Here is a 144,179-nt window from a genome sequence, read left to right on the forward strand (position 1 = left end):
TCTTGTACGTTTATAGAAGACCTGAAAGTGAAGGCTACTGGCTGTGGCACTGGGCTTGGCCTCTTCAAGGACAACAGAAGTTGAGTCCCTTGTTCCTGACTGGAGCCAAGAAGGCCTATTTGGGAGCAGACGATAAAAACGGGAAAGGTGGAATGTGGAAACACGATGGGTGGCTTGAAAACTCCACAAGGTAGCACCAGAAAGCAGACGTTACCCCATGGGGCTGGACGGTCAAGTCTGTGAGAAGGGTCCTCAGCAGGTGGTCCATGCGCAGACAAAGACTCTGGAGCCTCCTGGTTTTAACTCTACAACTCCACAACTCTGTCTGTGACCTTCACGGGCTAAGGTCCATCTAGACGTTACTTGGCCAAGTTAGGAGCAATCCCTCCAGGCTAACGGAGGGCTTGCCGCACCCTCAGGCCTCAACGCAAGCCAGTTTCCTACTCATTCAGGCCACACTGTTTGGCAATAGGGAATCTTCATCTATGGTCTGGTATGGTTGTTTGCAGCAGAAGCCCTGAAGGACAGGCCTGACAACCAAGGAGGGGACAAGACTGCCACGTGACTCAGGTTGTTACATGTACATTATCACAGCCCAAAGTGAAGGGCAAGACCTGACCCGACACTTAAAAACTCAGAAACAATGAAAGGACGGGAGCCAAGCCGAGGCACGAATGTTCTCGTTCTTGATGATGTTGAGTTGCCAGCTACCTGAGGCCAGGAGCGATTTCTACTTCATCCCACTCAGTGCCGTGTACTCGGTACAAACGAAATAAATACTAGACTGTCCATCCCTCAGCCTAAGAGTAGGGTCTTCCAACCTTGGGGAGATTTGGCATCTGTCCTTTAATGTGGCAAGTTTGTTTTCCTACATTCTACCTGGTAAGGAAATCCTCTGTGGGCCCAGAAATGTTTTAAGGCCAAGAACTTTGTCTAAGAAATCAATCACGTGGCGAGGCTTTGGGGAGGACATGTAACATGACTACTGGAAGCCTGGTGAGGCTCTAGCAATCTCCCGGCAGGGCAGGGCATTAAAAATGGTTTGAGCTGCAGCCCAGCTCCCCAAGTCTCATCCTGGGACAAGGACATAAACCCACCAAATGGCAAAGAAATTCTGAGTAAAAAACTTGAGTAAAGGCCTATTTTATCAAGGGGTGGTCCTAAAACGCAGATTTTCCAAAGATTTGGCGTTATGACTACAAGCTGTAGTTTTGCCCTAGGGTGTAAGATAAAACAGCCATCCCGAGAAAGTATGCGGGGGTGAGGAAAGGAATAAAATCCATCCTTGCCTGCCTTTCTGGGCTGGCATTTGGCCTGTGACCTACTGACATGTGTGATGGTGGGGTCAGGAGAGGAAAAACCTAAATTGAGAGGGAGGGTCACCTGCTTCCCTGGAAGCACCATGAACATTTCATTGTTGATGGCAGAGGAAACGTCACGGGCACTGGGGAGAAAAAACGGGATTCAAGTCTCAGCTTGGTCAATATTTGGATGACGCTGACTTCAACCTCTGAACCTCAGTGCTCTCATGACAGATTGGGGCTGATCCTAGGCACCTCACAGGGTTGAAGTGAGGATGAGATTAAAGGACGGAGCGTGCGTAGGCACCGGTAACCTGCCCGGAGGCTGGCACAAAAGTTATTCCTATGGCCCTGGACATTTGCCACGGTGGTGACTCCAGGGGATTTTGCATCTGCTCTATCAAATGCGCATAGAATGGTGGCTACAGTCCTGGATGGTATCAACCTAAGCCCCCAGGTGAGGACAGCTAGGGAGAGCCGTTGGCCCTCAAGACCGTCCCTTGCAGCTGCCTGGGGAAGTACCCTCACCGTGGTAGGAGGAGCTGGAGAGAGGAGTCCTCAGGCCACACATGTGTCCTGAGGAAAGAACAGTGAACAGAGAGAAATGTGGCTTTAGGACCTTCAGTTCACGCCAGAATAATAACAATAAAAAGGCTGATTACTTTTTCATGTGCAGGGAAAATTTTCTATCCAGAAAAAGGCGGAATTAGTCCATTCCCACCCAGCTGACCCCTGGAAAGAGGAAATGAAGCCAAAGACAAACGCCTTCAGTGGAATCTGCACACAAAAATCAAAGCTCTTCACAGCCAGGCACGGAGCCACTCGCAGCCTGGTCTACACCCAGCGCCTAGTACATAGCAGGCACTCGCAAAATACTAGAAAAGGTCAATGAAAGCTGAGAGATAATCAGAAAAGAAAAATTTAGAGTTTTGTCTTTTGAAATGTAGTCAAATCCTGCATAACAGCTTCATGAATGGTGTTTAAACCAAAATGGGTCAAAAACTCAGGAAAACGTGCTGTGGGGCCTCCTCCCGAGTGAGGGGACCTTGGAGGGTGGATGGCCCTCTCCCATTCTCCCTTCTGCCCCTGGCTGCCATCTTCCCCCCAAGGTTCTGGGAACAGGGCTGGGGGCAAGTGGGCACGGCAGGGCACCTCAGGGCCCTGTCCCAAGACTCTCGGGGTGTGGGATTTACAGACCTACTGAAGGAAGGAATAAAGATGCGATTGTGGATCAGGGAAGGATCCAGAGCCCATGTGGCAGTGAGGAGGGGTGGGGAGGGGAGGGGAGACTGGAAGAGAGCTGTCTGCCCATAAATTTTGGCACTGCAGGTAGACGGCGAGCATCCCTGGGAAAGCTGCTCTTGTGGTCCCAAAAGCATGGCAGCAGATGACTACTCTGCATCAGAGATCTCTGGGGGCAGGGCCAGAGGGCCACTTCCTCTTGTCCTGCAGAGTAGGGTGGGATGAGGAGGGGTGCTGCATTCTCACCCCCAAGGCAGCCTGGACCCCAGGCAAGAGCTCTGGGCTGGAAGCCAGAAACCCTGGGTCCTGATTCTCGTTCTGCAGTGTAGCTGTGTCTCTATGTGACTCAGTGAACCACATCAGTCAAAACGGGTGCAAGGGCTGCCCCAGGTTCCTTCCAGTGAGACCACAGAGAGGGAGAGTGCATGGAAAGAAAAAAAGAGAAAACTACTCTTCGAGTGCCAGAGAGGAGCAGGAAGCAGCAGCAGAGACAGGAGGTTCTGCCTGGCCCTCGGATCCCCGTCTCCTTATGGGACTACTGCCTACTCTGCCCAGTTTGCTGGAGACTCCGCTGCTGGCCCTTGAGCCACCAGGGTCCCTCAAGGCTGGCATGTGAGACCACCTTGGCTCCCTTTGCTCCATAAGTTCTATCCCCCGGGGTGGGCACCAGCACAGGAGCAGGAAACAGGGCTCTGTGGCAGCACCGGGGCCGTGGGCAGCCTTGTGTGGAGCAACCATATGGGGTCCAGGGCAGCCTTCAGTAGATGCTACAATGGGTTGGAGGGGTGTTGGGTGTGGGAGCAGCCACCCGGCCCCCACATGCACAGCCCAGGGCAGCCAGCTGGCGTCTCCCTCTCCCCGCCTGGTTTGCCTCTTACAGGGGCAGGGCACAGGCATGGAAGTCAGGCCAGCCTGGATGCAAATCCCCTTTCCTCCTCTTCCCAGCTAGTGTGCCCTTGGGCCCATTGAACCCGTTTCCTCATCTATAAAACAGGTGTAATAGTATCAGAGAGGGCTGCTGTGAGGGTTCAGCATGAAGGTAAAGTGCCAAGTACAGCGTTTGGCACCTACTAGCTACTCAGCAAAGAGGAGCTCCCAAGGGGCGTGGCTTGTGAACGGTCCCCTTATTCAAACAGACCTTGAGATTCTTGCTCTAGGTAGGCAGAAGTGAAAGGCCCCCCCAAAAGCGGGCTGGGGATTCTTGTTTAAAAGCCCTGGGTTGGACCCCAGCCTGCAGCAGGAAAAGGGGAGCATGCTTGGAGCTGGAAGCACTCCTTTAGAACTGATCAGGGTCCCAGCACAGAAGGGAGGCAGCATGGCTGGGAGGACCTCCAGGCCCACTCCTGGGGCAGCTGCATCTGCTTGAACCTGAGAGGCCCGTGGACCTGAGGCCTCGGGGAAGACACCACCTCCCTGGAACTGGCAACGGAGCTGACTTCTACGGGATGAAGTTCTTTCTGGGACCAGGCATTTTGGAAACTGAGTGAATCAAGTTGCTTGACATGAATGAACTGGGTGGGGTGCTGGGTCGGCAGAGGGCTACCCATACTCTGCCTGATCCGATCAACAAGAGACCCTTGCTGTAGTTTCTCCAGATGATGGATTCCGGTCCTAGAGACCTCAGAGAGTCATGGTCCAGCTGTTGGGTGGGCAGGGAAGCTGGGTGGCAATGCCACTGGCCTTAAGGCAGGGACGCTGAGTAGAGAGAAAGGGGTGTGGCCTCTGAGCCTCCAGGGGACGCTGTGATGGGAGGGATCCCTCTCCACCCAGAGAAGGGAAGAAACCACAGTATTCCAGTCTTCCTTCCTTTGAAGCTGCGTGGAGGTTGATAAATTAAGAGGCATATTAAATATGTAGGTAAAGCCGGCAGGGTCGTGCAGGACTTCCAGGCAGGAAGGGAGCAGGCTAGGGCTTCTTTCTGAGATAGTTGGAAGGAATCCACCCCTCCCAGGAGGGGGCCCCGCTTTGCACCTGGCAGAACCACCAGCCGCTGCTGTTCTTTTCCCGGACCTCGAACACCGTCCCCTCCTGGAAGCCGCTGGTACCTTCGTCTCCTTCAAAGTTGGCCACGGCCACGTACAAGTCCTTGGGGCCGTCTGCATTGGGGAAGGGGGCTGCAGCCACTTTCTCCTTGTTTTCTCCCATCTTGCCCATCATCCGTGGCCCCAGCCCACCTTTGCCTCGCATGTCATCCTGCCCCCCTGAGGAGTTGGAGAGAAAAGGTTTGGCTTTTGGGGGGACAAGCAGGGCCCGGCCTGGGACAGGAGCTGCCTTGCCTTCGGTGGGCTCCCGCTGCGGCCCTCTGACCTCTGGAAGGGGCCCTCTGACCTCTGGAAGGGGCCTGGACGACGAGGAGGTTTTCTTGGGGGGTGGTGGTCTTCGAGGAGGGACCACAGGTCTCTGCTGGGAAGCCTCTTGGAGGGGGACTGGCACATTCTTAGGCACAGGATCTGCGGTCTTGGCCGGCCTTGGAGGGGCTCTGCAGGACGTCTCCTTTGGGCTGAGCCCATCCTGTTTGCTCGTCCTGTCCTGGGCACGGCCAGGCCCCTCCCCTGGGAGGAAGCCACGGCTGATGGCCACGTCCTGGCCTCCCCCAGCCTGGGGGCTGCTCTCTCCGTCCAACGAGGGTTTCTCTTGGGACTTGGCAGGCCTGAGCTTGCTCCTGAGGTTACAGATGTCCACTTGGTCTTCGCCCTGAGGTGGCTCTGTCCTGGGGGAAGGAGCTGGTTTTGGCCTAACCTGAGGTTTGGACTTTAAGAAGGGATTCTGGGGAACAGCTTCCGGCCTCTCCTCCGGTGGGTCAGCTTTGGATTTGGAGACAGGTCGGAGGTTGGGCTTCTTCACTTCCTTGGCCAATACTTTATGGCCACACTCCAGCCCCATCTCATTTTTCAGCTGGAACAACTTGCTTTTGTCAGGTTTGGACTCTGGTCTCCTGCTGTCCCGGGCTGGAGGCGTGTGTTTGGTTGGGATCATTGGCAAGATCATGCCAGGAGGCTTGGGTGAAGAACCTCTGAGCTGCTCCATCCTCTGTCGCTCCTGCAGCTCCCCTTCCGACTTGATGATGGATTCTTTCCGGGGAGGGAGGCTGGGCTTCTCCTCCAGGTCGGGGTCTGAGATCTCCTCGTAGCCTGCACACGAGGACGTGTCTGAAGATGCCTTCCTTGGGACCTCCTTACCACCCTTCCAGTCTTTGGACCATGGCATGGCGGAGTCCACAGCCCCATGTGGTGCATCGGGTAGGGGCCGGGACGGGCCGACGGCTTCACTGCCCGTGCAGTTCTCCATTGCTGCTGCATCTCCCAACCGGAGCTGCGTCACCTCATTGGGCAAGGGAGCCAGAAAGTTGGGTCTTGAGGCATTGCTGGTTTTCTTATACTTATCGATGAAAGTCGCTGGGGCCCACCCTTCCTTATCTTCAATCTGAATGTACCACCAGCCGCTCAAGTTCTTCTCGATCACCTGGAAGGGAGGCCAGAGGAAAGCACTGAGTAGGTATGGTGTCAGGGCCAGTGGGCCAGGATGGTCTGGGAGAACCCACATGCAGCTGGGGTTCTGGAATCAGGGATTTTACATTCGTCAGATTCCCAGACAATATCTCTGGGGGACCATCTATGAGGCTGCTGTGTATCAGAAACATCTTACATGGGGGTAGGTGCTCGTGTAATTTTGGATTTCCTCAAAATCAGTCCTTGAGATATGAACTGGGGTGTAGGTAGTTAATCTGAGAGATGATTCCAGGAAGCCCAAGTGAGGAACTGAGGAAAGGGAGAGCCAGTTAGGAGCAGTTAATGCTCTTGGGCCAGTGGGGCTTAATTTAACAGGGATCCTCTGAGAGACTGTGCCGAATCAGACATTGGGGGTGGGGACACTTATCTCCTGACCCCTAGTCCCTCCCCCTCCCCAAGACATTAACCCTCCCCCTTTCTGGGTGATGCCCTTAGGTGGGCATAGGAGGTAGGAAGCAGTTGCGGGGTTGGGATAGAGGGCAGGCCACCAGCGGTGTCTGCTAAAATTCTGAAGAAGTTCAAGGCGAACCCCCGATACAGCCCAAACTAGCCTTGATCGCTGCTCCTTTGGTTGAGCACCAGACAGAACAGTTGGCTGGTGTTTATATGCCATGCCGTATGAAAAATGTGCATCCTGAAATGTGGGGAGCACACCTAGCTCATGTTTAGGTACAGGGGAACTGATGCTGATGGAGGTACAACAAACTCATCTCATCTCCCTCTCCCTCTGGGATACACACCCATGGACTGGAACGGTGGGTGGAATCACTCATGTTATTTAATACCTTATGTTTCCTGTCTCCTTTTTGTTTAGTACCATGTGGCTAAATTCACACGGGTGAAAGGTGCACACGCTGCATGTTACGGGCTGAACTGAGTCCCCCCCAGCTTATATGTTGAAGCCCTAAACTCTGTACCTTAGATTGTGACTGCGTTCAAAGACAGAGCCTTTTAAGAGGTAATTAGGTTAAAATGGGGTCATTAGGGTGGGCCCTAGTCCAATATGACTGTTGTCCTTATAAGAGGAGATGAGGACACACAGAACATCCAGAATGAGGGACGACCACGGGTGAACACAGAGAGAAGGTGGCCAGCTGTGAGGCAAGGAGAGAGGCCTCAGGAAAAGCCAAACCTGCTGACACCTTGATCTTGGACATCCAGCCTATAGAACATGAGAAAATCCATCTCTGTTGTTTAAACCACCCAGTCTTCTGTGATGGCAGCCTGAGCAAACTAATAAACAGCAATACCACAGCAGGCTCTGTGCACAGGAGAGCTAGTTAATGATTACAACCACCTGATGAGATGGGGATTGTCATCCCATTGTACAGATGCAGAACCAAGCCTCAGGAGAGCTGAGGAGCTCGCAGAGGGTCACGCAGAAAGTCAGTGGTGGAGGCGGGAGTCAAAGGCAGCCTGGTGGGCTCCAGAGCCTGAGGCTTTACTACCCAGCCCTGCCCTGGAAAGTGGACCTTGCTTGGCGGGGGAGACGTGCCTGAGGTGAGAAAGCGCTAGGGGCTGAGGGCTGTGGGTATGGTTCTGCTGTTGTGCTCTGCCACCCAGATCAGAGAGAAAGGCAGCCACAGACCCAGTGCAGGAGCAGAGGCTGGCCTCTGAGATGCTACATCACAAAACAGAGAGGATGGTAAGAACAGTAATGCCTACTTGTAGGGTTTCCATGATGACCACATAAGCTAATGCGTGCAATAGCACTTGGTAAAGGCTGAAGGGAAAATGTTACCTATTAGTATTAAATTACAGGGGAGAGCACTGAGAACGCAGCAGGCATGTGGCAGGCATATACTTAACACGTCCCACTGGAGTCTCTCCAGGAAAGGGTACTGATAAATGGAAGCCCTTTACGTGCTGGTGACCAGCATCTTATCAACACTTGGTAGCTCTGGTAATGACTGAAGGTGATTCTGGGCATACAAGTCATTGTCAGCACATCCGTGAATTCAACAACTGTAAGACTAAGTATGTATGTGAGCAAATGAAAATAGAACAATTAATCAAAATGAAATCTATCAATGAGGAATTTATAAGCTTACACTCCACCATGTACTATGGCAGAAGCTCTCAACATTTGTGTCCTTAATTGCGATGCATGGGAGTTTTCATTTACTAGATAGAGGCTAAGAGCTATTACGAATACAGTCAGTCATACCTAATTAAAAAAAATTTTTGTAAATTAATTAATTTCTGGCTGCGTTGGGTCTTCATTGCTGTGCGAGGGCTTTCTCTAGTTGCAGTGAGTGGGGGGTACCCTTCGTCATGGTGAACAGGCTTCTCATTGTGGTGGCTTCCCTTGTGGAGCACGGGCTCTAGGCACGTGGGGTTCAGTAGTTGTGGCATGCAGGCTCAGTAGTTGTGGTGCACGGGCTCAGTTGCTCCATGGCTCATGGGATCTTCCCGGACCAGGGCTTGAACCTGTGTCCCCTGCGTTGGCAGGTGGATTCTTAACCACTGCACCACGAGGGAAGTCCCCAGTCAAACCTCATTTTATTGCACTTCACTTTATTGCGCTTTGCAGGTACTGCATTGTTTTTTTTTTGCTGTTGTTACGAATTGCTCATTTTCACAATATTTCAAACTTTTTCATTGTTATTATATGTGTAATGGTGATCTGCGGTCAGTGATCTTTGATGTTACTATTGCAAAAAGATTATGACTTGCTGAAGGCTCAGATGATGGTTTGCATTTTTTAGCAATTAAGTTTTTTATGGTTGTTTGTTTTTTTTTTTTTTTTTGCGGTACGCGGGCCTCTCACTGCTGTGGCCTCTCCCGTTGCGGAGAACAGGCTCCGGATGCGCAGGCTCAGCGGCCATGGCTCACGGGCCTAGCCGCTCCGCAGCATGTGGGATCTTCCCAGACCGGGGCATGAACCCGTGTCCCCTACATCGGCAGGCAGACTCTCAACCACTGCACCACCAGGGAAGCCCCGCAATTAAGTATTTTTTAATTAAGGTCTGCACTTTTTTTAAAAAATAAATTTATTTATTTTATTTGTTTATCTTTGGCTATGTTGGGTCTTCGTTGCTGTGCACGGGCTTTCTCTAGTTTCTCTACTCTTCAGTGAGTTGCTCAGGCTTCTCATTGTGGTGGCGTCTCCTGTTGCGGAGCACAGGCTCCAGGTGTGCGAACTTCAGTAGTTGTGGCACACGGGCTGTGCCACAGGGAAGGCGGGTCTGCACATTTTTTTAGACATAATGCTGTTGCACACTTAATAGATTATAGTATAATGTAAACACACTTTTATATGCACTGGGAAACCAAAACATTCATGTGACTTGCTTTATTGTGATACTGGCTTTATAGGGGTGGTTTGGAACCGAACCTACAATATCTCCAAGGTTGGCCTGTAAAAGCAAATGCAAAGTCACAAGAATGGAGATGAAAGAATATAGCCTGGGCTTTAAAACCAGAGAGATTTGGGATCAAATCCCAGCTCCACCACTTACCAGCTATGTAACCTTAGACATTTACCTAACCTCTCTTTGTCTCAGATACATCTGTAAAGTGGGCTGGGGACTTCCCTGGTGGTGCAGTGGTTGAGGATCTGCCTGCCAAGGCAGGGGATATGGGTTTGAGCCCTGGTCTGGGAAGATCCCACATGCCGCGGAGCCACAGATCCACTAAGCCCGTGCGCCACAACTACTGAGCCCGCGTGCCTAGAGCCCGTGCTCCACAACGAGAGAAGCCACCGCAATGAGAAGCCTGCGCACCACAAAGAAGAGGAGCCCTCGCTCGCCGCCAACTAAAGGAAGCCCACGCGCAGCAACGAAGACCCAACGCAGCCAAAAATAAATAAATATTAAAAAATAAATAAATAAAGATAAAATGGGCTGAATGTATCGACCTCTTGGGACTTCTGTGAAGATCAGTTATGAAGGATGTAAGGTACTCGGCACAGATAAGTGTCTGTATCGACATTTTAAAAAAAATAAAATGGGCTCAATGTATCGACCTCTTGGGACTTGTTTGAAGATTAGTTATGAAGGACGTAAGGTACTCGGCACAGATAAGTGTCTGTATCATCATTATAATTGTATCATCATTAGTAAAACATGTTTTGAAGATACATGGACCAAGCAAGGAACTAAGGTATTCCTTGTAGCTCCACTGCTAGAACACTGTGGTTCCATTCATGAATCCTGAACACTAAGATGATGTTGAATTGAACCAGGAAGCAAAACTGGAGGAGAAGAAAACAAAGGAGACAGTGTTTATCATAAGAACTCTCGGTTAAACCAAAAACTGTAGGGTCAACTATTTCTCACTCAAGTCCTTCAAGTCATCACTAGCAGAACCTATGCTGACATCACAGAACAATAGGAAAGCAGAGAAGTTTCAAGGATGGGTTACATTTGTGCTTCCTGGGAAAGAATGCTGGGTATGTGAGCTATTTATTGGCTCAGCTTTAGCAAAAACAGACAGAATAAAAGCCAGAAATGAGACAGGGAATGGTTCTGGTTGAAGTGCGGGTGCAGCCTTGGAGGGAGACTCCCCAGCATCTCCAGAAGACCCCAGGGATCCATTTACTCCCTACTGCACACAGCGTCAGCCCTCAGCTTCACTGCATCGTCCGGAACACCTTGAGCTGCCCTAGGTGGATTTCCGAATGCTCTGAGCCAGGGAGTGCTGGTGCGTATTGGCAAATGCCCTGTTTGCCAGCACGCTCAAACAATGGTGTGTGTTTGTACAAAATGCTGGAAACTCATTGTCTTAAAGGAGAAGAAGGTTTTATCATGTTCTTCAATGCTCTTGGGAAAAAACAAACAAACAAAAAAAACTTTTATAATATGCAAGCCAGACTTCTGGTTTCAAGATGGGAGACGGAATGAACAGCAGTTTCCCCTTAATGCAATAAAGCCAGGAAACAAATGAATATCAGTAGAAAGCCAAGTGCAGAAAGAGGAAGGGGAGAAGTTAGTGGACTAGGAATTGTGAGGAATCACGGACGGGCAGAAGCTGCAAAGGGGGGCTGTGGCCCAGGACTGCTGCAGGGGGTTTTGTTGCAAAAGGTAGTAGCAGTGTGAGGTCTGCCAGACTTTGAGGGGGTAGGATCTGAGACTAGGAAGGCCCAGGGGCAAGTGACAGGGGATTAACTGGGATACCACGGCAGAAGCAACAAGGCTGGTTGACCCCTCTATGCCCTTTGTTCCATTCCTGTAGGGGAGGTGGTATGAAGGAGGTGATTGCTCATGAGTGGAACAGCGAAAGAATGAGCTTGGGTCAGAGACAAGACACTGCTCAGTGGCTGGCTCAGAAGTCCCCGATCTGGCACTGAAGCCGGTGGAAGTCAACCAGCCCCTTGTGTACACTCCCCAACTGGGCTGTTTGACTGCTGCCTCTTCTTGTACTGCCCAAGACAAGTCCTAACACCATGAAAAGAACTGAAATAAATAATACCAACACCACTGCAAAGGATTTACAACCGAGGAGAGAGATCATGAACAATAACATATTTAATATCCTTATACAGATATAGAAGGGCATCGATATCGTGAAAGAACAGGCTATTATGAAATGAGAACACGTAACTAGGAAAAAGAATCAATAAGTGCTCTTGGAAATAAAAATGATAGTTGCTGAAATAAAATAAGAAACAGACTGAATTGTTAAAGAGCAAATTAATGGACTAAAAGATGAAGCAGAATGCTCTAGGAATGCAGTACAAAGGAATGAAGGTGGAAAATATGAAAGAAACGTTAAGAGACATGGAAAATAGGGGCAGAAGCTCCCATACTGTTTCATAACCATTCCAAAAGGAAAGAATAAAAGGAGTGAAGAGAGTCATTATTTAAAGAAGTAAAAGTGATGGACTTCCCTGGAGGTCCAGTGGTTAAGACTCTGTGCTTCCACTGCAGGGGGCAAGGGTTTGATCCCTTATCAGGGAACTAAGATCCTGCATGCCATGCGGTGGGGCTCCCCTACCCAAAAAAAAAAAAAAAAAAAAAAGAAGTAAAAGTGGGAAAATTTCTAGGAAGATCTCCTGAGTCCTTAGATTGAAAAGACCCACCACATGCTGAGCAGGATATAAAAATAAAGAAACATACCTAGACATGCTTTAGTGAAACATCGGCATTTTAAAGACAGTGAGGAGCTCCTGAGAAAATCAGAGAAATGACAGCTAATGAAAAAGAGAACAAGGACCAGGTGGAGAGTAGCTGCTTCCTAGCAACACTAGATGCAGGAAAAGAATGGGACAATCTATTCAAAGTGCCAAGGGAAGATGACTGGAATTCAAAACTCAGTCACTGAAGAATGAGGGGAGAATATTTTTCATAATGTCAAGAAAGCATTATGTACACAAATGAGGGCCTGTCCTTAGTTAAGGATTGAGATGTATGGTCCCATAGAAGCTAACGGAAGGGTAGGAAGGGACACCAGTGTGAACCTGGGGAGGCTTCCCAGAGGAGGCAGGGATTTGAAGAATGAGGTGGATTTTGATATGCCAAGTTCAGTTCTAAGAATGGCCTTGAGAGCCTTCTATAAGAAAACACGTAGTGGGCTAGGAGCTGGGTTAAAGGAAGGTTAAAGGCAGAGAGAGCAAGAGAGGTGGGGAAGGGCCAGCTGAACCAGTGGGGTTCAGAGGAAAGGAGTGAAAATAAGGCTGAATAGCAATGGGAGGAAGAACAGCCCTTGATGTGGAAAGATGTTAAGAGACAGGCATATGTTTCATGTCAGAATAACATACATGTTTTAAACAGCAAAATGGGGGAACTGGGCACAGAATTATCTTGAAGCACAAGCAAGATGCCTTGTGAGTTCTCTCTGTGGATTTGAAATTAGAAAGAACAGATTGGGAGGAAAAAAAAGGAGCAGATAAAAAGCCTTTTAGAGCCTTGGAGGTATTTCCACCGTCCCCTCAGTTTCTCTGTGAGGATTGGGATTTGCATTTTAAAAAATTAGTTTGACAGGCTTCAACCCAGGTTCTTTAAACACCCCTGCAGACAGCCCTCCTGCTGTCTGCATGGATTAAAGGACACTTGGCTTGAGGAGAACTTTCTAGAGAGGCTTGGGCAGAATCAGTGGTGGTGAGACCCAGGATGCACCTTCGGGAAGTCGCCTCCTCCCGGGCTCACTGGGCAGCTGCCCTGGGACTCGAGGGGGAGAGAGGGCGGGGGCAGGAGGTGTCAGAGCGGGAGGGAAAATGGTGGGTTCTTTGGAGGCCTAGAGAAGTGACTAAAGACCCTTAGTACACGTGCCACACTTAGGCACTGGCTCAGTAATCATTTGTTCACTCTTTATTTCCTTCGTTCATTCAAACATTCATTCATAAAGGAATGGCTCTCTGAGCACCTACTGTGGACCAGCCCCAAGGCCAGGGTTAGGGACGAGAAGGAAGAAGAAAACACTCCCTGGTTTTCTGGGTGTTAGCAGGAGGCTAGTGGGGAGATGGATTTTCATTGATTCAACATTTATTGCAAATCTATCACGTGCCAGGCACTGTGCTAGCTGTGGGGATAGAGAAGTAAAAAACAGATACGGTCTCCATCCTCCTGAGATCCCCAAATACTGGGCAGATAAACAGCAGGCTGTCAGTAGCCCTGGTTCTAATCTGGAGACAGACATGGGTTCAAATCCTGACTCTGCCACCTTTTGGCTGTGTGACCTTGGACAGCACCTTTTTTCTGAGCCACAGCTTCCTCCTCTGAAAAATGGGAATTGTAATAGTCCTGCCTCACAAGAGTAAATGACGATATGATTAGGCAAGATACGGCATGCGAGGTGCTTAGTGCAGTGGCCGGCACCTAACTGCTATCCCATTACTTACGGGCTTTCCTGGAAACATGGGAAACACCTTCAAGCTCTAACCCCATGAGAAAGAAAAGAGAAATGGGAGGGGAGAAAGGATTTATGATGGCCTTTACGCAGGGAACGGAGTAGACAAGCAAAGAAGTGGGAAGTAAAGGGGAGAGGAGAGGCAATCAAGGAGGGAGGAGGTGATGAAAAGAGGCAAATCTATAGACACAGGAAATAGATCAGTGGTTGCCTAGGGCTGGGGCAGGGGCACTGAGAGGGATTGAGGGGACGTGGGGAGGCACTGCTAATGTGTACAGGGTTTCTTACTTGGGTGATGAAATGTTCTAATGTTGATGGTGGTGATGGTTGCACAACTCTGTAATTAAACTAAAAACCACTGAATTTTATACCTTAAATCACTGAGTCATATGTTATGTGAATTATATCTCAGTAAAGCTGCTACTAAAAAAAAAAGAACACAGGAATAGGAGATGGTGCCTAGAATCAAAAATCACAAGTAGTACAAGCCTTTGTACAGCAAAGGAAACCACAAACAAAACGAAAAGACAACCCATGGACTGAAAAAAATTATTTGCAAATGATACGACCGACACGGGCTTAATCTCCAAAATATACAAACAGCTCATGTAACTCAACAACAAAAAACCAAACAACCCAATTGGAAAATGGGCAGAAGATGTAAACAGACATTTCTCCAAAGAAGACATACAGATGACCAACAGGCACAAGAAAAGATGTTCAACATCGCTAATTATTAGAGAAATGCAAGTCAAAATTACAATGAGGTATCACCTCACATGGGTCAGAATGGTCATCATTAAAAAATCTACAAATAAATGCTGGAGAGGGTGTAGAGAAAAGGGAACCCTCCTGCACTGTTGGTAGGAATGTGAGTTAGTGCAGCCACTATGGAGCACAGTGTGGAGGTTCCTCAAAAAACTAAAAATAGAGTTGACATATGACAGTGGCATATATCTGGACAGAACTCTAATTCAAAAAGATACATGCACCCCAATGTCCACTGCAGCACTATTTACAATAGCCAAGACATGGAAACAACCTAAGTGTCCACTAACAGAGGAATGGATAAAAGTGTGGTGTGTACACACACACACACACACACACACAATGGAATACTAGTCAGCCAGAAAAAAGAATGAAATAATGTCATTTGCAGCAACATGAATGGACCCAGAGATTATCATCCTAAGTGAAGTAAGTCGGAAAGAGAAAGATAAACATCATACGATATCACTTATATGTGGAATCTAAAATATGACACAAATGAACTTACCTATGAAACAGAAACAGACTCATAGATAGACAGAATAGACTTGTGGTTGTCAAGGGGGAGGTAGGTGGGGAGGGACAGACTGGGAATTTGGGATTAGCAGATGCAAACTATTATATATAGGATGGATAAACAACAACGTCCTACTGTATAGTACAGGCAATGATATTCAATATCCTGGGATAAACCATGATGGAAAAGAATATGAAAAAGAATGCGTATATACGTATAACTGAATCACTCTGCTGTACAGCGGAAATTAACACAACACTGTAAATCACCTATACTTCAAAAAAATAAATTAAAAAAAAAAAAAGGGAATCACAGGTAGACAAAGTGAGACCACGTCCACTCACCTCGACCTTCAGGCCCGCCTGGAAGCTGATGCCATCAGGGATGGTGGTCTGGAATTCAGCAATGGTGTAATATTCTTCCTCCACTTGGGGTGGGATGGGAGGCTTGGGCAGACCTCGAGGCTGGTACAATTAAACACAGTGTTAAAACCACTGTAAGTCCATTCCCATGGCGCTGAATGGGAGGTGCTAAGGGATTGGGGCACACAATCACCCTCAAGGGGGCGCTGGCGGACCCATTTGGATTCTAGGACACAACAAAGGGGACCACTCAGATCATCGTCTTCTAGATAGGTCACTGGCCTTTCAGCTTTAGGGCAATGAGAAAAAACATGGGACATTTGCCTATAATCATGAAAATTTGGGGCAAGACAATATTCTCTGAACTTAAGAGGCAACAAGTGTTGTGAAATGAACACAAGTTTGCAAGTTAGACCCATTGGTGTGACTTTGGGCAAATCCCTTCCCCTCCTGGAGGCCTGAGTTTTATCTCCTGTAAAATGTGCGTAATAACAGGATCTACCTGGTGGGGTCACGGAGCGCATTCAACGAGTTCATGTAGTGAAACACCGGCATACTGCCTGGCACCCAAAAGGTGCTCGATAAATGGCAGACATTAAAAGAAGAAAGCCCATTTTCAAAGTACTGCTTACAGAGTTAAAAATGGAGTATGAAAGTAAGAGATCAGAACGGCACCACAAGCGAAACGTGTGCCTTATCCCATTTTGGTTTCAAGTTACGTTATTCAAGGAGACTTATCTAAGATAAAGCGGAGTCGGCTCAGGAAGCAGAAAGTACATCCTGAGACCTAACTGTCACAAAGCCATGGGCGAACTGTTTGATCTCCCCGGACCTCAGTCTTTCCACCTGTCAGTGGGATTAGCTTCACAAGGCTGCTGTGTGGGCAGGAAAGAGTGCATCCTTGGAGAAGGCGAGGTGAGTGTCAGGGGGCTAATCTCAGGTCAGGGTCTGGCTCCCCAGTTGCAAGGGTCCACTTACTATGGTCATATCCCGGCGAGGAGGGGGTCTCTGTCTCATCTTGGGTGATCCTATAAAGAGACGACAGATAAAATTCCTGAGGTGGACACCACGAGAGATCTATTCTCTCCTGCAGGAGATGAGGCATCACATTCAGCACAGGCATCAGCGAGCGACTGCGACGCTTCCTATGGGAGAGCCCAACTAGAGAGGGGACACTCAGACTGGGTTCAGGACTCTCTATCAACAAGGGGATGGTGCCCAGTCCTGGAGCAATGGAAAGCCTTCCAGCAAAGGCAACAAGTGCAGGCTTCAGAGTAACGCAGAGGTGGGAGGCTACAAGTTATGTGGCTTTGAGCTGCATGGTCCTCTTCTGGAGAGGGGGTGATAATGCCTGCCTCCTGGAAGCAGTGGTGGAGATGGAAGTCAACAATACAGGTGAGGCTCTTGGCATGTGGCAAGCACGCATTAATGGTACTGCCCCTGGCTTTGTGCTCTGGAACACACCCAAATTAAACAATGCATAAACAGAGCCAAACAAACTTGGACTGAGGACTTCAGGGGTTTTTACTCTGGAGTCGGGCTGCCCCTGCTCTGAGTCTCAGGATCAAGAAGAGGACGACTCTGCAGTGGTCCAAGGCTCCTGGCTAAGGGCAGAACATTGAGGAAGGCACCCCATATGCTGTCAGAGCTGGTTTAGCATGGGTCTACGCAGAGGTGTAGTTTGGTAGTTGGCCTGTAGAGGAGACTGCAAAACTCTTAAATACCCATTTTTCCTGTCTTCTATTAGAAAAAAAATCACAACAGAGTTTTAGCCAGACACTTGACTGCCTACATAAAGACTACATTTCCCAGACTCCCTTGCAGCTAGGTACTGCCATGTGACTAAGTTCTGGCTGATGGGATGTGAAAGAGTAACAAGTCTGTAGCTTCTGAGTCCAGCCTTCCGCTTCTCCCTGCCTCATTTTCCTTGGCCGGACTGGCGGTGAGCCCTCCTGGACCAGGAGGATGAGGGCAACACGAGATAGATACAGCATAACAAGACTCGTGACTGGATAGAGTTGCCACAGCAGCTCTGGACATATACCTGACTGCTCGGTGAGAAAGAAATAAACATCTAAATTACTTGAGCCATTGTTATTGGGTGTATGTGTGTGATAGTACTGGGGAGTCTTTGCTTGAGCATCTGAACCTATATATCCTAACAGAGACACGGGCTTTCAGATTTTCACTCGCTCCTCTAGTGTTAATGGGAATCCTCCTATGCTCTTGGCCACGCATGATAGGATCCTGCCACGGCATGTCAGTGTTTTCTCAAAGTGGCTGAGACAACTGAGAGACTCAAGAAGTTCACTGACCATAAGAGTCACTTTAAACAGCTGGAGAAGCCCAGCGAGGGGCAAGTGACTGCATCCTTGTGGCTAGTTTTTAGTCCTTTCCCAACAGACAGACTCCTTCTGCCCTGTACAGGGTCACATGCTTGAGGCTGGCATCCTGGGTATGCAGCAGACAACAATAATGAACCTACTCTCAGGTGTGCTGGGAACATTAAATGGTAAAATAGCTTTGAAAAGCAAGATGAGTAAAGAACTATCTTCGGAATAAACCCAACATAGGGCCCGCTTTTTCTTCCCCTGGCTCAGAAATGAGGCCCTGCAGACAGACCACTGGCACTTGAGTCAGAGGGACCTGGGTTCAAATCCTGGCTCCACTGTTCACTAGCTGGGTAGCCTTGGACAAACCCTTTCATCTCTGTTTCCTAACCTGTAAAATAAAAGGAGTAGGTCCTTCAAAGGTTGTTACAAGGAGTCAGTGAGACTGATTATAAGATTCCTGGCACCTAGTAGGGGCTTGAGAAACAGGAGCTCTGGTGATATGAGACGGTGGAAAAAACATGGCTTGAGTAGGAAAGCCACGTCTCTCCACTCAGGTTCTGCAACTTGCTGGCTGAATGAACTGGAACGAGTGACCTGGGGTTTGTGAGCCTGTTTTCTTATCTACAGGATGGTGGGCAGCAGGGCTGCCATGAGGATGAGGGACAACATGTGAGGACCTCTGGGCACAGAGCCTGGCACGTAGTAGGTGCCCAGCTGCCGGGAGCTCGGGTGGGCGGCACTTACTCTGCTTGACGTCACTGTCGGGCGCCGGGCGGCCTTCAAACCGGCCATCCCTCTGGTTGTTGAGCAGCTCCTTGTCCCGGCCCACCGAGTTCTGCTGCCGGGAGACGCCGTCCAGCTCGAGGACGCCCGCGTGGGCGGGTGAGCCGGGGCCCAACTTTGGGGGTACAGGCTCCCCGCTGCTCTTCTTTAGGTAGGAGGCTGGGGCCCAGCCCTCTTTGCCCTGGTACCTGGGAGGAAGGGGAAGGATGCCTGTCAGGCTGCTCTGCCAGGCCCATGGGAAGAAGTTGCACTCCTACTGTGAATCCCACTTTGGGTCCCAGATGGCAGGAACACTGGACCACGACCTGCCCAGGGCCAGGGGCTGGTACACCGCTTGCTGCCTCCTGATGAAGCCTAAGCCCTCAGCTGGGCCTCCCCAATCTGGCCTCTCCTTACCTCCCCAGCCTTGGCTCTCACGGCAACCCCCAGGTCCCGCCCACCCCACACAGCTTGCGCTCTCCCAAAAGTTCCACCATCTCTCACCCCCCTGCTCCTGCTCTTAGAGACCCTCTGCCTGGAAAGCCCATTCTCTCTCTCTTTTTTTTTTTTTTTTTGCGGTACGCGGGCCTCTCACTGTTGTGGCCTCTCCCGCTGCGGAGCACAGGCTCCGGACGCGCAGGCTCAGCGGCCATGGCTCACTGGCCCAGCCGCTCTGCGGCGTGTGGGATCTTCCCGGACCGGGGCACGAACCCGTGTCCCCTGCATCGGCAGGCGGACTCTCAACCACTGCGCCACCAGGGAAGCCCAAGCCCATTCTCTTTTGTGCTCCTCTTTCCCAGCTCTGCTTAATACCATTCCCCCTCTCAAGCCTTTCCCGAGCCTCCCTCCACGGTGCCCCCCACTGTCTCCTGCACACCCCACAATCCCAGCACTTATAACACCCAGTGACACTTGGCTGTGACGGTCCTGTCTCCCCACTTAGAACTCGAGCTCCTGGGGGCGAGGATCATGGATGATTCGTCTGTGTGTGTGACGGCCCTCGCTCCCAGTGAGTTGAGTGAAGAAAAAAGGGGACACGTGGACAAACTGCCAGTGGACCTGGCAAGGGTGAGCAGCCACAAAGCTCTGCTACAGCCACTGTCCCCGTACAGTCGTCACTACTGGGACCATGATGATAACGGTAAATGACACTTGGTGAGCACCTACTCCATGTCCTTCCTGTTCCAAGCACTTGATAGCTATTGCTATAGTTCATCCATCCAACCTGAGGGTTGGCAGAAATGGATCCAGACCTAGAAAGCTGGCACCAGAGTCTGTGCTGCTTTGCTGCCTCTTCCCAGAAGCCCCAGCTCCCGGCACAAAGCCTGGCATAGGCAGGGTGGGCCTCCAGTCATATTGCTTAACAAGTAGATTAAACACGCGTTCAGATGAGAACAAAGCAGGTCGGGGGTTGGTTCCAGGGTTACCACAGGTCACTGAGCCTCGGAGTGACTGAGACCCTGACAGACCAGCTCACTGAATTCCAAAGGGGACTGAACGAATGTAACAATCATTTAATTCTCTGCACTATGGAAGTCGGTTGAATAGCATGACCACAGGGGTTGATTGGGACCAGAGGTGTGCTGGAGTCAGCTCACAGCACTTGTGAGAGCCAGCTGTTCATATCTCTTCCCAACTCGGCATTTAGTGCCATCACACTGGGAGCTTAAAATCTGCCACGGTGGCAGTATTTACACCACAGAAATTGGCAAACACGGCAACTCAAGAGCATTTTCCCCTGGAGAGCTGGCTGTTAAAATTGCCAGCATCCCACTGGTCTGAACCACAAAACAGGTGCCCACACCTTTGGGGACGACATCTAACAGACTGGAGATGATATATGGCAGGGTCACATCTCGTCAAGAATCACCTTAAGAACTAAATAGCACTGCGTTTCAATAAAAAAAAAAAAAAGTCCTTTATAACAAGAAGCAAACTTAAAAGGAGGCAGAAATCTTCAGTTTGGTGTCTATCAATCTTAAAATATCCCCTGAGAAGGACTAAATCTTGTGCTAATTGGAAAACGTCAGACTACACACAATCCGGGCATCACTATGAGATAGTTCATCACTTGGGGCACAAAGCCATAAGCAGAGAGGCAACACATGCAATGCTGAGGGGGCTTTGGGGTCAGAAAGGTAGGGGTTCAAAACCTGGTTCGGTCACTTTCTAGCTTCAGTCGAAGCTTCTGATGACCGTGGCAACATCCACTGCAACCTCATGAGGGACCCTGAGCCCAGTCGAGCCACCAGAATTCCAGAGTCACTAAGTTTTGGGATAATTTGTTACACAGCAAGGTAACACCTATAATCCAGATATGTGAGTTACTGTTGTCATTACTCCGGCTTCAAACCTCAGTTCTGAGGAAGCCTTCCTGACTCCCGGGCTGAGGAGCCCTCTTCTGTGCTCCAAAGTCCCCTGTGCAGCCCTCCTACGCCCCACGCGCCTCCCTGCCCTGTACTTGTGTCTGAGTCTGCCTTCTACGCCTGTGGGTCTGAACTACTGTCTCTTTCTCACTGTTACTCACCAGCTTTCAGTAGACAGCTTGGCCCAAAATAGATTTTGGTGTAGGTTTGCTGAATGAATTAAGGGTTACACACTCAGCCCCATGTGAGTGGTCCCAGTGTCCTGCCTCATGTCCGGCTTACATCACGGCACAGACACCAGGTGGCAGGGACCTCAGGCTTCTTCTCTTGCCCTAATTTCCTGAGGCTGCACCCTGCCCGCCCGGGTAACCAAAGAGGGAGTTCCCCGGACTTTCATTACTAAAACTGGGAAAGTCCCAAGTAGAGCACGATGAGTTGGCCACCTTTACCTATGAGCTTTCAATTCCATCACATGGGTGAAAGAGCAAACTGTATGGAAAGCCGGTCTCCACTGGACTCTGAGAGATGACGGCAAATGATCAGCTTTAGGACGGGCTACTGTCCATGTGGTGTTTAGCATCCTGTTGCTCTCAGAGCGGGGCTGGAGTGGGAAATCACTCACGCAGGGCAGCTTCAGCCTCCACTTACTCATTATGAGACACATCTGGAGGTGGAGACCAGTCTTGCTCAATTGGGTTACTGCTATCGGTGGTTCAGTGTGTTTAGAGACGGTTTTGCTTATTATGCATTTTTAGAGAAGGATATGGGTAGGGAAGGAAGCCAAACAGCACAGAGGAGAAGCGTCCTTTTATAGCTCAGGCTGAAACCTCATCTCCTCTGCAACTGCTTACAGATATCTGTGCAGCTGGAGCCTCTATGACCTGAAACCCACCCAGCTGCAGAGGGTACCTGATCTTCCACCAGCCTTCCAGGTTTTTCTGGATGACCTCCACCACAGCTCCTCTCTCCAGGTTCATTTCATCTTGGTCACGAGCTGTGTATGGGTAGATGACTGTGTACTTCTCCTCTGTGGGGACAAACAGATGTTGGGGTAAGTCAAAGACACTATATAAGCCCCGGGACGTTGATGGCCAAGGCTGTGATCTGAGAGATGCCCTCGTAAGGAGGGATTTCCTCCAAAGACTTCTGTGCACCATCTCTGTTCCCACCCCCCCACCCCCGCCCCTGGCCCCAATAAGCGACCCTCACTTAGTGCTGGATGACCCTGTGCAAGCAGCAACAGGACACAGGACAAATGGCAGGTCCGTTCCTCTGAAATCCCTCAGCATCACACATTTGCACTCACCTTCCTCAAATCTGTGCCTCAAGGTCACCTTCCTTGACCTTGCCTTAGGTAATACCCAGACCCATGGCACCCTCATCCCCCTTACCCGGGTTTATTTTCCCCCCTTACCAGGAATTACCTTCTAACATACCAGATAATTTACTTATATTATGTTCCATGTCTGTTTCCCCTGCTAGAGTAAGAGCTCCAGGAAGGCAGGGGTTTGAGTCTGTCTTGTTCATTCCTCTATCTCTAGCACTGGGCACGGTACTGGGAATATTTAGGAACTATTTAGTAAAATAGTCAATGTTTAGTAAATGAACAAGTCCCGAAGGCCTGGCGGGAGGCACCTTGCTCATGCTGCAGCAGGGGCGGGGTGGATGTTAAACCCTCCGTGGCTCCTCTGCAGTTCTTAGTGGTGGAGGGTCAGGGACAAGCTACATCTGGCAGTATATGGTTTGGGGTGGAATCACTACCAGGGAGGAGACAGCTAGCAATGCTCATTACCTAGCGGGTAGCTGATCTCCATTTTTCATTGTTTTCAAGCCCCTGGATCCAACCACGCCTGAAGCTTCAATTTTATTTTTTTTAATTTATTTTTTTAATTGAGATATAATCGACTTCTGGGTGTACAACATAATGATTTGAGATATATATCATGAAATGATTGCCTGCTTCTGTTTTCATTAACACCACTGGGGTGCTTTCCATCCCACTCTCAGTGGTTTCCTGCTCCTACCCCCAAAGCCAAGAGAGCTGCCTCGGGCTGTGTCCCTCCCACAGCAGGACCTCACCCCCGACCCCCTGCAGGGCCCCGCTGGCAGGGTCATTCATTGTCACACTCAGGCAGGGCCCTCCAGAGAGCAAGAGAATAGCTCCCATCCCCAACACTGTCAGCAGTGACTGCTGAGACAGATAACAGATGAGTGTCCCAGGGGAGCCAGTGAGGATAGGAGCCGGCTTTCCTGTTTTGGTTACATTGCAGCCCGCAGGGAGGGACTGAGCCAGCTGTGGGCTGACGTTGATAGTTAGTGTGTCCGGGCTGCCCCTCTCTCTTTCTCTCTCTCTCTCGCTGGGAAAACACCACAGGCTGTCTGTGGCCTTCCCAGCTGGTGCAGAGGGAGGCGGAAAACACACAGGGCGTTTATTTATTTATTGATCTAGCCCCCTGACCTGCGCTGTGGGGGCTGAGCTGACTCAAGCTGCACACGTTCTGTATACAGCGCACTCAGCTGTTCTCCTCACTCGCAGATGCAGGCTGGGGTGTGGGTGCTGTGAAGGGTGCTGGGGGCAACTCAACCCTGTGGATGCACAGAAGTTTTGTCTGGCCAGGTGAGAAGGGGCACTGCCTGGGTCCCGGACTAAGTACTGTTGGTACTACAGGCCCTGGACTCCTGGGGATTCGCTAGCAACCAGAGACCCTCTCTGGGCTCCGTAGGATGCTCAGGGTTCCCTAACAAAGGGAAGTGGGAGAACTTGTAGACTGCGTGGTGGGTAACACTGCCTGCTTGCCATCCATCTGCCCTTCCTCTGGTGGCACTGCCAGCCTCCAGCCACATGTTTGGGTGAGGGTGACCTCGCCACCACCCAGAGGGATGGCGAGGGTGCATAACGCTGGCCTGGCCAGAGTGACTGGCCACCGTGATTAGTTCAGGGATGGCATATGACCCAACTGGGTCCGTTGGAACCAACTGATCGTGTTGAAGGAGAAGCATTTTCTTTGGTGGGTGCCCCTGAAGGGTGCCTGGAACTACTGTCACCATGAGACAATGGTTCCAGCAAGGTAGAGAATGGGAGCTGAAGGTGGCGAGAATAAGCCTCAGGTGCCAAGGACAGGTAGAAAGGGAACGTTGTCTGCCATGCCAGTAAACAAAGAATGTTGCCTGCCATCAAGCCACGAGCCACTGCAGTCACCCCCAACAGTGCACCCTGAGGGGCATTTGGGAGGGATAAAAACAGGAAGCATTCTGTGCTCTGGATACTGGCCTTAGATAGTTCAGATGCATATCTAAGGAATTATTTCAATGAGACCAGATTCTTGCATCTTTCCATTCATAGAAAAGCACTAAAATCATTAACTTAAGATATCTGGGGCTTCCCTGGTGGCGCAGTGGTTAAGAATCCGCCTGCCAATGCAGGGGACACGGGTTCAAGCCCTGGTCTGGGAAGATCCCACATGCCATGGAGCAACTAAGCCCGTGCACCACAACTACTGAGCCTGTGCTCTAGAGCCCACGAGCCACAACTACTGAAGCCCGCATGCCTAGAGCCTGTGCTCTGCAACAAAGAGAAGCCACTGCAATGAGAAGCCCACGCACCGCAACGAACAGTAGCCTCCGCTCACTGCAACTAGAGAAAGCCCGTGCGCAGCAACGAAGGCCCAATGCAGCCAAAAATAAAAACAAATAAAATAAATAAATTTATATTAAAAAAAAGATATCTGTTTTTTGTGATTAGCAGTAATCTTTTGATGTTAGACTACATGTTTTGTTTTGTTTTTCCAGCCAAAAACTCCTATGCATCCTGCTTCCTCCCTTACCTCGTAGGAGCAGTTCCCCAGAGCTATCTGAGAGGCTGTCTCCCAGGCTAGAGTCCTCAGTAAGGTGCCTGTATAAAACTTAACTCACAACTTCTAGGTTGGGCATTTTTCTTCAGTTGGCAGACATTTTCAAGCTCCCGGATCCAGCCATGCTAGAAGCTGACCCTACCCTAGGGTTTTCAATGACATGAGTCAATACACTTCCCTTTTGCTTAAGCTGGTTTGATGTGGGTTTCTTTTCCCTGGCCACTCAAATGCACCTGATGAAGGGAACAGGTCACTGGCTCAGCATTACAGGGGCCCCCAGGCATCATTTTTTACCCTGGGAAACTTTAGGGTCCCAGGCTGACAAACGCCCTAAGCTCCCTCCTCCCAAACCTACATGCCAACACACAGGGTACAGACCAGATCACCGTCTCTCACATGCAACAGGCACGGGCAGTCCCAGAGCATGCAGATGCAGGGACCCAGTTCCGAATACCGAGCGGGGAGGAAAACTCTGAGGTAGGCACCTTGACGCCAGCTGATGGCATACAGGTCCCCCAGAGTCCGGCGGCGGCCCATGGGCTGGGGCAGAGACCAGTATCTCCATGAGACTGGACGGGCAGCATGTGGAGGCGAAGGGCAGAAGGCAGAGGTAAGAAGAAAGCAGTCCCAGTGTCTTGAGGCAAAGGCGGCACCAAGCACGTGCTCCCTCTCAGGAGCAATTATTTCTGCGTCTATGCCACGCCCCAGGTGTCTCAGAAGGACCAAATTCCTGAGTACGAACCTTGAACTTGAGTGAAGAGCCACCCAATAGACAGGATGCTATTCCTAGCATGATTATCAAGAGGCACTAAGAGAAGCCCTCATGGCAGGGGGAAGAAATGTACAAACCCTTAGGAAAATGTGGTCTCTCTCCCATCTTCTAGCTGTGTGACCCCGGGCAAGTGTCTCTACTTTCTGAGCTTCTTTTCTCATCTGTAAAATGGGGACAATAATCAGTCCCTTACAGAGACACGCCCCGTGGTAGGAATCATTAACTGTCTAAGGGAGCTAGAGTTTCCACGCAGCACATGACTACCCCTTAATCTGAGTTGATTTTTGCACTTTCTCCTCATTAGCGCCGCCCCTAGAGCCTGGTGGGCCCCACAAACGCAGAGCAAAACAAAAGGCATTTTACTCTGCGGGTGCTGGCTGCAATAAAACTAAATGCAAACCACATATGCATTTTTTTTTTTTTTTTGCTAACCTTTGAGCATAGAAATATCCCTTCTCCTTACCCTCTTTTCTGTTAAATACATACTCAAGTGGCTTTGTGTTTTCTAAACAGTCAACTAAAAGCCCCAAATATTCAACCCTAGGTAAGGCATAGCCCTATGATAATAACTGTTCCTAGTTATTCATTGTTTTAGGTTCTTTGCCAAGTGCTTTGCATGTGGGATCTCATTTAATTAAAAAAAAAAAAGCCCATGACGTAGATACCATCGTTTCCATTTCCAGAGGAAGTGGCTGAAGCATAGAAAGGTTAAGTTGCTGGCCCAAGACCACTCAGCCAGTAAGTGGTACCAATTCAAATTCGGTGGTGAGAGTCAAGTTCAGGTCTGATTCCAAAACCCTCCCGTTTATTAGCTAAAGTGAACTCATACTCTAGATTGAGGAATGCTCCTGGGGGGAAAGGGGGGTTGGCTGAGCCTTAAGATTTCTGACACAGCGGGAACCACTCTTTAGGAGGGTCAGCTCTGATCCTGACACCCAGTCAGGGCCGTTAAACCAACACAGAAAGCAGAGATCTTTACGGATGGCTTCAGATGTCTTGTAAATGAGCTTGGAGCAGCCCCAGCACCTTGGCCATCAGGATAATTCAAGGGAGGAAGCGTGAGGTGTTGACAGCGATCTGGCTGGGCGCCATTGAGGTCCCATGGAGGTATCAGGGCCCCAGCTCCAGCCAGGCTCACCTGGGTTGGCTCCCCAGGGCCCCTAAGAAAGGGCGGGCTTGCTCTGCCCCAACCCCAGGGCCTGGCTTCATGTCCACAGGCTCTAGTCTAGGAGGCTGGGAGGCAGAGGCTGAAGGGAAGGGATTGGGTGCCGCCGGCCCTCACGGTCTCCCCAGCGAGCCCGAGGCCCAGGCTGCTTCCTACCTTCTTCAGGCTGTAGGGAAAACTCATCCTGCACACCATCCTGTCCTTCGAGGCAGGTTGCGGGGACCCAGCCTTGCTCTTCAGCGGTGCTGACGAACCACCAACCTGGGAAAATGAGAGTGCAGACTGATATCAGTTGGGTCAGGTGTGAGGGCCGGGCGTCAGAATACAATATTAGATTCAGCCGCTGCAGGAACCAACGCTCAGCGTCAGGCTCAAAAGTCTCCATTTTATTAGTAGAACACAACTACCCATGTGAGCTGACTGCTAACTGCTAGAGACAGGCTAACAGGAAACCTGCTCTTGAGCCTGGGACGGGGCTGTGGAGGGGAGTCGGGGATAGGGGTGGGGAGAAAGGTTGTCCTAAAGGAGGAGAGTAAAGAACGTAGCTCCCTTCGCTAAGGTGTGCAAGGCACTCATCATTTTACTTGCATTATCTTATATCATCTTCACATTATCATCCCTACTGCACAGACGAGGAAACTGAGGCTCCAAGAGGCAAGGCTCGTGCAAGTTCACGCGGCTTACAGCCGAGCTGCGACTTGCACCCAGGGCTCTCTGATACGGAAACCACTGCCCTCATAACTTATCTGCGACACTGATTTTGCGTCTGTTCATGTCAAGGTAAACCTGGCCGCAGATATAACAGTTTGAGAGGCCGTTCACTGAGACTCAGGCCCTCCCATTTTAGAGAAAGGGCTCTCATGGAGCCTGTGGTAGGCAGAATAACAATGCACATGGCAAAGGGTTTGAATTAAGGTCGCAGATGGGGTTAAGGTTGCTAATCAGCTGAACTCCCAAATAGGAGGTTATCCTGGCTTATCTGGGTGGGCGCAGTTTAATCACAAGGCAGGCAGAAGGAGGGTCAGGGGGAGATGCGGCTGAGGAAGGAAGGTACAGAGAGGGGCAACACTGCTGGTTCTGAAGGTGGAGGAAGGGGTCACGAGCCACGGGATGTGGCTGGCCTCTAGAGAATGGAAAAGGCAAAGCAGCAGATGCTCCCCAGGCCTGCAGAAGGGAACACAGCCCCAGCACTGCCTTTTTTTTTTCGTCCACTGGGGCCCATTTTGGGCTTCTAACCTCTAGAACCATATGATGATAAATTTGTGTTGGTGTAAGTCACTGAATTTGTGGTAATTCGTTATAGCAGCCACAGGAAGTTAATACAGGCCCCAGCTGGCTCTGACCTGCATAAATGGAAAAATAGGATCTGCTCCCCAAGATCACAAACCTCCAGGCCCCGGAGACCCCAAGGGAGAAGAGAAGGAAGGGGCAGACTCTGGACTAGCTTCCCGGTCTTACAGGGAGGCCTTTGCTTTTGAGCTCCCTGAGGTAGAAGCCACCTTCTGCTTTACTTGACTGGGTGCACCTTTTAAAAGACACGTTTTGGTGGCTGGGAAGTGTGTGTGTGTGTGTGTGTGTGTGTGTGCGCGTGTGTCTGTGTGAATGAATGGGGTTGATAAACCTGTGAAAAACCAGAAATCAGAAATATGCCATATATGCCTTCCTAAGGACTCCTATTTGTAGGTATCCGCGCGGGGTTAAGGAACGTGTCACAACAGCAATGACAGTAAAGATACGCCAGACTGTCTCAGTGCTTCGCATCTACTACTGACTGGCTGAGTCCTCACAGCAGCCTGTGAGCTGCATTCTGTTACTGCCCCATTTTACAGATGGAGAAGCCAAGCTCAGAGACGGGCAGTGACTTGACCAAGGTCACAAAGAAAGTGGCAGAGCCGGGATTCGACCCAGGCCATCTGGCTTCACAGCCTCAGCTCTTAACTACTGGCACAAATGCCTCATACATTGCTGGAAGGAGAGTAAACTGGTATGGCCACAGTTTGGAAGCAGGTCATTTGGCTGTATCTTAACATTTAAAGTATGCGTATCTTATGGTCCAGCAGTTTTCTGCGTATCTAACCTAAAGAAACACTCACCAATGTGCACACATATATACTGTTCATACTAAAGGAAGATATGGCTTATAGTATGCCATATTTTCACATAGTATGCAGATGTTAAAAGAATAAGAGCTAAATGTTGACTTAAGAAAAAGCATGTTGCAGGTCAAAATGTATAGAATGATACACCACTGGGCTTAAAAAACCTACAAAATTATATATAGAGGCATGAAATACGATGTGTATGTATGTGTGTACATAGTTATATATATGTACGCATGTGCACATATATGTATACACACATGTGTACAAATGTGTACACTGTGTACATACATATACACCTGTATAGAGTTTTTTAAAAAATAAATTTATTTATTTCTTTATTTATTTATGGACGCGCTGGGTCTTCGTTGCTGCGCATGGGCTTTCTCTAGTTGTGACGAGCGGGGTCCACTCTTTGTTGCGGTGCGTGGGCTTCTCATTGCGGTGGCTTCTCTTGTTGCAGAGCATGGGCTCTAGGTGTGCAGGCTTCAGTAGTTGCAGCACGCGGGCTCAGTAGTTGTGGCGCAAGGGCTTAGTTGCTCCATGGCATGTGGGAGCTTCCCGGACCAGGGCTCAGACCCGTGTACCCTGCATTGGCAGGCGGATTCTTAACCACTGCACCACCAGGGAAGTCCTATCCCTGTACACATATTTATACACATGTGTGTATACAGTTATCAAAAAGCATTCACCCCAAACTGATAGAAGGGCAGTCTGGGTTTGGAAAGGGGACTAGGCCTGAAGCTAGCGGAAAAAAATAGATTTTAACTTTATCATTAATGTTTCAAGAAGAACATATCCATATATTACTTGGGTAAGTAAAAGGTAATTGAAAACAAATGTTGAGTTTGTTGGCCACTTGAAGATCTGGACATATGCCTTTTCCCTGCTGTCCTCTGGACACACCAGGCTTGGCCCCCACCCCATCCTGCCTCCTCCCCTTCTCCCAGCAACATGTTCTTCCTGACGTCGCTCAAGCTGGCAAAGCAAAGCGGGGTGGGGGTGGGTGGGTGCTCCCTTCTTCCATCCCCACAGAGCATCCCAGTCATACCCACAGACCGCCTGTACTCATTTCTAGGAATTAGAACGTCACATGGCCTCGGGGCCAGCTGGAATTGGTTAGGAACTCCAGCTCGGCAACCTGTCACAAGATCTGGGGTGAGTGACTGAGTCACTTGGAGTCTTGGTGTCTTCAGCTGCGAAGCAGGGATAACAACTGCTGTACTGTGTAATCAAGAAGTTTTGGTTGGCTACTGCTCATCTCCTGACTAATGGGAACATGCTGCAGAGGCTGCCGGAAACAGTCTTTCCCTGTTTGTTGGACCTTAACTAGCCACTGGGGTATCACGGAGATTGGCCCACTAATATTGCTAGTCAATGGCACATTTTAGCTACAACAAAGCCAGTGGGGGTTTAATGCCACTTTTTCCTGGAGAGGATCCACTCATCCCCTGCTCCTTGCTCTCTGTCTTCAATGGTACCAATGCCCTATTGCGGCTAAAGAAGGCAAAAGGGAAGGAAACGCATTTTGGGTACCTATGTGCCAAACACAGGCTTAGGCCCTCTCTATGTACTGCCTCATTTAATCCTGGAAGCAGCCTCCTCAACGAAGTGACCTGGATGGCTGTGAAATGCGGAGTTCAGGTGGAAACCCGGGTTAAGTGTCTCAGTCACATCACATTCTGTCCCGGCCAGTGTACAGGCAGACCTCGTTTTACTGTGCTTTGCTTTATTGCACTTCACGGATAATGTGTTTTTTACAGATTGGAGGTTTGCGGCAACCCTGCATCAAGCAGGTCTATTGGTGTCATTTTTCCTATAGCATTTGCTCACTTCATGTCTCTGTGTCACATTTCAGTAATTCCCCCGATTTCAAACTTCTTTATTCTTATTATATTTGTTACATGATCTGTGGTCAGTGATCTTTGATGTTACTATTGCAAAAAGATTACGACTTGCTGGAGGTTCAGATGATGGTTAGCATTTTTTAGCAATAAAGTATTTTTAAATTAAGGTATGTATATTGTTTTTTTGACATAAGACTACCGCACACTGAACAGGCTACAGCATAGTATAAATGTAACTTTTTTTTGCACTGGGAAACCAAAAAATTCACATGACTCGCTTTATCGCAGCGGTCTGGAACCGAACCCACAATATCTCTGAGGTCTGCCTGTATGTGACCAGTGGTCCCTCTGAGGGCAGGTGGGCTGAGGCAGTCTGTCCATCCCACCAGAGCCCACAGCTGACAGAACCTTCATGAGGACTCCCATGGTAGCCAAAGGCAAATCAACAGAGCAAATCTCCAGTGGAATGCTGGACTCCGTGTCTCCGAGTACTCTGAAACCAGAAGGAAGGTTCCTAAAATGTGAACCTCAGGACAAGTCGATAACCCCTGACCCAGCAGGATGCTGGTGAGCTGTGACCAAGTGGAGTACTCAAGCACTGTGATCAAACAAGGCCAGCTTTCTAGGAGGCCATCAACCAGATCCGTGGGAACGGAGCAGCCTGGATTGGCCATTGCAGCGTTTGCACTCCCAAGCGTTTCCTGTCCCAGAGGCTTGGTGAGAGTGTAGGGTGGAAGGGAGGTGGTCTAGGTCTCCTACCTGACTCATTCTTCTCGATGATGTCTACCACTTGCCCCACGCTGAGGCTGATCTCCGAGCTCTCCTGCTTCTGGTAGTCTGCCACCACTACGTACTGCTCCAGGACCATGGGGTCCACCGAGGTCAGGTCGCCCCCTGGGGATACAAAATGCCAACACACAACCCATGTGTGAAGGAACAGGAGCCAGGGGGTGGGATGGGTCAGGAGGACATTCCAAATAGAGAACGAAGCTGTGACAGGACTTGTCTCAGGGTCACCTCATCCATTTATTCTTTCATTCATTTGCTCACTCAACCACCAAAATTTACCAAGTGCCTGTCCTTGTGCAGGCACTGTGCTAGGCACTAAGGATTCAGAGTTGATGTGGTACTTGCCCTGAAGAAGCTGACAGCGTAGTGGGAAAGTTCATTCATTCCCATCTATCCATCCATTCATCCATCTGCCATTATTCACCCATCATCGTCCACCCAACTGAACATCCATTCATCATTCATCCAACCAAACATCCATCTGTCTAGCTATCCATTGCCATCCATCCATCCCAAATCACTCATCTATTAATTCACGAAGTCACCAGTGAGGTTCCAAACACTCTATTAGATGCTGGGCATACTAAAGTGAATGAAACAGACATGACTCCTAGCCTCGAGTAGCCCAGTCTAGCTGGGGAGAGAGACACGTACACAAGTATATACGATCGCTAAGTATACAGGATAATACTAGTTTTTGATTGATGCATTGCTGGAAACAACCAGGATGCCAGACAGAGAATGAGTGGGAAAAGGATGCTACATTAAATGGAGTGGTCAGCAAGACCCCTCCAGGGAGGTGACATAAAGCAAAGACCTTGGAGGCAAGGAGGCATGAGGAGAATGGGGACAGAGTGGTGCAGGCAGACTGTGGGATGGGAAAGGGCCTGGAGCCTTCTAGGAACTGGCTGAAGTCCAGGAGTGAGCAGAGGGCGGTCCTGTATGAGCTCACCCTGGCAGGCATGGGTCAGAGCAGGCAGGACATGCTGGGCCAAGGCAAGAAGTTCGGATTTTTTGAAACCCTGAAGTAGAAAGCCACTGAAGGGCTTGAAGAAGGGAATGACAAGATTTACATCTTTAAAAAGACAGTTCTGGCTGCCACATGGAGACTGGATTACAGCCTGGCAAGAAAAAAAGCAGGAGACCAGATGGAGGACATGGTGTTTGCAGACAAGAGATGATGGTAGCTTTGGACCAGGGCAGGGGCAGCTGGGGAGAGGAGCCCCTGGGGAGGCCATTTCCACAGGATGTAGCGCTGTGTGGCCCTGGTTAAATACCAAGACATATCTGATAAGTAAATGAAAAGATATCACAGAATATGGATGATGTAAAGGGACATCTGAGTTCAGACACTCCAGAGAGAGGGGGCAGCACTTTTAGAGCAGCAGCTGAATGTGATGGGAAGGCAGACTGGCTTTTGTGGCCACTGGGCCCTGGTTTTCTGAAAGTCCTGATTCAAAGGATTCCCTTCTATTGTTTCCATAAACCACTGAAATATCCATTTATACATTTCTGTGTCCAAATACACCCATAATGAGCCAATTTTGTGCATCTGTTCCCAACTCTGTTGGGTAGTATCTTATTGAAATTGGCCATGGTGGGAGTATTTACACCATGGAAAATGGCAAATGCCACAAAGCAGGGCTTCCCATCAGAGAGCTGGTCGTGAAGTATTTACCAGCACGCCGTTGCACCCCAGCCTCTGGCATCTAGAAGCGGCACAAAAGCCCTCTGTTAGAACCACGCATTCTCCATGTCTGATGCGGAAAATCAGAGCAGGGCGTTGCAGCCGGGTGAAGAAGCGTCACCGCTTCTTGGCTCTGTGACCATGTTCTAGCCATTCACCCTCCCAGGCTGAGGGTAACGGAGGGAAACGGGAGGGCCCCAGGGCAACTCTGCCCCTTGCACCCTGAGTGGCGAAAGCATGAGAAGAGAGAAAGAGAGGAGAAAAAAGAGACGGCAGATGTGGGATGAAGGTTCAGAAGTAGATTGGGAGGGAAGTCGCCCCACATGAATGCCTATCACAGGCTATACACTGTACATAAACTACCTCGACACAACTGCCCTGGAAGGTGGGTATTACCACCCCCATGTTATAGACAAGAAAACAGAGGCTCAGACATATCAGGTGACTTGCCTTAGATCTCACCGCTACCTGGTGACAAGGCCAGATCTGAACCAGGTCCACCTGGTGGCAGTAGGTGAGGAAAGAAAAGATGATAGGAAGGAAGGCTAGTCTGAGATCTTGCTCTCCTACCCCACAGGTCCCCATGACCGCCCCCCAAGTCTTATGTCTTTGCAGCTCTCAGGGTCATCTTCACTACTGCCAGCCTTCTCCTCCTCTGTCACCTCCCACCCAGGTCAGGCCGCAGAGCTGATCTCCTTCCAGCCTCAAGCATGACAGACCACCCAAGACAGCCCGGCTACTTCAGCGGTTCCATCTTTTAGTGGCCCCAGAGCAGGCTGGTCACTGCCCCCTTTCTGCTGTCCCTCTAGACAGTGATCTCTTGACTGTCTCCTCAACCCCCCGGCACTGTGCTTCTAAGAGGTGCTCTTGTGTGAATGAGCGCAGGCAGACGCGCTCCTGGTTACTTGTCCTGGTCATTGTGAGCTTGGGACACATTCCCCAGTGAATGCAATATGTAGAGACTGGGGTCCACAGTTTTTATCCTAGAATATAATCTGCCTCAGGGCTCAGAACCCCAGGAATGCATCTGCCCTTCTGTTTTAACCTCACGCGGGCTGCATCCAGGTAGCCATGCTTCCCGGTGCCTCAACTGGAGACAAAGAACTGGAGAGTGGAGAGAAGCACCCACTTCACAGTCAGGCTGGAAGCTGAGCCTGCTGCCCGGGTTAGTGGCCAGAGACAGCCCAGGTCTCCCAGGCAGGCGGGCCACTAGTGGGCTGGAGGGGCCAGGACGTGTCTGTGTTCACATGTGGGGAATCTCTGCTGCCCCTTGTGGCAGCCGTCAGGATTCCCTCCCGCAGAGCCATGGGTCTGATGTGGGAGGACCTTCTTGCTAGCACTCCATCACCTCGCTTCACCCACATCCTCACTATGCCACATCCTTTTCACCAGGGTCTGAGAAAGGCTTCTTGTGGCCAGGGGTGTGCAGGTGGGACACCCCGTGATGGGTCTCCATCCTGCCCCTCCAGTCCGTCCTTCATACTGCAGCCAGAGAGCTTGCTCAGAAGTCACAAAAATGGTCCATTTTTGTGCAAGGGGAGCTAAGAATGTGTTTTTATACTTTTAAAGATTTGTAAAGAATAAGAAGGAGAATGAAAGGAAGAGGAAACAAAAAATTATTATTAGTGACAGAGTCTGCATGGAGCTTGCAAAGCCTAAAATATTTACTATCTGGACCTTTAGAGAAAAAACATTTGCCAACCCCTGGACTAGAACTTGAATGGCATCTACAAAGGCTCAATAAATATTTGAATGAAAGAATGAATATTTTAAAACCGCTTTAAATGACTTCCAACCTCAGGGAGACATTCAAATGCCTTCTCTCACAGCACTTACAACATTTAATTTTGTTTACGTATCTGTCTTTTCTACCAGACTGTGAGGTTACTTCCCACATGGTGTTGCCGTGGTGGAAACGCCTTTTGCATTTCCTGGGGACCTAGAACACTGTCAGGCACACAGTAGGTGCTTAATAAGCATTGAATGAATAACTGTGTCTTGTTCACTCAGCACAGAGACTCAGTGAACATTTGTGGCGTGAATGAACAAAGGATGAATGGAGACACCTAGAAACCCTTCCTGCCCTACACTGCTGAGGCCTCCTCCTGAGAACACACAGTGCTGAGTTACTGGCAGGCACCTGTCTATCTTACAAGCGACCAAAGACTACTTGTTGCCTGTAAGAAGGGACAGAGACTTTGGATAAGTCAAGGTCCACTTAAGCCAGGTTACTCTGTCCAAAAAGTTCAATTGTTGCTACCCGGTTTTAACAACTGATGGTGGCCCAGTTGTACCACATACAATTCCCAGGATTCTGATCAATGGGCTGATCTATTCATTCCTGCACCAGCTCTCCTAACCAAGCTGCCAACTGACTTGGGTTAACTATGAGCAGGGAAAGGAACTGGGGGACTCACTGCGAACAAGACATGAAGCCAGGAAATGAGGAGGGCAGGGAACAGGGTTGAGGACTCTAGGCTGGCACGAGGACATAATGTGCTGGCACAGGGCTCAGGGCTGGTACTTCTTCCAAGACTTGCTCAGGGGCCAGGTCTGAGCCTTACATATCCTTCCTGTTCTTCTATGACAGTAGCTTTTATTTCTATTTATTTACTTTTTATAAGAATGCGTTAGCACTGGGTTTTTTAAAAAAATATATTTATTTTGTTGAGCCAGGTCTTAGTTGTGGCAGGTGGCCTCCTTAGTTGTGGCTTGCGGGCTCCTTAGTTGCAGCTTGCTGGCTCCGTAGTTGTGGCATGCAAACTCTTAGTTGCGGCATGCATGTGGGATCTAGTTCCCTGGCCAGGGATGGAACCCAGGCCACCTGCATTGGGAGGGCGGAGTCTTAACCACTGAGCCACCAGGGAAGTCCAACAGTAGCTTTTAGACTAGTTTCCTGCCATTAAGTGGCTCAGAAAAGAGTGCATGGAGATGCTTTTTCAGGATCAGTTCTTCCAGGGCAGGTTGCCTTCATTTTATCCAGAGCACTCAACTTATCAAAACACCATTCATTTGATCTACTAGGAGTCTCAAACTAGGCTACATAGACCATTTAGGTGTTAGGTGGAGACATCTACTGGTGGAGTGTGATACTGCAACCAGGCTCTATAATGCATAGTAATTGCAGTAGCTAAAAGTTGACGCAGCTAGAACTAAGTTCTAGGAGCTACAAGTGTGAAATCAAAGTATTCCTAGATGAGAAATGTCATTCTTGTGGTCCAGCAGGGAATAAGAGGGAAGGAAAAGTCCAGGAGAAGGGAGGAGCTTTGACAGTGTAAGTGTGATTTTATCATTAAGGAAGTGCTATGAAATATTCATGGGACTTCCCTGGTGGTCCAGTGGTTAAAACTCTGCACTTCCACTGCCGGGGTCTCAGGTTCGATCACTGTTCGGGGAAATAAGATCCCGCATTCCATGCAGCGTGGCCAAAAAAAACAAAAAACAAAAAAACCCCAAACAAACATAAAATATTCGCCAAAGGTAAAGTGCCTCATCTACCACAGAATTTTTAAAATGATGAGTAATGGTAAGATAGGCCTTTCTTCCTAGAAATTCACTATACTGCCAGTCTTGCTGAAAGAGCCAGTAAACAAGAGAATATTCCAATAAGTAAACGGTAGAAAAATCAGGAAGAAAAGGTGCTCCTTAAATAATCACATGATCTGTGAAATTTTGGTGGGAAGATTTTTTTCCTGCAGAATGAGCAGGATTTGAGAGCACGTTAGCCAAAGCCTGCAGGAACCAGCCAGGCAGTCAGCCACAACAGGGAAATTCTGGAGCGAGATAAGCCTTCGTCAACTCAGAATTCTCACACAGAAATTTCAGGGCTTGGGCTGTCAACCTTAAATCCTTTTTCAATTTAATCAAGGAGCCTTGTTCTAACATAAAAGAAGTGTTCAAAGGTCAGATAAAAAAATAAGGCAAGTCCCAGCATGGGTTCTCAGTCTGAATGAAGAAAGATGCTATTTTCCACCCAGTCGAACTATAAATAAATCCATCCCCCATCACTGCAGGTGAACGATGTAACAGTGGTCACCACAAATTAGAGCTTCTTCTCTCTTTTCCAGACCAGTCCCCTCATCAAGCCCGTCCTGACTGAATGCTTTTGTTTTCACAAACCAGAGCTGTCTGTTTCCTCTCTCCCTCCCACCCGTCCCCTCCGGGAAAGTCTCTGCACACTCAAAGCCAGAAACTCTGTGACCAGACGAAGACTGTCTGCTTCTCTTCTCCTCTCTGCTCTTTTCTAAGAAACATATCATTATCCCCAGGGCTCAAGGGCTATTTGTAGCTTTAGCAGGATGCCACGGGTCCGGCCAGTACCTATTAAGCTAGAAAGCAGAGCTGTAAACAGACTGGTTGGGAAAAGACCGGAGTTCACTCCAGATGCCATACCTTGAGGCGAAGAAATCCAATTCCTCTCCACTCTTCCTTGCAGGAATGGCCTTGGGGCCCATAAAGCTGACCACAGGCCTTGTACCCAGGGAGCAGTAAAGGGACCAGAGTTGTTGAATTTGGAATTGTTGCTGATGCTGGACAAGAACACCTGGGTGTTCTGAATTAATAGCAGTAGCATAAAAACAGCACAAACACGTGTCTCTTACAACATGCCAGGCACTGTTCTAAGTGCTTTATACATATTATTATGAATCCTATAATACTCCTGCAAGGTAGATTACTATCCTTATGCCCATTTTACAGATGATGAAACTGAGGCCCACGAGAGAAGGCATCCTTTTCCACTTTTGGAATCTCTGCTTGGCCTCCTCTCCACCCATCCTTATCAACCTCCTCAAACTTCCTGGAGTTCTAGATAAAGAATTTAGAATTCCAGAAAGCTCTGAAGACCACATTGGCTCCAGATGTGGTATGGGCTAGGGCCTTTGCAGATGTGCAGGATGTTCTTGGGTTGCAGGAGGACAAAGCTGGGCGATTGTGAATCTAAGCTTATCAACTCCAGGCCTGTGGGAACTCAAATCTTTCCTCTGTGCATATTCAAATTCTCACCTTCTCTTTTTTGACATAAGGGTCCTGCTGTCCAGGGAATGGAAAGGGTGTTAGGAAGGAAGAGAATTGACTGTGGGGAGAGTGAAGTGAGTATGGGAGCTGCCTGCAAGAGCAGTTGTCACCCCCCAGATCAGTGGCTGATGGAAGGAAGCACAGAGCCAGGCCTGGTGCCGAGGCTGGCAAATGGATCAGGCCCAAATCGACTGTATGCTTGCACCTCCCAGCCTGCACGCCGTCCCCTCAGCCCCGAATGGCTTTCAGAATCCATCCATCCATCCATCCATCCATCTATCCATCCACATCACTGTATCCCCCATGTAGTGCCCAGGGCCTGGACATCGCTCAGTAGGGGTATGCTAAACATCAAATGAGTAGGAGAAAATGGAAAATATTCTTACCAGATTTCTTTTTCCCAACATGTTCCCTGTACAGGAAAGAAAAGGGGTGGGAAAGAGTAATGAGTCAATATCTTTTCTGTATTGCTATGAGTTATTCCGTTAGAAAACTGAGATTTTCCATCCCACAACATCTCTAGTGAATGAGTGTAAAATCCAAGCCAGTCCCAGGGACCTAGACTCTTTAAAATAAAAAAAAAAAGAATTCCTTTTAATTTTCTCCCTTTGCCTGATAAGTGCTCTGGTGCCCTGGGGACCAGCATCTCCACTCTATTTGTAGAGTAGGGGGCTCTGGGGAGGAGCTGATAGGCAGCGGGTAGAGGTGGGTATGCAGTCTGAAAACAGGAGTTAGGACCTCACACTGCACTGAGCCTGACGCCCACCTCATCAGGCACCGGTGGAGGCCTTGCTGCACTTACGAGCAGTGCCCTGAGCTGTACAATTGGAGCAGGAAGCGCTCGGTGGTGAGTGGAATACACTAAAACCAGGGAGACATCTGGCTAGCAGTGAACCCTGCACATCTCCCTCATGGTGACACAGAGGACACTATTATGGGCTAGAATCCATACAGAATGAGTAATCGCTCCCATACACTTGTCAACCACGTCAGAGTTTATACACACAACTGCATTATGAACAAAATGTTACAAATCAGGTATTACAACATACTTTTAAGTAAATTATCCCGTTAGTAAAAAGCTTTCCGATGTTATAAAAAGTAAAGGGAGGTGATAGGGAGGTGATAGGATGGTTGGGTTGAGATAGATATTGTGGCAGCAGTAACATTAGCTAATACTACAAAATTCCTAATAAATGTTATTACCCTGTGCTAGGACCCCGCTAGGCACTTCTAGTTCACTCATTTAATACTCATAATAACCACAGGAAATAAGTACTCTCTTGGTGCCCATTTTACAGATGAGGAAAATGAGGCACAGAGAAGTTAAGTAACTTGCCGGAGGTCACACAGCTTGCAAGAAGCACAGCCAGGGTCTGAAATATAATTCACATACCATAAATTTCATCCTTTTAAAGTGTAGAATTAACTGTTTTTTAGTATATTCACAAAGTTGTGCAACCACTGCCATCAGCAAATTCCAGAAAATTTTCATCACTCTCAAAAGAGACCCTGTACCCCTTAGCTGTTCCTCTCCATTTCCATTCCTTCCAGCCCTGGACAACTATTAATATGCTTGCTATCTCTAAGGATTTGTCTATTTTGGACATTTAATATGAATGGAGCCATATAATAGGTGGCTTCTTGTGACTGGTTTCTTTCATGTGACATGTTTCCAAGGGTCGTCCACGTTGTAGCACATATCAGTGTTCATTCCATTTTATGGCTGAATAATATCCCACTGTGTGGATAAACCATGCTTTATTTGTTCATCAACCAACGGGCATTTGGGTTGTTTCCACTTTTTGGCTATTACGAATAATGCTTTTATGAACTTGGTACACAAGTTTTGGTATGGACATATATTTTTATTTCTCTTGATTACAGATGTAGGAATGGAATTGTTAGGTAATATGGTAACTCTAGGCTTAACTTTTTTTTTTAAGATTTTTTTTTTTTGATGTGGACCATTTTAAAAGTCTTTATTGAATTTGTTACAATATTGCTTCTGCTTTAATGTTTTGGCTTCTTGGCCCTGAGGCACGTGGGATCTTAGCTCCCCGACCAGGGATCGAACCTGCATCCCCTGCCTTGGAAGGTCAAGTCCTAACCACGGGACTGCCAGGGGAGTCCCTAGGCTTAACTTCTTGAGGAATTGCCAGGCTGTCTTCCACAGTGGCTGCACCATTGTAGACTCCCACCAGCAACATAGGAAGGTTCCAGTTCCCGCACATCCTCAACACTTGTTGCTATCTGTTTTTTGATTCTACCTGTGCTAGTGGGTATGAAGTGGTATCTCACTGTGGTTGGAACTTGCATTTCCTGATGGCTAAGGATGCTACACTGAGCATCTTTTCACATGCTTCTTGGCCATTTTTGTATTTTCTTTGAAGAAATGTCTATTCAGTGTCTGATTTTAGAGTCTGGGTTTTTAACCACCATGTAATAATGCTTTCAGTGTAACCTCGAAAGTGGGGGAGCAGGGAGCTAAGCCAAGCCCTGGAGCTTGGGGCTGCCCTCCTGTGTGTCTGGAAGGAGGGGCTGGGCTGGGCCAGTCAGTAGTGATGTCCTCTGGCCAGCCATTACCCAGTGACACTCAGTGTCACTCTCCTGTGCAGGGGAGGGGGAGGGTGACAGTGGAATATCCCAGCTCACACTTCCTGCCACTCATTGTGGACAGCGTCCCGGTCAGAATGCTACCTGGACTGGCCCGCAGAACCCTCACATCAACCCTTAAGGGTCACTCCATTTCGTACGTGGAGACACTGAGGGCCAGAGAGGTGAGGCATCTCTCCCAGGGGAACCCGGGAAGCCTGGCTGGAGCCTGCTCTCCTGACCACACCCTGGACTGTCCTGTGGGGCAAGTTGCCTCTTAGCTGCTGGCTCCAGGACACACCAGCAAAGGTCTCTTAAGTCTACTTCCACGTAAAGCCCTCTTCCCTCGTTGCCATCCAGGCTGCGGCCTGAGCCATGGTCTGGGATACCTGAAATCCCAGCTCCCACACTACCGCGTACCCCTGCTAGCTGTCTCGCTGTCCTAGCTGGAGCACGGGGCTGAGGGGCAGCAGGGGGCTCTCGGTTTCAAGCAGCAGCTTGTGTGAGCTCAAGCAGGCACATTATTTTCTGTGCGACATGCTTAGGGTGATCTCAGGTTTACCCAGGAATGGTAGCGAAAATGGTGCTCCTCTAAGAGCACCATTCATTTCTTTCCTTAGAAACTGCTAGGAAAGACTCCCAGTCTCCATCACAAGCCCTAACTCAGGTCTGAGCATCAGAATCCTGACCAAGGGACCAACCTCACTGAGCACCTGCCCTCACCATTCATTACTGCCTAAACCACCGAGACCCAGCTGAAGCTGCCTGCTGTGGCCCCAAAGCCACCCTTGGGATTCTCAGCACCCTCCTTCTCTCCCTCCCTCCCTCCCTCCTTCCCTCTTTCCTCCCTCCCTCCCCTCCCCCCTCCCTCCCTCCCTCCCTCCCTCTCTTCCTCCCTCCTTCCTTCCCTCCTCCCTCCCTCCCCCCTTCCTTCCTTCCCTCCCTCCCTTTTCCTTCAAAGTCCGGCTTAAGGTCAGGAAGGCATCACTAGGAAAGCACCTGCCATGTGCCTGACACTATCACTACCCTTTATGAGCAGGATATTGCCTAACCAAGATGAGAGCAAGGTTAGCCATGCCCACTTTACTGATGAGGAAAGAGAAGCTCAGAGAAGTCAAGTCACTTGTCCAAGGTCACACAGAGGGGAACACACAAAGAGATTGAAAACTTCCCTTTCCTTCCAGGAAGCCTCTTGGAACTAAATACATCTATTTCAGCAGGATGCTGGTTAGCTTATCTCAGCTGTTACTTTGTGCTTTCTTGGGGTATACAGCCTAGGCTGTGTTTTGTATTTTTAGTGGATATTCTATTTGTGCATGTGTTTGTGTGCGCACAGGCCACACGTATCCACATGCTCACATGGCCTTTCCCACCAGTATAGAAGTCCCTCTGAGGGCAGGTGCTGTTTTTCTCTTGTATTATTCCTGAAGGAAGAAAGGGAAGTGATCATTAAACACTACAGATTGTGGTCTTTTTTGTTTTTAAATAAATGGAGCAATAAGATTTCTTCTAGCCGGTCAAAAGGTTCTAACCAGAGGAAAAAACTTTAGATTCTCACCACATGCCAAATGTTGAAATGAATTCTAATCGATTTAATGAGTATATATTAAAAGAAAACACAAAGCATAAATCAACTAGAAAAAAATTAAGGGAACTATCTTGTGTCTGAATGGTGACTGTCCTTCTTAGACTGAAAGCAAATGAAAGAAATCACAACTAAAAAATTGGTTACTGGATTTGACTTCACAAAAATATAAAACTTATGTACATCATAAAATCCAGGAACAAGATATAAATGCACAATAAAAGGGACAAATATTTACCACAAATATGGAAAAGGCTAACTCCTTACTATATAAACAGCCTGTACATATCAATAATAAAAATAGCTCAGGGCTTCCCTGGTGGCGCAGTGGTTGAGAGTCCGCCTGCCGATGCAGGGGACGCGGGTTCATGCCCCGGTCCGGGAGGATCCCACATGCCGCAGAGCGGCTGGGCCCGTGAGCCATGGCCACTGAGCCTGCGCGTCTGGAGCCTGTGCTCCGCAACAGGAGAGGCCACAAGAGTGAGGGGTCCACATACCAAAAAAAAAAAAAAAAAAAAAAGCTCAAAATATGTCCACTGGCCCCTGAGGCCCCAAAGGCAGGAACTAGGCTTGTTTTTCTGGACTTTCAGTGTGGGTGGCAGTTGTGGGAAATGTTTGGGGAGTTAACACACTTGAATGGTTGACCCTGTCTTTGCTGGTTTTCGCCCAGAGATGTGGGGGAAGGGAGAGCCATCTGGAAGGCCTGAGATGAAAGATTCTGGTCCTCCCATATGAGAAGAAGCATCTCCACATGGTACCCACTTCTTCCAGTGATGTACAACAATCAAATGGACCAATTAGCTTCTCTCTTACCATCTCATAAAAGATCGCAGAACCCAAGCATCTTGGCCCTGGCAGCCAAGGAGATGTGAAAACTGTGTACCTACTATGTGCCAGGCACTGTGCTCAGCACTTCACACACACATAGATGCAAGCCTCACAGTGATTGTGGGTCCCACATCCATGGATTCAACCAACCTCGGATTGAAAATGTTCAGGAAAAAAATTCCAGAAAGTTCCAAAAAACACAACTTAAATTTGCTGTGTGCCTGGCAATTATAGAGCATTTATACTGTATCAGGTATTATAAGTAATGTAGAGATGATTTTAAGTATATGGGATGATGTGCGTAGGTTATATGCAAACACTATGCCATTTTATATAAGGGACTTGAGCATCTGTGGATTTTGGTACCCATGGGGGGTCCTGGAACCATCCCCCCTGCTGGTAATGAGGGATGACTGTATTACTATTCCCATTGAAGAAGTGAGGAAATAGATTTACCTTAAAAGTATAAGAACAAAACTCTAACTCCAGGAAACTGGGGAACAGGTCTATCTTTTGAATTATCAAGCATAATACCCAGGGGGGCTCACCACGATTTCAGCCCCCAAACTCCAGAAAACTAGCTGCTGAGCATGTCCTAATTTTCCCACCATTATTTCATTTCAGTCTCCCAATAACCCCATAATGTGGGTGGGGCAGGTGACGTGGTCTCATTTCACAGATGAGGTAAGCGAGGCAGAAGGGGAGGGGAAGGGATTGCTCTGCCCGGATGGAAGAGCTGGCTGTCTGGCCAGCAGACCGGAAGCTCCCTGTGGGCACAGACTGCATCTGCCATGTCATCTCTTTGTCCCCCCGTGCCCAGCCCGTGGGCTTGGCATTCAGCAGGTCCTCGATACCTATTTCCTGAATGGATAAACAACGCTGGTGCTCCGGACCGGGAACAGTGCCAGGTCTAGAATTCCCAGTCCTATGTTCCTTCTGCAAGCCCAAGCCAGCCAACAAGTGGGGAACGTGGGGCTGTGGGCACCAGAGAGCATGACGAAGCCCCCAAACAGCCTCCCTGACATGCCGGCTCCTCTAGAGGGCTGGCCCCCACCCTATGTTCCCCAGTGTCCTTCCTTCCTGCACGGAGGTGCCTGGACTCTTCTCAAGCACAGCGGGCTGCCCCTGGCCTGGCTCTCTCCCATCTCTGTCAAAAAGTTGGGCTGATGCCTGCTCGGAGCTGGGGACCCACTCACCACCCTCGCCAGGCAGGAGGCCAAAGACATCTGAGCATTAACATTCAGAAGGGGCGCCTGGGCGGCGATTCTTAACCTCAAGTCCCTGAATGGGGTTTGGCACAATTGAGGACCTCCTGAAACAGGGGGCATTTTTCTCGGGAGAAGGAAGAAAGCTTTTATTGGATTCTCCAAATGGTCCACGATCCTCCCCGAAGTTAAGATCTCTGGGAGGCTGAGACGAGGTGGAAGAAAATCTAGATGTCACCACGAGACAGGAGACAGGCGCAGGGGTGGGGAACAGGCTGCCCAGAACCACTCGGCTTAAAAGTGGCCAAGCAACCTTCCTTGTGAAGGTCCGTCAACTGGACGTCTTGAACAGCTCTGGGAGTAAACACACCTACAGTTGGGTATCCAGAGAGGGAAAAATACCATGGGCCACCGCTTTTCGAGCACTTGGCAGGTTCCTGGAATTTTTACTTGCGGCAGCCATTCCATCATCAATGTAATCGTAAGGCTCACTGCTATTTCCGTTTCACGAGGGGTGAAATCGAGGCCCGAGGCTACACAGCCCATGAGTGGTAGAGGCGAGATGTGAACCTGGATGTATCCAAATGCAAACCCAGACTCACCCAGACTCTGTCTCTTAAGCCCAGCTGTCCCTTCTGTGGGAGGCACACACACACAGAGCTTACGTGAAGACTCAGGCAGACCTGGGGAAGATCCACCTCGCCTCTTCCAACCCGTGTGACCCTGGGCAAGTCTCTTTCCTTATTCTGAACCTCAACTTCCTCATCTGTAAAATGGGAACGACAGCTCCTACCTGGCAGTTTTGTGATAGAATGAAGTAGAAACTGAATATGTTAAGCTCCATATTCTTTGATTCACTTCACCTAGAAATTAGAATCAAAGCCAGGGGCTACCAGCCTGAGTTAGCAGTTTAACCCTGACTTCCTGGGAGCACTGTAGACAAAGGTCCCTTGAGAATATATCACCATGTCTTGTTATGTCCATAAAAGCTGGGGACTGTTTGTTTACCAGGCACAAATGCTAAAGACACCAAGAACAGAAATATTAGCCAGGATGGGCTGCAGGCCCATTAGCAGATTTACACTTATTCTGTATCTTTTCAAAAAAAATTCATGTGTTGGCAAGACGTTCCCTTGCAATGTTTTGATTCAAAAGATTTACTGTGGTCCCTTACGGAATGTCATTCCCATGCTTCTGTGTGCTGGCTCTGAGAAGCTGCATTCACTTACTCAGTGCTTGTCACAGGAAATGGTATTTATTGCAATATGTTGACTGTAGAAAGTTTCATCTGTGTGGTAGTTAAACCATTAGTCCTGAGCGATCAGCTCACCCTCTGTGATCTCCGAACTTGATTCTGCATGTAGCCGCGTGTATATATATAAATGGCCTGATTTCACGTGTTAAAGCTCTTTGCTGCTTTCCTTACAGGTCTATTTAAAAAGTAAGCTTTGTGAGTTCACCAGATTCCCTTCTAGAAAGCAACATGAGTTTTTCTAGCTCAACCTACATAAAGTGTGTAGCACGTGAACGCTGAACCGACGTAAGCCTGGGTCATTACTGCTGTCCTGGGCAGTGAGTTACACCCAGAACTCAGAGGACCAGTTCCCACTTCTCCCGTCACAGCGCCTGGCTGGTACTTCTCGGCCCTTCCTGACGGGGCCCCAGCGGACCCCTAACCCTGCCAGCTCTTGCTCCTGTGACTCAGGACAGCCCAGCACCTGTGGTCTGTGTCCTCCTCCCCCACTGCGATTTCTCCATTAGACAGATCCTTTCTTTCTGCAGACGCGTATGAAGCCTTTCCCCGAAAAGGGCTTTTAAAAAAGCATCATGCATCAGTCAGTGTTTCACGCTGGCACAGCTGTTGGTGCCGTCAGCTCTTGGCGTGTAAAGGCCAGCAGGCGGCTGGCATTGAGATTCTGTGCGATGTGCACTGGGGGGCTGGGGAGATGCACTGCCTGGCATCTGGGAGCGCAGCCTGTCCGCTGCGGGGAGGAGTGAGATCAAACCCTGGCCCCGTCATTCACTAGCGATGGGACCTGGAGCAGGTCTCAGTCAGTCACTCACTCACATCCCTGATGGTCCTGGGCACATCTACCTTTGAGGACAGGGCACACAGTCTCTGCCTCGAGGGCGCACCGTCTCCCCTGTTCAGGTATGGTGGGTAAACGCAGGGCATTAGGGAATTCAGTAGTGCACTCAGCCAGCTTCCTTCACCTGTAAAACTCAGCTATGGCTACCTGCAGTCACTACGAAGGCTACATGAAGTGAGGCCCGGCAGGGCCTTCACTGATGTAATCTAGGTTAATTTTTACTTAGCTTTCCTCCCATTCCTCCTGGGGCTGGCCGGCCCAGCAGGAAGGAGGGCTGTGAGGGTATGCTCTAAGGAGATCCACAAACCAACTTACTCTTTGGGGGGATTCAGGTCCTCAGGTCTTGTTTCAAAGAACTGCAGCACCTCATCACACTGAGAAATGTAGGGGGGCAGCTGGATCAGGGCCTGGAGAAGAGACACACAGGTGAGCCCAAAGGAAGGGAAGGGGTGTCAGGAATGCCATTAAGTCAGGAGTCCTCAGACTTGGGCAGGCATCAGGATCACCTGGGGGGCTGGGCCTTACTCCCACAGTTTCAGATTCAGTAGGTCTGGCGTGGGGCCTGAGAATGTGCATTTCTAGCAAGTTCCCTGGTGATGTTGCCACTGCTGGTTTGGGGACCACACACACACACACACAGTATATATACACACATATATATTACAGGCATATTTGGACAAATAATATGTACATATTTAGACAAAGCAATAAATTGTGAACAAGGTCCTACTGTACAGCACAGGGAACTATATTCAATATCTTGTAATAAACCATAATAGAAAAGAATATGAAAAAGAATATATAGATGTATAACTGAATCACTTTGCTGTACACCAGAAACTAATATAACATTGTAAATCAACTACACTTCAATAAAAATAAAAATTGTGAACTTCATGCCATGTCATTATTCTTCTACACCACCATCTCTACTGGATACTGGTGTCTATTAGATAGATAGCTCATGTTTTATTCAACTAGCTGCTTACCGGTGAACATTTAGGTTATTTCCAACATGTCTGCATGTCCCAACTCATGGATCTGAAGTGTGAAAGTGAAGGGACTATTTTATGATTTGGGTAGAAGTTGGAAGTTCCCAGATTAACAAAAGGTTGAAACACCCGGGACGTCCCAATGCCCAAGTCCATGTTAATCTGCCCCCTCGGCTCATCAGTTACAGAAGCCTCATCTGTCCTTGGCCAATGGGCTGGAGGAGGTGGTGAGGGGCACGAAGTGGGCCCAGGCATATATTATGCTGGTTTCTCTACTAACAGGTATTCATTCAGTGATTCAGTAGACATTTTCTTTATGCCCAGCACTGCACCGATTTCTGTGGACACAGGACAGAATTATAGGGTACATCCCATTATGAAAGGATTTGAAACAAAGACATGGCTCAAAATGAATAAAGAGCTTAGTTTAACAAATGTTTACGTAAGCCCCCCTCTGGCACAGGTTCTGAGGATGCAAATCTGAGCGTAGTAGGGTTGTTTCGTGCACACACTCTATTATAAACTTCTGTGCAGGGAGAGGGCTAGTGCAGAGGCATGAATTTAAACAACACAGGCGTGCTGTGGAGTGAGGCGGGACCCTGCTCTCTCTGCAGATAGGGCTCAGTTCCCTGGTGCCTCTCATATGCCTTCTTGCCATGCTGAGTGTTGAGTCTGGAGTGGAAGAGACATGTCTTGTATCTTCTGTAGAAGAAGCCTCTAAAAGCTGTCCCCTCACAAAGTGATTTTCCAACCCTAGCATTGGGTTATGAGGGACTAATGGAAAGATAGATGGGGGTCTCCAATGTGGTACCTTCTACAACGCTTTCAGAGGTATTTTGACCTGGATGACCTATTTTTCCAAGTTTTAATTTTTAAATTAAATTTTACCACAAATTTTATTGTGGTAAAATACACATAGATCATTACTGTCTTCACCTTTTCAAAAAAATATTTATTTATTTATTTTTGGCTGCGTTGGGTCTTCATTGCTGCGCACGGGCTTTCTCTAGTTGCGGTGAGTGGGGGCTACTCTTTGTTGCGGTGCACAGGCTTCCCGCTGTGGTGGCTTCTCTTGTTGTGAAGCATGGGCTCTAGGTACATGGGCTTCAGTAGTTGTGGTTCACGGGCTCTAGAGTGTAGGCTCAGTAGTTGTGGCGCACGGGCTTAGTTGCTCCGCGGCATGTGGGATCTTCCCGGACCAGGGCTCGAACCCATGTTCCCTGCATTGGCAGGCGGATTCTTAACCACTGCGCCACCAGGGAAGCCACAGGTCTTCACCATTTTTAACTGTACAATTCAGTGGCATTAAGTATGTTCACACTGTTGTGGAACCATCACCACTACCCATCCATCCAAGAACTCTTTTCACCTTGTGAGACTGAAACCCTACACCCATCAAACAACAACTTTGCACTCCCCCTCCCCAGCCCCTGGCAACCACCATTCCACTTTCTGTGTGTATGAATTTGCCTACTCCAGGTACCTCATATAAGTGCAATCATACAGTATTTACCCTCTAAGTGACTGGTTGATTCACTTAGCATTATGTCCTCAAGGTTCATCCACATTGTATCATGTGTCAGAATGTCTTTCCTTTTCAAGGCTGAATAGCATTCCATCCCATGTCTACAACACATTTTGATTATTCATTCACCCCTTGGTAGTCACTTGGGTTGCTGACCTGACATGACCTTTGAGTCAGGCTCTGACTTTAAGCCACTTCCCCTCTCCTGATGTATGACCTGGCCCAAAATTAAGGTGGGGAAATCTGTAAGGTAAGTGGACATGTTTTAGTAGGGTGCCTTCCCTGGTCACTGTCTACTTTCTATGCTGCATAAAGATAGGATGAAGGATGCTGACCTAAGGGCCTGGTATTTGTGGCTCACTGATTTTTCTTTTATTAGCCTTGAAGTATCTCCTGCTCTGTAGCAAACCCCCAGGGACCAGACTTTTCCAGGCCAGAGGCAGGGAGCCCAAGAGGGAGAGAGTGGATACATCCCACTTCCCATTTCTGACCCCCTTCTCTTTCTGGTTTGGAGCAGCGAGTATTCATTTTCCTGCTGTCTTGGGGCTCCCTGTGGGTCGCTCTTTCCTCTGAAATCCTGCAGCTCTTGCAGTTGGAACCACATAATGAAGGGGCTGATTATATGCTGGACCGTGGTGTGTCCTGGCTGCTTCGTGGGCAGAAATCTTGCGGCTCCCCCAGACTGCAAACACGACATTCCCTTATGTTGGCTCAGCACTTGATGGCTCCCAAAATGTGTTCGTCTGCATCATGTCATGTCACCCTGAAAGGGCTGGCCCACTTTACAGATGGTGAAACAGAGGTTCTGGGGAAGTGACTAGGACTTGAGCCCCCCAGCATCTCCAGCTCCTCTACCCCAAATCCAGAGGATTTCCTCCTGCACCTTCCCACATGCCTTGACAGTGCTGGGAGGACCCTGACGCCTGGTTGAAAGTATCTGCTGGATAAATGATGTGAGGAAGAGGCTTGGCCGTGGCCACGTGGCCCTGGGTAAGCCCTGAGGTGGCCATGGTTTCTGCCTACAGGGGGCCTCTCTGCTGAAATGGGCAGAGACCCCGAATGGACCAGTGCGGAAGGGACAACGAGGCCCATGGAAACCTCCCGACAGTGCCAAGTTCTCTTTAGGTTTTGAGCAAATCCTAGGAGGTAAAAGCCAAACCAAACCCCCAAAGCATAATACAAAGCCAAGCTACTCAAAAAAGGCAGCACCGAATGCTTTGATATTTGCCCCTTTCATTTTGGAACGACAGGCTAACAGCAAAAACATGACCTGGGGCACAGCAATAGTTCTGCTTCTGAAATACCCCAGAATTGTCTCGTGTTTGGCCAGTATGACAAAGAACCGCAGTTCCAAGAAAACTCTGGTTCTGTTCCGCATGGAATCCTGGCCCTTTGGACAGTTGTGGCTGCTCGATGCAGAGGTAAGAGGAGAGGTGAGGAGGGCAAGTCCTGCTTGCCTGTGTAATAATGAAGGGTCAGACAGATCCAGCTCCTGGTTCTGGCTCTAGCCATGTCCTATCACCTCTGAGCCTCAGTCTGCTCATCTGTAAAATGGAAATAACTAACACCATCCTGGAGGGTTGTGCTATAGAACAAGTGAGCAAGTGGCTGTAAGGTTTCCATCATATACTAGCTGCTTGATAAACATCCAGTTAACCCCCTGGCTCTCTGAACTGTACCAAGTACAATAGGGTGCTGTGGGACTTCCCTGGTGGCACAGTGGTTAAGAATCCGCCTGCCAATGCAGGGGACACAGGTTCGAGCCCTGGTCTCGGAAGATCCCAAATGCCACGGAGCAGCTAAACCCGTGTGCCACAACTACTGAGCCTGCGCTCTAGAGCCCGCGCGCCTAGAGCCTGTGCTCCGCAACAAGAGAAGCCACCGCAGTGAGAAGCCCGCGCACTGCAACAAAGTGGCCCCCGCTCACCGCAACTAGAGAAAGCCCGCGCGCAACAACGAAGACTCAGCACAGCCAAAAATAAATAAATATATAAATATATATATATATTTATTTTAAAAATAGTGTGCTGCTTCCAGGGACGACTTTAGAGTCAGCAAGGTGATTCAGTTCAATCACAACGCCTCGGCTAGAGAGAGTTTGTGTCTTCAACAGAATTTTAAGTGCATAGCACAGTACTGTTGGCCATTGTACAGCAGACCTCTAGAGCTGATTCCTTCTTGCTTGACTGAAACTTCATGCCTGTTGATTAGTAACTCCTCATTTTCCCCTCCCCCCAGTCCCTGGCAACCACCATTTCAGTCTCTGATTCTATGAATTTGACGATTTTAGATAACTCATGTCAGTGGAATCATACAGTATTTGATCTTTCTGTGACTGGCCTATTTCACTTAGCATAATGTCCTTAAGGTTTATCCATGTTGTTGCGTATTGCCGAATTTCTTCTTTTTAAAGGCTGAATAGTATGCTATTGTATGTACAGGCCACATTTAGGTTGATTCTACATCTTGGCTATTGTAAATTGTGCTGCAGTGAACGTGGGAGTGCTAATATCTCTTCCAAATCCTGATTGCAATTCCTTTGGACAAATATCCAGAAATAGGATTGCTTGACTATATGGTAGTTCTATTTTTAATTTTTTGAGGAACCTCCATACTGTGTTTCATAGTGGCTGCATTTTGCATTCCCACAGTGTGAAAGACTTCCAGTTTCTCTATATCCTCACCAACACTTGTTGTCTTGTTTTGGTGTTTTTTTTACATCTTTATTGGAGTATAATTGCTTTCCAACATTGTATTAGTTTCTGCTGTATAACAAAGTGAATCAGTTATATGTATACATATATCCCCATACCCCCTCCCTCCCACCTTCCCTATGCCACCCCTCTAGGTGGTCACAAAGCACCGAGCTGATCTCCCTGTGCTATGTGGCTACTTCCCACTAGCTATCTATTTTACGTTTGGTAGTGTATATATGCCCATGACACTCTCTCACTTCATCCCAGCTTAACCTTCCCCCTCCCCGTGTCCTCAAGTCCATTCTCTACGTCTGAGTTTTTATTCCTATCCTGCCCCTAGGTCCATCAGAACCACTTTTTTTTAGATTCCATATATATGTGTCAGCATACAGTATTTGTTTTTCTCTTTCTGACTTACTTCATGTTATTGTTTTTGATACTAGCCATGCTGACAGATGTGAGGTGATATCATATTGTGGGTTTGGTTTGCATTTCCCTATTGATTCGAGACACTGAGCAACTTTTCATATACCTGTTGGTCATTTGTGTATCTTCTCTGGAGAAAGGTCTATTCAAGCCTTTGGCCCATTTAAAAATTGGGGTATTAGCTTTTTTTGCTATTGAGATGCATAAGTTCCTTACATATTGATATTTTGGGGATTAACCCCTTATCAGATATGTGATTTGCAAATATTTGCTCCCATTTTGTAGTTTGCCTTTTCACTCTATAGATTATTTATTTTGCTGTGCAGAAGCTTTTTAGTTTGATGTATTCCCACTTCTTTATTTTTGTTTTTGTTGCCTATGATTTTCGTGTCATATCCATGAGATCATTGCCAAGAGCCCTGAAATAAATCCATGCATATGGTTAATTGATCCTCAACAAAGGTGCCAAGAATACACGGCGGGGAGAGGACAGCTTCTTCAACAAATGGTGCTGGGAAAACTGGATATCCATATGCAAAAGAATGAAATTGGGCCCTTATCTTATACCATACACAAAAATCAACTCAAAATGGATTAAAGCCTTAAACATAAGACCTGAAACTATAAAATTCCTAGAAGAAAGAACTTCCCCAACTTGCTTCCCGTGAGCGTGACCAGGCTCTGCAGAGCTTCCTCTGGGAGTAAGCAACAGAAGCGGGCTAGATTTAAAGACAGTTTTTGTTGCTGTTGCACCACTGTTTTTATTTTTACTTTTAGGGTATGTGATACCAGTTTCACATTATGGTTGTGATATAAAATTTTCTCTAAAATATATATTTTTAAAGAGGTTAAAAAAGTGAATTAATATAAAGAAAAATATTAATAATAATACAGGTAGTAGAATATGGTAAAAATCTTCAGGGGAGGTCTCAAGGGACTGGAGTCTGGTAAACACTACTGTTTACTGCCTACAGAGTTTACTTTAAAACATTAGCGTTGGCCAAAATGTTTGTTTGGGGTTTTCGTAAGATGTTATGGGAAAACTCAAATGAACTTTTTGGTCAACCCATTACTACAGCACAGTAGAGGGGGTGGGGGAGGGAAGTATTGGGAATTGGGGATTAGCAGATGCAAGCTATTATATATAGGATGGATAAACAACAAGGTCCTACTGTATAGCACAGGGAACTATATGCAATATCCTATGATAAACCATAATGGAAAAGAATATGAAAAAATATATATATATAACTGAGTCACTTTGCTGTACAGCAGAAATTAACACAACATTGTAAATCAACTATACTTCAATAAAAAAAAATAAAAATAAAATACTACAGCATGGGCATACACACTCACACGTTCATAGGTGTGTGTGTGTGTGTGTGTGTGTATGTGTGTGTGTTAGATTTAACCTACACTCTAATAATGGTGAGTTAATATCTGAAGTACCCTCATCGGGAATGAACACTTCAGCAAGTAGGAGACTCTAATCACAAGTTCTCATTTGAGAAAAGGCTACTTTGGGGCTTCAGCTATCTTCACCTCTGACCAACACTATAGCCTCTATTTACTAGCATAACAGGTGTCAGAAATAATTTTCTTCACTGGTGAAATGAGGGGTGGCCCTTGCATGAACAGAACACGGCGAGCCCAGCAATATACATCCTTCTTCATGGTACCCTGGTTCTAGGATTCTGAACCCTCTGTGTTCTACCTCTTCTTGAAGATTTTATTGTCAGACCATGGTTAGGATTAGCTGATCCTGCCACTAGGATACCATTGCATCTGTCTTAAGGAAACTTTCATGCAAAGCGGTGTCAGACAAGACAGCTGGTATTTCACTGAGTTTACAGAACAACTTGAGAGTCTGTTTAGGGAGCTGCTTGATAACAAATGCTTGTATGTGTGGCAGGATTTGGCTGAGTCTCATTTCCTTTTTTTTTTTTTTTTACGGTACGCGGGCCTCTCACTGTTGTGGCCTCTCCCATTGCGGAGCACAGGCTCCGGGCGCGCAGGCTCAGTGGCCGTGGCTCACGGGCCCAGCCGCTCCGCGGCATGTGGGATCCTCCCTGACCGGGGCACGAACCCGCGTCCCCTGCATCGGCAGGCGGACTCTCAACCACTGCGCCACCAGGGAAGCCCGAGTCTCGTTTTCATTGTGTCTTTTGATGAACAGAAGTCCTTAAATTTACTGTAGTCAAATAAATGAATCTTTTTATGCTTGGTACTTTTTGTGTCTTTAGAAGTCCCTCTATACCTAGAGATTATGAAGATATTTCCTATTTTTATCTTCTAAAACCTTTTATAATTACCTCTTACATTTAGGTCTTCAATGTACTTGGAAATGATTCCATGTGTGTGCAAGGCAGGGGTTAGTTATCTTTTTTGTTTTTTCCAATACGGATACCCATTTACGGAGGAATCCTACCTTTCCTCAATGATCTACAAAGCTGCTTTTGTTAGTATCAAAGTGTCGAAATACACATAGGTCTGTTTCTGTGTTCTCTATTTTGTTCCAATAGTTGTCTATCGTTGTGCCAACACCATACTATGTTAAATACTGTAACTTTATGATAGGTCTGGTAGAGCAGAAAGTTTCTTCCTAGCTGGTAGCTAGGTTTGGGGACATCTACAGCCTTCCTCTATCTTTACCTATTGGAAACTACCAATTTCTACCAAGATAAGGCTGACAGTGATAGATCAGATCGGCTTAAGTCAGCTCACAACAATGTCAATAACAGAGACCAAATGTTACATAAAGGTCTATGCAGTCTCTAAAAGACTTCACAGGCCTTGTAACAAAAGGGATGGTTTCATCTCCTTCCAGGAGGGCAGTACCCTTGAAGCTAAGCCCAGGGACTCTGGCCAACTAAAACCCCCAAATAACTGCTCTGCTTCTTATGATGCATTAATAGCAGGGGTGGTAACTTGCATGCGGCTCATGTAACATAAGGTAACATAAGCAGTTTCTTCCCTGTGGTTAATCCAGGTCAATTCATGATCTCTGGACCATTCCAAGCATAGCCAGATACAGGCAGCTGCTGCTGTCCCTTATCCCTCCCAGATTTTATATTTCCTTTTCCAAATCAAATGTCCAGGGGTTCGGGAAGCCCTGGGTGAGAGGAGGGTGTGACTGGAGAGAAGTTGGGTGGGCTGGGGAAGAAGCAGGAGAGCACACTTGGGCTGAGGTTTCTGGGAAGGTACCAGGTGGAACTTGCCAGCTGGCTAAGGTGACCGCAAGGGTTCAAAGTTCTTGCCAGCAGGGCCTGGACAAAGGAATTTTAGGCTCTAGAGGTTTGGAAAAGGACAAAGAGCAAAGATCTGAACTTTCCTCTGAGATCTGGGAGGCAGCAGTGGTGTCTTTGTGCCTGAGTGACGAGCCCCGCCCCTCACCGCCATCCCTTTTTTTTTTTTTTTTTTTTTTTTTGGTGGTACGCGGGCCTCTCACTGTTGTGGCCTCTCCCGTTGCGGAGCACAGGCTCCGGACGTGCAGGCCCAGCGGCCATGGCTCACGGGCCCAGCCGCTCCGTGGCATGTGGGATCTTCCCGGACCGGGGCACGAACCCGTGTCCCCAGCATCGGCAGGCGGGCTCCCAACCACTGCGCCACCAGGGAAGCCCGCCATCCCTTTTTTAAGGGTATCCTTAGGAGAGAGAAGAGCCTGAGTCTAACTGCTTCTAGGAAACACATGCTTAACTATTTTGGCCTCTTGAATTTGTACTTTCATAGAGAGGCCGTAAGTGGTATGCGAGTGCCAAGTCCTAAAAGGGTTGGGTTCATCTCTCAAAGTCTCGAATACTATTATTGTGAGTAACCTTGTTGGGCCTCCATTTCCTCATCAACACAAAGGGAAAAAGAACACGTCCTCCATGTTATCGGAGGGATGAAATGTGGTCATGTCTGGTAAAGAGAAGATGCTCAATCAGGAGTGATCTTCTGCCCTTCCATGACATTTCCTGCCAAGAGAGGGGCGTCTATCCCCACACTTTCCCCCTTCAAACTTTTTCTACAGACTTACTGAAGTATAATTTATGCACCATAAAATCCACCCATTAGAAGTACACAATTCAATGATTCAAATTCAAATTATAGAGTTGGGCAACCATCACCACATTCCAGTTTTAGAACTTTTCCATCACCTCAAAAATGTCCCCAACCTCATTTGCAGTCCATCTCCATTTCCACTGCCCCAAGGCCCAGGAAACCACTGACCTGCTTTCTCTAGATTTGCCTTTTCTGCACATTTCACGTAAATGGAATCATACAACATATAGTCTTTTGCATCTGGCATCATGTTTCTGAGATTCATTCATCTTGCAGCCTTAATCAGTATTTCACTGTTGAACAATATTCTATCATATGCCTGTTCCACATTTTCTTTATCTATTCTCCAGATGCTAGACATATGGATTGCTTCCAATTTGGGGCTATTTCGAATTAATGCCGCCATGAACAATTGCATCCAATTCTTTGTGTGGACAGTTTTCACTTCTTGTGAGTATGCACCTGAGAGTAATCGTATGATACATTTCACTTTTGAAGAAACTGCCATACTGTCTTCCCAAAGTGGTTTCCATCATATGTCTCCAGCAGAATGAAGAGCTCCGCTTTCTCTCACATCCCCACCCCTTGTGTGTCTTGTTGATTACAGCCATTCTGGAGGCTGCGTAGGCATCTCAGCAATATCTTTCATTGCCCTGATGATTAATGATGTTGAACAACTTTTTGTGTGCTTATTAAGCATTGTGTGTCTTCATGGGTGAAGTTTCTATTCAATCTTTTGTCTATTTTTATTTTTTTAATTATTATTATTTTTTGCAGTACGCGGGTCTCTCACTGCTGTGGCCTCTCCCGTTGCGGAGCACAGGCTCCGGACGCGCAGGCTCAGAGGCCACGGCTCACGGGCCCAGCCGCTCCGCGGCATGTGGGATCTTCCCGGACCGGGGCATGAACCCGTGTCCCCTGCATCGGCAGGCGGACTCTCAACCACTGCGCCACCAGGGAAGCCCTCTTTTGTCTATTTTTAAACTGGGGTTGTCTTTCTATTTTTGAGTTGTAAGAGTTGTTTATATAGTCTCAACACAAGTCCTTTCTCAGATATATGACTTACAAATATTTTCTCCTAATCTGTGGCATGTCTTCATTTTCTTCATGACATCTTTTGAAGCACAGAAATGTGTAAGCTTATTGAAGTCGAACATATCAATTTTTCTCTTTTGGTGTTATATCTAAGACTCTTTGCCTAAACCAAGGTCATGAAGATTCTTTTATGTTTTCTTCTAGAAGTTTTATAGTTTTAGCTTTTATATTTAGGTCTATGATCTATTTTGAGTTGAGCTGATTTTTTATGCATGGTGTGAGGTCACAGTCCAATTTTAAAAATTTATTCTTTATTTTTTGGCATATGGACATCCCATGATCCCATCATTTGTTAAAAAGACTACCCTTTCCCATTGAATTTCTTGGCACCTTTGTTGAAAATCAGTTGAGTATAAATCTGAAGAGTTTACTTCTAGACTCTCAGTTCTCTTCCAGTGGTCCATCTGCCTATCCTTACACCAGTACCACAGTCTTTTCTTTCTCCCCCCAATAAATAAATAAATAATTTACTTATTTATTTTTGTCTGTGTCAGGTCTTCATTGCTGTGCACGGGCTTTCTCTAGTTGCAGTGAGGGGGGATACTCTTTGTTGCGGTGCACGGGCTTCTTATTGCGGTGGCTTCTCTTGCGCGGAGCAGGGGCTCTAGGTGCGCAGGCTTCAGTAGTTGTGGCACGTGGGCTCAGCAGTTGTGGCTCGCAGGCTCAGTAGTTGTGGCACGTGCGTTTAGTTGCTCTGCGGCATGTGGGATCTTCCCGACCAGGAATCTAACCCATGTCCCCTGCATTGGCAGGTGGATTCTTTTTTTTTTTTAAAGAAGATGTTGGGGGTAGGAGTTTATTAATTAATTTATTTATTTTTGCTGTGTTGGGTCTTCGTTTCTGTGCGAGGGTTTTCTCTAGTTGTGGCAAGCGGGGGCCACTCTTCATCGCGGTGCGCGGGCCTCTCACTATCGCGGCCTCTCTTGTTGCGGAGCACAGGCTCCAGACGCGCAGGCTCAGTAGTTGTGGCTCACGGGCCTAGTTGCTCCGCGGCATGTGGGATCCTCCCAGACCAGGGCTCGAACCCGTGTCCCCTGCATTAGCAGGCAGATTCTCAACCACTGCGCCACCAGGGAAGCCCCTGGCAGGTGGATTCTTAACCACTGCACCACCAGGGAAGTGCTACACCAGTACTACAGTCTTGATTACTGTAGCTTCAGAAGAAGTTTGGAAAATGGGTAGTACAATTTTGTTCTCTAATTTTGTTCTTTTTCCAAATTGTTTTGGCTATTCTGAGCCCATACACTTTAGGATCAGCTCGTTCATTTCTACGAAAAAGCCTACTAAGATTTTGGCAGAGATTGCATTGACTCTGTGTCAGCTGGGGGTGAATTGCCAATTTAACACTATTGAGTCTCCTAATCCATGAGTATGGAATGTCCCTCCATTCATTTAGAGTTTCTTTAACGTCCCTCAACCATGTTTTGTAGTTTCAGTGTATAAACTTTGTACTTCTTTTATTAAATTTATTCCTAATTATTTTATTCTTTTTGATGCTATTGTGAGTGGAATTATTTTCTTAATTTCATTTTTGGGTTGTTCCCTACTAGTAGATAGAAATACAATTGATTTTTTAATATTTGTCTTGAATCCTGTAATCTCACGAAGCTCATTTATAAGTTCTAGCAGGTTTTTTTGTGGACTCCTCATGCTTTTCTACAGTAGAGTCAGGTCATCTGTGAATCAAGGCAGTCCCTTCTAATCTGTGTGCCTTTTATTCCTTTTTCTTGCCTGCTTACACCAGCTAGAATCTCCAGTAAAATGTAGATCAGAGGTGGAGAGAGCAAATATACTTTGCTTTTGCTCCTGATCTTAGGGGGAGAAAGCATTCACTGCTCCATTGTTAAGGCATTTTTTCTATTCCTACCCTTCTCCAATCAAACTGCTAGTGATTTTAAGTTAGAGGAATAAATACTAAAGAGTAGGGAAGCTAAACAAAAGAAAAATATGCCTCTTTCTTGATCTCAGCCTCAAATCAAACAAAACATAACCAAAAGGCAGGGAGGCCCCTTGTGGTTGAGAACATTTAAGGGATTGGAAGCCAGCTGCACTGTCCAACAGGGGTTGGCCGAATAACTTCTAGAACATTCATGCACAATGGAATACTATGCAACCATTAAAAGCAGGTTCAAGAAGTTTTTTTTAATAGCATGGGGAAATTCTTTTAATATGAGAGAAAAGAGAAAGAGCAACAAAAATAACACATATGGGATGATCTCAATACCATAAAGAAATGCATGCAGAGAGAAAGGAGAGAAAGGAAATATGTAAAAACCTTCATAATTGTTGCCTCTGAGTTGAAGGATCATGGGTGATTGGTTTTTCTAATTTCTTTATATTTTTTTCACCCATACAGATCTTTCACAATGGGCATCCTGTAATCAGAAAAGGAAAAGAAAAAAACAAACAAACAAAAAAACCCCAAAACTACCCACGGGGAAGACACGAGACACAGGGAAGTGTTGGCATTTCTCAGACTTACCTTACAGTATTCATCGATTGGTATCAAGCGTTTGACGGCCACGTCCCGAATGTGGCTCCGTCGGAAGAGAATTTTGCCTGCAGGAGATGAGAGCGCATACAGCGTTGTAAGGGAGCATTGACAAGCTCTCAGCAACCTGGGAGAATGAGGATGTGGCCGCCTCTGGTAGGCCTGAGTGGTACCTAAATTCCTGGCTGCCGGACATCCACAGGGCCTGGATGACCCCATGCTTGGTCCTCCAAAGCCCTCCCTGTTCACAGCTCTAGTGCAAGGGCTTGAGGGAGTGGGGCTCAGTGGGTAAGTTTTGGTGAGATAAGGGAGGCTGAAATCAAACCAAGGAAGGAAGACCTGATGATCGGAGGTCCCCTGTCCAACCTTAAGATTATCAGATGCGGTGAGCAGTTCAGCGAACACTCAGATATGCCCTCACCCAACAGCTCAGTCCCCCTCCCTCCTATTTCTTTGTATACCTTCTGCTCTAGTCTGATGTTTTCCCAATACTCCATGCTCTCTCCTAATTCTGTGCCTTTCCCTCTGCCTGGAATACCTTCCCCACCCACTACCCCTGCTGGGAAACTCTTACACACTTCAAATGGGTTAAGAGTTCCTATCTCTTTCAGAACAGACTTGCGGTTGCCAAGGGTGGGGGGGGGGCGGTAAATATTGGGAGTTTAGGATTAGCAGAGGCAAACTAGTATATATAGGATGGATAAACAATAGGGTCCTATTATATAGCACAGGGAACTACATTCGATATCCTGTGATAAACCATAACGGAAAAGAATATGAAAAAGAATATATATATGTAGAACTGAATCACTTTGCTGTACAGCAGAAATTAACACAACATTGTAAATCAACTATACTTCAATAAAATTAAAAAAAAAACAAAAAGAGTTCCTGTCTCTGATTGTACACATCACATTGTCGATTTACATGTCTTCTTCCTTCCTACTAGTCATGGGGCTCCGCCCAAATAGGGACTGACTCGGCTTTAGTCAACTTTTTGCCCCGCCACGTGGCACTCACGTCTGATCAATGCATGAAGGTGGATTCCACCTGCCAGGACGACAAATCCCTTCAATTCCTTCGCCAATAAGTGTTTGTAACAGAGGGCTCCAAGCCCTCCTACCACACCGAATACTAACAGCCCATTCACTACTTGCTGGGTGACATCTGAGCCCTGGGGTGTGGTACCAGAACCTCCAGTGTGACGTATGGGCAGAGGACATGGGTCACAGGCAAAGACAAGTATATAAATGATGCCACTGAGGGTCTCAGGAAATATCCAAGATGCTGAAACATTATGGGTGAGGTTTGTTTCAAGCAAATCAGCGGGTTCCCGAGAGTCTTAAAGGAGGTCCTCTCATGGGGAGATGGTGGCCAAGCTCGTGCACTGAGGATCCAGACAGCATGGCCACACCATTCTGGATCTGTCACAGAGGCAGGGGCTGGAAAATCAGAAATAAGACATCAAGGAGCGACAGAGGTGGGGGATGGAGACAAGCCCCCCTGCCACGCTCATGCGGGGCGACCAGGAGGTCTCTAGGGGTCAAAAAGGAATGCACAGGGAGACCACAGCTCTCCAGACTGCAGAGCATGGAGACCTACTAAGAACTTCACCTACTTCTGGTCCAAGGAGGTAGGTCCTGGAGAAGAATTTGGGTTACGAGGCTGGCAGGGTGAGGAGAGGTTAACCACTCATCTGAGATGGTGCTGGTGAGACTGCTGTCTCCATGGGTCAACCTTGGGTGAGCAGGGACAAGACGGTAGGAAAGGCCCATAAAGAGTTTTCATCATAGGACAGAATCGAAAGGGATGATGGGAAACAGCCTATTGACTTTTAAAGATTTGCAATGCAAGGTGGTCAGGGAGATTTGTACCCAAAAAGACCATATGGTTAAGATCACATTTAAAATAATCTGATAACGTGCTCTTGGGCAAAAAGGCACAATCAGGAAATGAAGTAGATATGGTCAACCTAATAGAAATCCTTTTTTTGTTCATTTCCATTTAATTAAAAAAGAACCCACAATGAGATGAAATACATATTCCTTATATTCCTTAATAACAAGGATCTCCTTTCTTTATAATGGTGATGGGTTTAATTCTGATGAGTGAGTCAAATTTCTGATACACCACACTTGTCAGAAGAGAAAAAAATCTAGAATAAAATGCTTCACAGGGTTCATAGTGCTTGTCTCCGAGGGTAGAAGACAAAGCCCTTTTGTGTTCTTCTTTATACTTTCTGCAAAGTGCCTACTATAAATATTGATTGCTTTGGGAATCAGAAAATGTTCATGTCATTTAAAACGAAAAAAGCAAATTATGCAGCGAAGTGGGAAGGAGTTTACAACCTGGCCTCCCTAGAGCCGATGATATTCCCTCATTCACTCCCTAGGTGCAGGCTCTGTTGTGAGCCCTCTGTGCACAGGCCCTGGGGGCCTGCCTTCCTGGCACTAGTGCTTTCCAACAGGGAGGGCCCCTGCTGACATTCTGGGTGGGGCAGTCCTTCCCTGGGTGGGAGTAATAATCACCACCCTCATGGGTGGGACCACTTGAAGATGAGAATTCCTAGGAGAATCCTGAACCTTCAGGAAAAATAAGAAGTGTGTGCCTGTGAAGAGAAATCCTACATAGCAAACGCTTCCTGCCCTCTAATCTGTTTCTCAAAATGGGAGAAGGGGTGCCTACCAACAACATTTTGGTACCTACCAAAAACATTTTGGTCCCACTTTGGTATAATTTCCCCTTCTATAAAATCAGAAGAAGGGTGGAGAGAGGGGTCTACAGGTCTCTTACTGAGAAGGCTGTGACCTGACTCGAAAAATTTACAAAGGGCATGGTGCTAGCACCGCCCTGGCACAGGGCAACCTCAGAGCCACCACGGCCCAAGAGAATTTGCCCGAGGCCCGGCCTGCAGGGGCTGGGAGAGGACCAAGAACTCAGGCATGGGAATAAAGACACAGACCTACTAGAGAATGGACTTGAGGATATGGGGAGGGGGAAGGGTAAGCTGGGACAAAGTGAGAGTGGCATGGACATATATACACTACCAAACGTAAAATAGATAGCTAGTGGGAAGCAGCCGCATAGCACAGGGAGATCAGCCTGGTGGTTTGTGATCACCTAGAGGGGTGGGATAGGGAGGGTGGGAGGGAGGGAGACGCAAGAGGGAAGAGATATGGGAGCATATGTATATGTATAACTGATTCACTTTGTTATAAAGCAGAAACTAACACACCATTGTAAAGCAATTATACTCCAATAAAGATGTTAAAAAACAAACAAAAAAAGAACTCAGGCGCCTTCAACGTCTCCTGGGGGTGTGGCACAATAATGTCACTCCTCTTCCTGTGTGGCCTCAGTGAGTCTCTGGGCACATGTCAGGTGCCCTGCCAGCAGTGGGGACAGGAAGTCCCCTCGGCAGGAGTAGCACGTGCCGGGGAGGCCACAGGCTCCACAGGGTCAGTGAGGCCCCAAGCCAATCCCAGGGGGTCTATTCCTTCCTGTGCTGCCTTGGGAAATGCATTTACCTGGCAGAGCCTCAGTCTCCTCATCTGTAAAATGGGAGAGCAGCCCCTATCTCTTAGTCGTCATCTCCGTGATACACCAGTACAGGGCTTGGCCCTCCCTAGGTGCTTAAAAAAGGGTAATTACTTTGTTTAAAAAATAGGTTACATGATACTGCCTTATATTCTACAAGGAAGAGCACCTCTCCTGTCCTCAACCCCTAACTTGGTTTCTTAAGACCTGCCTCTGACAGGCTAATTCATCATTTATCCACAGCACAGCGGAGTGGAGTTACCGCTCAGGCCCTGGGCTGTGGGGCAGAACAGAGCGGCCAGCGTCCCCCTGGCCGGTGCCTCCAGGTGAAATGCGGATCTGCTGCTTGCCGTGAAGCTTCTGTGTGAGTCACGGAGAAGGAGGGCTAGCGAGCCCGCACCCAGCCCTCCCCTCAGGCCAGCCTTCCTGGAATGGGAAGGGTGATCAGAGGAGAGAACAGCCTTTGGTGGGAACGAGCAGGCTTTTGTTTTCCATAGTGGAGGAAGGCCAAACTGTAATTCTTATTTTTCAAGCCGCATCCTTTGCCAAGTTGGCTTCCCCAGCTCTTGCTGGGATGGAAAATTGCACAGGGCTGCTCTCCCCGCACCCGCCCCCCTCCCGGCCTTTGTGCTAACATGAAACTCGCTTTTGTTCTGCTGACGTGGCAGTCTTGGCAGAAAACTGACCCCTAGGAGAGGGGACGTTTCTCCCACCCGTCCCTGCCCTTGGTCTCAGCCTCAAGGAAAAGCTAAGAGGTGGGCTGGGAAGGGATGCTCCAGGGGTCTTAGGGCCCAACGGGGCCTCTCCAAGCTACAAGTGGGTGTCCTGAGCAGGGACAACGCAGCCAAGTCCCTGAGAACAGCATTTTCATGAATTCGTGGGTGGAAAAGGATTACGTAACCACGAAAGCTTTCAGGGGCTGGGGAGAGGGTCGGCTCAAGTTCTTCCCTGTCCTGGGAAGTTTTTCCACAGCTGGTTTTGCCTTTCACCAGCAAAGAGTTATAACTCACTGCTTTCCTTTTTTTTCTTGAAGAAAAATATACATTTAGAGCCCATTTCAACTTAAATCTCCAGATTGATCATTTAAGTAGGACTCCAAGACATGAAAGGCCCCAAAATTCCAAAGGAATGTCCCAGGACCCTGTTTCTGCCTTTACTGAGAACCTTCCATGTGCCAGGGAGAGAAGCTTGTGAAGCAGGGGGTCACTGTCCCATGTTACACATGAGAAACTGAGGCTCAAAGGTGGGGGGGAGATGTCGTATGCTGGAGGTCACAGGACTGGGCCTGTTGAACTCCAAAGCACATGCTTCAGGTGCTGAGATGTGGCTACTGCAGCTGGCATACCGGCTTTCCTCCAATAAGGAAAAAAATTCCAGTGTTCTCTCCCCGTGGAAGAACTAAAAACATGAGGTTTTTTTAGGCCAATGATCTTCCGGTAAATGGGGGCCTGGCAAATACATCTACCCTGTCTCTAAACTCAGTCAGTGATGACACGATGTGCTGATTGCAGAATCCTGCAGTGGGGGAGGGGAGAATGGGCCCCTGGGTGATCCATCTCAGTGCCTGCCCCCTTGTCTGCATTACGAAAAAGATTTAAAGGGCTGGCCAGCTCTAAATGTTTGTAATTTAGGGTGATTGCCAATTTGCCGATTACCTGTACATAAAGATACTAGGAAGTGCTTAATTGCTGCTAGTTACATACCAGGCACTTACCTAATCCTCCTAACAACTCTATCATTTAAGAACAACTATGATCTCCAATGTGCAAATGTAGAAATGAAACTCCATGTGCTTAAGTAATTTACCCAAGGGAACAGAGTAGATGATTAGGGGCACTGGGATTTGAACCTGGGCTGTCTGACTTTGGGCATGAATTCTGAGCCTGCCATACCTGTGACTGAATCCCAGCTCTGCCATTTATGCAAGTGATGATAATTTCTTGGAGCCTCAATTTCCTCATCTGTGAAATGGGCATAGTAATGGCTGCCCTTCAGGATTGTTCTAAGGATTAAACAAGCTAATGAATGTAAAGCACTTAGCCCAGTGACTGGCCCACAACAGAGATCTAATAAATGGTAGCTATTATTAGTTGAAGCTATAACATTGGTTTGGGTAACCCAGTTTTTTGAGTTGAAGCCTTGACATTATTCCTTTGGTAAGAATTTTTTTTGGGGGGAAGGGGACACTGAATGTCTTGAGAGCAGGGACCAGCCATGGTTGCATTAACTCCTCCACAGTGCCTGACACTCAGAAGGTGCTTGGCCCACTCAGGCAGGTATGCAGGCAGGCAGAATTTCTTAAATGGCCCCCCAAAGATGTCCCACCTTAATCTCAGAGCCTGTGAATACAATGGAATCTCACTCCATGTTATATGATATACCTCAGTTCATTTCAAGAGAGGGAGATTATCCTGGATTAGCCAAGTGGGTACAAGGTAATCACATGAGCCTTTAAAAGCAGACAGCTTTCTCCAGCTGGTGGCAGGAGGGGAAGTCAGAGATTCCAAGCACGGGAGAGAGATTCAGTGCCCTGTTGCCAGATTGAAGATGGATGAGGAATACAGGTAGCCTCTGGAAGCTGAGGGGGTTCCCAACAGACAGCCAGGAAGGAAACAGGTATCTGGGTTCTAGAGCTGCAATGAGCTGAATTCTGTCCACAGCCTGAATGAGGTTGGAAGTAGACTCTTCCCCAGAACCTCCAGGTAAGTGCCCAGTCCAGCCAAGATCTTGACTTTGGTCTTTTAAGACCCTAAACAGAGAACCCAGCTGAGCCTGCCTGGACTTCCGATCAACAGAGCTGTGAGATAGTAAATGGGTATCCTTTTAAGCTGCTAACTGGGTGGTAATTTGTTATGCAGGACAGAAAACAAATACAGGGGGTGGGGGGTGGCTGGGATGAACTGGGAGATTGGGATTGACAAATATGCACTAATATGTATAAACTAGATAACTAATAATCTGCTGTATAGCACAGGGAACTCCACTTTGTTGTATGGTAGAAACTAACACAACATTGTAAAACAACTATACCCCAATTAAAAAGAAAGAAAGAAAGAAAACAAATACAGTAGCCATTATAATAGATGCCACTCACTACACAAACTGTATGACCTTGAATTATTCTCATTTTAGAGATGGGAGAAACCGAGGATCCCAGAAGTGAAGTGTCTTGCCTAAGGTCAAGCAGCTGGTAAATAGCATAGCATCTAACTCCAAAGCCCATATCCTTAGGCACTGATTTCAACAAATGACTAAGGTCTGGTCACTGGGACAATGCCTCAAGGAGGAGGAGGGGAGAGATCTGAGAGCTGTGTTGGGAGCCCAGAGGCCCCATCTGAGAGCATGTGTCTCACTTACCTGGAAGAAAGGGAATGATCCGCTGTTTGGGGTCCTTCTGTCCTCCTTCCATGGGAAATTTGTCCAACATCTGCATCTAAATGGGGAGAATAACCAAAAAACCTGATAAATGCATCTCTGACATTTTAAAGGAATTATGTGAACTGTGTGATTCGATATCTAAAAGTTCACTTTGTTCAGCTTTCCAAACTAATGGGGAAGGCAGTGTCAACTGGACCTAGGATATCCATGCAAACAATCCTCTAGGTCCACAGCTGCCAGACTAGTGAAGGCTCAGAGCTGGGAGAGACCATTCTCAGTTCCCCCGGGCGCTCCAGCCACAGGACCTGAAGCATGAACAACAGCCCCAGAGCCCCCAGAATTCCACAGACGGCAGGTCATCCTGTTTCCTAAGAACTGCCAGGCTGTGTTCAGGAACAAACTATGGAGACTCAATTAATCATCACCTGCGAGATCATGACACGCCCCTGCCTCACTAAGAATTCCCCAGGCTGGCTCAGCTCCATGCCTGGCTCTGTGTCAGGCACATGGGGTGCAGCGATGAAAAGATTCAGTGTCTAGAGAGAGACTGAAAAGTAGAATGGTCATTGCAGGGTGGTGTAGGAAGCATCTAGAGAGGTAGGTGCAGGCTTGCTGTGAGGCTAGAGGAAGCACAGGGATGGGGCACCCAAAACGAAAACCTTTCATGTTTTCTGATAATGTTAAATGCCTCTCTGACATTTTAAGGAATAAATGTGAAGTATCTGACTGGATATACAAAGCCACCAGGATCTGCTACTTGCGGTCGGGGGAAGTGACATACCTCGGGCCTCATCCTTAGTTGGCCATAATGATACCAACTGCCAACATGGCTTTACAGATTAAAGCTGGGCTGTGTGGTCATAAATGCTGTCACCAGATTTCTGGTTCTTCTCCTGAGCGCTTGGTAGATTTGTACATCCCCACCCCCTTGAAGTGGGACGTGGCCAATTAACTGTGAGCAGGAGAGACGTGGCTCACTTTGGGGTGGAAGACTTAGGACTGGTGCTTGTTTCACCACTCTTCATTTCCATCTGCCACGTGATGGCCATGCTCCAGAGTGTTGCTTCTCTGCCAGCAAGGGTCCAGAGCCCCCAACAACCTCTGATGGACATGTAGCCCTAGTGAGAAATAAACCCTGTGTACAGTGAGGCTAGTTGTCATAGCAGCATATCGTAACCCATCCTGATTAGTATATGGGCCCAGGATTCAAGCAGAAGAAAAGGGAGTCCTGAGCCTCCTGAAGTGATGGCTGAATGTGGCCCATCATTTTACCTCAAGGAGAAAGTCACTCTGGCACTCAAGATGTGTCCCTCTGGATGTGGAGAAAAGGGAACCCTTGTGCACTGTTGGTGGGAAAGTAAATTGATGCAGCCACTATGGAGAACAGTATGGAGGTTCCTCAAGAATCTAAAAATAGAACTACCATATGATCCAGCAATCCCACTCCTGGGTATATACTGAAGAAGATACGTGCACCCCAACGTTCATAGCAGCACTATTTACAATAGCGAAGACATGGAAGCAACCTAAATGCCCATCAATAGACAACTGGATTAAGAAGCAACAAAAACAAATTCACGAGAGGAAAAAAAACAAAGATGTGGGGTGTGTGTGTGTGTGTGTGTGTGTGTGTACACATAGACATATACACACACACATACATACATACAATGGAATATTAGCCATAAAGAATGAAATTCTGCCATCTGCAGCAACACGGATGCACCTAGAGAATATTATGCTTAGTGAAATAAGTCATAGAAAGACAAATACTATACGGTATCACTTATATGTGGAATCTAAAAAATAATACAAATGAATGTTTATGCAAAACAGAAACAGACTCACAGACATAGAAAACAAACTTGTAGCTACCAAAGGCGAAAGGGAAGGCAGGAGGGACAAATCAGGGGTATAGGATTAACAGATAGTAACTACTATGTATAAAATAGATAAGTAATGAGGATATATTGTACAGCACAGGGAATTATAGCCATTACCTTGTAATAACCTATAGTGGAGTACAATCTACAAAAATACTGAATCACTATGTTATACACCTAAAACTAACATAACATTGTAAATCAGCTATACTTCAATTAAAAAAAAAAGATGTATCCCTCTGATAGCATAAAAGCAGCTTCGAATAGCCTGGAGAAGTAAGCACAGCTATAGTGTAGGGGGAGGGAGGAGAGACCTGAAGTGGGAGAGAAGAGAAACAAGTTCACATGCCAAGCACAGGTTAGATTCTTTAGACATATCCTCTCACGAAATCTGCAGAATACCCCATTCAAGGTGGACATTATTATCCAGGGAACTGAAGTCCAGAGGAGTGAAGAAATCTGCCATGGGCCTGCAGCCAGCAAGGGGCAGGGCCAGAGACAGAAGCCCACAGCTTCTCTGCCATTGCCTCACCCGCCTCTGAGATGCTACTAAGGCAATTAAAAAGGATTGCTCCCCAGCGCTCAGGAAACAGGGCCATTTATCCAGGCTGGAGCTCCCTGCCTCCTTAGCACTGTTTTATGTGACACCCCTGCGTAGGAGGGTCAGACTCAGCTTGGCTGGCAACCCTAAAGGGCTGCCCATGAGGCTGTGGTTTTATTTGTGATTTCCAACTGGCCCCTATTCTGTGCTGTGCGGTGATGGGAAAATGCTTGGTTCAACATCATTCAGCAGCTGGTGAGGCCACAGTGGGCCTTGCTGGAAAGGGAGGCTTCCCTTTTTGAATCCAGGAGCTTTTCAATGCTGGCACATAGTAGGCACTCAATAAAAACTGGCTAGACCAATGAACGCATCTGAGTGAAATTTGGGAGTGGGGGCAGCTTCAGATGTTTGCTGAGTACCTCCGATTAATAATATTCACATTACTAATATTAAATAATAATTAGTAACCACTACTAACTGGTTTGACTGTTTACAGTTAATCCTTTTCAGACGTATGATTTTATCTGTCCTTCATAATAATCCTGTGAAAGCAATGGACAACCCCCATGTCACAGATGGAGAAACTGGGGAGCAGGACACAATGAACTGTTTGAGGTCACACAGCTAAGTGGTGGTCCAGCCAGTTCAGGTATCTTAATCTAAATCCCATTCTTTTCCCCTGAGATCACTCTCTTAGGCAGCTTCGGAGTGTCACATGAACATGAAAAATCAGCCTGAGACCAGGTAAGTTTCATATTCCATGCACAGGCAAACAGCGTGCTTCTTTTTTAAAGGCAGGGTGATTAATCAATCTTAGCTGCAGCATCTTTTTAGAGATTTATAGGTTTGACCTAACACTATCTTTTTTTTTCCTTCTCAATTTTATTTGTGAAGACAGTGTTGGAACACCATTCAGGGGAACTATTTTTTTTTAAAGGTAATCTGTCCACTGTACCCCACTTATATGCGCTCTCCCAGGTTCCTGCTTAGCCCCTATCTGAATGTGCACACACTGGCTTAAGAAGCCCTGCCCAGCACTGTATTTCCCTGTGGTCTTCACAGCTCTGTCTTAGAGAGTTACTCTCCCACCCTGTGTCCTCAGTTGCTTCTATCCAAAGAAGTGGAGCTCAAAGAGCTGAAGTGTCTCCCCAAGTGTTATTAAATTTGAGGCAGCGGACCTGGGTTTAATGTTGCAAACTCTAACCACAGACATTATCCCTGGGGACCAGACAGCCCTGGGGTTTAATCCTAATGATTCCTCAGGCCAGCTGTGTGTCCTTGGCGAGAGACCTCGCCTGATGAGTCTGATTCACTACCTGCAGAATGACAGACACAGTCTGCCGGGCAGGGGGGTTGTGTAAATGATGTTGTATGTGAACTGTTAAGTGGGGATGCACTGGGTGCTCAACAAGAAATGCCCCCTCCTTGCACTCTGCCTGCAATGAATGTTATTCTGAGAATTATTTGGGAAAAATGTTCATTATTTACTGAGACTGTGTGTGTGTTTTTGTGTTGAGTACACATAACATAAAATCGATCATTTCAACTATTTTAAGTGTATAATTTAGTGGCATTAAGTACACTGTTGTGCAACCATCACCACCCTCCATCTCCAGAACCTCTACATCATCCCACACTGAAACTCTATATCCATTAAACACTAACTCCCCATTCCTCTCCTCCAGCCCTTGGCAACCACCATCCTACTTTCTATCTCTATAAATCTGACTATGCTTGGCACTGCATATAAGTATCTGTCCTTCGTGTATGGCTTCTTTCACTCAGAATAATGTCTTCAAGGTTCATCCGTTTCATAATATGTGCTGGAATTTCCTTCCTTTTTAAGGCTGAATAATATTCCACAACGAGGCTGTGTTTTAAGGTTGGTAAAATTCCTCCGACTACCCAGGTCTCCTCAGTGGCCAGAGCTGGGCTTTCCAATAGAACTTTCTACGATGATGGAGATGTTCTATATCTCTGCTGTCCCTTATGGCAGCCACCAGCCCTTGGAGGGCTAGCTACTGAGCACTTGAAATGTGGCTCCCGCGACTGAGAAGCTGACGTTTTAATTTTATTTAATTTTAATTAACTTAAATTTACATTGAAATAGCCTCAGGTGACTAGTGGCACAGGGCTGGACTCATTCTCCTCTTTTAGCCGTATCTAGCTTTATTTCATTTTATCCTCCCGTCAACGGTAACTGCAATCTGTATGACTACTATTCGCGAGGACAGGTGATCAGAGGCCTGCGAGCTGTTTTGTTTTTGGTCTTAGTGTGTCTGGGTTCACAGGCCACAGGCTGCTTCTATCCAGGGAACTGTCACACTTGGCACTCACAGGCTTTGAAACAGACATGGGTGGCATTCCAGACCCTCTGTAGGGACCCCCCAGACCCGGGATGTCTGCAGCGGCAGGACCACAGGCATGCCGGGCAAAGTCCAACTGCAGATGGTATCCTTGGAAACTGGAAAGTCCACACCCCTCCCCCCAGATAATAAAAGGAAGTTGGGCTGAGGGTGCAGGGGACTGAAAATTGAGGAGGAAAGTGAGTCAGTCTTGGGGGGTAGGAAGGGAGGGGGAGCCACGTCAAGCTGCCACATCACAAGGGGAACGAGAGAACACTCCATCAGCAGTTTTTAAGACACAGCTTGTGGTGGAGGGAGAGGAGACAGGCTGTCCAAGGAAAATACCGTGGAGGCTGGCGTGGAGGTCCACACGTGGTTTGTGTTAGCGGCAGACTGGACTTGGGAGGGGTTTACTCCCTCACTATGACAAAGGCCTCGCGTCCCAGAAGAGCAAGAGCACGCAGTGCAGAAGGGCCGGGGTGACCATCGTGGGCAGCTGCAGGCTGGCGGGGAGTCGCATGGTTCTCAGAGCAGGACGCTACAACATAGCTGGGCCTGCTCTACAGCATGTGGTTGGCTGTCTTTGGGGACTCTGTCCCCTCGATGAGCTGCTTTGTCTAAATGTCGGCATGCCCCTGGACATGCCCCTTGGAGCCTGCCGCCCCTCCTTGTCCGTCCACTTCTTTCCTCCTTGCTGTCCCTCCCAGTCAGGGCAGCATGTTCTCAGCCCGACCCCCTTACTAGGCTGCCCTGTGTCCTGCCCCGCCCCCCTCACTGGTACGTGGTAGGCACTTGGGATATATTTATGCAAAGAATGAATGAATCAATGGATGAACAAATGAATGAAAAAGTGGTTAACTGGTTTGGTCAGCCATTGTCTAGGAGAGGAGAAATTATGTTCCAGGTGGCGGCAACAGAACCTGCATTGGACCTTAGACGCAATTGACCAACACACCTTGCCTCTTTCTGTTTTCCAAATTAAGAATTGCAGTTGGTCCCTCCATATCCTTGGGTTCCATATCTGCAGATTCAACCAATGGCAGATCGAAAATATTCGGGGGGGGGGAACTTCCAGAAAGTTCCAAAAAAGCAAAACTTGATTCTACCATGGCTGGCAACAATTTACATAGCATTTACCTTGTATTTACATAGCATTTACATCGTATTAGGTATTATAAGTAATCTAGAGATGATTTAAAGTATACGGGAGGATGATATAAGCAAATGCTAGGCCATTTAACACGAGGGACCTGAGCATCGTCAGATTTTGGTATCTGTTGGGCGAGGGGCATGAAGGGAGTGGTGCTGGAGCCAATTCCCCCAGGGATACCAAGGGATGACTGTGCTGTATGAAGAAAAGGCAGCTACCGTATTTTCTCAGCTCTATACCATCAATATGGCAACGGCTTTTCAGATGGAAGGGAACAAATATTCCATTAAGCATATAAAACATGTGGGAGGCACACCCCAATTTCAGAAGACAATGTCTGGGGAAAGAGTGTGTCTCAGGGTTCAGCAAAGGCAGTATCTGGGTATAGATGGTTGGTGGAATCCTAGGCCAGGTGTTGACTAGGAGCTCGCTGGGATGTCTTCCCAGCTGGGCAAGGCCCGCCTAGGGAGCGAGAACCTCAGCCCTGCCCCTCCTACACCTGCTCCCAGAAAAGACGGGAGAAAAACACTCCCTTCCCCTTGGCTTCTGCGGTGGAGCCTGGGGGCTTCTGGGCAGACAGTCCCCAAAGCTCATTAAGTGCATCTGGGGCTACAAAACTCTCAGAAGGGGGACAGGTCAGTTCTATCTCAACAGAAACTGGAAACAAACGATGTTTGCTGTGTGACCTGGGACAGCCTCTCCCGTCTCCGGTTCCCTTCTCTGGGGAAAAACAAAGGCACGGATCAAGATGCCGCCTCCGGCTTGCCTTCAGCTCTGTGATGTGCTGCATTTGGGAAACGGATCCCCCGGAAAGCCCCCGTGCCTGGAAGCAGTCCCCTAAGCATGGCGTGTTCCTGCTTCCAGGACACATGTCATTGGTGCTTCTCTCGAGAACTCCCTGCCGGGCAGGGTGAGCCAGCTGGCTCTGTGCATCCCCCTGGCGCCACCCCCGCTGTCGGAATTCTGCAAGATGCCCAGCTCACAGTCCTGCTCTCTCACACTTCTGCACCTTTGCACACATGGTTTCCTCTGTGTGGGATGCCCTCCCCCATCCTGTCAGTGGGGCAACTCCTTACTCATTATCAAGACCCTGCTCAGATGTCACCTCCTCCAGGAAGCAAGCCCTGCCTGAGTTCCCTGGCTGGCACAGAGGACACTCTTTGAACACTTGCAAACATTTCACTGTGCCCTCTGTGAGGGAAGACCTGGCTCCAGGGATGACCATGACCCTTGGCCTGGGGGATGCAATGAACTAGTGGGAAAACTCAGAGGGCAAAGGTCACGTGGCACAGGGTAAAGTGTACCCGTCACACATCCGAGGCGTGTCTGTGCAGGGCTCGTGCTCTGCTCAGAGCAGTCCTCTGCAGGATAGACTATGCCTGCATCTCACAGGGAGGTACCGAACGGGCCTTCAGAGGACAGAACTCTAAGAGCAGACAGATTCGAAGGCAATCCTGGACCTTCGGGAGGCAGGAGCACAGGCTTCAGACTCAACCACACCTGGGCCTGAGTCCAGCCATGCTCCTCTTTAGGCACGTGACTCTGCCTCTCTGAGCTTCCCTTCCCCCATCTGTGACGTGGACACAACACTGACTTCAGGCCTCTAAGTGAGGACTACATGAGATGGCGTATATATGGACATCTAGTGCCTTGTAGTAAACAGTTGCCGATATTGTTATGACGTCACTCAACCAACCACATTTCCGCTAGGCGCTGCCCTCAGCTCTCCAGGCATTCCTGTCCCCACCCAGTGCCCTGTTCGGAGGCCAGCTCCCTCTGTTACACTCTGATAGACTCTCCAGAGTGTGCCCAGATGAGGGCAGAAAGAGAGGTTCAGAGAGGCTGAGGGCCCTGCCCAAGGCCACACAGCCAGTCAGACAGAGGGCTGGGACCTGACACCAGGTCTTCCCACTCCAAGCCCAGGGCTCTACCGCCTGCGCCCTCACGTGAGTGAGACACGTTGCCAGAGCGCCCTCACGTGAGTGAGACACGTTGCCAGATGTTAACCAGTAGTGGTAGGCATGACTATCAGAGTCCAGCTTTCCTAAGACAAGGGAGTTGGGAAATCATATCAGAAGGTGATCTGTCAGAAAGGGGACTTTCTTGCTGGTTGACTGTGAGTTTCTTTTCCCATGTAGGAGCCTGAGTCATGCTCCTTTCTTCTACCCCAGCGGCCTCTCTGCAGACTGTTTCCTCTGCCTGAGTGTCCTGCCCCCACCAGAGGGGACATTTACTTTTTTGTCATCTACAGGTTATTTTCCCTTCTTTGGCAGCAGGTCTCTGATCTCCTCTGGGGAATCTTCTACTCCTCTATTAGTCAGCATGGATTGATGCTGATTCTACTCCAGTTCCTGGGCTGGCCCTGACTGGCCTGGCCATTACCCAAGAGGAACCAATGAGACTTGTGCTGAAACCGTTGGGGTGTTCTCTTTTTCCCTGAAGTCACTGAGCTGACCGCTGGATACAGCTGGGAGCTGCGGCTGCCACCATACCAGACAACACCCTGCCTGGACACAGAGGAGACCAAGAAGTGGAGAAAGGCAGGTCCTGGTTCACCCTGTGGCACCTAGATCCAGTCATACCTGAAGCCAAGTACCCTTAGTCTTCTCAGTTCCATTTAGCTAATCAATGTAATTTTTGAATAATCCATATGGACTGGGTTTCTGTCATCTGCAACTAAAACACTTCTGACTAAAACAAGGTCTCATGGCCAGGAAGTGGCAGCATTTGGATAAAAGCCCAGCATCTTAACCACTCTATTAAACTGGCATCACCGCCTGCTCTAATCTTCATGCCAATTCCTAGCAGCAACCCACGCCTATCAATAATCCCAACAGCTGACACTAGCTCAGGGCTCGACAGCCCAGAAACTGCTCTCACACACATCATCACTTTTTTACAAAAAGAAATTGAGATATACTTCACATACCATAAAATGCACCCTTTTAAAGTGTTCAATGCAGTGGGTTTTAGAATATTCCCAAGGTTGTGCAACCATGACCACTATCTAATTCCAGAACATTTTCATCACCCTAAAAAGACACCCAGTTCCCATTAACAGTCTCTCCTCCTTTCTCCCTCCCCCCAGCTCCCGGCAACCACTAATCTGCTTTCTGTCTCAATGGATTTGCCTCTTCCGGACACACATCATCACTTTTAACTCCAAAGGAGCCTCGTGAAGTAGCCACTGGTAAGAGCAGAGTGACCAAGACTGTGGACCCCGGTATTGCCTGCCCAGCTTCAAAGCCGAGTTCTAATGCTCATCGGCTGTGTGACCTCGGGCAAATGACTTAACCTTTCTGAGCCTGGGTTTCTTCATCTGTATCAGTTGATAGGCTTGACATGAGGATTAAATGAGTCACTACATCCTGATGCTGAGCAGGCAGTACCTCAGGAATGCCGGCTGTTTCCCTAGCATCAGCCCCATGCTACTGATGAAGAAATCACCATCAGGCACAGAGGGGTTAAGGGGTGTGCCCGTGGCCACACAGAACAGGTGGCTGGGCCCCAAGTCTCCTGACTGAGTCGCCTGCTGTTTCCATTACGCCACACTGGCCGAGCTGCTCCTCCACGAAAGCTTGACCCTCCCCATGCTCTCGGCCAAGTTACTGCTGCAAAAGCCCAGGCTACTCGCCAGACAGGGAGGGAGGAATCATGAAACCATCCAACTTCAGGGTGTCGCAGCCCCATGCGGGCCGGCCTCCTTGCCTGGTCCTTGGGATCAGCCCCTTCTTCCAGCTTCCCTCTCTCAGGTGCGGGGCTCGGGGGCAGGGCAGGCCATTTCCAGGACAGCAGGACCCTCTGGAATTCCAGGACTCTCCCACTCCAGTTGCCCATCTGGGACTCTTTAAAGCTGGCTTAAGCCCCGTCTTTAGAAGACTTTGTTACGGGAGGAGACTCTAAGGCAGCTATTTATGTTGCAGCAAACCTCCAATTCTTACTAATTATGCTGGGGTTGGAGGGGAGGAAACCTCACTTTTAAGTTCTGGTAGAAATAAGAAAGTTGAGTTTGAACAGGAGAGTGGAGGGAATGCAGGCTTCAGACCAGGATGCCTTGTGATCCAACCCTGGCTCGAAAACGTTCCCAAACAATGTCACCTTGGGCAAATCCCATGTGAGCAGAGCGACAGCAGATGACAGATAACGCTTACCGAGCAAAGCACAACTGACTGAACTGTCACGGCAGATGTGAGCAAAGTGCTTTCATTCTTAATACAGTGTGTGGATGGGGAAACTGAGGCTCAGAAACGTACAGCGGTGACACTGAGCTGAGACCTGAAAAGGCAAAGCTGAGATGTGAATGAACCCAGGTTTGCCTAACCCCAGAAGTCAAGGTCTGAAGTCCCGGGCGAGGCTGGAATAGGGAACTCGGTAACACAGTCAAGTTCCCCACACACCGCCTGGCCCGTAGGCTGCCAAAGGGCAGCGAGCATTTCTGTCCGCGCCACCAGGGCCTCTTCCCCACCCTCTTCTCATTGAATCTCCTCCTCTAGATGATGCTGTCCCACCCGCCCCACCCCTCTGGCCACAGCTAGCAGGCTCGGGGGGGTGGACTCTGACCCAGGAGGCTGACACTCAGATGCTCTCTCCCAGAGACTGGAGCCGAACCCACCAACTCCAGTGCCTTGACCCAGGGAAGGGCACTTCAACTTGGGGACTGAAGGTGCTGTTTGGCGGAAGAAGCTGGTCCAGAGGGGCTGGCGGGAAAGGGAGCAGTTTCGATGGGAGAGCTTGTGGCCACGGGACACACGGCCCGGGAGCTGCCAGGCTTCCAGTGGGTCATTCTGTCGCTGGTTCTGGGCCCCTGTGAGGCCGCTGTACTCCCGGCTCTGGTTTCCGTGGGGGCACACTGGCCTCCTCTCATCAGTCCACCCCCACCTAAGCTAGCTGAGTGGGTGTCTGCTCTGTGGGTGCCAATAAGCCCTAGGCTAGCAATCACCCATGTCACTCATCTCTGCCCCCTCTGTTCCTTCTTGGAAGCATCAGGCAGGCAAGAGGCCTCTGAAAGCAAAAATATAGGTAGCACTGCTGCCCCTGTAACATGGACCCTCGGTGCATGAAAAATCAGTCTAGCGACTTGCAAAATATCTACCCGACACCCACGCTCTAAAGACCTGCCGAAATGGATCACATCAATCACTCTTGCATCTGAGCAAGGGGGTATGGATCTGTCTTTCTCACGCAGGACCACTTTCGGAGGTGTTGGGCATTACTGCTATCGTCTTTCCTGCCTTTCCTCCAGGGTCAGCCCTTCCCCCGCCCATGCCCGTGTCTGCTCCTGCCAAGTCCCTTTTAGATGGTATCTTAACATCTTTAACACAGAGCCTCTTTGGGTACTGACATTTGGTACATGTTTGCTGCGGACCAGAAGAAAAATATCATTTGTATATGATACTGTTTGGTTTGTTGCATAGTGAACACAAAACGTCACTTATGAGTTCATTACATATTAAGCAATTAGGTAACTGGTGTCAACTTCTGTCCAGTATGCAATGACTTGGCAATTTATAATGTAGATTGTTTGGTGATACTGGGGAAACAGGTTAGGGGCACATTATTATCTCCCCTCCCCCTTTTAAAATATTGGCGCACAGGCTCTGAAAATTCTCTCTTTGACATTTTTAGGAACAGATTAGGTCTGTTCAACCAAGGATGATGGTGGTTAATATCACCTCCAGAGAGAACATGGAAGGCAGAAAGACAGGCTGGTGTGTGGAGGACCCGGGCTGTCTCCTGATGTCCCTACAATGCCTTCTCTACATCGGATCACAGCTGTTCTCTCCAGGTCTCAGTCCCCACCTCCCTGACTGAGAGGCAGAGCAGGGACCGGATAAGCCCACTGGCCATCACATTCCTCAACCATACCGACTGGCTTCGAGATGAGCCTATGAAACACAACACTGTGTTTGCTGGGACTTCTGCAAAGTGACCTTTCACTCTTTCCTGCTAAGTGTGAGCCCAGAGCATTGTGCAACCATGTGGGATCTGAGGATAAAGCAACATCAGGACACTGGGAATTCAGAACAAGAGGAAGAAGCTGGGTGAGAGGACACAGAGGAGAACCCTGTATCAAGCTTCACCTGAAGCCTGCCAGTTTCCTTCTCCCAGGACATTCTGTCACACCAGCCCCCTAAATCCCCCCATCTACTTAGGCCAGTTTGAGTTGGGTTTCTGTCCCTTGCAACCAAAGGATCCTAACTGGTACACAGAGGGAAAGAAGACAGTCATCTCGATGAGGCCTTACGTTGGCCTGTGAGCTATGTGAGCCCCTCACCAAGTGGCAGGGAACACTCATGGAGTCAGGAAGCCGGGCAAGTTCCCATCTCCTCCTGAGGTCTGTGTTTTCTAAAGAACTTTGTTACATCATATCAGGCACTGTGACTTTTCATGACACACTTGCTTTGAGTTGCTGGCCTTTGGTGCTGACCCATGGATTAGAGATCGTTTACCCTCCTGGGGAGGGGCTTACACAGAGCTGTCCACATAGGCTTCCTGTGAGACTGGTGGCGCTCATGGGGGTTATAGTTCATTCCTTCGTTTGTTCATTCATTCATTCACCAAACATTCACTGGATACATACAGTGTCCTTGAATAAAACATGAAGGAAAGAGAGGATAATGAAGATGTGGTTCCTGCCCATGAGAGTCCTAGTTTAGAGGGGGACAGGCAGACAACTTCAATAGAGTCAGGAGAGAGGGATGCAGAGCTGTGGGGTGCAGAGGAGGTGGCCTTCGCTGGCCAGGGAATGAAGTCAGACCAGGCTTCCCAGAGGATGAGACCACGAGGGGGCTGGAGGGGGCAGGAGGTGTTCCAGGTGAGGAAGAGCTAATGCAAAGGCCTCGGAGGAGAGAAGAAGGCGAGCACGGTGCCCTGAGAGCACGGCAGGCATTTTAGGAGCCGAGCAAGGAGGCTGATGGGAAGAGGAGGCCAAGGTGAGGCAACAGACGTGGGTCTGTCTTGAGAGCAGAACAGGTCCACGAGGTCTGAACGCACTCAACACGACTACACCAGTTCAAGATCTGCACTTCAAGGCCAACAGAAACGGTCTCCAGGTCAGCCTCCGTCTGGAGCACTCAACAGGAGCCTTTATTTGGAAAATACTGAATATCAAAGCATAAGGCAATACAGCCCATTACTTATGTCCCCAGCGTGTCCCCAGACACGCTCCTCAAATTTGCGTGTCACGCCTGCACAGGGGCCAGGCTAATCTTCTCTACATCATTCCAATTTTAGTATATGTGCTGCTGAGGTGAGTGCATAGACATCATTTTAAACAAGAACACTGTGGCTGTGAAGTCAAAGTGGAAAGTAAGTCCAAATAAACTCTTCCCCACCTTGCAGCTCACCGGAGACCCCAAATCCTTACCTGGAGATCAAAGAATTTGCTGTAGCGCCGGTAAATGGCCTCCGTGGAGCCGCTGGACCACGTGACACGGATGATGTAGACCTGCAGAGAGGGATGGAGACAGGCGTGAACACCAAGGGGGTCTTTCCACCTCCAGGACTCAAGACCAAAGCAGTTCAGAGTCAGAAAGACCTGGGTTTGAATCTCAGCTCTGCCCCTGACCAGCGGTATGACTTGGACGGGTTACTTGCTCTCTCTGAGCCCCAGCTTCCTCTTCAATAAGATAGGTCTAAATACCCCCACCTCTGAGAGCTGTGCAAAGGATTACATGAAATCAGGTATAGGACAGCATAAGCACCCTGCTCATCTCAGGAGACGCTGTTACTCTCACGATCTCTTACTCCCCACTCAATTCAGAAAGCCACAGGGCTGGCTCCTTTGTCAGTATCATTCTTAAAACTTGGACTTGTCAGAAGGCACAGCAACCTGCGGCTCTTAGCTCTCTTGTATTTCTCGTAAGCTACGCCATCACGCCATTTTCTCCAGTTAGGGCCTGGGCTGACTCATCTTTTCCCTCTGCATGTCAGTTTCTCCATCTGTAAACTGGGTTAACAGCATCTGTTTCCGCTGCCTCCCGGGAGAGTGTGAGGACTCGATTAAGACGGAGGATGGAGACAGCCACTTCATAAACCACAGGGCCATGTTTTCAATCTCTGTCACAAGTCACAGCACACACAGAAAATAATGCATTGACAACAAATTCGGGCAAGCCAAGGTGGCAGCAGGAGGTCGCAGCATCTGGCTGGGGGCTCTGGTGGCCCTGGACACCACCTGGATACTCAAGGGAGAAGGGATCAGCACATCCATTCCTGGCTTGCACAAATTATCTGTGGTTACAGGGTAATTCTGACACTTAAAACATACATATGTGAAAGCTATCTGGAAACAGAGAAATGCTGTATAAACACGAGGGGCTAGGTGTTGTTAAAGAGGCCAGGGGGGTACACAGGCAGGGTCCCTGCCTCTGTGAGTGGAGGGTAAGCTGCGGAGACAGCACGTGCATAAGTGAAGATAAGTAACATGTACGCAGGGGACGTCTGTTATTTTTTGCCCAGTACTGATTAACCTTTCCTTCAACCAGAGTGCCTTGACTTTCCTCCTGGGAGCCTCCTTCCCTACCTCAACACAGTCCCTTAGACACCAAGGTGGGTACCACTGTCCACAGTGATTGGTTGAGGAGTGAGCACATGACCCACGCCGGGCCAATCACAGCCAGTAAGAATCAGCCCTGGGACTTCTGCTCTGACCCCTGAGAAAGATAAGCTCTCTTTCTTTGAGGTTGCTAGGCTGTTAGGATGCAACATGGAGATGCCAGGGGGCCATCTCATCATCGCTTGGGAGGAGCCTGCCTGAGAATGAGGCAAGTATCCGTGGAATCCTGATGACACAGTCTGACCCTTAGGTCCAGCTTTGCCTGTAGCTCTATCTACTCCTTGTCTGTTCAGTTTCCTGAGCCAGTAAATCCTGGGCAACACCCACACTCTGGGATTATTTCTGAAGCCAGTTTAAGCTGGGTTTCTGACACATGTAATTTAGTCCTGACGGATGCAGGAAGGGGGGGCGGGAGAGATCTCTGAAGCTTGAAGTCATCATGGTGTACCTTGAAGGACATGTAGATCTAGATAGCAGGAGAGGAAAGAAGAGACCGTCGGTGGTAAGGGATGATGGTGGAGCAAAGACGAGCTCAGGGAGTATGGGGGACCACGCCTAGCAGTGGTTTCCAAAGCGGTTTTAGACAAAGTCTCTTCCCAAATGAGTTCTTGCTAGGATACCTTCATTCAAAACAGGAAAAGGAGGAGCTACGGGGGGCCAGAGCCAGAGCCCATTGTGAACACCAGGGACTTATGGGAGAAGATTTTCCAGGTGAGAAGAGATGAAAAATGTAAAGACAAATCAAGACAAGATGTGAGGTGCCCCTGAATGCCCAGCTAAGGGGTTCACCAGGAACAACCACTCTAAATCCAACATCTATTTCATTTCAGCGAAGCAAGGCAGGAAGGAAGGCATTTGGACTCTAGACTCACGCAATTTCCTAACCCCCAGGGCCTCAGTTTCCATCTGTAAAACGGGGTCATCGAGCCCATCTTACATAGAATTGTGATGATTATCAGAGGTAAAGCTCTGAGCTCCTTGCAGAGAGGAAAAGTTCAAGAAATCTTAGTACCCTTCACTCTGAGTCCCCAGTGTCTACCCGGCCCCAGTTCAGAAAGACAGACTATTTCAACACCAGGGATTCAGGTATCCCACCTCCCCCCGCCTTGTTTGTGTCCACTAGTCCTGGGTGCCTCATAGAGCCAAAAGACAGGGCAGGGCATCCTTTGGGAGGCAGAGTCACCCTGGAAAAGTGATTTTACGACAAAAAGAGCTGTCTCCAAAGGCACCTGAATAGTCGTTAGTCTTATTAAAAAGAAAACAGGGGAATCCCTGGTGGTGCAGTGGTTAAAAATCCGCCTGCCAATGCAGGGGACATGGGTTTGAGCCCTCGTCCAAGAAGATCCCACATGCCGTGGGGCAACTAAGCCCGTGCACCACAACTACTGAGCCCGCGTGCGACAACTACTGAAGCCCACGCGCCTAGAGCCCGTGCTCCGCAACAAGAGAAGCCACCGCAATGAGAAGCCCGCGCACCGCAACGAAGAGCAGCCTCCACTAGCCGCAACTAGAGAAAAGCCCATGCGCAGCAACGAAGAGAAAGAAAGAGAGAGAGAGAGAAAGAAAGAAAACATCAATGCTGCTTAAGCAAGCCTCCGGCGTGTCGATTTAGAGTGGCTCCCATTCATTCATTCACTCTGCAACATTTATTAAACACCTCTTGTGTACCAGGCCCTCTGCCAGGTGCTGGGTTACAGTGAGCAGCAGGACAGCCTCGGACCCTGCCCTTGGACAGTGGGAAGATGGGCAGTAAACCATCAGATGAGGAAATATGTATATAATTTAAGTTACAGTAAGTGCTAGGAAGGACCCCAAAGCCTGCTGTGGTAGCGCAGGATGGGGATGGTGGTGGAGGGTGTTCTTGGAAGGGAAGGTCCCTCTGAGGGAGCAGCCTTTGAACTGAGACCTGAAGGCTGAGGAACTGGCTTGGGGAAGAGCTGAGGAAAGTGTATTCCAGACAGAATGCAAAGTACAAATGAAGACACGCAGGCTGGAAAATGCTTGGAATGTTTGAGGAACCAGAAGACCATTATGGCAGGACAGAGCTGTCAGGGAAGGGGATGTGGCCAGGAGGGGCAGCAGCTGTATCACAAGGGTCTTATAGGGCTTATAGGCCACGGTGAGGGATTTTTATTCTATTGAAGTTTTGAGGGGTGCAGGGGGCTGGGGAGGAGGCGTTTGACATAATTTAATGTATGTTTTAAAAAAATATCCATCTATATGCCTCTGGCTGCTGTGCAGAAAATGGTTTTGAAAAGGGGCAGGGAAACTAGCAACGGGGCTTTTCCATATCTGAAAGGGACCATGGAACTCAGCCAACCCAATGGCCCCACCTTCCAGATGGGTAAATGGAGTCCCAGAAAATACCCTACCAAAGGTCCCCATCCTGGGGGATGTATAAACAAAGTTTGTATGACTATCTGTGAAGGACAATGCCAATGTGGATTAAAAACAAGAAAAAAATAAAATAAAATATCATCAAAGATTTTAAAACCAACCCAAAACATACACCCATAAACAGAAAAAAAAAATTCTGCTTACATAATTCATTCTTGATCTCTTGTTTAAAATTTTTTTAAAATTTATTTATTTAGTTAGTTATATTTATTTTTTTTAGGTGTGTCACTCTATTTAGGTGTTTTTTTTTCATTTCTGTCAGTAATATTTTCTAGTTTTCTTTTAATTTTTATAAAATTTTATTTATCCAGCATTTTAGAATTTTATTTATTTTTTTATACAGCAGGTTCTTATTAGTTATCCCTTTTATACATATTAGTATATACATGTCAATCCCAATCTCCCAATATTTATTTATTTATTTATTTTTGGCTGAGTTGGGTCTTTGTTGCTGCGCGTGGGCTTTCTCTAGTTGCAGCAAGCAGGGGTTACTCTTTGTTGCGGTGTGTGGACTTCTTGTTGCAGTGGCTTCTCTTGCTGTGGAGCACGGGCTCTAGGCGTGCTTCAGTAGTTGTGGCACACGTGCTCAGTAGCTGTGGCTCGCGGGCTCTAGAGCACAGGCTCAGTAGTTGTGGCGCATGGGCTTAGTTGCTCTGTGGCATGTGGGATCTTCCTGGACCAGGGCTCGACCCCATGTCCCCTGCATTGGCAGGCGGATTCTTAACCACTGTGCCACCAAGGAAGCCCTTGTTTACAATTGTTTTTTTTTGAGGTACGCGGGCCTCTTACTGTTGTGGCCTCTCCCGTTGCGGAGCACAGGCTCCGGACGCACAGGCTCAGCGGCCATGGCTCACGGGCCCAGCTGCTCCGCGGCATGTGGGATCTTCCCAGACCGGGGCACGAACCCGCGTCCCCTGCATCGGCAGGTGGACTCTCAACCACTGCGCCACCAGGGAAGCCCTGTTTACAACTTTTAAAGTTCTGTCCCTATGGTACAAGAACTCTGTAGCAGATCTAACTGGTTTATTGGAATCAACCTCTGAGCACAATGTCTGCATTTTTAGGCACAGATCTAACTTTTTGATGAGAATTGTCCCAATGTAGGGCTTTGGCCTTGCCCACGGTTTGGGGGCTGGTGAAAGAGCCCATGCACTGGGTTCTAATACCAGCCCTGCTGTTTGGTGAAACTCACAAGGTACCAATCTCTCTGGCCACAGTGTCCTTCTCTCTAAAATGAGGACAGCAATCTCCCCTGAGGACTCACTGCAATAACTAAGGTACATATAGGGCTTTGCCAATGCCCGGCACACGTGAGCTGTGCAGTTCGCTTTTCCCTCATGGCAGGTAACCGGTATTCCTCCTTATCTGGTCCCTCCTCTCTCCTTTTGGTAATAGCCCCTGATTTCCCTTGGAGGGTCACCTTTCTCCCGCCCCTAGTCTTTGTGATAGGGAGTATCATGTGTCCCAAGCCCGGCCAACCAGAATCTACCAGTCCCTGATCCCAACAATGGTTCAGGGATGGGCACGTCACCCAAGCCAGGCTGATGAGACTCAATTCTGGGACTTCTGATGGCATGATCAGGAAAGAGACCCTCTTCCCCACTGCAGTGGCGAGCTGGGAGAACTCTACACCGTGATTTAAGATGTAGAAAGCACAGAAGCAAGCAGAGCTCAGAGGGAGAGAAAAGTGGCATGTCCTGTGACACTGCTTGAACCCCTGGACCTGGCATCCCGGATATTCCACACACACAAGCCCAAACCTTTTTTCTTATTTAAAGTCAGTATGAGTTAGTTTTTGTTACGTGCAACCAAAGCATTCCTAACACATCTGACCTTGGCTTTTGGATTATATCCCAAACCCAGTTAATACTCAGTGGCCTGGTGTTAAGCAATTAAAAGCAGACTTTTTCGTAGCAGCATTAGTCACAATAGCCAAAAGGTAGAAACAACCCAAGCGTCCACTGAGAGACGAATGGATAAGCAAAATGTGTAATATTATATTCAGCCTTAAAAAAGGAAATTCTGACATATGCTATAACATGGATGAACCTTGAGGACATTATGCTAAATGAAAAAGACCAGTCACAAAAAGACACATACTGTGTGATTCCCCTTATACTAGGTAGTTAGAGTTTTCAAATTCATAGAGACAGAAAGTAGAATGGTGGTTGCCAGAGGCTGGGGAAAGCGGAATGGGGAGTTAGTGCTTAATGGGTTTGGGAAGATGAAGAGTCGTGGAGATGGATGGTGGTGACGGCTGCACAACAATGTGAATGTACTTAACGCTACTGAACTGTGCACTTAAAAATGGTTGAAATGGTAACATTTATGTTATGTATATTTTATCACAATTTAAATAAATAAGTAAATAAATAAATAAGCAGATTTCCTTCAGAGATTTACATAGTGCATGTCATGCTGCCTGGAAGTGACACTTATAACTTTCTCCCTGGTGTAGCCCTCAAATCACGTGCTGCATACCTGAAGAAGAACTTATATCCAGAATATATTAAAAAAAAAAAAAACACAACTCAACAGTAAGGAAACAACCAACCCAATTACACGATAGACAAAAGATCGGAATAGACACTTCATCAAAGAGGATATATGGGGACCTCCCTGGTGGCGCAGTGGTTAAGAATCTGCCTGCCAATGCAGGGGACACGGGTTCAAGCCCTGGTCCGGGAGGATCCCACATGCCGCGCAGCAACTAAGCCTGTGTGCCACAACTACTGAGCCTGCGCTCTAGAGCCTGCGAGCCACAACTACTGAAGCCTGCAAACCTAGAGCCCGCACACTGCAACGAAGAGTAGCCCACACTCGCCACAACTAGAGAAACGCTGCGTGCAGCAATGAAGACCCAACGCAGTCAAAAATAAAATAAATAAATTTATTAAAAAAAAAAAGAGAGAGAGGGTTTCCCTGGTGGTGCAGTGCTTGGGAGTCCGCCTGCCGAGGTGGGGGACGCGGGTTCGTGCCCCGGTCCAGGAGGATCCCACATGCCGCGGAGCGGTTGGGCCCGTGAGCCATGGCCGCTGGGCCTGCACGTCCGGAGCCTGTGCTCCGCAACGGGAGAGGCCACAGCAGTGAGAGGCCCGCGTACCGCAAAAAAAAAAAAAAAAAAAAAAAAAAAGAGGATATATGGATGGCAAGTAAGTGCATGAGAAGATATTCAACATCATTAGCCATTAGAGAAAGGCAAATTAAAACCATGATGAAGGATCACCACGCATCCATTAGAATGGCTAAGATAGAAAAAAATACTGACAAAAACAAGTGCTGACCAAAATGTGGGACCACCTGAACTCTCAGACATTGCTGGGGGGATAAAAAGACGGCACAGCCACTCTGGAAAGATCCTTGATGGAGGCTGAACCATGGGGTGAAAGGTTGTTGGAGAAAAGGAGAGTCATACGGGGTGAAGATATCACCCCAGGGATTAGTCTCGTAGCAAAGGGAAAAATGTCCCTTTTCAAGGGAGAGATCTGGCGACCACAACTGTAATAGGGGATCAAACCTAGCGTGACCAATAAGAGGGATAATTAGACTCTGAGGTGATGCAATAGGAAGTATACAAAACCTTCTGTCAAGTATCGTCACCAAAATATTTAACCTGAATCTCAAGTCTCTTGACCTAAGTTTCACTTCATAGGAAGTACAGGAGGGAGAGGAGCAAGCTAAATGACACGTAAGGAAACAATCAGATAAATCCAGAATGTGGGATGGTCTACAAGTCTACTCCTAGGGCACAGCTCAAGTGCTACCTCCTCCAGAAAGCCCTCCCTGACTGCTCCCGCCCCACCAATATCAGGTTGGGTCTCCCTGGTGCATGCCCCTTGGCACCTACTGTCCCATCACAAAGTCGACTACACTTTACAGCAACTGCTGACAGCAGGAACCATGCTTGTCTTGTACATACACCGAATGCTGTATGCCCAGCTCTGAGCACAATGGAAAGTCTGTACTTTGTGGAAAAAAAATGAAGAAGACACGAAGATGCCAAGAAGTCAAGCCCTCTCTGGCTCCTGTCCTGCTTCACCACAACCCCTCCCTCTGGGAATGAGCAAGCACAGAGACCACACTGGTGTCCTAGGGCCACGGAGGAGGCCTTAAACCGGAATTAGCCACCAGCAAAATCCCTTCTTACACAACCTCAGCATCAGGGCCTGCGTGATTTGCAAATTCTAGACTCCCCAGGTCCGGGTTTCTCACAGGGCCTCTGCGTCACCAGGGCCAGAAGTCCTGGGTTTCTAAACTTCCTCTAAGTCAGCCACGCCACGGTGCTTGGGGTCGAGGTGGGTAGATGACTGGGTCTTGGTCTCCCCCAAATCCTCGCGAGCTTGCAGGCCAGGCTAATAGCTCCCACGTTGTCCTAGAGAGGGGTAGAGGCGCAGAAGTGCAGTGACTTGCCTGAGGTCACAGGCTACACAGTGCAGAGCAAGGACTCTGACCCAGGTTACCTCTAACCCTGACGGCCTTGCTGCACCAGGGAATCACGCCCCCACCCAGTAGCTGGGCCACCGTTGGACCAACGAGATGGCTGCTCATTTTTCTACCTCTTCCTCAGAGCCTGCTGGGAGGCTTTTGAGTTCAGGGCTTAAGAGGGCCTGGATTCACCCTCTGCCTCCATCTCAACTAGCTGCATGGTATTGGGAAAGCAGCTTTACCTCTCTGCGACACAGCTTCCTGCTCCGTAAAAAACGGGGATCGTTACAGTGTGATGATTAAATGAGAAAATGCATGGAGAGTGCTGGGCTTGGGGCCTGGCACACGGTAAATGTTCCATGAAGAGAAGCTATCATCCTCCTCCTCACTTTGAGCTAAACACAGGGACATAAAGCTGAGGGGACCTCGCCCCTGCTCGTTGTCTCTACAGGTGAGCCCCTCCTGCAGCCCACCCTCCAGTCCCCATCTGTCCCCATCTCCCCCCCGGCGCTGCCTCTTCCACTGTCTTCTCCAGGCCCCAGGGGGGTGCAGAGGGACTGTCCCTCCAGGGCCTGGGAACACAGGTCCAGCTCACCTGAGTCTGGGGCACAGGTCTCCCAGCTGCTGGGTGAGTCAGGGCCCTGATCCCTCCCCGTTGGTGTCTGGGGGGGAGACCCTGCCACCTCGCACCCCAACCCTTGGGCCTCAGCCTGAGTGCAGGGGAGCAAATGCTAGGCCACCACACATGTGAGCCTGCTTGGTGCCGGGGCTCTGGCAGCCCTGGCCTTCCCTCCTCTACCTGGGGGTGAGGACCATCCCAGGGAGTCCCAGGTCAGTCTGACTTGCCAGGAGCTGCCATAAAGAGGGTCAAAAATCCCACCTGTTCATAGATGGAATTAGGTGTCATGTAGCCTGGGCCACAGTGACCCCTGTCCTCTGAGGACCACCCTGTCCCAGGGCCTCCAGAGGCCACTTTTCTTCAACTTAGACTGCTTTTGGAAGACAGAAAAGAAAAGAGCCCCCTGGCAGATGCCAAAAGCTCATCTGTGGACCCCACCTCCAGGAGAAGCACCTCTTGTTTCATCTCACAGCCACAGCTGACTGGTCCAGGCATGGTCAGTTTCTCGGGAACCTGAAATCAGACCTGAATATATCAGCATCCGAGAGGATGCTCCTGCAGCCTGAGCCACCTCCAGTTTGTGACAGACATTTGGTCTGCAGAGAGGGACGAACGAAGGAGAGGCAGAGAAAGGAGAGGCAGGGAGAGCCCTGCCTGGCTCCCGTCCGCACTCTAGCTCCTGCCTCTAGGGCCCACCTGCCCACCCAGGGCCGCTATGACGCAGGGGACTGGCCTTCTAGTTAGTTTCCCTCTTAGCATGAAGAAGGTTTGTGCGCCACTAAAGGAGTTCTGTGATACAGGGGAAAGTTCAGGCATTATCTCAGGTAAAAGAACAGTCTAAAACAACAATCTAATCTCAAAAAAATTATGTATACAGTATATAAGTGCATGTGCGTGCTTGTGTATATTTCATTTGTGTATTACGGTGAAGGCCGACTTAGTGAACACAGAACCAGGGGAAATGAGGGCTGGGGTCCCGTGAGCCTCTGATCACAACATTTTCATCCAAAGATCAATACACAGCCTTGCTGTACGTTTCTGTTTAATGACACCTTATTTAATGTATATTGTTGATTCATTAAGCTTGAACTCATGGCCAGTGGCACTGTAACTCATGCCTGAACGAAGCTTACCTAACACCTCCAAAAGACACGTCACACTTAGGAACACTGGACAGCCCTTTAGCACTCGGTTTGAGGCCATGTTAAACAGCGAAATGACCAAAAAAAGCACGAGATGTATACAATGTGGCAATAAAGAGACCATGAAAAAGACACTTGTTCAGAGTATAAGAGCTGGAACAAGAAGGCAGAGGTTGCCTCGTTCAACCCCAGCTGGGGAAATGCACCTCAGGCCACACGGTTTTTGCGGCCACGCACATGCCCACATCTGCAAGCGACCGGGAAAACACTACAAGTACTGATGCTGGATTAGAAATAAATTTTAGCAAGTAGGCAAATTCCCAAATATGGAACCGGCAAATAATGTGGATGGACTATATTGTATATAAAGTATGTGTGTATGTCTATAAACCACTGATATATACATACATATATATATATATATATAAACATGTATATATATGGTTTGCTCTGGGTTGGTAGGAATATGTTAAGACTTTAAAAATTCTCTTCTTGAAGCTTTCTTGTATTCTCCAGATTTTCTACTGTGTATTTTCTTTTATAATCAGAACAAAAATGTCACTTTCCTAGGAGAACAGGAAGAAATGTGTCTCTGACACACTCTCTCGTCTGGAACACCAAGGTTGAACCCCATCTTCCCTCACTATCTCGGCTCAGTCCTAGGGCCGTTCCTCTGGAACATCCTTCCAGATCACGGAGCACCTCCTGGGTGCAGGTACAGCAGATGACAGAGGTGGGAGTGTGGGATGGGAGGAAGCTGGGAGTTGGCAGAGGGTGTCTTAGCCCTGACCTCACTCTAAGTTCGGGAAAGTCTTTTGCCCCTTTGAGCCTTTGTGTTCTCTGAAAGATGGGGATAAGGACACTCATCCTTCCTACCTCACAGGCAAAGATCGAATGAGGTATTTTTTTACAGCTCCAGAAATGGAATCTGTGTTGGTTAGAATCTCCGCTTGTGGCTGGGATTTGAGGGAGAATGTTCCACAAATGCTTCCTAACTCCTCCACAGTCACCTCCTTTGGCAGGTCCAACCCAGCCCAATGGAGTGTGGGCTCCCAGTGCCTGGAGGGATCCCACTAGACACAAAGAAATTTATGTTCCATTTCTAAGGTCAGGTCACCCATGAATAAAGATTTCAAACAGAACAAAGCTTAGAGGCCCTTGGACAACAGCTGGAGCCAGGCCTGGGCATGGCTACGTAACAGAAACAGGCGAGCTCCAGGCAGCTCTGCTTAACTGACATGCCTTATCCCTGCAGACCCACTGGCCCACACCTCTGCCCATGGCCGCAACTCTTGGAAAGGCCCCAGAACTCCATCGATATGCCATCCCCAGGGCAGGATGATATGAAACAGCTGTTGCCCCACCTCCGGAGCACTGTGATCTCATATGCTTTCATCACGTGAACTAGAGAACATGAGAAGGTGTTTTTGCCCAGTGAATAAGATCCCCGAGGCACGGGGGAATGTCCTCCAATCTCACTTTGCTTTGCAAATCTCTATGGTGGGGTTTCTAGGGCTGGCAAAGAATCTGGTTGTAATTCCCCGCTGATATTAATTAGAAGGGGTGTGGCTTCTGCACTAGTCACATGACAAAGTGATTACATTTTGATCTGGGTTGCAGTGGCCAGAGGTTTAAATCTGGGGGAGGGTCTGGTCCAAGCGCTTTTCAAAGTGACGGTCCTTAGATCACTGTCTCAACGTATGCAGGAGCTCGGGCACACCGGCCGGTTTTAGGTGATTCAGGGCTCGGCACTAAACTGCAGGGAATCCCATAGTGAGAAAGTTAGTCTCTGCCATTCCCTTCCGGCCCTGACTGGCTCAGAAAGTTGGCAATAGCAGCTTTTCAACACCCCTTCCAACACTTGCTGGTCTCATTTCCTGAAGAAGGGACAGAAGACCTCACGGCAGGCAACGCTTGCCAGGAAGAACTTTAACACACTGATTTTCTTCTTCCTTTCTATTTAGTTTCCTTCTATTTCTAGCGAGGGCTGCTGGTTTTCCATTTATGGTGGACAGCTAAAGTTTCCCTTTAAAAATAATTGAAGTAAAAAAGTGAGTCACTTTGAAGAATACTGAATTAAGAATATGTAGTACAGGGGGTTTGTGGCTATGCCAAACATTGTGATGGTGCCGGTAGGATGATCAACAATGAGGGCGGTGCTGTTTTAGTGAACTCCTTGCCATTCTCGCTCTGTCTGGGGCTCTGTTGTTTACAGGCCAACAAGCCCACATTTCTCAAGCTGGAAGCCCTCTCCTGGCTCTACAGTGCTGGTGGGGAACCTGGAATGACCTGGGAGACCAAAGAAAACATCTAAAGAGAGGGCACCAGTGGGACAGAGAGTTGGGGCTGTTTTCCTGCAAGGGCTGTGAGAAAGGAACATCAGCAAGACAGAGATCCGTGCTCCATTAGCAATGTCTGCCCTGGGCACCTGGGACTGGGAGGATGTGTACGGCACACATCCCTGATTCTAGAGCAACCCCTCCATTTAACAAAGGGACCGAGGGGGGCTTCCCTGGTGGCGCAGTGGTTGAGAATCTGCCTGCTAATGCAGGGGACATGGGTTCGAGCCCTGGTCTGGGAGGATCCCACATGCCGCGGAGCAACTAGGCCCGTGAGCCACCACTACTGAGCCTGCGCGTCCGGAGCCTGTGCTCCGCAACAAGAGAGGCCGCGATAGTGAGAGGCCCGCGCACCGCGCTGAAGAGTGGCCCCTGCTTGCTGCAACTAGAGAAAGCCCTCGCACAGAAACGAAGACCCAACACAGCAAAAATAAATAAATAAATAAACTCCTACCCCCAACATCTTAAAAAAAAAAAAAAGCATCTCCCCGCGAAGCCCTTCCTGACTCCTGACACTTACTACACCTTGTCTCGTCCTGTTTAAAAACAAAACAAACAAACAAACAAAGGAACCGAGGGGTGTAGCGACTTACTAAGGGTTCCACTCTTAGCTATGGACTCTTCCCACTTCCACGGCAGTATCCAAATTTCCTTGCAAGCTCCTCATGCCCCTCTGGGCCTCCTGCACAACGACTCCCCCAGAGGACTTTAAATCTGGAGAGTTCTTAGGTGATTAGGCCAGCGGTCAAACTGTCCTGCAAGAAGCCCCAGGCTCCTGGTGAGGTGGGTCGGGCTCTGGGTTCTCCATCCTGGTTTCCACGAGGCACTCCCACTTTTAGCTCTTCTATATATGGAAGAGGGTGTAACCTGGCAGCCTGCAGGCCCAATCGCCAGACCTTGTGGGTCCGCGCTGCCACAAGGCAACCATCAGTGGAGACTTTAGACAGGGCCTGGGCTCCTCCATTGCCCACAGTCCTCCTTCGCCTGCTTCAGGCCGACAGCTGGGGGTTCCAAGACTTTAAAATATACAAAAACCCTGCTCTAGACCGTCCCTCATTTTATAGTTGGGGTTACGAGGTCAGAGAGGGGAAGGGACTTGCCAAGGCCACACAGCGTGCAAGGAGGAGAGCTGGAACCAGACCTAGGGCTCCTCTTGGGAGGTGCTGAGGATGTCGGAGTTCCACTCCAGAATGCTGTTTCTCAGACCTGAGAAACAGCAGAGCCCTTTTTAGCCAGAGGGAGGAAAAACTCTTGTCTCTCACGCAGCATACTGAGGGGCTATGGCTTCTGCCCACGGATCACACAGTTTCTGCAGCAAGTCCTCAGCCCAGGATAACTAAAGCTGTCCTGCACTGCAGCCAGAGCAACCTTCATTAAATACAAAAACACGTGCAGCCCTGAAATCAAGCAGCAGTGTTAGTTTAGAGATCTAGATGAACCCACTCCTTGCAGAGAGGGCTCCTGGGAATATGTCTGAGGGAGTCCAAGAGTCTATAAACCCTGGTTTAAGAAACCAGCTTTAAAAGGTAAGTGTGACCTCCCCGGCCACCCCAATAAAGCTCCCACACTGGCTGGGTTTCTGGGAGCAGCTTGGTAATGAATGGCTGGGCTCCAGATCCACCTCGTTGGCTATCTGCTGCCCAGGCTTAAGGTGGAGGACACAGTCTGGGGCGGGGGTGGGTGGGGGTAGGAGGGAGGGAGGGAGGGAGAGAAAGAGAGAAGGGTGGAGGAGAGTGGGAGAGAGCAAGGAGAGGGGGGAGAGTGAGGAGAGGGCAGAGGCAGTTGGATGGGCTCCACCGGCTTAACTAATGGGAAACATGATTCTGCTGTCCCCGTGGAGACCACACGTTCCCTTTGGTTCCGATCTGTCAGCTCTCTCCAGCTGTCTGCCCAGCATCTGGCCTATGTAGGTCAGCACTCCCAACCTCTTTTTGGAATTGCAACACCCACAGTGTATTTGATTTCCTAACACCCAGAGCAGCATCGCCACCGGAAGTGCTGAGGAACGCATATTTATCTTTTTAAAGAAGGTACATTAAGTTTAATCCTGAGAAATGCCGCCTGAGTGTCATGTCAGAGTGAGGCAGGACCAGGATGAGTGGCGGGAGGGCCGAGATAAGATCAGCAACCACGCTGGGGAACCTGCTGCTATGCGCTGGCCCTGTGCAAGGTGCTTTACCAACATCCTGTCAATCATCATGAAACACCTGGCGGGACGGGGGGTCCGCCCTCAGGTTGGGGAGGTGGAAACCCAGGATGCCACCATGCCTGAGGTCACGCAGTTGGGAAGTAAGCGACTTCAGTTCCAAGCCCAGCTCCTTCAGCCTCTGAAGTCCCTTCTCCTCCTTCCAGACCCCCAAGGCCAGGCCTTGGCTCTCCTGGTCCCAGGCCAGAGCTTTCCTGTCCCAAGTCAGCATCAGGAATCACCAAGCTCAGGCGCCAGAGCAAGTGACACTCTGGGGGTGGCCGGCTGCCAATTTTTCTCTTTTCAATTAAGCGATTGCTTGGAATAGGGCCCAAAGACAAGTGCTTGTGGTGTGAGTGGCAGAGAAGATGCTTTTTGTCCCCAGCCCACTCAGGTGGGTGGTGGAGCTGAGGTCTCAGACTGTACCTGGGGGCAGAGGGGTGCCAGGCCAGGAGGTGGGAGACAGGGTCGGTCTCTCTAAAGCACAAATTGAATCGTGTCTCTCCTCTGCTTCAAACATCTCAGTTCGTTCATTCATTCATTCAGCAAATACAGACAAGGGCACCTACTGTGTACCAGGCTCCCTTCCGAGGGCTGGGGATATGGCCGTGAACGAGGAAGACAGAAGTCCCTGTCCACCTGGAGCTTTCAGCCTAGTGGAGGAAGACAACAAAGGCATGTCGGGGCACCTGGCCAGGTGCTCCCTTGCCTCTGGTCCTTGCACCTGCCACTGCCTCTGGAGGGAGGATCTTCTCTCCCTTCACCTTTGTAGCAACTCTTCACTTCCTAGGTGTCAGCTTAGAGGCTGCCTCCTCTTGGAAGCCTTACTGGAGACCCCCAGTCTGGGTCTGGCCTCCTTTCTCTGGGTTCCCACAGCCACTAGGGCTGCCGTCACTCAGCACACATTCCTCTGGGTGTGCTGTTCTGTTCAGGTGACTGTCACCCCACTCCCCTCGGAGCCCTCAAGGGACAGGGGCCAGGTCTGTCTCATTCACCACAATCTTTCCAGTGCCTGGTGACACTGGGCTCTCAGGAACTGCCTGGTGGGAGACCAACAGGCGGACACACAGACAAAAAGCCAAGACAGGGCCACACGGTCATAAATCAAGGTGACCTCACTCAAGGCTCTCTGAGTCTGGGGTAACAATGCTCTTGGAATGGCTGAGTGAACAGCTCAACTGCCAAGGGTGCTGGAAACAGAACCAGCTTTGTTACAGAGAAGAATGCAGGCACAGGGCCCAGCCCTGGGAGAGAAGTCCACGTCTCACCCCAAGACCTCTCTGGACAGGAGATGGAGAAAAAGAGAACAGCGCAGGAGCAATTCCAACTGCAGGTGGAGGCAGCATCCCATACCATTTGAGAGTCAGGGCAGCCCGAGGGAATTCTTAGGAGGTGATGGAATTATGCTGCATCCTGTTTCGGGCGGTGGTTACGAGAACCTACGCATGTATAAAAGCTCATGGAATGCTATACCAAAAAAGGGAATTTTCCTGCACACATGTAAGTCAAAAATTAAAAATAAAAATCACTCCTTAGTGTCATTAAAAAAAAAAAAAAGATAGACACTGGCTTTAGGGTACCCAGGTATGATTCTCGGCTCTACAGCTTAAAGCTGCTGTGGGACTTTACAAGTCATTTCATGGCCCCGAGCCTCTATTTTCTCATCTGTAAAATGGAGAGAATAGTCGTACCTACTTTATAGGGTTGGCTAAGGATTCAACAGGCTAATGCAGGACAGGAGCTTGGCACATGGCCTGACTTACAGGAAGCTTTGAGTGCAATCACTGATAACCCCATTACAGAGGTGAGGCGCTGGTGGCTCAGGCCGGCCAACTCAAATCTTTTGAGGTGAACTAAGTGAAAGGGAAAAGTCACGAATGTCACTCTGTGAAATCCAATCAACAGCCTCTCCCTGGAGCCCATCCTTCCATGACTGCCGGAGCCTCATCCAGATGGCAAGCAGCATGACCCACTTGCAGGGCCGGCCGGGTGCAGCACCTCCGTTCTTCTAGATGGAGACACGGAGCTGGTGGAAACACTTGCTGGACTGGGTGTGCAGCGCCAGCCCGGGCCTCTGGCTGCCAACTCACAGCCTTGCACACATCTGGCCCGAAGCGGCACGGGGAGCTTTCCAATGGCAAGCAGAGGTGCTGGGAGCTGGAGCCAGGCTCGGCCGAAACCAACCTGAAGGCTAGCTTTCTAGGAAAGCCTCCAAGGCAGGCATTGAGGCCTCGTGGAGATCTCCGAGGCTGCCAGGCCTCAGAGGAGCCCGGGGCAATGCAGGAAATGGAGCCGAGAGAGGGCCTCTCCTGTGTTAGCAGGGTTGCCTAGGGGGAGAACTGGGCGGCCAACGAGAGCACCCACTATGTGCAAGGCACACAGGCAGTAGGAGTAAAGCTGTCTGAGTAATGAAAAAGAATCAAAATGAGCCACGTTTACTGGGCTGATTGGGCACTATGCTAAGTCCTTCATTTATGTTACGTCACGGGATGTGGTGACACTGGCTCAGACGAGGTCACACAGCCAGCATGTGGCAGAGCTAAGATCTAAACCAGGGCCATGGGGGACTTCCCTGGTGGTCCAGTGGTTAAGACTCTGTGCTTCCACTGCAGGGGGAACGGTTTGATCCCTGGTCGGGGAACTAAGATACCACATGCCACGTGGCGTGGCCAAAAAAATAAAGTAAAATAAACCAGGGCTGTGGGACATGGTGAAAAAAGCCTGACATATGTGGTCAGATGGGTCTTGGTTCACACCTAAAGGGCCCAGCACAGTGCCTGGCACACAGTAGGTACTCAACAGAAAAGACAGTAGTAGAGTCTTCTCATAGGCCACAGGCCCCATAAGGAGCGCTTTACAGCTGCTGTTGGAGCACAGAGGGGATGAGGGCTAATTCTGTTGGTGGTACCTAGAGAGGCTTTCCAGATGAAAAAACAACTGCTCTGGATCTTGAGGGATGCATAGGAGTTCTCCAGCTGAGGACCAATACTAATGAGCACTTGTGAAATCCCCAGCACTCTGCTCTCAGGAACCCTATGGAGTGAAGCTTACTATCCATCCCATTTCACACCATAGTAAACTGATGTTCAAAGGGGTCAGAGGGCTGGTCCAAAGCCACACAGCTGTTTATGGAGGATGCCAGAATTTGAACCCAGGTTTGTTTGACTCCAGAATGCCCCTTCCAGTCCCCCAACCAAAGCCAAAGACACAGCAGAAGAAAACTGCAGAAGCTGACTGTCTAAACCAGAACAAGAAATGTGGGGTCCCACAGGCAGCGTCTCGGGGAGTTTTGGGCTACAGCTGCCAGCTCCTGGGCGAGGAAGCCCAAGAGAATGCTGCGAACTCGCTAGCCACACCATGTGGAACAGGCAGCCCAGTCTCAAGACAGCAGCAATGCAAATAGCACAGACTTTCAGTTGGATTGACCTGGGTTCCAATCCTGGCTACACCACTTCCTTGAGCAAGCTACTTAGGAGCCTCAGTTTCCCCATTTGGTAAATGGGGATGCTAATACAGTCAGCCCTTGGCACCCAAGGATTCAACCAAGCTCAGATTAAAAAAAAAAAAATTCCAGAAAGTTCTAAAAAGCAAAACTTGAATTTGCTGTGACCCAGCAACTACTTACATAGCATTTACATTGTACTTACATCTATCTACATAGCATTTACATTGTATTAGGTATTATAAGTAACCTAGAGATGATTTAAAGTATTGGAGAGGATGCGCAAAGGTTATATGCAAATACGACACCATTATATACTAGGGACTTGAGCATCTGTGGATTTTGGTATCCATAAGAGGCCTTGCAACGAATCCCCCGTGGATACCAGGGGATGACTGGAATAGTATTACCTGTCCCTCAGGGCTGTTGTAAAGTGTAAATGGGATAATGTCTGTAAGATACCTGGTACAGTGGTGGCCCTTTACCCCCTTCCATGCAAAAGTAAGTTCCTCAGGCCCAAATCAAACCCAGATCATTAGGTTGAACTAAGTGAAGTTGCCACTTGTTAAGTCAAAAATTGACAATTTCATATGGCTCAACCTAGTAGCATCCCAAGGGGTTATAATATTATATCTGTGTCCACTGGACTAGACTGAGAATTAGTTACTTTTCTCTTGAGTGTTTACTATGTGTCGGGAACTGGGATGACTCCTCCATTTACAGATGAAGATACTGAGGTTCTGAGAGCTTAAGTGACGTACCCTAAATAGCACTGGTAGAAAGTGACAAAGCCAGGATTTACACCCAGGTCTGGCTGCCTCCAAAGCCTGTGCCTTAACTACTATGATACAGTGCTCAGTCTGGTGTCAGTGGGGGGTCATCACAAGGAATCCAATTCTGAGTCAGCTGAAGGATAACATCAATGGTCATCATCCTAGAATCACGGGACCCAGGGATTGAGGGAGCCCAAGAAGTTATGGTTTCATTCAAGGAACACACTTGGCACCTGTCCTTAGACTATGAGGGATTCAGGGGCTGGTGGGAGAGGAGGAGACGAGTCAACAGAGTCATATCCAATGGATGAGCACCACGATGGGCTTGGTCCACTAGGAACCTCAGCATCAAAGCTGAGTGCCCTGGTTGGGTGACGGGCAGAAAGGGGTCAATTAGGATTTCTAGGATACTCCCTAAACAGCTGCCCCCTCCATATAAATGCAGCTTCATCTTCCTGTCCCACTGGGCTTGGGGACATGAACAAAGAGGAGAAAAGAACTAGATGAGAACATAGAGGGACTGAGCTCTCAAACGCTGGGGACAGCCATCTATTGGTATCAGAAGGGGAGTAGGGATTCCTCCACCAGATAAAGTAGGGGGGCTGCAGAAGTGGGTTCCAAACTTTGTACAGCCAAGTAGCTAGCCCCTTCTCCCACATGAAATCGTATGTGGTCCTGATGGTCAGGTTCTGTGGGTTCCCTGGCCACCCCTGTACCCATGCCCTGCTGGGCTCCTCATCTGGCAGAGACTATTCCTCCCAGCCTTGATGTGAACCCCTATGTGGACTTCTCTGCCAGCTTCCTGCGCTTCATACACAAGTCTATGAGACAGGAAAAAAGGGAAAAGGGAAGCAGGGTCCCCTCTTTCTCCCTCTCTCCAGGAAGCTTTCCTGACTCTGCTGTCCTACACTGTCCTCTCCTCTCTAGAGAAACCTGGGATAATACATAAACATATAATACAATGTAAAACAATGTAACGGCTCACAACCACCAATGGTCTTGATGTGTTTCCTATAAAGCTACACTGTATTACTGTTTCCACCCAGCAGTGGTGGAAAGTAAGACCCAGCATGTGAAGTAACCTGTTCCACAGAGTTGGTAATAAAGTCTGATGGCAGAGGCTGAGGTCTTAACAAGCATCCACATTTCTACTACCAGAGACGAAGCTTTGGTTATACTTCTTCCCAGACCCTTTTTCTATATGTTGAAGTAGTTTATGAAATTAAGATCACATTGTATATACATGATCTTTTTCACCTGTGTTACATGGTGAGCATTTCCCCATTTCATTAAAAATTCTCTCAGCAAAAATTATAAAGGATCCTTAGTGGTCCATTTATTTAATCATGCCTCCAATGATAAACATTTTCAGTATTATTTTAATTACCACACTGCTAAATATCCAAATATACAAATCTTTGGGGAAGACTGCTTTTAAATCTTAGGGGGGTGCATCCTGGACTAGTCCATTTAGAGTATGTTTCTCAAGGTGTGGTCATTCCAGATGACCTGTGTCACATCGTTCGAGGTTGCTTATTAAAAAAGCGCATCAAGGGCTTCCCTGGTGGCGCAGTGGTTGAGAGTCCGCCTGCCGATGCAGGGGACGCGGGTTCGTGCCCCGGTCCGGGAGGATCCCACGTGCCGCAGAGCGGCTGGGCCCGTGAGCCATGGCTGCTGAGCCTGCGCGTCCGGAGCCTGTGCTCCGCAACGGGAGAGGCCACAGCAGGGAGAGGCCCACGTACCGCAAAAAAAAAAAAAAAAAAAAGCGCATCACTGGTCAGGGAACGGTAAAGATGATGATGGTAAAGATAATATAACACTAACAGGTAACTATTCATTCAGTACTTTTATGTGTCAGGCACTGCTTTAAACCCTTTACATAAAATAACCCACAGTAGGTACTATTCTTACCCTCAATTTACAGATGAAGAAACTGAGGCACAGAGAAGTTAAGTCACTTACTAAGGTCACACACTCTGCTGGTCACCGGCAGAGGCAGGTCAAACCCATGCTTCACTTCCAAGTCCGAACTCTGAAACTTCTACCCAGAAGTTTTTCACCTTTTTTTGTGTGCCACGGAGCCCTCTGGCAATCTGATGAAATCTATGGTCCGCTTCTCAAAATGATTTAAAAATGACTAAATTAAAGCATATAGCATTCCAAATGAAACACTGAATTGTAATAAAAATGTTTCAAAAAATAAAATTATGAACATATGTACACTTTTATTAATGCAATAAATAACAAAATCCAGCAGTGGGTCGAATAACATCACAGTTCTGAAGCAGTGATGAGGATAAATGCAACAACTGTAAAGTGACGTGAAAATATCTGTGAATTTCTACTGGTGACAAAGTCACAGGTATTACTAATATCACTGAGGGTCACTGCCTTCATTCATAATGGAAGGCAGTGCTAAATTGCTATTGGAGGTTAGTGAGAATAAAGATGTACTCTTCCCCCTTCCAAGTTCAAGGACCCTCCGAATTCCACCCATATTAAAAACTCTGCCAGTTGGCTTTCCCTGTTCCAGAGCACCCACCTCCTCTTGACTCCAGCTCAGAGCGCCACCTCTCTGGTCCAGCAGGGAATGGGGAATGGGCAGTCCAGGCCTCAGACCCCTGCCCTGTCCCCAGAGCCCTACTGCAGGCCCCACCACAGCCCTTATGCCGTGGTGACGTGTTCCAAACAGATGGTGACCTCTATAAGGACAAAGGCTGCCTGGTCATCTCAGCCTCTCTTCGGCTTGGGGCCAGGCCTAGCCCAGGGCAGACAACAAACACACATCTGTGCAACTGACTGGCAGCCAATGGTGGCCCGAAGCCACAGGCTGCTGATTCACACCTTGGCTGGGGAGGAGGAAATGCTGACGCCACTGAGTGGGTTTCTGGCTTTCTTTGCCAGTGCAGTAGGCAGGGGGTCCATGCAATTCTGCTTAATTAAGCAGGGTAGAAAATACTCTTGTTATGTGCTTTAAGGCAACGTTTCCCTTCAAATCTAGGGGGAGAGTTGACTATACCCTTCTTTATATTCAATGATAGGCAGCAGAGCCGAGTGTCATCCTGGGCAAAGTACTTTATCTTTCAAAGTCTCAGTTTCCACATCTGTGAAATGGGCTAATAACAGTACCTATGTAGCAGACATCTGTTGTTTCCACCTGTCCAGGCTCCATGCCCCCTTCTTCCAGCAACAGTGCTCTGAATCTCCTCCAACTATTGGCAATTTCAGTGGGACTGTGGATCACAGTATCCTGCCCTTGCCTGACCAAAGGATGGTCAGGTGATTTGGCTGGGCAATCAGATTCTCTCCTCCTAGAACTGGACTCTTGAGTGGCCAAAGGGACTGAGGGATGGAGCAGGTGCCTGCTTCTGGTGATGCTCTGATGCCCACAAGCAGTTTCAACTCCTTGTCCTTTCTGTGACTGGGGGCTGAGCCAAGTTCTGCCAGAGCCATCTTTCCAATACATTTCCTATGGCTTAAGTTCATTAGGTTCATTTCTGTCACTTGCAGCCCAAGAATCCTAATACTCCTTACCTCACAGAACTGCTGCTCAGATCCAGCGACACAAAGCATGAAAAGCCTGGAGCGTACAGTAAGCACTCAAATAAACGATAGCTATTCAATAATAATAACAACAATAAATGATTGTTAAGTCTTGAGAACAAAATGAATTTGGAGTTATTTAATCCCTCCCAAATTTCAGAATTCCTACTGGCTATCATAGACCTCTTTAATATTTCCCATCCCTCCCTCCCTCTCTAACTTTATCTTCACTGTCTGCACAGTCCTCCTGTGGACAGGTGCTCTCTCTCTCCCAGGTCTGTCTGTGTCTGCCCCCTCCGTTCTCCTGTGAAAGGTGCTCCCCCAGCCCATCAAGCCGGGGGAGTGCCCCTGAGTCCCAGCTCCTCCCAACCACTTCCATCTTGGATACCTCTGATCCTGAGCCCTGGCCACCCAGCCACGTGTGTGTGCGTGTGTGTGGGGGGAAGGCGTGGCCTTCTTGAGGGTAGAGTCTATGCTTTCTTATGTATGTATGTATGTATTTATTTATTTATGCCACACCACGTGGCTTGTGGGATTTTAGGTCCTCCACCAGGCTTGGCCCAGTCAGAAGCCCCCAGATCCTTGGGGCCTCCAGCCACCTGTCAAGCTCCATCTCTATTACTCAAATCTCTCCTGCTTTTTTCAAACACGCCACATGCCAGGGTTTCAGCTTCCTTTCCCTCCTGTTCTGTCTGCCTAAAATTCCTTTACCCTTCTCTACTTGACAGCATCCCTCCCATGCTTTGTGACCAGCCCTGGGTCACCTGCACTGCGTTGCCTTCTCCAAGTCCAACTTCCCCCAAACCCTAAGACACAGGCCCCTGCTCATTCCCAAGTTCCAGGCTAGCCCTGAAAGGTCATCTACCTGTCTCTCAGGACACTGACCTCCTTGAGGTCTGAATCCCCGCTTTGCATATCTGTGTATCATCCCTGTGCTCAAAGGTGCCTGGCCCCTAAAGGGACTTACCTTTGTTCAGTGGATTCTCAAGAAACATTATCAGTACTACAAAGTACGAAGGTTTCTTGGTTGTTGTTTTATTGAAAGTGGTAGTCTCGGCAGCATTACCAGATAAAGCACAGGATGCCCCAGGAAATGTGAATTTCAAATAAACAATGAATCATTTTTTAGTATAAGTAGGTCCCAAATATTACATGTTTATCTGAAATTCAGACTTCACTGGGCATCCTGTATTTTCATTTGGTAAATCTAACAGCCCTAAGTTTTGGGATGGCTGGGGAGACGCCTGCAAAAGCAGGCGGGAGAGCTCTGCGCATGGGCGTGCGCACGCGCGCACACACACACACACGCACGACAGATGCACCTCTGGTCCCTTCTCCCTTCACCGTTTAAAGAAGGCCCCGGGCTTGGGCTCATCGCCCGCCTGCAGGCCTGCACCTGGGCCAGCACGTATGAGGAGAGAATGCCCTGTAGTTTGGATAATGGGGCAGAAGAAGGATGGCTTGCGGCAAGGCTCGGGCTTGCGGGCTCCTGGCAGAGTCCCTGAGGAGTGAGCCACACCAGCCCCTGCCCACTGGCCCCCAGGCAGGAGACACCAGGCCTCCCAAGTCTATCACGTCAGCTTGTCCCCATGTCCTGGCAGGGGGCAGGGATGCCAGCTCTGCCATCCAGGATCTGGATGACCCCACTGGCAAGGGCTCTGTGAAAGGGACCACAGGGCCCCAGTTTCTGGGCAGTACCCCGGGCCAGGAAGCTGCAAGGACGGCTGCCCCAGCGGCATCCTCTCAGGCATTCCGCACAAAAGGTCATTTAATTTCCCCACCAAAGCTGCCCACTTCCCAGAGGAGAAGGCTCAGGGCCAACAGCGAGTGGATGACAGTAGGTCCCAAATATTACATGTTTCTCTGAAATTCAAACTTCAGACCAGAGCCCAGCTGCTGGGCGCAGAAGCCATGCTCACAACCCTCCGGCCACGCGGCCTACTGAAGAAGCCTCATCTTCTCTCCTTGGGCCAAGGGTGTTCATGCGTCATCACTTGCGCCCACCAGGCCGACAGGATCCTCATCTAGTGGCTCCCTTTCCTGCAGCTGCAGTGACCTGCAGCTGGCCTTGGCCTCCCAGGGGAAGGAGAAAACTGAGTCACACCAACCAAGACCGTTCACCCTATCAGAGCTCTTTCTCCAAGGAAAAAAGCACGCATGATTTGCAACAGGATATGAGTGTCCTAGATGAGAAGTAGTACCACGCATGGAGTGGTCCCCTAGGCCTTTTTTGGCAATGTGGTAACTCTGCCGCTTGCTGACGCCCGTGCACCTCAGGGTGGGTGACAAGCGGTTGGATGATCTGCCCAGGGGAGTGGGGCAACAACTCTAACCTGATTGACCTCAGGGTGCAGACTGCTGAACTCCGGCCTGCAAGTCTTTCCAACCTATTCAGATATAAGCACTACAGGAGGGAGGGCCAGGCCACTGAGCAAGGAGCATTTCAGCCAGAAAAGCGTCTGCTCAGGCCTTCCTCCCCTTGTGGTATTTTAAACTCATCTCTTGCTATTTCTTGGGCTGGAGGACTGGAAAGCCACATCCAGAGCCCTGGTTCCATGGCAGGAGTTGGGGGAGAGTCTCGGAGGCCAGCATCTGTCTGGGGAGGACAGGCTCTTGGAGGAGCTGGAGGATTCGGCTGCTTCAGGACAGGATGAAGTGGTGGGGATGTGGGAACCTGGCTGGAGCCGTCACGGTGTGGCACTGCTTCTCTTTTAAAATGAGCATTCACTGTTTTTATACTTTTACTAAAAACAGGAAATACGTGTTCCCCACAGGACATTTGGAAAATAGAGAAATGCAATGCACAGATGAGCAAAAAAAAAAAAGTGACATATATTTTATCAGCTATGTTTCTGTGCTTTCACAGGCGCCTTCGCTTGTAACCAGGTGCGAGTCAGCCTGAGCACGTTGTTTTGCCAACAGCTTTTACTATTTCATATTCCCGTGACAGAAGATGGAATTTTTGCCAGCTCGATGGTATTCTAGCTCACGGATATAGTACGTTTCATTTATCTTGTTCTCTACAGATGGGTGTTTAAGTGGTCCCCAACGTCTACTATCATAAATGATACTATGTTTGTACACTCCTAATATAGCTCATAGTTATCGAGCCCTTACTCTATGCCAGGCCCATTTAATCCTCACGTCAGCCCTAAGAGATTGGAACTATCATTATTCCCATTTTACAGGTGAGGTACAGAAAGGGTAAGTAATTTGTCTGGGGTCACACTGTTGGTAGGTGGCAGGGCAGGGATCTGAACGCATGCTGTTTGGTGTACTTTCCTTGCTTACCAGAAGCAAGGAATGGCCCAGGTTCCAAGTCTGAACTAAAGGGACATTCAAGTAACTCTTAAGATATGACAGCCCCACCCGCTTTGATCTTGAGACAACTGCAAGAGCCTAGAGTGTAAGAGCCCAGGCTGAGGAGGACCTGGCAGGTGAGGTGAGAGGCCTGGCTTCTTGCAACCATGGACCAGAGGGAACAGGATGGCACAGCGCAGGTGACAAGGTCCATCATTTTTCAGTCCGAAGAAAGCAAGAGCCATTAAAAAAAAACCGACCCGAGGGGGCTTAACGCCTACTGAGGGTACTACCTCTGTGTGACGCAGACAGGCTGCAGGACAAGAACTACCTGTAGAGGAGGTAGGCGGGCTCTGCGTTGCTCACGGGCCTGTCCCAGGGCAGCAGGGTGTTCTGCCTGGGGGCCCGGCACCCCAGAAATGCCTCATGAATGAAAAAGCATGGAAAACAAAGAGCAGGCCCCTAGGGCAGGAGGCAGGAGAGAGGCAGAGATGTGGAGCATGGCTATTACTATCGTTAATGCTAGTTTTCATGACTACCACTGATTGAGTGCCCTTTATACAAAAGGCATCAGCAGTGTGTGAGAGGTGCCCTATACCTGCAGGTAAGCGCTATTACTGGCCCCATTTTACAGACCCTTGGGGAGCTTGTCTGCAAGGTCACCCAGCCCAGGAGCTCATGAAGAGAACTCAAATCCAGGTCCTTTCTTCATGCAGTAATGGTGCGTCCATAAGGAATGTGCTAGGAGCTGGCATTTATCCCTCGGCAGGAGGGATGGAGAATAGGTTGAATGCATACATCATCTAAACAAGCACACAATCATCTTAGAAGGGTGACACTGTCCTCATTTTCCAGATACAGAAACTAAGGCTGGGGGTTGAGTCAGTCACCCAAGACCATGCAGAACTTGAATGTTTGTCTCTGATACCCAAGTTCTTTCCACTCAAGTTTGTTGGCCTGCCATGCCATGTTTCTGCAAAACAGGGTGCCAGGATGGCTGGGATGCTGGGGGCAGCAGGGGATGGGGCAGGCTGGAAAACAGAACGCAGCTAATTTGGGCAGCACATTCAGTTTGTTCCAGACCACTGAGCCTGCCAGCCAGAGGTCTCCCACAGACTGAAACAAGAATGTTGATAATAATGCCTAATAAGGGCGTGACCCATCCTGCAAAAGTCAGCTGCTCAGAGGAGAGACCCGTTGCTCTTAGAGTCTGGCAGGTGGAGAGGGAGGTTTCAAGGCCAGCAGCACAGGGCCTGCCAACCCATCACTCCAGGGGCATCATCAGCCCAGAGCTTCCCTGGGGTGAGAATGACTAAGGGTTGGTGGCAGCTTGTGCTTCATCAGTCCAGGCTGAGTGAATGAACAGTGAGATGAGGGAAGGGCCAGGATGGAGAAACTGGGGCCTGGAGGCTTAAATGATCCACCCAAGGTCACTTCGCTCAGGGGTGGGATCACAGGGCTGCCGCATACACGTACGCCAATCCCCACGCTGCCACTCTTTGCTGTGTGACCTCAGGCATGTGCCTGTACTTCTCTGAGCCTCCAGTCTCAAGGGGAAAACGAGAACACTAGCGTAACTATCTGAAGTACCAGGATCCTGAGTGTATAAATAAATCCTATAAATGAACAGAAAACCAATAACTCAGTATACCAAAAAAAGGGGCAAAAGATAAAACGGGCAATTAATTCACAGCAGAGGAAACTCAAAAGGCTGACAAAGGTGTGAAAAGATACATAACTTTACTAGCAAGCAGGGAAATGCAAACAAGCACTGCCATGAGATACTATTCCGTACCCACTAAAAAGTCTGACAATTCGGAGTGTTAGCGAGGAGCCAGAGCAAAGAGACCCCCAGACACTGCTCCCAGGGACGTTAAATGCACAGGTGAAAATGCACAAACCCCAAGAGCCAGCAATCTCGCCTCAGCTGTACGTGCAAGGAAGCAGCTACAAGAAAGTATCCTAAAAATCTCCTACAGGAGCTCGAATAGACAGGGGTATATTCATAAATGGAATATGAATCAGCAGTTAAAATGAACTGAAGCTACATGTACCAACATAGATCTCAAAAGTGGAATGTTTTGTAGCTTTAAAACTTTCCATACAAGATCTTGGGGACTGCTGAAAAGGTACAAACATTAAAAGGTACACGAGGCCTAGCTGGGAAGGGGCCTGATTGCCACAGGGCACAAGGGACCTTTTTGGGGGTGATGGAAATGTTATAAAACTGGATTGTGATGATGGCTGCACAGCTCCACACATTTATCTAAAGAAATCAGCCAATTGTACACTTACAATGGGTGAATTTATGGTATGTAAATCATACCTCAGTAAAGCTACTGAATAAAAAAATCATATCTGTTGGTCTATTTTTAAAATGTGCATGGGAATGACAAGCACCAAATGTAGGATATTGTTTTTATTTCGGGGGGAGTGACTGTTGGAGTGGGTGCACAGGGGGCTTTGCATGTGCAATATTCCATTTCTTACAAAATAAAAATGATTTGAAATGAATAGGGCAAAACGTAAAGATCTGACAGCTGGATGGTAGACTGACAGATATTTAACTTATCCTATGTATCTGTATACTTGAAATCGTGTATTAGTGTATTGGAAAAGTACCTATTTTAAAGGGCTGTTGTGATGACTAAATACACATAGAGAGCTTAATCCAGTGCCTAGCCCACAACAATGGATTAAATTTCAGCTGCTAAGATTACTGCTTCTATAACTACTTCTAGCATCTTGCTCTTCTTAACATCTAAAGATCTTAAGACAGAGCAAGCCAGTATTTCCTGGCCCCTGCTAAGGGAGACTTTTTTCTAACCCCAAGGCTTCTGTACCTCCCTCTCCAGTGCTGGAAATGGGGTGATCCAAAAAAACCCTGCAAAACCTACAGGGAGCACTTCCTCCTCCCCTCAAGCTGGAAGATAACCTAGCTGGGGAGGGTGTCCCAGGGTGTCACACTTGAAAGCCCCCTTTCCATTCATTTAGAAAGCCCTAGGCTCCACGGCAGGAAGATGCAGGCAGAGAAACGCCAACAGACAGAGTGCAGTGGCTCCAGGGAAGCTTTCTCCAGATGATAATACTGTTGATACTACTGTCAACAATGATCCCTACCCACCCATGGGGATCTCGGAGGCCCTAGGAGCTTCTGGCCCTGCATTCTCCAGATGTGGCCTATGGCTCTGCCCTTGGGCCCACTGATGATGTCTCTGCCCACAAGTGAAGGAGGCTGGGGCCAGGCGTGATGAAGATGCCGCCCTGATCATGGAGAAGATGCCATTTAAGGTGGAACAAGTGGCCCAGCCTTGATGGGCAGCCCTGAGCTCCTGGTGAAGCTCTCCAACGAGATCTACAGCACCTGTGACCTGTTCGCTCCCAGGCAACTGAGTGATGAGACAGGTGGAGGCTGAAGTAGCTGTAAATAGGGAGCAGGTGGTGGGAAGCCTCAGTAACTAACTTGTATGTTCTCATGCAGTGTTTGGGGCAGGGCGGTTAGAAGCCAGGGTGTGTGTGATTTCGCCCTCCTGGGGGACGTGTGTGGAGACATTTTTGGTTGTCACAATTAGGGAGGGGGATGCTTACTGGCACCTAGGGGGTAGAAACCAGAGATGCTGCTGAACATTTTACCATGCACAGGACAGCCCCTCACAACGAAGAACGATCTGGCCCAAAATATCAACACTGCTGAGGCTGAGAAATTCTGCCCTAGAGGGACGCAGCACTATTTACAATTTGCAGATTATAGAAGCAGTTTAGAGAGGTAAATTGACCAGCTCAAGGTCACACAGCAGGAAGTGGCTGAGCCCAGGGCTGTCCAACTCCTCTGCTCATGCCATCTCTCCAGAGTGGCTGGGCCAACTTCAGAGAGGAGGATATACCAAATGGGAAAAAAGTCCAGACCCATGCCAATAGCTACCTCCATGCCCATTCTTTCTAGAGTGGCAGGGGCAGGTATGGTTTGGGAACAGGGGCAGGGGTCACTAGCAGTTGTTGATGGGTTTCCTGCCATCACAGCACTTAACTTTCTCTGTTCCTGTGTATGACTCAGGCTTCAGTTCAACCCATTGCCCCTATTCATCCGATGAAACCAGAAGGCTGGCTAGAAGGGAGGGGGCTCCCTTGCATCACAGGAGTGCCTAAACCCACATGCAGAAAAATAAATTCTTGGTGAAATCCCTCCTCATGTGACTTTGGCATGTTCCCAGTCAGAGTAACATGGATACCACAGGGCAGGGAGGCAGGCATCTGACGGTTATGGAATGTCAACCCTGTCAGTCACAAGATCCCTTCTCCTAGGAAGTGGGCACCATTACCCCCATTTTACAGATGAGGAAACTGAGGATCAGAGAGGCTACACAGCAAGCTGGGTGCCAAGATTTAAACCCAAATCCATGTTAATATTTAGAGACCTGTCTGAAGGAGCCCCTAAAAAGTGGTTGAAGGCTTACAGAGATGCCCCTCAAAGCTGCCGCACCTCCAGAAAACTGGCAGGGAGGGATCTAAACAGAATGAAAAGCCTCAGAGTGATCACAAATGATGGCAAAATTCTCAGTTTTTAAGAGGACTTTGCGTAGGGAAACTACGGGGTATGAAATCTGCAAAGTGGTGTGACCTGGTGGAATAACACTTTTTGGGGTCGAACATACTTGGATTTACATTCCTGTTCTGGCCCTGACTGTGACCTCATCTTTCTGAGCCTTAGTTTCCTCATCTGTCAAATGGGCTTAAGAACCTGTGCCTGATAGTCGTGTGATGAGAGAGGACAGGAGAGAGTGGATGATGATGCCCATTTCTTGGAGGCTGTATATATTCTGGTGCTCCCAGCTCACAGATCTGGTGGGAGGCAGCATGGGGAATTTCAGACTTCCTCCTGTCTGCCATGTTGGTAAAAACTGTCTTCATAGCAAAGAGGCAACTCAGTTATACACTCAACAGGCTCAAACAAGGAACCAAGATTTGGTAGCATTTGAAACAGTTAAAAAGAAAGGGGGTGCGGGGGAGACAATTTAGCCCAGCTCTGGAATCAAGGGAAACTTCACTCTATTTAAAGATGCCACAGGTCCAGGAAATAGCTTCCCACCGCCTGGCTAAGGCTTGAATAACTGGCTGCCCAGCCAATAACAATACAGGCTCACACAGCACACCCTTTCTCGTAGGGAGTGCAGAGTGGCTTCCCCGCTATCTCCTTTCAGAATTGTATAGACTATTCGTGTAAGGCAGGTAGATCTGCTTTATAAGAACGAGCCTCTTAAGAAAAGAGATCCCAAGACGACTTGCAGGGAGGTCAAGGAGCTGAGTTTAGCCAGCCAACGCCCCTCGCTCTTTATTGTTCTATACTTCTTTGTTAGGATTTTTTTTCCCTCCCTCTTGCTCTTTTTTCCTTCCTGGTTAACTTCTCTGCAGCTAGGCGCTGCCACTGCTCCCTTCTCACCACCAGAGACACCATAGCCCCCTTCCCTCCTGCAGAGAGGCCTCCCCAAGGCCTCACCTGGGCCCAACACCACACAGCCCCATTACCCCTCTACCCAGAATCTCTGAGGTAGTCCAAGGGCCCCTTGAACCCACAGATTCAGCTCCTAGGCTGGTGTGGAACCCACTTCCCATCTGGCGGGTCACCATCTACCCCAGGTACACCTTCCAGAGGCAGGGAAAACCGAATGCAGCTCCTTCTTCCAGAACCTGAAGCCTCCCTGCGCCTCAGCCCATCTGAGGGTCCCGTCTGCAAAATGAGGCTACTGGCCCATTTTTTCAAGTCCCCGCCAGCTCTAAACAAGATTCCCATTTTGCCAGGGAGATAACCAAGAGAAAACTTTCATACATTTTTAAACAGAAGTTATTGGAGAGAAGGGGCAGGGATCTTTTTCTTTTTTAAAAAAACTTTTTAATGGTGCAGGCACTCAAGGGATCCATTCTCAGAGATCTCTATCGCTCCGGCTGGCTCCTCCAAAAGGACGGAGCCAACTTGGGGATCCCTGCTGGGGCTACCTGTGGCTGGGCACTGCGGGTCTGAGCGCCTCCAGACAAGGAGGGACAGGACGGGCGGCCTGAGAACAGGCGCCTCTCTCTGTCTCTCTGTTCCCTACACCGGCCAGACTTTTCCACGGATGGGCAGGACGGGAGTTGGGGGGACAAGGAGCAGACGGAGAGGGGGAGAGGGGCGGCAAAGAGACAAGGGGGGGACGAGGCGGGAGGACACGGTGGAGGAGCGGAACAGGGCAAAAGAGAGGAGGGGGAGGGGGAGAGAGGGAGGAGCCGGGAGAGACCCGGGCCGCGCAGCAGCAGTGCCGAGAGGGGAGAGGAGGGGAGGTGGGGGAGAAAGAGCAGGAGGCAGAAGTTTTCAGAGCCGTGGGGGCTCTAGGTCGCCCCCGATGGGGCACGGGCTCAAGGGGGCGTGGGGGTCGCGCGGCACTCACATAATGCTTGTTGGGCACCCGCCGCTTCTGCACGTCCAGCACCTTCACCTCCACGATGCTGCGCCGCGGCGGCATGGCCTCTCCTCCGCGGGGCCGAGTGCGGGTGCGGGGAACGCGGGGTGTTCGGGCGCGCCACAGCGGGCCGGGAACAGCCGGCCGAGCGGGATCCGGGGGCCGAGCGGGATCCGGGGGCCGAGCGGGATCCAGAGCCCGGTCCGAGCACGAGCTGCCGCCGCCGCCCTTCGCTCCGCGCGCCCTCCGGCCCCGCCGCCGCCCGCCCCCGGCCCGCCCCCGGCCGCCCCCGGCCCGCCCCCGACCCGCCCCTCGGCCCGCCCTCCGCGTCGTTGGCCCGCCCCCCTTAAAGGGCCCGGCCCCCACGCCCGCCCCTGGAGCGCGGACACGGCTGGCCCACGTCCGGCCTCGTCAGGGCCTTTGTCCCGGCGGCGAGCCCCCGCGGCTGGGGGAGGGGACGGGCGCGCATCCGCCTTGCGATCACTGATTGACCGGTGGATTCATTCCCGCACTCACTCCTTCTGATACCCACGGTCTGGCGCCGGATGTGAGGGCCAGACTCCAGGGTTCAAACTCCGGCTCTGCTGCTAATCGACTCTGTGACCTTGGGCAAGTGGCTTAACCTCTCTGGGCTCTCTGGGTTTCTTCATCTGTAAAATGGCCCTAGTGCTACAGCCTACCAACCGGGGCTGTCCTCAAGATTAAGTGCATGTGACGTCGGTGGCACTATAAATGTTGGCAGTCGTAAACAGCCCCAAGCCATGGGGATTCAGGGAGGAGCAAGAAAAGCCGCCCCCTCTCCACCCCCCCAACAAATGCAAGTATGATATAATGACAAGAGTAGCAGCAAAACAGGGTAAGAGGGTGGTGAATGCGTGAGGGGCAGTGGATGCCTGTTAACAAGGCCACTGATTCCCAGATGTGGAGCCCTCACTCTATGCCAGCTGCAGTGCCTCCTGCTTTTCTTTGAAAATTTCTCTTTGAATTCTCAGGGCAACTGCGGGGGCAGGGGGTCGGGGGAAGGTGGTTGACCCGTATTACAGAGGAGGTGACTGAGAGCAGCCTCTGGAGTCACAGAGCTGGTGGAGGGACCCCATCACTGGCTGGCTTGAGCCATATTTCAGAAGTTAAAGTTAAGGGTGGCCGGAGCTGCTCCACATTTCTTTATCCAGTGCCTCCTAGAGCCCTGGCTGGGCACTGAGTCATTTTCAGGTGGTACTGGCTGAGCAAACATCTGAATGAGTGTACACATAATGCATGGTTAGGAGGTTTAGGCCCCTGGCCAGTGTTCTCACACTAGTAAGCAGTAAGCAGGGCTCTTTCCAACAAACCGCACAGCTCCCCTCCAGGCCTGAAAGAGCCCAGTGCCCCTTACCACCCTGGGTCCAAGGTCAGTCTTTGAAAGATGGTGGGAGTCATCCAGAAAGGACGCTTTTCAGCAGCCCTGGCCAGGCCACTGGAGAGTTTGGTGCTGATTCACTTTGGATCTGCCCCACCACTTGCCCCTCTGACTTTCGTGCCAGGTTTTACCTTGCTCTGGTTCTGGAGGCTGGCCGGTATGGATTTCACTGATGGGTTTCCTGTCCTCTGGCTTCCTGCTGGGCTTGGCTAGTGGGGGTCCTTGGCAGGAGACTGAGGGCAGGAGAAGAGAGAGGTCTGGGTATTCACTTCCCAAGCTTCCTTCCTGCTGGGTTGTCCCTGCCAAAGGTACCTTCCCCATACCGGCTCTCTCAGGGCTCCCTCTAAGGGTGGTAACCGTCCTGCCAATACTGCACCCTCCTTCTTTGGTTCCCCAAGCCCTGCCCACACCTTTATAAATGAACTCTTTGATAAACTTTCCTTTGTGACCCAGTTTGTGGGTGGCATTTCTTTCATGCTGGGACCCTCATTGATATAACTCCTGTAAGGCACCTTCTTCTGAATCACAATTGCAAGTCAAAGAGTGTGGAAAGGTCCAGTATGTTGAAGGCCTGGCTTTTCTGTGCCTATTGCCTCAATCCTTTGCATGAGCCAAGCCCTCCTAATAAGGCAGAACCACAGAGGGCAGATGCTACAGGAAGTCTGTGAATCCGCCGGCTTCCTTGGTTTTCCCAGAAAGGCAACGAGACCTGTCCCCAGTCGCACCCTGAGCAGCAGAGCCAGTCCCCAGCCCTCCCGAGTGTGTTCACCTCTTGCGCTGTGGCAGACCTGGCCAGGGGAGACAAACCTTTCCTCCACCTGCCCGTAGCAGAGATACAATACCTGCATCTTTCCACACCCTTCCTTTTTCTTTTCTATTTTTCTATTGTAGTGAAATATACATGACATGAAATTTACCACTTTAACCATTTGTAAGTGTACAGTTCCCCGTCATTAAGTGCATTCACACCGTTGTGCAACCATTACCACCATCCATCTCCAGGACTTTTTTGATCTTCCCAGACTAAAATTCTGTACCCCTTAAACACTAACTCTCCATTCGCCCTCCCTAAGCCCCTGGCAACCACCACTTACCAAGTGTGAGACCTTGGACAAGTCGACCTGCCTGTACCTCCATCTCCGCATCTGTAAGATGGGATAAGAATAGCCACTGACCACATAGGCTTGTTCTGAGCTCTAAATGAGATAACACAGGTAAAGCACGTGTATTTTTGTTACTTTGCTACCAGCCAATCTGTTACCCCTAAATATCTCCTTTTAACCTGCATCGAAATCCCAAAGCTAATTTCAATTCTGACTCTGCCTTGACCTACATTCACTCTTCCCAGTCCGGACCCTCTTTATAGCCCCTGATTGCGTGTCCCACCTCACCTGCCACCAGCTGTCTCCGTTTTCTCCCAACAATAGAAATGACTTGTCATCTCCAGAAGAAAACATATTCTGTTTTTTCCTACCAACATGCCTTGGCATAAGCTATTTATTTCCCCACCTTCTCTGCTGGTGACCTCTTATTCAGCCTTCAAAGCCCGGCCTGAATGTCACTTCTTCCAGGAACCTCTGCCTCCCAGATATCACTTCCTTCCCTCACTGTGTCTTGTTGCAGCCATCACACTGGGCTGTAACTGATGACTTTGCCAGACTGTGAGCTCCCAAGGAGCTGGAATGGGTCTTATTTGTCTCAAATCCCCCCAGCATCGGCACAGACTAGCACAGAGAGGCCCTGAGGAAATGCTTGTAGGATGAATGAACCCGTCTCCATCTCCTTAACTCGAAACTCAGTCCTCACCCGCCTGGTTAATCAGAACTCCAGGCTGGGCTTGTTTTGTCCCTACCCATGCCCCAGAGACGTCTTCACGCCAAGCTCCATTCTATCCACACTGCTTCTGGGAACACTGGCATTCTCCCTGATTGTAGTGTGGAGCAGACAGGGTAGAGAAGATGGTAAATCCGCTGCTTTAGCTGACTTTATCCTTCTAAATTCCTGCTTCAGAAGCGCACTTTGCAAGTCTGAGAGCTACAGACCATAGAAAATCAATGCTAGAGCCAGCGGACCACAGAATTCCACATGGCAGGTTTATTTGGGAGGAGGGCTGCACATTTGAGGAGCATTGAGTCCATCAGCGTAAATTAAGTTCTGGTCTTTTTGTGATTTTTAGTGTCTGCCGGGCTGGCAGGCTGCATCTTTCCAAATCCCAACTTTCCAGGATGGGCAGCCAGGCCCAGGAAGCTGAGGCCTGCTCCTTTTCTGCTTCTCTCTGTCAACCGCCTCTGAGAAGGCACCAGGATTCTTTGCAGGACAAAGCAGGAGCCTTGGAAAGAGACTCCTCCCCACCCCACCCCCAACTGCTGTCTGATTGGCTGGCACGGCAAGAGGCTCGTAATTAACACGGCCAGGCCTGCGAATACCGAGTGGCCAGGCACATGTGGTCCTGTGGAATAGGTCATAGGTTGTAAGGAAGCAGGCCTTAAAGCAAAATTCCAGGTGCCCAGGCGGCAGGGCAGAGCCTCCCGGAGTGGGGAAGAGGTTGAGTGAAGTTTCCTCAGCGGCAAGAAGGCAATGATGAGTTCCTTCCTCCCATCTCCCATCTTCTTCCTCTTTCTTGGAAGCCAGAATGATCTTGCTCTGAAAAGGAAGCTCTGTTCATGATGCTCCCCTGCTCAGAACCCCCCACTGCTCACAGATGTTCCTGTGCTTTAGGTTGGCATTCAAGGCCACCATTACCTGATCCTTTCAGTACTGCTTTCATCTAACCCTATCCCGTAGCAGGGCACAGGCTCCGGACGCGCAGGCTCAGCGGCCATGGCTCACGTGCCCAGCCGCTCCGCGGCATGTGGGATCTTCCTGGACCGGGGCACGAACCCGTGTCCCCCGCATCGGCATGCGGACTCTCAACCACTGCGCCACCAGGGAAGCCCTTTTTCCCTACTTTTTAAAGAGTTGTGTGTGTGGTAATGTAACTTTTATCCAGCATGTACCAAGTGCTATGTACAGCCCCAAGCATTCCATATCCATTTCCCTAATTTGCCCCAAAAATCTGCAGTGTGAGAATTATTTTCCCCATTTTCATGTGAGAAAACCAAGCTTAGAGAAGGTGCCAAGAGTCATAGCATGGAAAGGTGGTGAAGCTGGGATGTGAACTCAGAATTACTGGGCTGCTTGACCTGTGTTCTTTCCATTGAAGCCAGAGCCCCCTTGAGGAAGGGCTGGTGTCTTCTAAATGTATCCGCTCCCCTCCATTAATAGGTGTCTCTCTGCTATATACTGAATGTTTGTGTCCTCCCAAAATTCATGTTGAAATCAAATCCCTAATTTGATGGTATTTGGAGGTGGGAGGTCTCTTGGAGGTGATTAGGTCATGAGAGTAGAGACCTCATGAATGGGATTAGTGCCCTTTAAAAGAGACCCTGGAATTAACATACACACACCTAGATATAAAACAGGTAAACAACAAGGACCTACTGTATAGCACAGGGAACTATACTCAATATCTTGTGATAACCTATAATGGAAAAGGAGCTGAAAAAGAATATATATATGTATAACTGAATCATTTTGCTGTACACTTGAAGCTAACACAACATTATAAATTAACTACACTTCAATTATAAGAACAAAATTGTGTAAAATCAAAAAGTCATGAGATATATGCAAAAGGAAGCTTATGAACGAACATTTTTAGAAATGTAAATGTAAAGAAAACATCAGTTTGCATTTATTCATGAGCTCACTATTTACAGTAAATATACAATAGCAAAAACTTCAGAGACTGAAAATGAGGCCCAGTGAAAACAAAAATTCCAAGGCTGCAAAAATGAACAGTGAAACATTATGTTACTACATTGTATCTAAATGTATATGAGCTATAAAGGGCTCCTAAGTCTTTTATTATTAAATGTAATATTTCATAAATAAATAAATAAACAAGACTCCAGAGAGCTCCCTTGTCCCTTCTGCTATGTGAGGACACAGTGAAAAGACAGGCATTTATGAACAGGAAGTAGGCCCTGACCAGACTCTAAATTAGCACCTTGATCTTGGAATTCCCAGCCTCCTGAACTGTGAGAAGTAAATTTCTGTTTTTTTTTTAAAAAATAAGCCAGCCAGTGTATAACGTTCTGCTACAGCAGCCCAAAAGGACAAAGACACCCTGTAAAGCCATCCTCTATCCCCAGCTAGATGGGTCTTTAGAAAAGACCAGTTAGATAATATCTATAAAAGCCAAGTCCTCACCCCAGACCTCAAGGACCAGCAGGATCTGGCCTCTGCTGACCTCTTGCCCTCATCTCATGCCCCTCCCCTGGCACACTCCCTCCACCCACTCTGGCCTTCTCTCCATTCCTAGAACACTCACCACTTTGCACATGCTGTTCCCTCCTCCTGGAATGCTTTTCCTTCAACTGGCCCATTCCTGTCTTTCAGGCTTTAGTTTAAATGTCATCTCTTTGGTGGCTCTTCCTTAAGTAGCCCCCCTCATATCTCTCCCACGTGTATTTCCTCCACAGCACTTATCACCATTGTCATCTGTATTAAGAAAAACTGCAGTTCTTCCCTCCTACAACTGTTTCTCTCCTGTGTGCCTCCTTTACTACTCACACAGAACACTTTACTTCTGGTCACCAAATATCTGGAGGTTTCCCCCCACATCAAGCAATTCTCTGTGACACCAGCTGGGTGTCTATAATTTAATTCAATTCTGACACTATCTACCTGGAGATAGTATCAGATCCCACAGGTTAAGGGCTCAGTCCCACAAGGTTGCTCCCATCCCACTTCAGACACCAATTGTAAGTAGTAGGTCCCCAGGCTACCCATGACCCGCTCCTCAGGTTCAATTAATTTGCTAGAGTGGCTCACAGAACTCACAGAAATGCTTATTTATGTCTACCGGTTTATTAAAGGATATGATAAAGAATACAGAGGAAGGGAGAGGAGAGAAATAGGTGAGGGAGATTAAGAAGCACAAACTTCCAGTTGCAAAATAAATGAGTCATCGGGGTGAAATGTGGAGGGAATATAGTTAATAATAGTTAATAGTTAATAATTATATAACACCCTTGTATGGTGACAGATCATAAGTAGACTTATCACGATGATCACTTTGAAATGTATAGAAATATCAAATCGCTATGTTGTGTAACAGGAACTAACACAGTGTTGTAATTTTTGTACTTCAAAAACAAACAAACTCATAGAAAAAGAGATCAGATTTGTGGTTATCAGGGTTGGGGATGGGTAAAGAGAATTGGATGAAGGTAGACAAGGTTGTAACCTTCCAGTTATGAGATAAGTAAATACTAAGGATGTAATGTACAACATGATAAATGCAATGAACAATGCTGTATGTTATGTATGAAAACTAAGAGAGTAAATCCTGAGTTCTCATCACAAGGAAAAATATTTTTTTCTATTTCTTAAATTCTGTATCTATATAAAATGATGGAGGCTCACTAAACTGACTGTTGTAGTCATTTCATGATGTATGTAAGTCAAATCATCATGCTGTACACCTTAAACTTAGACGGTGCTGTATGTCAATTTTATCTCAATAAGACCAGGAAAAAAAAAATAATACAGATGAACAGCCAGATGAAGAGATACATAGGACAAAGTCTGGGAGGGTCCTGTGCAGCGGAGCTTCTGTCCCCATGGAGCTGGGCTGGATTGCCCCCCTGCTGTGGATGTGTTCACCAACTTGGACGCTCAAAGAACCCCCTACAATTGTAATTTTATGGAGGCTTCCTCACGTAGGCATGATAAGTTATTAACTCCATTTCCAGCCCCTCTCTCCTCTCTGGAAGATTGGAGTGGGGCTGAAAATTCTAAGCTTCTAATCATGATGGCTTGGTCTTTCTGGTGACCAGCCCCCAACCAGGAGCCATTCAGGAGACCATCCAGAGTAGCCTCATTAGAACAAAAGATGCTCGTAGTGTTCTTATCACTTAGGAATTTACAAGGGTTTTAGGAGCTCTGTGCCAGAAACTGTGGACAAAGACCTATATATATATATATATATATATATATATATTTATGATCTCACATCATCCTTTTATTTATCATCAACTAGAAGGTTGGCTCTATGAGGGCAGTTCAGTCTGTCTCATCAGTTATTATCCACCAATGCCAACAGGCTCTGAGTAAATAGTTGCTGACTAATGAATGGCTGTCTTCTCCACAGGAAGGGCAGGACCTCTTCTTTCCCACAGTGTCTGATCCCTCCTAACTGTTCAGCAAATCTTTGTTGAATAAATGAATGAATGATGAATGGGTGGATGACTGGATGGATGAATGCATGAGTGTGTGAAAGATCATGTTGATCACAAAAAAGATTTGGGCTTAACGTTTCAGATCAGTGAGCACATACTCAAGAGGCCTCTGAGGGGACCAGGCCTGGTGACTCTCATCTTGTTCACAGAGCCTGGAGAAACTTGCAAAGACTAAGTGTGTTAAAAAAGTAGAGGTCACCTGCAATTGAGCTGTTTCCCAGTCAGATTGGGTGCATTTCCTCATTTAGCCACAAGGTGGCAGCATGTCATGGCCGCCAAGGCACTACTGCAGTCACCGCCCTCCAACCCCGCCCTCCCCCCCACCAAGCCCCCACCAACCCATAGGAGCAACAATGACTGTTTAATCATTCCCAGTGCTTCCCATACCCAACATTCCAAGGTGAATCTACGTGCTTAGTTACCCTATAAGTTTGTTCCAATGGATATGAAGGTTATGACTCAGCCTTGACTACTCAGATAAAGTGTATCAGACCATGACCCCAAAGGGCAGGTAGCTCAGGGAGCCCAGTTATGTATTCATTAGTATTTATCTATCACTTGTACGCAAGTATTTACCACTTATACAAACAGATGTTTATTGAGTCCCTAATATGTGCTAGGCACGGTACGAGGTGCTTAGAAGATCCTTTTTCCTGTGGCGTTCATGTTCTAGCAAGGAAGGCAAACAAAAAGCAATAAACGGGGCTTCCCTGGTGGTGCAGTGGTTAAGAATCCACCTGCCAATGCAGGGGACACGGGTTCGAGCCCTGGTCCGGGAAGATCCCACATGCCGTGGAGTAACCAAGCCTGTGCACCACAACTACTGAGCCTGCGCTCTAGAGCCCGTGCTCCTCAACAAGAGAAGCCACTGCAATGAGAAGCCTGCGCACTGCAGCGAAGAGTAGCCCCTGCTGGCCACAGCTAGAGAAAGCCTGCGTGCAGCAACCAAGACCCAATGCAACCAAAAATAAATAGATAAATAATTTAAAAATTTTAAAAAGCAATAAGAAATAAGGCAATTGTACAGCACGTCAGAAGGTAAAGTGTGTTATGAACAACCGATCCAAGCGGCAGGGCTCAGGAGGCAATGGCCTCCACTTCCAGAACCCGGCAGGACACACACTGGGAAGGGAACTGAGCTAGAGCTACCTGAAAGCCCCCTGCCCCAGGACAAGGGACCTCTGAGGCCTCTGTGCCTGGTTACTCCCACCAGAAAGAGACTGAGGGGTGGGCCTTCAGAGCAGGGGTTCTGAAGGAGAGTCACAAAGAGACCAATGCCAGGGACTGGGCAGAAAAGGGTCTCAGTAGTGGTGGGAGCCTCGAAAGACCCTACAAAGCTTACCCTGAGAGACAGAGCTATAGGTGTTCCCGAGATACAGCCAGGACGATAGGGAGGGAGGCTGCAGTGGCTTTGAAGACAGCTGGGGGGATACGATCAGGTCGCTTCCTGCTTGTCTCCTAGGGTCCCTGAATCCCCGTCTCCAGCAAAGTGCTTGCCTTGGCCTCGGGCTCTGTTTCCCAGGATCCCAGACTGGGAGAGAGGGGTCTGTTTGCAAGCTGCGAAGTGGCACCTCTTGCCACAGGGACTGAATTGTGGATCATGTGAAATGGCAGAGAGAAAAGAATCAGACAGACCTGTGGAGAGAAGCAGAAATGCGAGTTGAACACAGAGTCTGGGCTTCCTTTCAGGCCAGGGTCAGACCCTTCCAGAAGCCCCACTGCATCTCTGTCCTGTAGTTACTTAATACACACCAGCGTCCCTTTAATCCCTCTTTTTACTTGTAGTAGGTGTGAAACTCAGGTCACAGATATAGGTGTCCGAGAACGACATCATTTCTTAATTTTCTTAAATCAGCTTAATTTTTGATCCTGCCTCCAAACTGCTCAGCCGCTCTTGGGGTAACCCCTCCCAAGGTTCTAACAGGATTTCACACTAAGTGGAGCCCCAGTAGCTTTGTTTCCATTCATCATGTCCAGCCATTCATGCCGAGTCACCCTTGGCTCTGGCCCATATGGTCCCTTCATGTCCCCTGCACGGCAGGTCCACACCCTGCTACGGGCACGGGATCCCTGGGGAAGCTTGGGGTCCAGCGTCCCTGGTAACTCCAGGGTCCCTGTCAAGGTGCAGTCTGGGAGCAGGTACAGCTCCCTTCTGCTCTCAGATCTACAGACCCTCCTGCACCTCCGAAGCCTGGGGACGGCTCCTTTTGTCCTGGGGGAAATTCCTTATTGATGCCCACCAGCCAAGCACCCCAGAACACACCTGTAGGAAGACACACCTGTGGGTGTGTTACCTGCCTCTTTAAGAGGGACACACACCATGGGGAGCTGGGGCATCTGTGGGAGAGAGCATGAGGAGGGGCTTGGGGTCTGTGTTGGAGAGTGTAAGGGAGGGCTCGAAGAACCAGGGTTTGTTCTAGGTTGGGTGCTGTCAGGAAGCAGGGGTAATTGGATGATCAGGCAGTACTTTTCACCTAGGAGGCAGGAGAAATGGAGCAGCAGTCACTTGGGTCAGGCAGGAGGGGGATGTTTGCTCATTTGGAGGTGGCCTGAGGGTGGCTGTTTTCACCTCTGCTTGGGTGTGATGAAGGAGTGTTCACTTTTTTTCTGCTCCATCACCGTCACAAGGCGTCCTCATCTGACACTGACGTTCTGGGAAATTGTGTACGTTCAGGACCGACTGGCACAGCCTGGCCGGGAGCAAGAGGCCAGCTGTTAGCTGTCGTCCAGCAGGTCTGCTTCTCCCTTTTTCACCCTCTTCTTCAAACCCTGTTCTCCTCAGGGGGCTCAGGTTTGGAAGGGAAAAAGCCCTGCTTTAAATCTCCCAGGAGACAAGGAAGCCCGGAGCCTGCTACCTGCTTATGTCAGGGAAGAAGGGATGTCCACAGGGAGGAAACAGGAAGTCATTTGTAGACACGTGTTTCTGGCCTTATGGGCTTGAGGGGGGGGTCTCTGCTGAGTCTAACCAGGGTCCCCATGGCAGGTATGGGGGTCCCCACTTTATAGAACCAAAGCTCAGCGAAGGGAAATGTATGCTCTAAGGTCACATAGCTGGCAAGCAGTAAACTTGGATTCCAGAGCTCGTTATTTAGTTGTAGAGAGACATTTTATGTTGAGAAAGAGGTACAATTTGAATTAATGATATGAATCGTCAGCCTGGATGTGCTGGAAAACATTGCAGCAAAAAACAGATAAAGCAGAATAGAAAGAAAAAAAGAAACCCAAGAGGAGATGGGCAGGTTTAAACACCCATCTCTTTCTTTGGTAGGTCAAATAGGTAAAAACCACATATAGACAGAGAGAATTGGTTCTTGACTTTTTGGAGAATTTAATGAGCTCGATGAACTCTTGCTCCAGAAAAATGCACATCTGGAGGTAGGTTAGTATTTTACATGTATCTGAGGGGCTCATTCCACCAGCCAGGAGCTCCTTGAATCCCTGATACTGAAGACTTTAATCATAATTGAACCCAAATGTAGGAATCAGACTTAAATTTGAACCCCAGCTCCACGTCTCTGCTGATGTGACTTTACACAAGGTATCGAACCTCTCTAAGCCTTAGTTTCCTCATCGGTGAAATGAGGATCACAGAGACATTTCTTAGACAAATATTATATCATTCATATGTGGAATCTAAAAGATCGTACAAATGAACTTATTCAAAAAAACAGAAACAGATGTAGAAAACAAACTTATGGTCACCAAAGGGGAAGGGGGAGAGGGATAAATCGGGATTTTGGGATTAACAGATACAGACTACTATGTATAAAATAGATAAGAAAAACAAGGACCTACTGTATAGCACAGGGAATTATATTCAGTATCTTGTAATAAACTATAATGGAAAAGAATTTTTAAAAAGAATATATACAGGGGACATATGTGTAACTGATTCACTTTGTTATAAAGCAGAAACTAACACACCATTGTAAAGCAATTGTACCCCAATAAAGATGTTAAAAAAAAAAAAGAATATATACATATATATATGTATAATCGAATCACTTTGCTATACACTTGAAACTAACACATTATAAATCAACTATACTTCAATAAAAAAATTAAAAAGCAAAATAAATTATTTTTAAAAACCACATAAAAAGACCCCAAAACAAACAAAATAATAACAACAACAAGAAAAGAGACATTTCTTGCAGGATCCTGGGGGGATTAAATGAGAAAATTCTTGGAAAGGGCTCAGCACAGAGCCTGGCACACAGCAAGCTCTGAGTGGATGGCGGCTCATACTACTGTTACCATTAGAATGATAGTGGAGTTCGTGGACACACCAAATCTTGTCCTTTGCAAAAAATATACATTTTTTTAATCCTATCTGAATCCTATCTTGCAAAAAATATACATTTTTTTTATCCTATCTGAAGTAAGAACAGTTATTTTAAACACAAAAGGCAGAAAGTGTATTGTCCATACCCTTTGCTCACAAAGCAATACAATGAGATGTGAATAACACGTTTAAACTAAAGGAAAAAACCCAAACTACTTAGAAATGGAAAAAACAAAACAAAAGACCATTCTCCTGAATAGATCTTGGACCCAGGGGGAAATCAATAAATGTGCTTTTACTGGGATGAAGAATCAGTTGGCATTTCTGCCTGTGTCCCAGGGGTTAGAGGTGCCCCTGTTTCCCTGTGTCTGACCGCCTTCAGGGCCATTTTCTTTTTTCAGCAGAGTTAAGGACAGATAGTGGAGTTTTCTGTAGGCACGGAGAGGTGTGGGAGGACCTGGGGACAAAGGCCAGGGTAGAAGAGCCTCCTGGGAGTGGAGCCAGGACCACAGTGGCTTTAACTGTGGCCCTTATTGTGAACTTAATTAGTAAAAGGGAAATGGATTCCGGAAGATAGAGGCTTTCCAAAGAGATGCATTCAGTGGCACTGGGGACAATCAGGAAGTACTAAACAGAAATGGAGATCAATATTGATTGCTTTGAATCTGAACAGGCTGGGAAACCAGAGAATAGAGTTGGGCCTAGAACATCACGATTCTGAACAGAAAGCAAGTAGAGATAATATGGAAAGTGGGGGAAAAGAATGACTGTACGGAGTAAGAAAGGCAAAAGGAACAATTCAATTAGAGAAAGATTAATAATTGAGTTGTATTTAAAAGCCAGCTAGTGCAGGAAGGCGCTGGCGTAAACAGAAGGGAGAGTTGAAAGATGGATGGCTGTGAGTTGAAAGATCGTAAGTAATGAGGGAGGCAGGGCTTCCCTGGGCACTCCTTGGGTTTTTGCTCTGACAGAAGACAGACAATGGAAGAACATTTTTGTAAATGTCCTTCATGAATTAGTATCTTGAATGCAAATGGGAAGCAAGGTCATGAAGGCAATGATGACAGACAATTGAGATGCATTAGTGACTCAGGTCCAGGGAGGGGTCCTGGAGCCGGGGAGGGCTTGCTGCAGGAAAACGAAGAGATGATCATGGACAAAGATGAATGGAGTTTTTCAAGAATGCTGAGATGGTTGGAGGGAAGGCCTTTTTACCCTTTAGAAAAGAACGGTAAGATCACATTTGAAACAAATCTTTGCAGGGCGAGAGAAGCTCTGAACACATTACATATTGCAGAGAACTGTGGAAAACCCCCGTTTGATAATGAAGATTGTAAGAGGTGCTGAATTAAATATCGAGCATGCGGTAGCTATTGTATTCATTTATTAGCCAACATTAACCGTGTGTTCCCATGTGCCTGGCACTATGGTCATATGACAGTTAATATTTACCTAACACTTGCTGAGCTCTGGCATAAGTTCTGTGCATATATGAGCTTATTTAATCCTCAGAGCAACACTGAGAGGGAAGTGCTATTGTTATTCCCATTTTCCAGATGAAGAAACTAAGGCACAAAGGAATTAAATCTTTTCACAAGGCAGAGCTGGGACTAGGGTGAGCTGAGTGAGGCACTTGCCTGAGATGCATAGTTTAAAGGGGTGGGGGGCAAAAGACCCCCAGTAATCAAGATAAGTAATAAGTACTATGTAAATGCAATATCTAAAGAAACCAAAATTAATGCGGAAAAAAATCTATGATGAATAAAATACCAGAATTTTAAATAAAAACGGAATCAGCTAGGTCACACAGCTTGTAAGCGGCTGAGGCAGGATCCAAACTCAGGCAGCTGGCTGCAGAATCCATGCTATTAACCATTACCTCATACTGCACTCGAAATTGAACAACGGGCTGCATCTGCCCGTTTTTCCTCTCTCTGCCCAGTGCCCATTCCAGGGCCTGGCACATAGTAGGTCCACAGTTCATGTTTGTTGAAAGAATATTGAACGAAGACATGGGCCTTGTCCTCAGGAGTTCTCATACCACCTACTATGTGCCTACAATTGTGCTATGGGCTTGCTGTGTGTCACAGATTGTACGTGTTTTATAGTTACCAAGATAAAGTCAAGCTAAGCCATGGGCAGTGGGAGTCCAGGGGTAGGAAGGACGCCTTCAGTCTTGCCATGCTGTGGCAGGCTTTTAGAGGGGGTGACATTTGAGCTGGGCCTTCAAGAGCTGATGAATTTCTTTGGGTAGGAAAGGGGAACGCTCCCTAGTGACATGGCTGAATCCCCATGCATTGCTGAGTCAAGAAAACTTGTCTGCAGAGTGATGTTTGTTATGTGGTACCATCTACATAAAGAAACCTTCTCCAAGTATGCATATGGCTGCACACACGTGTGGGGAAAGATCTGGGAGGATGAACACCAAACTCTGGGGAGGGCTGCATGGGGGTGTGGGCACCGGAGGGGTCTTGAGAGAGCCTTCAGCTTTACATACAAGGTCCAGCTTTTAAAAAACCAGAAGACAGCCATTACTGCTTGTGTAATTAAACATTACTTTATCAAATAGATCGAGGGGGATCTCTAGGAACTGATATGGAGTAGTTTCCAAGATACACTTTTTAATTGAGATATAATTGACATATAACACCATACTGGTTTCAGGTGTACAGCAAAATGATTTGATATTTGTATGTATTGCAAAATGATCACCACAATAAGTCTAGTTAACATCCATCACCACACATAGTTACAATTTTTTTCTGGTGGTAAGAACTTTTAAGATCTACTCTCTTAGCAACTTTCAAGTATACAATACAGTATTATTAACTATAGTCACCATGCTCTGCATTATATCCCCATGATTTATTTATCTTATAACTTGAAATTATAAGATAATTTTGACCCCCTTCACCCATTTTTGCTCCCCCGCCAGAACCCTGCCTCTGGAAACCTCCAATCTCTTCTCTGTATCTATGTTTTGTTCTTTGTTGTTTTTTGATTCCACATATAAGTGCGATCATACAGCATTTGTCTTTCTCTGACTTATTTCACATAGCATAATGCCCTCAAGGTCCATTCACGTTACGGCAAACAGCAAGATTTCTTTGTTTTAATGGCTGAATAATATTCCAGTGTATATCTATATACATGCATACACATATGTATACTACATTTTCTTTATCCATTTAACCATTAATGGACCCTTATGTTATTTTGTGTCTTGGCTATTGTAAATAATGATGCAATGAACATGCTGGTGCATTTATCTTTTTTAGTTAGTGTTTTCATTTCCTTCCAATAAATACCCAGAAGTAGAATTGCTGGATCGTATGGTAGTTCTATTTTTAATTTTTCTTTTAACTTTTTGGCTGGACCACAAGGCATGCGGGATCCTAGTTTCCCCGACCGGGGATTGAACCCTCACCCCGTGCCGTGGAAGCACAGAGTCCCAACCACTGGTTTGCTAGGGAAGTCCCTATTTTTAATTTTTTGAGGAAACTTCATTTTGTTTTCCAGGGGGGCTGCACCAAATTACATTCCTACCAACAGTGCACAAGGGTTCCCCTTTTTCCACATCCTCACCAGCACTTGGTATTTCTTGTCTTTTTTTTTTTTTTTTTTTTTTTTTTTGCGGTACATGGGCCTTTCACTGTTGTGGCCTCTCCCGCTGCGGAGCACAGGCTCCGGACGCGCAGGCTCAGCAGCCATGGCTCACGGCATGTGGGATCTTTCCGGACCGGGGCACGAACCCATGTCCCCTGCATCAGCAGGCGGACTCTCAACCACTGTGCCACCAGGGAAGCCCGGTATTTCTTGTCTTTTTGATAACAGCCATTCTGACAGGTGTGAGGTGAGATCTCATTGTGGTTTTGATTTGCATTGCCCTGATGATTAGTGATGTTAAGCACCTTTTCATGTACCTGTTAGCCACCTGTATGTCTTCTTGGGAAAGATGTCTGTTCAGAACTTCTCATTTTTTAACTGGGTTGTTTGTTTTTTTGATGTTGAGTTGTATGAGCTGTTTATAAATGTTGGATATTAATCCCTTGTGGTATACTGTTTTTATTACCATAGCTTTGTAATATAGTTGAAATCCAGAAATGTGATGCCTCCAGCTTTGATCTTCTTGATCTTCTTTATCAAGATTGCTTTGTCAATTTGGGCAAGATTCATTTTTATGTGCAAAAAAGCAAAGGGCAAAAAAGTACTTATAGCATGTGATCTTTTTTGTGAGAAAGAGAAATAAGACTCTATGTATATATGTATCTATCTTTTTGTTTTGTAAAAATGGAACATGGGAAGAATAATGAAATCATGAGAATGATTACCAATGGGAGTAGGTATGAATGGAGCAGAAAAGATAGGAATGGAAGAAAGAGTCACTATCCTTTTATAGTTTTTAACTTTTGAGCCATGTAAATAGTTTACCTAATCAAAAAATAAGATGAAATAGAAATGATGGTAAAAGCAACCCTAAATTTAAATATAAATAGAAACAAACGAAGCCATCTGTCAAATTGATACCAACCACCCAGACAGTGGAAGTAGTTCCATGACTGTGACTACGTACTCTTCTTCAGATTTATATATATTTTTTAATTAATTTATTTACTTATTTTTGGCTGCATTGGGTCTTCATTGCTGTGTGCGGGCTTTCTCTAGTTGCAGCGAGTGGGGGCTTCTCTTTGTTGTGGTGTGCAGGCTTCTCATTGCGGTGGCCTCTCTTGTTGCAGAGCACAGGCTCTAGGTGTGCGGGCTTCAGTAGTTGTGGCACGTGGGCGCAGTAGTTGTAGTTCGTGGGCTCTAGAGCACAGGCTCGGTAGTTGTGGTGCACGGGCTTAGTTGCTCCACAGCATGTGGGATTTTCTGGAGCAGGGCTCGAACACGTGTCCCCCGCATTCGCAGGCAGATTCTTAACCACTGCGTCACCAGGGAAGCCCCATTGGATACATTTTAAGGATGAAAAGAACTTCAAATAAATCATGGACTTTACTTAGCAGAGTTTTTGTTATTGCTAGTGATATTGGTGTAGTAGTTTGTGTGTACTGCGAAACAGAGTTATATATTGATGTTATTGTGAGCAAGTTCGCACTCTGGAAGAAGGAAGATGCAAATAAGAATGGGGGAAAGTGCCAAAGAAACCTGTGGTGTTGGACTTGAATAGGGACAATCATCATAAACTAATAACTAAAACTAAAGTAAAGCAGCAGTGAGCACATCTATCCCCTAGGTGTTGGTTTCTAAATACCATTTCTCACCAAAAGGAACTCTTTGACCAAATGGCAGATTCCTGGGTTGGGGCAAGGAGAGTACAAGGTAAGTCTGGAGCATAAAGACCGATGAGGACAAGATGAAAGGACAAAAAGGACACAGGAGTCTGCTTGAAGGGGTTTCCACTGGTCAATTCGGGCATGATTTAAATATCAAAAAGAAAAGCAATGGGAATAGATTATAATATATTGAATTTTTAAAATCCATGAATTTATAATGACATTGAAGAAGAGGAAAGAGAGTTCTCTTTTAGAGTATCAACTAATACATTTAGAAGGGATAAGAGAAGTATAAAATCACCATTTTGCAACCAATAATTGATTTCAGGCAAAGATCATGAGTGAAAGTTAAAACCCATGCATGAAATGTTGCTGAACAGAGCCGTCACACGATCTTGCAGAGCTGTCCTACGCTTATCAGTTACAAGAGGACTAGGGTACAGTGAAGCAATCTGGCCGATACTATCTTCACCAAGGGTGACAGCCATCGAGTTTTCCCTGCTCAGACGGATGCGGTGAGCGCTCATCCGGAAGGCTGCACAGTAGAGCTGTTATATACACAGGCTGTGCCTCCAGACTGCCTGGGTTCAGAGCCCAGCTTAACCTCTGTGCAACCCTGGGTACGTATCCTCTCCGGGGCCTCATTTATAAACTGGAAATACGAATAGAACTTACTTCCCAGGGTTATTGTGAAGGTGACATGACCTGGCTTGGGGAATGCCCCTAGAAAAGAACACACTGGACACACAGTAAGCACTTAGTTTAAGTGTTGGTGGCTCTTATCACCAGGGAGCCACACTGCCTGGGACACAGATGACGCTCAATAAATGTTATTTTCGGGGCTTCCCTGGTGGCGCAGTGGTTGAGAATCTGCCTGCCGATGCAGGGGACACGGGTTTGTGCCCCAGTCCGGGAGGATCCCACATGCCGCGGAGCGGCTGGGCCCGCGAGCCATGGCCGCTGAGCCTGCGCATCCGGAGCCTGTGCTCCGCAATGGGAGAGGCCACAACAGTGAGAGGCCTGCGTACCGCCAAAAAAAAAAAAAAATGTTATTTTCATCCTTTTCCTCTCTCCTCCCCATCTGGCAAATAGCACCTGGGCTTTGGGGCTCTTTGGCCTGGGTTTGACCCTGGTTCTCCTACTGAGTGACTGAGTGACCCTGGCCGGAGCAGCAAACCTCTTTAAAAGCCTCAGTGTTCTGAATGGGCCCTTGAAGGATTATGGTGAGGATTAAATGAGAAGGCTCATGAAAAGAGCCCGGCACATAGCAGGTGCTCATTAAAAGGTAGCTTTTACTGGCTGTCATGTCAGCTGGGGGCTGTTGGGGTTCTGGGCTCTTTAATCAAGAGTCCTGTCTTCCTGACTCCTGCCACATGGGGGCAGCCACTGCCTTCTTATTTCTTAAGTGCTCTGGGAGGACTTCTTCCAGCAGGTGGCTCACTCGCCACCAGAGGGCTTTGTCACCTCTCTTAAAAGCATCCTTGAGTGGACAGACAAGAGTCCTGGGTGACAGACAAACCCATCAGATTCTAATTTGTTTCTCAGTCGATTGCTTCTTCATCTGAAATGGGTGGTCAGACAGCCCATCACTCCAAGCTCTCTCTGGCTGGGACTGCCACGCCCATTCCAGGCACCCTGCTGGGGACCCAATCTTCTAGAGAGACCATGCCCAGGTACACAGGTGAGCCCCCACCTTATCCTCCATGTGAAAGGGGAGTCGTCTGGTGGCAGTGCCGTGCTTGGAGATGCTAGAATTGCGTAGTCAAAGATGCGTACTCAGCCCATTCACCTGCCTTCTGCTCAGTGAGCCCTCACGGATGCGGAAGGTGCAGGGCATGATTCAACTCCAGGCTTAGTAAGTCGGTTTTCACTCATTCACAGTTTATGATGGTTTCACTCAGGGGGCTGGATTAATGCTTAATGTTCCTGGGCAAGGCTTGCTTGGGGATGGAGAGGAAACACTTCTACAGTGAGTCCTACCTGCCCAACAATGTGCTAAGGGCCCTGTCAGGGTCAGAGGGAGAGAGTGACTTGCCCAAGGTTACACAGCTAGGAGGGGGCAAGCTGGATCTGAACCCCAGCTGTTGGACATTAAGGAACCACGATGTGTCCCCCCATTCTCCATCCAGTACCAAACTGGCAGCCTTTGTGGAGGGTCAGCGCTGTGCCCAGGCCTGTCTGGGGGTCTCTGGGAGACTCGGGGAGAAGGGTCAGCTTTGTTGGCAAGATAGGACCCATTTATTGCTATTATTGTTTATTACTACCCTCTGAAACCCTGGAGGAAGAGAAAGAGAACGAGGCTCGAGGAAAAGGAGCAGGGTTTCTCCCCCTCCACCAGACTGATGATTGAAAGGAATGTTTTCCTTCCCCTTATATTTCATCTTGGGCTTCTTAAAACTGTTCTTTTTCAGTTGTTTGACTAAACATATATTTCTGTGAACATCTGCACAGATTTTTTGTTGTCTTGTCATTGTTTTCCTAGTGACTGGTGTTGTAGACAGAGTCTGGGTTCTGGAGTCACGCTGACCTGGTTTTGAATACTAGCTCTGTTGCCAAATGAGCTGTGTGACTTTGGACAAGTAAGTGAACTTCTCTGTGTTTCATCTTCATCTGTGAAATGGACATTAGAATATCTTTCTCATGAGGTTCTTTAGAGAGCTTTAAAACATACTTTCTATCAGGAAACATTTCAAACACAAATAAAAACCATGGAAAATACAGTTTGAAGTCCCATGTGCTCACGTGCTCACCTTATAGCTACAGCAGTCTTCAAGTTCTAGACAGTCTTGTTTCATTAGTTCTTTCACCCATGTCATCCCCTTCCCACTGGATTATTTTGGAGCAAATCCCTATCACTATGGCATTTTATTTGTAAATATTGCAATACGTGTCTCTAAAAGATAAACACTCTCTTTTAAAACATAACTTTGGAGAGGCTTCATGGAGCTTATTCTCTGCGGCCAGGATTTTTGTTTTGTTTTGTTTTGTTTTGTTTTGCGGCACGCGGGCCTCTCACCGCCGTGTCCTCTCCCGCCGCGGAGCACAGGCTCCGGACGCGCAGGCCCAGCGGCCATGGCCCACGGGCCCAGCCGCTCCGCGGCATGTGGGATCCCCCCGGACCGGGGCACGAACCCGCGTCCCCTGCACCGGCAGGCGGACCCTCAACCACGGCGCCACCAGGGAAGCCCGTGGCCAGGATTTTTAATAAAATTTACTGGATCTGATGAGAGCTCCCATTAGAACTTTTCAAGAATAGTTATAATAGGGCTTCCCTGGTGGCGCCGTGGTTGAGGGTCCGCCTGCCGATGCAGGGGACGCGGGTTCGTGCCCCGGTCCGGGAAGATCCCACATGCCATGGAGTGGCTGGGCCCGTGAGCCATGGCCGCTGGGCCTGCGCGTCCGGAGCCTGTGCTCCGCGGCGGGAGAGGCCACACAGTGAGAGGCCCGCGTACGGCAAAAAAAAAAAAAAAAAAAAAAAGAATAGTTATAATAAACATCCCAAATGCTCTTATTGGTTGTTGGAACATCTGAATGCAAACACAAGCAGTAGTTGACCATAAGACTACTGTGTTGTAATCTGGTTACAGTTATATTCCTGATGATCATTTGTTGGGGGAGTGCTACCTACTGAACTATGTTTTTACAACTCTTTGAGGTGAGAATGACTATCTTCATCTGTAGGCAAGGAAAAAGAGACATGAAGAGGTTAAGGCTTTTCCCGGGTCAACAGCAGTAAGTGGTGGGGGTGGAATTTGAAACTAAGGCCTATTAGACTCCAGAGCCCATGCCTTTTCCTCTGTCTTGTGCTGTAATCTTTAGAATTTCGATTGGCTTCTCTGTTGAGATTGTAAATTCTTCAAGATAAGGGCTCTACCTTAGATGACTATTTCCACAGTTCCCAGAAGTTTGATGATTGGCTAACAGAAAGTCCAGAGTAATCTCTGCAAATTGGTACTTAAAAGCAAAGCTTGTCATCATCATCACCATCAGTTTGAACGAACAAGTGCTTGTTAAATATCTCTACATGGGACTGTACTCAGACCCTGTGGGGAGTAAAAGACACAGTCTCCATCCTCAAAGTTATTTATAGAATCTGCCAGATATTGATTCAGACATAACAGCAACAAGATGGGAAAATGGGTTGGGTATCTTACTGCCTATGAGGGTGATTTCTTATCTGCCTCAATGGCCTCATGTTCCACATGAAGGCAAAGATGTGAGTATGAGCTGAAAAATATTTATCTGGGCCCACTTTGTGCCGCAAACAGTACTGGGATCTACCACTACTAGGGAGAGATAGTAGGAAACAGGATAATGGGGCAGACAGACAATAATACAGGCGGACAATATACAGCAAAGGAAAAAACACACAAGATATTTCAAGTAGGGATAAGTGCTAGAGGGAGACAAGCAGGGTGATGTAATAGAGGGTAACAGGGAACGAGAAGACCTACTTTGGATGGGGTGGTCAGGAGGACACCTCTGAGAAGGTGACATCTGAGCCATGACCTGAAGGTTGAGCCACAGGCAGCCAAGTGAGAAGCCACAGAAGACTCATTCCAGGCAGGGAACTGCACATGCAAAGGCCCTGAGGTGGGAACAGTGTTGGCATGTTTGTGGGACAGTAGAGGGCCAGCGTAACTAGAGCATGCTGGGCAAGGAGGAGAGTGTGGTAAGGTGAGATCAGAGATATCGGTTGGCCAGGGCCAGAGCCCATGGGGACTGTGAGGCCAGGGGAGGAATTTGGAGTTTACTCTCCATGTGATGAGAAAGCACAGGGTGATTTTGGAGCAGGGAGTGGTGTGATGTGATCTGACCTTGTCACTTTCTAGATCTAAGTCCCTCCTCCGAGCTCCCGGTGGTGAGGGCTCCTGCATCCAGCCAGCGGCCTTGGTGCAGCCCTGGCGCTCACCTCTCTGCAGGGAGCCACGCTTCTGGTCTGGACAGGTCCAAACACGAGGTAGAGCCAGCTCACCTGCTTTCCTCCTGCCTCACCACCTCTAGAGGGGTCTTTCTGAAAAGCGAAATCACACCCCTCCCTGTGGCTCCCATCACCCTCTGGACAGAGTTCAGCCACTTTAGCTTAACTGGAAGGTGACCCCCTGACCCCATGACCTCGGGGCGTTTGTCATGCTCTTCCCACTGTCTAGAATGCTTTCTCCCACTGGTTAATCTGGTGACTTCCTAACCATTCATCGAGGCACTTCCTCTCAGAAGCCTGCCTGAGTTCCCAATGTTCGGCAAGGTGCCTGTTTCTATTGGTGTACTTTTTCGGTGGAACAAAACAGAATACTCAAAGAAAAGATGCTGAAGCAATGAGAAACATCATTGCATTTAACGAATAGTCTAGAGATAAGACGGTTCCAGAGTTGGTTGATTTAGGCACAACTAGGTTTTCCCTCTCTACCCTCTCATTGATGGTGATGACTCTCCTCAGGGTTGCAAAATGGCTGCCACATCTCCAGACACATCTGCATATGACATCTGGAGAAGCTGTGATCATTTCTTTCTTGTAGCAGGGGGCAAAAGCTTTCTCAAGAGTCCCTCAGGTTCCCTTGGCCTGGATTGGATCAACTGCACGTTCTGAAGCACTTCCAGATGAGGAATATGGAATTACCCGATAAACTCAAATCAATCAGATTCTCTCTTTGAAGCTAAGGAAGGATCGTCTGATTGAAACTGGGGTTTTATTAGCAAGAGAGGAAGAAAGGTTATTACCTAGTGTGGCAGTCAGCCTCCAAGGTGGCTCCAATGATCTCACCTGCTGGCATTCATATCTTGTGTGGTCTCCTCTTCCATTGTGCTGGTTGGTCCGTGTGACCTATAGCACAGGGCAGAAGAGATGGCATGACACTCCTGAGATTAGGTTATAGAAAACTGTGGCTTCTCTCTCGGCTGCTCTGCGGATCACTCGTGCACACTCTTCTTCTCTTGGATCACTTGCGCTGTAAGAAGCTCTGTCATGAGCAGCCTTGAGGAGAGGCTCACACGACCAAGAGCTGAAGCCTCCAGCCAACAGCCACATGCGTATGCTTGGAGCAGACACTCCAGTCCCTCCAGAGACTGTGGCCCTGCTGACAGCTTGACTGCAACCCCATGAGAGACCTAGAGCCAGGACCACCCAGCTCAGCTGCTCCTGGGTTCCTGACCCTAGAAACTGTGGGAGATAATCAGTGTTTGTTGTTTTAGGCTGCTTAGTTTTGGGGTAATTTATTATGTGGCAGTAGATAACTAATACAGCTGGAACACAACAGCGGCTACCATGGTGCCCCCCACCCAAGGGGTTGTCCTCCTATGGCCTGTGAATCACAATCAGAGCATCACTTCATAATCTGTGTATGTCTCTTCCCCTGCCCCCCACAAGCTTGGAATGCCTTGATTTTTCATTTGCTTGTGCTCAAGGTACTAGAGTGTGTATGTGCATGTGTGTGTGTGTGTGTGTGTGTGTGTGTGTGTGTGCGCGCGCGCGCGCAGTCAAGTCACCAATCTTCCCCTTCAAGGCTCCTTCCTAATGGGCTCTCTATGGACTCAGGAATGTCTTATTTCCTCTGTGTGCCCCGGGTCTGGCCCAGGCCTTGGCACAGAGTAGCCTCAGAGAATACAGAGAGAATCAATGAAGTTAACAGGATGCTGGGGCAGGTGAGAACCCACTTGGCTGCCATGGCAACCACAACATGGAGAACTCAGAGCAGCCTGGGCGCTGCTAAGGAGCTGGGAGGTTTGGCAGTAATTTTTCCGTGAAATGGCTCAGGGAGGTGGCAGTTAGTCTCTATTCTCACCACCTTGGAAAGAGGGCACCCGGAAGCATGGGGGGTGGGGTGGGGGAGGCAGCCAAGTGCCTTTGCCTGCTTGGTACACTCCCAGCTACAAAGCCCTCTCACTTCCGTGTCCTTAGTGGTGCCTCAGCATAACTCCTTCAGGCCTGCCTTTTGTTTACTGAAGACCTACTATGTGCCAGTCTCTCGGCTGAACACTTTATGCCCAAGGATCAGCCATGGGAAGAGTTAGGTAAAAGGAGGATAAGCAGGAGGGTGGGTAGGATGGAAAGAATATTCCAGACACAGGAAATAGCATGTGAAAAGGTCCTGGGGTGAGAAAGAGAATACAGTTGGAACTCATGTCTCCTTGGCTCCATAAATGAGTTTTCCGTTATACACCCTGAGGCAAATCCTCTTATTACCAGCACCCTCAATATGAAAAGTTCTTCCCATCCCCTCCAAAGGGGTGGGATCATAGAGTTGTAGTGTCATGGTTTGGAAAACAGGCTGCCTGGGCCTGGCTCTGCCACTGAGTAGCTGTGCTTACCTGGGGTACTGACCTCAGTCTCCTCATGTGCCAGATGGGGATGACAGCAGAACCTACCTCATAGGGTCTTTGCAACACTAAATGAGCTTATGGATGAAAGGCACTTACAACACACAGGTGTTATCTTGTGGGGAACAGAGCTGTGCAGAGGCAGACCCCAACTGGGTCCCTCAGGAGGGCAGCCCTCTTCGGGGGCAGCCAGGACAAGGGGAGGGTTGGCCATCGCCCTGCTGAAGTGGGGCATGCCGTTAAGTCCATTCTAGCCTCCCGCTTCTGCCTGAGCCCCCCACTCCTCTGCACTGATCAGAAAGGACCTTGGTGTAAAGGATGGGTCCTTTGTCTGAAGCCTCCAGCTTCTGAGAGCTGGAGACAGTGTACCAGGGCCCATTTTCTCCATTTCCAGACAGTTCCAGACAAAACCAAGCGTGACTGCTTCGGAGGAGCATGGGGGTGAGACAAACCTACTATTTTAAGGCAGCTACAGGAGCTCCATGTGCGTTCTCTTGTCACAGGCTTGTCAGAGGAGCTGGAGCAAACCTGAGAGGTCGGTCAGGGGGGCCAGTGCAAGCCAGGGGCTGGGCGAGGGGAGGGCTGACTCACATACAGACCCCGGGAAAGCTATGGTTGAAGAGGAGACCAGGTGCCGCAGGCGGACCCCCCAGTGAGGGCGTCCACAGGGGACAGAGAAAATGTTTCAAATCACAAATGCCCACAGGGATCACGTAGGCTGATGCCTCCATCTTATAGATGAGGAAACTCAAGTTCAGAGTTACGTGTGGCGGTGGGAGACGCGTAGTTTTCTTTACTTTATAAATCGACACACATTTTTCGTTTTGTTTTAAATAATCACTGTGTTAAATAGCTAAATAATGTATGCCACCTCAACGCATAGGTTCTTTGTGGTATTTTAAAAGAACAAAAAAGATGTGTGTGAACTGACTTAGATCTCTAACACTTGTTAAGAAAAAAAAAAGCTGCAGAAGAATATGTATAGCATGTTACTAATTATTAAAAAACAAAGCCAAGCCAGGATGACACATTTCAATAGGTCCACGTGTGTGTGTGTGTGTGTATATATATATATATATATATATATATATATGAAGGCCTCAAGAAAGTTCTGGAAGGGCGCTCATCAAGTCGTGTAGGATGGTCACTTTCCAGAGGGGACTGGATGGGGAGTGTAGGGCTGAGGGAACCTCAACTTCATCAGGACGGTTTTAAGTTTTAAGAGAATCTTCTCATATATTACTTGTGTCATTCAAACATGGAATACAAAATATTTTTTAAAATTATTGTCAAAGTGTTTGACCCCAGGGTTAGATTTGTCCAGAAAACATTTCTCTTCTGGGTATCAGACCTAGTAAAACCCTGACCTCTCCTCTCTGAAGCCTCACCCCTGCCACCCCCATCATGTGTTGGATTTTGTAAAATACAGAAAAATGATGAAAATGCTAATTAAAAGACACTCACCCAACTCCACTTGCCCAAAGGCCGTGAGAAGATGTGTTTTCTCAGGATGTCTCAGGCTTCCGGGAAATTCCCGAGCCCTGGGGGCCAGGCTGACGGGGGTGCTCGATTCCAGGCGTGATTAGAGGTGGGGAGAGGTGGGGCCTCTGGGCTTCCTCCTTCAGTTGAGTCTGTCCCCTCCCCCTTGTGTGTTTCTTCTACTCTTTGTCTTGAGACAAGTGGTCAGCACCCTGGATGCTTTTACCAGAAAAAAGCAGTTATCATAAGTTAACTATGTTCCCAGATTTGATCTTTTTTTCTAAATTAATTTTTAGGAGCACAGATCAAACAAGAATACATTCTCCTCCGGGGATGAACACTAGAGAGGAGGCTCAAGTCCTTGTGGATAACGCTCATCTCCAGCAACCACTGTTAGCAGTTTGATGTGGATCCTTACAGAGCTTCTCCCCTGCATTGCTACCTAGTTATCTGTACTCATAAAACTGTCTATTTCACTGTTGTGTACTGTGTGTGTACACGTGTGTGTGTATATGTGTGTGTGCATATCTGTGTGTGTACTGTGTATACATATATGTGTACTGTGTGTACATTTGTGTATGTCTGTACTTGTGTGTACATGTGTGTGCAGGATTATTAAGCATGCCTGGAGCCGGCTGTGCACATTGGGTAACTGTTGTTTGATGTCACTAGACTTTGCCCCATGAGGCAGACCTGCCTTTGTCCTGTTCCTTGTTTTCCCGCTGCCTGGTGGACAGTAGGTGTTTGCGAGGGCCCCCGCACTTCAATCTCAGGCACTGCCTCCGCCTGGGCACTTGGGCACCACATCAGATATCCTGAACTCTGCCTCTGTTCTTAATGGTGCCTCTGAAGGGAGGCTAGTCGGTGTCTGAGGGGGCGTGGCCTGTCAGAGCCGCTCTGGTGGGAGGGATGGCCCAGGAGATCTGAGCTTGTCCAGCGACCTCCCGGACAGAAGAGGCCAGTCTGGAGGCAGCTTCCGGGAGGGAAAAAGAGAGCACTGAGATATAAAGTAAGCCTCTTGACCACAAGAAATAGGACTACCCTCTTACCCTACTTCTGTGGAATTAATAATCAGATCAACTCGGACCCAAGGCTCTCGCTGCCCAGCTCTGCATTTGGAGACAAGTCTCCTCTTAGGCCTTCACTTTCTTACCTGACTGACCATGCTCTGTCCCCGGCATATAGTGGGTTCTCAATCAGCCTCAGGTTATATTTTCTTAAACCAAGGGTCCTACTGTGCATCAGATCATGGTGCTGAACTCTGAAACAAACTTCAATTTGATAAACGTTTATTGGTCCTCTGCTGTGTGTCAGTATCCATTAGGATGCTTTTGGTTGCATGTGACAGAAAAAAAAAGCTCATGTAATTGAACAGCCAAGGGTAGATCAATCCAGGACTTTTGGGTTTCTCCGTATCTACTTCATGGGTTGGCTGCTTCCATAAGGCATCTGCGTCAAGCAGACCTTCCATCTGTGGTCTAAAGATGGCTGCCAGGAGTGCCTAGAGTTAAATCTTTCTTCATTCACATCATGCAGAGAAGGACAAGCAGCTAGTCTAGCGTTTCCAGCAAAACCTTGAGATTCATTCCTGACAGGTCATCTTGGGTCCCAGGCCCTCCCCTGAGCCAGTCAGGCCAGCTGATCCATGGGCAGTTAAGTGGCCAGGCCACTCATAGGTCAACCCTGGCGTGGGGTCAGCCAACTTCCCCGACTGCCACATAGACCAAGGGTTGGGGAGGATGCTGGGCAGCAAACCCCTGTGCCCTGAAGGCTATAGCAACACTCACCCTTCACTCACACCTGCAAGGTTGGAAGACGGAGTGAGTTTCAGTAGAACATAGGTGAGGACTGCGGTGCCTGTGTCCATACACGGGAGCTGGGCTATGTCCTGGAAGAAGAGGTATAACTACCGCAGTGCTTTAAAAATCACCTATGAGCATCCTAGCTTCTAGAACCTGGATTTCCCAACAAAGAACAAGATCCACTATTTCATGAACGAGGAAACAAGAAAATCATGACTTGCCTGGATCACACAGAGGCTGTGGCCCAGCTGATGGCAGAATTTAAGATTTTTAATTCCCAGGGGAGTGCTCAGCTTAGTGCTGTGATTGTTGCACCAAAGGTCACAGCCATGCGGGGGGCGGGATGGTGAGTAAATGCTCCTAAGTGGAGATGAGTGGGGTGTGTACCATGGGGGATCCCCCTGGGATGTCTTTTCATTACGCTGGTGGGCTTGGCCCTTTCTAGTCCCACGTGGCTCCACACTCTTGTCTGATAGGCTTCTGGTTGCTCCCTGGTGGGCAAATCCCAGAAGCTCACCTGAATTCTTGGTGTTGTCTCTCTGGAGTCATAGGAAGAAAGGGGATGCAGAGGCAGAGAGACCTACCATTTGCTGGCTGTGTGACCCTACGCAAGTTCACCTCTCTGTTGTCTCCTGAGCTGTATAATGAGACCAACCACCCCTACCTCTCCAGAGGTTCAAGAGGAAGAAACAAGATAAGATATGGGAAGTGTCCAGCGTGATGCCTGCCTATGGCCAGTGCCCAAGAAGTGTGCGTGGTTCCCAGTGGGGCCACAGATGGTCCATTCCCTGGGCACATGCTTGCCCTCAGAGTAGCTACAGGCTTCCTCCTGGGAAGGAATGGGGATTCTGCCTGGTGTCTGACGGTTGGGCTAGAATTGCTTCTAGAATGATCCGGGCCAGCCTGGGAGCACCACTCCTGGGCCTGATCTGCCCACTGGCCACCCACACTCTTAGGAGGCTCTTTTCCCCAGCCCTGCCTCTGGGGCTCCAAGGTGAGGCTTCTGGGCCACCCGCCCAGATGAGCTGCAGGATTAATACAGGGTGACTCATGTGCAGAGAGGGAGGCCAAGACAGGGGATCCAAACAAGACAGAGAAAGACTTATTTTTTCCCCAGGGATTATGAGAGGCTCTGAAAGGGACCCACACATCATCTATTATTCACGGGGCCTGAAGGAACCCGTGCAAAAAGCCCAGCTGGAGAGCAGGGTGGGGTGATGGGGTAAGAAGCGGGAGGCGCCTCACCCAGTGGCAGCCCCTCCAGGCCGGTTCCCTCCCCAGTCAGGGGGAGCTAAGCTAAAGCCTTCTGGAGGGACCCGTGTCGCCTATTCCTAGAGGATCTGCATTGGGAGGGGCACGCGGCACCAGGCCCTTCTGCAACCTTAGTGTTGTGGCCGTCCAGCTGTGCCATGTATAATGGCTAGTTAACCCCATGGTATGGATGAGAAAACTGAGGGGCAGAGAGGAGAAGGGACTTGCCTAAGGTCACACTGCTATGAAGTGGCCAAACTGGGAATGAAGGAAAGGGAATCACTCATATGAAAGGGGATCAGTATTTGTTCAGCATCTAGCATGCGCCAGGCACAGCCTGGGGATACAGCAGTGAACAAAGCCAAGTCTCTGCCCCCGAGGGGCTTGTATTTTATTTGTGAGGTGAGATGCAGTAAGCAGGCAAGAAAGAAATGTACGAAATAATTTTAAGTAAGGATAAGCGCTAGAAAGAAAAACAAATGGGGTGAGGGAACAGAGACAAGGAAGGACAGGATGGCAGCAGGGGCAGGCTGCCATTATAGATGCAGTGACCAGGGCAGGCCTTTCTAAGGAGGTGGCATTTGAGCTGAGGCCTGTATAAAGCAGGGGACTGAACCCTGTAAAGATTCAGAAAAGCATTCCAGGTGGGGAGAACAGCAAGTGCAAAGGCCCTGAGGCTGGAGGGTTCTTGAGTGTTCAAAGCACTACCGGAAGGCTGGGGTGGTGCAGGGTGGGCAGAGTGGTAGGACTTGGGCTCAGAGCGGGAGGAGGGGCCGGAATGTGGGGGACCTTGCAGGCCGTGGTAAGGACAGACGCTTGTGTAGAAACACAAGGTGCTGTGGCTCCTGAGTGGGAAGATTTGTACTGTGTACCTCATGATCGCCTCTCTGGGTTAGTCCAGGTTTCCTGGTCTCCTTCCCTTCTGAAGGAACCAGGGACACTCAGCCTACAGAAGAAAAGAAATGGGAGTTCACAAGTCTGTCTTCACACATCAGCAGAGCTGCTGCCACCAACCTCCACCTCATCCCTACCATTTCTTTAGCTTGGCTGCAAGGTGCCAGGCCTGGGAGATGTGCACATCATTTTGATTAATGTATGTTTCATGGCAACCCTGGGAGGAGGCATCCCTACATTACAGGTGAGAAAACAGGGGCTCATGAGGATGGACTGACTCAGTCACACAGCTGGCTGTGGAGCTGATTTGAGTCCAGCCATCAGCGACGATGCTCTTAGCCCAGGTCAGGTTTTGAAGACTGCTGACATGTCTGCTGCTGGGACGCCCTCCAGACCCACAACCCCTCCCTGTTGAGGCAGAGGTGCACTTACTCACTGGATGCTCACATCTCCAACCTCCCTCCCTCGGACTTCCTGCAGGGACCTTGGATACCCCATCGGTCACGAGCATTATCAGCCTCTGATAGGGAACCACAAGCCCAGCTGACTAGGGAGTTTCTGGTGAGAAATTCCGTCCCAGCGCTTTTTTGACCTATTACGAGATGAGCAGCTGTGAGAATGGAAAATGGAGATTCTGTTGGAATCTTTTAGATTCTTTTAGAATCTCTTCTAGAGTGAGAATGAGGCTGGAGACATTTAGAAGGAGATGTCAAAGTCTTAAAGGGTTCCCTTATCCTTTGGGCCACCCAGAAATGCTGCTTCTTAGAACGTATCCAGGGGAAATCACAGGGTGTGTGCAAAGGTAAATGTATACACAGTGGGGATACACGGTGCTGCCAAACCAGCCATTTGTGACTACTGTGCACTCCAACTCGTTGGTGCCCGAGCCCAGACCATCCCAGTTGTTACATATTTTGAAAGTCGCTCCTGCATCTAAGGATGTTCACTGCCTCCCTAATGTTAATAGGAAGAAACTGGAAACAACCTAGGTGTCCAAGAAGATGGGATTGGTTAAATAAATGGTGGTACATTCATAGACTACTGCAGAATGTTGAAAATTGGGCTCCTGAAGAATATATGAGGTTATGGGAAAATCATGATAATCTGTTGTTAGATGAAAGAGGGTTACAAGACAGCACACTCCCCGCCTAGGAGACATGATAAAGATTTTTCTGATTCTGGCAACATGGCAAACTGAGCTGACACTTCTCCATCCGCACCACAATGAACAGAAACATCTAGAAGTGCTGGATAATATAAAACAAAGGTATTAAAAACACTTAGCTGAGCTTAAAATAAATAAAGGGAAATCCCCACTGGGACAGGAGACATGGGCTTGACATGAATGTGGTGGCAGGTAGAAATGAGATGCCTTCATGAAGCAGGAAACTCAGCAAGGCGTTTCCTTTATAGTGGTTGCTTATATTGTTCATCAAATATTTCCAGAGCATTTAAATGCCTGTGCAGTTGTCCAGACTGGGATGGCTTTTCCATCAGCCTGGGTCCCTGAATGAGGTCACACTGAAAAGGATTCCCAGCTGATCCCTGACGGATATGGTGAATAAGTTATAAATAAACCTTTGTTGTTATGTTAAGCCACAAAGAGTTTGGGCTTGTTTATTAGCAAGCATCACCCTGCCTTTCCTGACTGCCATAGCCCTCCATGGGAGGGAGCTGGAGAAACCTCAACCAAAACGTGGTCTCCACTTCAGGCTCTGGGTGGAAATGCATAAGTATCCCTGGAGAATTTGAAATCTCAAGCTTGTACCATGTGAGTGAGTGGAGATTAAATGTATACTATCCAATTAGTAAAGGAAGGCCAAGCCAAGAAAACACTGTAGAAATTGGTCTTGACTGTCAGAAGGTCAGGAGCAAAAAAGAGCAAATGTAAAACTTGTTTTCAAAGACATTTCTTCAACCTAGGGCACACAGTACTCCCACAGAAATCACAGTGTACAAATTACACAAGATAAACAATCAACTATAGGGCAGAGTCATCAAATAGAACAAATTAAGAGGATGTGTATTTTAGTACTATGAGATACTAGGACAATTAGAAAGAGAGTAATGTACATACATTAAAAAAATGTACCTTTAAATTATTTTGTGTAATGGAATTAAGAGCATGAAGTTAAAGATGTGGTGAACTTCTCTGGTCAACTTTTGGCCTAAAAATATCAATCCACCCCCTGATGATTCATACATTACCCAGGGATCTATAACTTCCTGACATTTCTATTTAAGGTTTCATATTTGTTCTACTCACAGTATTATTTTCTTATCCATTTAAACATATTTCTTTTTGGTGAGAACCTGAGTAGATGTGTCTGCAAGTACCTAGCAAACATCTAGGTATATGAACACAGAACTATATATGCACATATACAGTCTAAAAGTATTTAAAAGTATGTGGGTGTATATGTAAGTGTGTATGCTTGTGCATACACTGATAAATCATACTT

At 48.3% G+C, this 144,179-nt stretch overlaps 1 protein-coding gene and 1 pseudogene across 5 annotated transcripts; both read right to left on the bottom strand.

The window, feature by feature from the left end:
- Positions 1-508: 508 nt before the first annotated feature.
- On the bottom strand, positions 509-112,382 carry SH3PXD2B (SH3 and PX domains 2B). 5 transcript variants are annotated; one of them, XM_060296606.1, is made up of 14 exons: positions 112,253-112,382; positions 79,950-80,030; positions 66,644-66,719; positions 59,741-59,817; positions 46,793-46,884; positions 38,561-38,586; positions 31,442-31,576; positions 26,893-26,997; positions 25,285-25,368; positions 21,858-21,975; positions 18,565-18,791; positions 16,466-16,515; positions 15,470-15,589; positions 509-6,005 (listed from the first exon to the last, which is right to left on the bottom strand). In XM_060296606.1, exons 3-14 carry the CDS (start codon positions 66,717-66,719, stop codon positions 4,449-4,451), a joined length of 2,667 nt encoding a protein of 888 aa, XP_060152589.1. In that variant the 5' UTR covers positions 79,950-80,030; positions 112,253-112,382; the 3' UTR covers positions 509-4,448. The 5 variants fall into 5 exon arrangements, with proteins under 5 accessions (XP_060152589.1, XP_060152590.1, XP_060152587.1 ...); XM_060296607.1 differs by having other exon boundaries at positions 112,269-112,373; XM_060296604.1 differs by lacking the exon at positions 112,253-112,382 and adding an exon at positions 111,725-111,964.
- LOC115838797 (U6 spliceosomal RNA) lies at positions 79,741-79,840 on the bottom strand (annotated as a pseudogene).
- Positions 112,383-144,179: the final 31,797 nt, after the last annotated feature.

This window comes from Globicephala melas, chromosome 3 (genome assembly GCF_963455315.2).
Source record: "Globicephala melas chromosome 3, mGloMel1.2, whole genome shotgun sequence".
Taxonomy (NCBI): domain Eukaryota; kingdom Metazoa; phylum Chordata; class Mammalia; order Artiodactyla; family Delphinidae; genus Globicephala; species Globicephala melas.

What these genes read in the sequence shown, in the direction of transcription:
- SH3PXD2B (XM_060296604.1), bottom strand. Translation starts at nt 111,799, where the DNA reads ATGCCGCCGCGGCGCAGCATCGTGGAGGTGAAGGTGCTGGACGTGCAG. An exon ending in CATCGAGAAGAATGAGTCAG is followed by an intron (nt 26,998 to 31,441) that starts GTAGGAGACCTA and finishes TCATTTTCCCAG; the next exon opens with GTTGGTGGTTCGTCAGCACC. An exon ending in TGCCATCAGCTGGCGTCAAG is followed by an intron (nt 21,976 to 25,284) that starts GTGCCTACCTCA and finishes TTGTCCCCACAG; the next exon opens with AGGAGAAGTACACAGTCATC.